We start from the raw sequence: 121,896 nt of genomic DNA, 5'->3' as shown, positions 1-121,896 counted from the left end.
CAGGGAGGACAACATACTCCTCACCTCGCCAAACCTTATTCTAGCCAGGTTACCCACGCGCAACTCGACCTTGGACTACAACTCCCAGCAGAGCTTGCCGCAGGGGGCGTGTGACCGCAGTGGCGGCGAGTTTGGGTGACTTTAGCCGAGTGACGGAAGTGGAGGGGGCGTGCTCGTTCGGGTAGGTGTGGTGCCGCAATTGGAAGAACCTGAAAGTTGGGCGGAGCCAGTATTTGGGTCAGCCAATGGTTTGCAGTCAGACGGAGGTGGGGCGTGGCGTGGCAGGGTTCTCTAGCGGGCTGCGTGGGGCCGGCAGAGGCCAGGAACGTGGTTTTGGGTGGTAGGAACGCGCAGTCGTGGGACCGGGCTGACCCTGACGGGAGATGGCGGCGCGATGGAGCAGCGAGAACGTGGTGGTGGAGTTCCGAGACTCGCAGGTGAGCCGAAGACCAAATGGAGCCTTCTGGGCATGCGCGCTCCCGTATTCCCCTCCCCCACGCTGCCGGGTCAGTCTCGGGGTGGCGGGGGACGACCCCAGGAGCCCAGTCGCCGTTGGGGTAGTGCAGAAGAGGGTGGCCCTGAGCGGTCAGACCCGAGAGTGTGAGGAGAATCTTGAGGACTGCTGGCGGTGGGGCCAGCCACCAATAGGGTTTCGGTCTTACACGCGGGGGTACGGGGAGTGGGGTCTACCTTGGGACACCGAAGCACAGGGGTGTCACGCGAGTGGGCAGGGGTGCGCTTCCCAAGGCCAGGGTGGGGAGCGAGGGAGTGTTTGCTCTTCGAGGCCGGGGCCGCGCTTAGTGACTTTGGTCAAGTCGCAGAACTTCTCTGAACCTCAGCAGTGGGACTTAACCCTGCCTCACAAAATTTCGGGGTGAAGTTGACGGAAAACTGAATGCAAAGTGCCTGTTTCAGCAGCTAAGCTTTAAGTGGTTGCTGGTACTAGAATAGTGGAAAATACCGTATAGTGAGTGAATAGAAGTGTACTCTGCACATATTTTTCGGGTTCGAACCCTGGCTTAGTCTCTAGCCTGTCATCACCCTCTGCATTTGAGAAAGTGTGAGTCGTACCTACCTGATAGGGTTGGTGTGAGAATTTTGAGGTCATACATTTAGAATGTGTGACACAGTGACAGGCACATAGTAAGCCTCAAAGAACGTTAGCACTTACTAGGGATTTTTACCATTTTTCTATTTCCTGCATTTCATATGCTGTGCTGCCATTGATCTGCATTTTCTTTTTCTAATTAATGAAAGAATCACACAAGATAAGTGGATGCTATCCCTTTTTTCCAAACAGCAAAGCTGATCCTGGTTTGGCTGATCCTGTGGCTTGACCAAGACCTCCCATTATGTGGCAGCAGGGGGATATGAACTCGGGCATCTGGCCCCAGGACTTCTGCTGGCCTCAGTACACTGCCGTGCTTCCTACTGGATGAGCCTGTCATACAGTTGTCCCTCAATACATATTATACTCACCCACCCCTTCCCCAGCATCTAGGACAGTGTCTGGGTGATTTTCTTTTCTTTTAAAAAAAATTATAACAAAGAGTTTATTTAGAAAGTGACAGAGGTACTAGAAGTGAGCCAGCTGGGCTGTGTAGGCTCAGGAAACAAGTTACAGAAGCAAAAGAAGGGCCCTTGGAGCTCAGGAGAGGGAAAGAAAAAGGTAACATGCCTGGGGGAGGAAGAGTAGGAAGGGAAAGGTGCAGGCTTGCTCCTGAGAGGAGAGCATGCTGGGTGATTCTCTTTTTATTCGGCAAATATTTCTGGAACACCTTTTGTGTGCCAGGCTTTCTACTCATTTTATTCAACAAGATTTATTGAGCTCTTTTGCAAGGTGTACACTCTGCCTGGCACTGTGTTGATACTCAGGTGATTTATTCTGAAGAGAAATCTGGATTACAGCAAGGTGATGTGCTTGCTTCTTTCTAAATCCCCATCTCGCTTTTGCTGTAAAGACAGTGTGTGGTGGAGCCCCCAACAGTTTGCCCTGTGGTGCTCTCTGATAGAGTTCCCACGGAGAATTTGAGTAGCAGCATTCTGATGAAAGGATCCTAAAGCACTTTGCACTGTCAGCAGGGTGTCTCTGGGAGGCCAGCTCTCCCAAGGGAGGTGCCAGACTCTTAGGGAAAAAGAACCACATTCCTGTTATCCTTGTTAATTGTTTTCAGTGGGGACTAAGAACAAAGTCATATATGGTACCACTGAGCCTGCTAATTCGGAAGCTACTAGTCTGTAAACCCTTTAATTCTCATAGAAACCCAGGCAGTCTCGCCCTTACTTCTTGATGGACATGTAATTGAAGAGACCTGCAGAGAAGGTGCTGACACTTGCTTTAGGATGCTATGAAGTAGTGTCAAGCAATTAAACCAAAAAAACATCAGTTGTCAGAGTTAAGAGGACAAAGTAAATTGGGTAATTTAACTGCCTTGTGGGAGTTTTTGTTCTTTTTGATTTTTCTATTCATTTGGAAGGGTACATCTTAGCATGAATTAGCATGGTTTTGTGGTTGAACTTGATGCTAATTAGGAGGGGTGAGGACCCATTTTATTAGCTGTTTTGTTAACGTAGAAACAAAAAGTTGGAACTTTTAATATTGTCTTTCTGAAAAGAAAGGCCAAACAATAAACTTTTCAAACACCCCACTGATGCGGATCCCGGCCCACGGGATCTGTGTGTTGTTGCAATGGACAAATTCACACGGACTACAGAAATCCTGTGGAGAAAAAGGGACAGCATGGCCTCTCTCTAAGAAAGAGAGAGGGCGAGAAGGCCAAAGAGCCAGGACCCCTGCCTGGACAGGCTTCTATTGCTTTTCTGTATACATTACATTGAGGATGGTCCTCATTTACTGTACACAGGTTCACTGTAGGTGATTACCTTTTACAGATAATAAAGGAAAGAATGTTGCTAATTACTTCAAAGAGAAGGATGTTACAGATCAAGGGGGAAGTGGTTGAACTGGTTGCATTCCATACTTGGGAGGTTTAGCTCAGATTTTAGGACGTTACTTTAAAGATATGCAGTAAGCACTTGCTGCCTCGATTCAGGGTGAGGGAGTTTTAGCAAAAGCGAGCCTCATAGAGGCCTAGGTACAATGCAGGCCTGATTCCCCACGGGAGAACTTATCCCTGGGCGTGGGTCCTGTGTGCCGGACGTCACTCCCCACTGGCTTTTCCGAGTGGGGACTGGGCTACATTTCCCACTGCCACGCAAACGGTCCCCTATATCCCACCTCTTTTAAAAATCATTTAAGAAAATTTACACTTTCAGGTTTTTCAGTGAAAAACCCCAGCCTGAAAACTGACACTCATTTTCTTCACAGTTTATACAATCATCTTTCACTTTATAAAACAGTGCCTTGTAATAGTGAAGAACCTGTGCTTCTTGGCAACTGCTCTGAAGTGGTCCCTGGAATCAATGAGTGTTAACGCTGTAAAACTTAGAGATAATCTCCTCAGGCAACATCATCCAGTAGAACTTTCTGTAATGATGAATGTGGCCACTGAACACTTGAAATGGTGCTAGTGCAACCGAAATATTGTATTTTAAAATAAATTTTAGCCCTGGTGCCGTGGCTCAGTGGATTGAGTGCTGGCCTGTGAACCAAAGGGTCACCAGTTTGATTCCCAGTCAGGGCACATGCCTGGGTTGTCGGCCAGGCCCCAGTAGGGAGCATGTGAGAGGCAATCACACATTAATGTTTCTCTCCAGCTCTTTCTTCCTCCCTTCCTCTGTCTCTACAAATAAATAAATAAAATCTTAAAAAATAAATTTTAATTAATTGCCATTTAAAGAACCACTTGTGGTTATTGTCTATGGTATTTGAAAGTGTAGTAGAAATTGAATAGTTTGAACTCACAAAGAGTGGTAAGGTGGCAGAATGTGCAGTTACCAGGTCTCTAACTCAACAATAAGTAGAAAAATACTACAGGATAGGGCTATTGTGATGACGATAGGAACCTGGGATTCATAGCAACTCTCTGCTGAGTGCCTCTACTTCAGCATCTGTGAGATAGCTCACACTCCATATATCCAAAGTAGCCGGACATACTCTGGGCCTTATCTCCCTGCACCCCAGCTTTTTGCCCCCTTCCAGTGTACCTCCCACATAGCCAGAATAATTTTTTTTTCAAAGATTTTATTTATTTATTTTTAGAGAGAGGGGGAAGGGAAGGCAAAAGAGAGGGAGAATGATTTTTTTAAAGATCCAGGTTTATTGAAGTACAATTTATGTACAATAAAATTTACCCTTTTCTGTGTCTAATGGGTTGAGTTTTGACAAATGTAGGTAGTCCTGTAGCTACCGCCACAATTAAAATACAGAACATTTTCATTACTCTAAAACACTCCTTCGTGCCCTGTGTAGCCAGCCTCCTTCCCTCACTCCCATCCTCTGGCAGAGGCTGATGTGATTCCTGTAACACATGGAACCCATCATTTCTGTAACACATGTGTCACCTTTTGAGTCTGGCTTCTTTCACTGAGCCTGTGGGACCATTCCTTTTGGGATTCATTCATGTTGTTGAACATGCCTGTAGTCCGTTCCTTCTTACTGCCCAATAGTATTCCAGTGTATAGATAGATCACAATTTGTGACTCCATTCACCTGTTTTTGGACATTTAGGTGGTTTTCAGTTTTGGGCAATTATGATTAAAGCTGTGATAAATATCAAGGTGATTTTTTTTTCCTGTTCTTTCTTTTTTTAGTTTTTCTTATTTTCTTACTTTTTCTTCAAGGTGATTTTTAAAAAAACACATTTCTTTGTATCTCTTCTTTGATGAAAATCCTTCAGTGGCTTCCTATTGTACCTAGAATAGAATATGAGTTCCTTATTTTGGACTGTTTTGTGTGCTGGTCTCTGCCTCTTTCTCAGATCACATCTTGTACCACTTTCCCCTCACTCACTATTTGTTTATTTTCATCTTTCTCCCCTGCTATAGTATAAGTTCCCTGAGGGTGGAGACTGTTTTGTTGACTACCGTAACCTTAGTGCCTAGAATAGTGCTCGGTGTACGGCAACACTCAACAAAGGTTTGTTGAATGAATAAAATTTATTTTTTAAAAGATTTTATTTATTTTTAGACATAGGGGAAGGGAGGGAGAGAAACATCGGTGTGTAGCCACCTCTCATGCACCCCCCCCACTGGGGACCTGGCCTGCAACACAGAGATGTGCCCTGCCTGGGAATTGAACCCGTGACCCTTTGGTTTGCAGGCGGGTGCTCAATCCACTGAATCACACCAGCTGAATGAATAAATTTTAAAAATCAATTAAATTAAAAGCTCTGGCTGGGTAGCTCAGTTGGCCAGAGTGTCATCCCCATACATCAAGGTTATGGGTTTGATCCCTGATTAGGGCACATATAAGAAGTAACCAATGAATGCATAAATAAATGGAACAGTAAATTGATGCTTCTCTCTCTCTCTTCCCCCAACTTCCTCCCTTCTCCTCTCTCTCTAAAATAAAAAAAGCAACCAATGAATGCATAAATAAGTGGAACAACAAATTGATCACTCTCTCTCTCTTGTCCCCCTTCCTTTCTCTCTTTAAAATTGATAAATACAAAATTTAAAAAAATTGGCCCTGGCCCTGGCTAGTGTGGCTCAGTGGATTGAGTGCTGGCCTGTGAACCCAAAGGCCACCAGTTTGATTCCCAGTTAGGGTGCATACCTGGGTTGCGGGGCCAGGTCTTACCAGTTAGGGGCTTGTGAGAGGCAACTGTTCAATGTATCTCTTGCATATTGATGTTTCTCTCCCTCTCTTTCTCCTTTCCTTCTCTATAAAAATAAATACAAATCCTTAAGAAAAAAGATTTTTATTTATTTCTGGAGAGAGGGGAAAGGAGGGAGACAGAGAGGGAGAGAAACACTGATGTGTGGTTGCTTCTCTCGTGCCCCCAACTGGGGACCTGGCCTGCAACCCAGGCATGTGCCCTGACTAGGAATCGAACCACGACACTTTGGGTTCACAGGCTGGCACTCAATCCACTGAGCCACACCAGCCAGGGCAATAAAATCTTTTAAAAAAATTTAAAAAATCAATTATATTGATTAATAAGAGTAATTAGGAGAAAGTGTTCAGATTTTCATGGTTTTCAAAATAAATTTTTGTTTTAGAATAGTTTTAGATTTGTAGAAAAATTGGCAACACAGTACAGAGAGTTTCCATACACCTGTACTCAGTTTCCCCCATTAGTAACATCTTACCCCGGAATGGTGTATTTTCTGCAATTAATCGATATTGGTGTATCATTATTAACCAAAGTCCGTACTTGACTCAGTGCTCCGTAGTTCTCACCCAGTGTCCTTCCCCTGTCTGGGGACTCCGTGCAGAGCACCACATTATATTTAGTTGTCATGTTTCCTCTGACTCCGCTTGGCTGTGATAATTTCTCAGACTTTCTTTGTCCTTCATGACCTTGACCATCTGTAGAATGTCCCTCAGTTGGGATTTGTCTTATGTCTTTCTCGTGACTAGACTGGGGTTATGTTTTTTTTTGGAGGACTACCCCAGGGTTTACAAGGTGCCATTCTCATCACATCATATCAAGGGTCTGTGCTGTGCGAACATGTCACACCACTGCTGATGCTGACTTGGTCACCTGGCGGGGTAGTGCTTGCCAGGTTTCCCTACTGTAAACATGCTCTTTTTGCCCTTTGTCTGTACTGTGGAGTAGCCCCCACCCCCTCACCAGCAGTTTCACTTTATATGGTTTCGGTTATCTGTGGTCAAGTGTGGTCCAAAAAGATTAGCTAGAAGATTCCAGAAATAAACAATATATGAGTTTTCAAGTTTGTGCCTTTCTGAATAGCATGTTTAAATTTTGCACTGTCCCTCTCCATCCTCCCTGGGGCGTGAATCATTCCTTGTTCAGTGTATTCAGGCTGGACACGCTACCTGCCTGTTAGTCACTTAGTAGCAATTGTTATCAGACTGTGCAAGTACCACAGGCCTGTTTTCAAGTAACCCTTATAAGTAGCCTAATGCTAGGTCATTTACCTCATTCCGTCGCATGGTGTAGGCATTGTGTCATCCCATGCCATCACAAGGAGGTGAGTATAGTACAATAAGATATTTTGTGAGAGACCACATTCATGTAACTTTGATTAGAGTATATTGTTATAATTGTTCTATTTTATTATTAGTGTTGTGATCTCTTACTGTGCCTAACTTAGAAATTAAGTATTTTGTCATAGGTATGTGTGTATAAGGAAAAGCATAGTATGTAGAGGGTTCGTACTATCCATGGCTTCAGTCATTCACTGGGGATCTTGAACATACATTCCCCCCATGGATAAGTGGGGGACAGCTGTACTCTTTGGAAAATACTCTATATACAGCCCATACTTAAGGAGAGGGGAGTTATCCTCCCCAATTTATTTATTTGTTGAATTATTTGTTTATATCAGTATGAACTCCTAGATATTTATTTTATACTTTGCATTATAATCCCAGTATTTTGTTGCCCAAATGGTTCTAGCTTTCACCACCGGGATCTCTTTCAGGTGGCTCTTTGGCATACCCCCCCTTTAAAAAAATTTTTTTAAAATACTTTCTGGCACTACAAGATGCTCAACTCTCATTATGTATGTTTCCTGCCCCAGTCCTTAAATTAACCATTTCTCCAAGGAGCTCTGGTTTTTTCAGTTGGAGAATTATATTAGAAACCAAGATCTGGTGCTAGATGTGCTCATTGCTATGGGGGTGTCATTGCCTCTACACCCCCTCAGCTGACCAAACAAATATATATATAGGTGTACTAACCCATGTATATTCAATATATGTGTGCTAACCCATGCATCTACATATATCTAAGTATTTCTGCATGTAGCCATCTTTATCTGTATTTAGCTGAATATGAGTTTATACTTATACTTTTAACCCTAATCCATTTTCACATGGATCATAGTGGCCTCCACCCTTTGCTTATCATTAACTTCCCACTTTAACAGAAACCTGGCTCCTACCATCTTCCATCCATTTACTTAATTGTTCATTCTGGTATATATGTATAGTGGTTTCAGAATTGCTATCTTGTACCCTTGAAGGAAACTAGTTTATCAGCTAGAGTACTGTGCTCATATACAGTTTCTTTTCCCTTTAGTCTTACAGATTCTACGAAGCTTTTCACCATGTTTAAATACTTAAAAAAGTTTCCCCTTAGAATATTGTCTATTATGGAATATATCAGTGATATTGTACTATGTAAAGAAAAATAATAAGATGTACCCTCCACTCACCTTAAGGAATAGGCCATTTTAGTTATTTTTTAAAGCCTGAATACATTTTCTCCAGAACATATCCCTCTCTTAATGTCCTTTAGAGGAAGTGACTGCCCTGAATTTTGGATTATTTCTTTGCTCTTTAAAATAGTCTTACCACACATATAATATTTTGTATTATTTATTTATAACAATAAAATGTAAATAATATTTTGTTTTATTTTGATAGTTTTGACCATTATTTAAATGGAGTCATATGGTATGAATTCTTTGACTTCCTTTTTTTCCCTGCATTATTTTTGAAGCTCACCCATGTTGACTGTCATGCCTGTGGCTTACTAATTTTGTTATGAAGTCCTGTTCCTTTGTGTGAATGTGCCACAGCTGATTCATCCTTCTGTCCATGAAACATTTGGTTGTTCCCCATCTTTTGTTTTTGTAGACGATGATATGTAACTGTGGTATTTACATGGGGCTAGAATTGCTGGGCTACGGGATGTGCATATTCTTCAGCCTTATTAGCAAATACCAAGTTGTTTTCCAAAGTGGTTGAGATTTGATACTCCCAGTAGCGGTGCTTAAAAAATTCCTGTTGGGCCATATCCTCATCAACACTTGGGGTTACCATGTATTTAAATCTCTCATCCTTTCAGCAGTTCTTTATTGAGAGTCTATTGTATAATAGATCCCTTGGACATACTGTGGATATAATAGTGCCGTGCTCTGAATATTTGTATACCCCCACCAATCGGATGTTGAAACCTAAAACCCAAGGTTTTGGATTAGGAGGTGGGGCCTATGGGAGGTGTTTAAATCTTGCGGGTGGAGCACTCATGAATGGGATTAGTGCTCTTTGCACTGAGAAAGCTCCCTTCCCACCTTCCCTGTGAGGTTACAGGTAGGCAGTCTAGGAAGAGAGTCCTCGCCAGACACCAAATCTGCCAGCATCTTGATCTTGGACTTCCCAACCTCCACAAATGTGAGAAATAAATTTCTGTAGTTTATAAACCACCAAATCTATGATAATTTGTGATAGCAGCCTGAAAGGATTTTGATAAGCCATGCACAAAACAGACAAAAATTTCTGTCCACCTCAAGCTCTTGTCCTTACATCTAACAGATTTCCACCTACCTAGGGCATATGAAATGGTCTATCATTTTTGGGTTAATTTGTATTTCCCTGATACTGATGAAGATCAATATCTTTTCATATTTTAACTGGCAATTTGATTCTTCTATGAAATTCCAGTTTGCCTGGAATCTTATGCCTTTTAAAAAAATTTTATTGATTGATTTTTTTTTTTTAGAGAGAGAGGAAGGGAGAGAGAAAGTGAAAGAGAGAGAGAGAGCGATTGAAAGAGATTGAAATATCAGTTTGTTGTTCTACTTATTTATGCATTTGTTGGTTGATTCTTACATGTGTCCAGACTGGGGATTGAACCTGTAACCTTGGTGTATCAGGACAGTGCTCTAACTAACTGAGCTTCCTGGCCAGGGCTTAAATGGGAGATTTGGATGAGACTTAGAAGGGGGTAGAAGTATCCGCTGTAGAGAACTAATGATACCTGGAAGCTGGGGTACCATGGCCATGGGAAGAGGAAGACCCAACCATGACCAACTACCTGCCTGTCCTCTCCACCTGCCGTGCTAGCAGAACTGAATCTGTTTCCTCTCTCACAGGCAACTGCAATGTCGGTGGACTGCCTGGGGCAGTATGCAGTGCTTTCCGGGTAAGTGAGCTTGCTATTTGTCAGTCACGACTTCTGGGAACAAATAGCAAATTGAGAGGTTTCTGGGAAATTGGAAAATACTCTTATATTTAAGGGTCATGGTCATAGGGTTGAGTTCTGCCACCCTAGTGACCTCAGGGATACTTCTAGGGATCATTTATAGTTATTTTTGTCTTTGCTCTGATAGGTGAGCGATAAAATTCCTTTGAAATTTTAGTGACTGGCAGTTTGGTCTTGAAATTGCAGTTTTCTCTTTACTGCACAGCCTCGTTAGACGGATGCCGGCTGGTCCAGGTTGACAGGTAGTTACTAAGGTGGAAGGGATCCCGGCTGTCGTTTGGCAGAGCCATTGATTATGATCCCTTGGACGTTGGCCTCCCTGGACTTGGTTTTCTCACGAAGGAATTCGATTTCATCGTGAATAAGTTGGCCTACCTAATTTCTATAGTGTGTTCTGGCTCAGAAAAATTTAAGATTCCCTGAATTTGCTAATTACCCTGACATGTGCCAGCGTGGGAGTGTTTCATGGGCAGAGTCCCCTTCCCTTTCATCGTGCTCTAGATTAATACCCTGCCTCTCAAATACAGCTGTATTTTCATTAACTTAGTTGGTTGTGAGCCCATTTATAAATTGATGAAGTATTTTCTGTTAACCTCATTATTTTATTTTGAAATCATGTTTTAATTTACCTTAAAAAAAGCATGTAGCAAACTTTTAAATAATTCAAAAGGATATGCAATGAAAAAAGCTTCCCTCTTCCCTCTGACTTCCCTTCCCAGTGACAATTATCAGTACCATTTTCCTGTGTCACGTTGGGTGCACAGGAAAGGAAAAATTGGTATGTCTCTTTTCTGCCCCCTCCCTACTTAGTTAAATAAAATTTTTTAAAACATCCTCACCTGAGGACATTCTTATTGATTTTGGAGAGAGGGGAAGGGAGGGAGGGAGACAGGGAGAGCAATGTTGATGGGAGAGAGAAACATTGATGGGCGAGAGACATCAGTTGGTTACTGATCATACATGCCCCTACAGGGACCAAACCCTCAACCTGGGCATATTCCCAGACTGGGGAACGAACCCATGGCCTTTCAGTTTATGGGACAACGCTCCAGCCAACTGAGCCACACTGGCCACAGCCTTACTCACTTTTTAAAAAATAGCTTTATTGATCTATAATTCCCATACCATACAATTAACCCATTTAAAATGTATAGTTCAGTGTTATGTTATATAAATTTCCTACCCAGTGTTTAAGCTTTTTTTAAAAATTGAGTTTAAAAAGTCAACTAGCATTACAAGGCTTATATTGTCAGACACTAGAATCCAACCTCACCTTTTCACCACCCTGATCCTGCTCACCAGTAGCAACGACTTGAGATGTTTTCAGCTGTTTCTTTTAGATTGCCTCCCGTTTTCCAAGTAGTATCGCATACTGCTATATCTTGATTTGTCTGTTGTCGACATTACAAGCTGACTTACTGCGACAGAAGGTGAAGATGTAGCACTCTTACTTTGCTCTGAGTCCGTTATATATATATTCTTGCCCTTCCCCCCTTCTAATACAGTCATGTAACAATTGTTGGGTTGAATTGTTTTGGGGTTCCTTTTCTAAGTTACTGTTGAGAGCTTTTATGCCATTCCGATTCTGGACTCTATATGTGATCTGCTTTTTCTCTCGGAAGCTTTCATATCCCATCTTTGTCTCTAGTATTATCTTTATCTCCAGTGGGTGTGACATTTTCACTGTGATTACTTTTGTGTGTGGCTGTTTTCATTCATGTGCAGGCACTTACGGGCTCCCCACCCTTTTTTTTACTTTATTACTTGTTTTATCTAAACAATAGAATCATAATATACGCCCTGGCTGGTGTGGCTCAGTGGATTGAGCACCGTCCTGTGAACCAAAATCCACCAATTCACTTCCCAGTCAGGGCTCATGCCTGGGTTGGGAGCCAAATCCCCATTTGGGGATGTGTGAGAGACAAATGATCGATATTTCTTGTGCACATCGATGTTTCTCTCCCTCTCTTCCCTCCCTTCCCCTCTCTCTAATAAATAACTAAAATATTTTTAAAAATCATAACATGTCGCTGTATCAACATTCCGTAAAATACTCTCAGACGCCCTGGACTATCTGTCTCTCAAATGTTGGAATTCTCAGCGTTCACTCATGTGGATGTAGCATGTAGCATTCTAGCAGAGAATGGGGTTATGGTAATGGGATTATGCAAGTGTTCCTGTTATGGTGTGTACAACCATATTATTTTCAATGTGATCTTGAAGTCCATCATTTCATTTTCTTTCCTTCCTTTTTAAAAAATTGATTTGAGAGAGAGAGAGAGAGAGAGAAACAGAAACATCGATTTGTTGTTCCACTTGCTTATGCATTCATTGGTTGTTTCTTGTATGTGCCCTGACTGGAGATCGAACCCGCAACTGTGGTGTATCAGGACGATGCTTGAACCAACTAAGCTACCCAGCCAGGCCTCATTTTCTTATATGGAACTTTAAAATATGTGTAGTAAAGTGGATAAAGTGAAAAGCTCAAATAAGTTTATAAATATGTACACCCATGTGATCAACATTCCAATTAAGTTACAAAATAGTTTTTAGCACATTGGAATGCCTTTTCAATCTGAAAATCTGTATTTTATTTTTTTTTCTGGGTGTGGTGGATGTGAAAATCTGTGTGTTTTACTTTGAATAAATTTTTCTGCATTATGTCTTCAATATTTCCCCCCTTTATTTCCTCTTCTCATGCTTTGTGGAGCTACTACTAGTTGAATATTCTATATGAATTCTCTTTTGGTCTTTCTGTTTTGCATTCTGGGAGTTTTCTTTAACTTCCAACCTTGCTATCAGATTTCTCCATTTCAGTTATTATTTTAATTTCCAAGAGCTCTTTCTTGGTCTTGGTTCTTTACATTGTCTTCCTTTACCTCTCTGAGAATGTTCATTCCAGGTTTTTTTCTCTCCTCTGTGCTACCCTCCTTTCCTTTTTCTTTCTTTTGATCGTGTTGGACTCTGTCTTTGAGGTTTCCTCCCGTGACTGATGCTCCTGGGCTCGCTGTTAATATTAGAGAGCATTGGAATCTCTGTTCGCGAAGGCAGTGATGGGGTTCACTGTAGGGAGATCAGGTGGGACCCAGGTCCTTTTGTTGGAGGGTGCCCTAAATGTCATTATCTTCAAGGTTTTGTTGTTGTTACTTGTTTGTTTGCTTCTTCTTGGGCTGGTCATTTCCTCCTGAGAAGAATCCTGTCACTAGTCACGGAAGACTAAAAGCCAAGCAATGTGAGTGCTGAGTAGGGGGACAGGCCTTCACATCCTGTTCAGAGCACAGCCCCTCTCACTTACTCTCTGCTGTGCCTCTTGTCCCAGGCCGGGGCTTCTCTGAAGCAATCTCTCTAAACACCCACCCTCCACGAAGGAGGAGGAGAGGTGGAGATGCCAGCTCTGTGGGGTGCTCTTAAACTACTCTCCTTAGTTCTTTCAGACAGTTCTCCTTGTTTGGTTTGGTTCTGCTTTTGGTTCTCCAGTCCCTCTCTCTTTCCCTTTCCAATAGCCTGGAGCCTGTGGCTCCTGCGCAGTCCCTGCAGTGGGACCCAGCTGGTTTCTCACGCTGTTCTCTGCAGGCATGTGGGCATTAGCTTTCTTTACTCTAGCTCAATTACCGCTTGCCCATCCGCTGTTCATTTCCTCTCTCATTTTCATTGTCTGTGTGGGTTTCTGTCTTCTATGTTCTTACTCTTATTTTAGTGGTTCTTTAGAGGGGAATGAAGGTAAACAAGCATGTTCAATCAGGCATGTTTTTCCTAAGGTACCCACCTTCTTTTTTGTGTTTGCTCGGCAGTGTCTCTGAACTCCCCTGATGACATGCACCCCTATGTTTAGCTTTTAGCCTTTGTCCACTTTTTGTTCTAATGGCAAGATGCAAGCCAGCCAGAGGTTCTAGATCTTTGTGCTGCAACAACTTTTTAGAAGTTTCAGAAGTTCAGTGAATTTGTGTCTTACCTATGCATTCATTCTTCTCCCTTTATCATCCCTCCTTGGATTTCTGCTAGAGTTTTCCATGCATTTTAACTTTTCATTTCCTGTCTTTTCTGAGCAGTAACTATTAATCTCTTTCTTCATTTTTGAGCTTACCTACCTTCATTGCTATCCAGGGGCAGGGAGTGCTCTCTAACAATGAATCAGTAGCTGATGGCAGTTGAGATGTTAATTCACACACCAAGGATACTTTCTTTTTTCTTTTTAATTGTATTTTATTGATTATGCTATTACAGTTGTCCTGATTTTTCTCCCTTTGCCCCTTCTGCATCCAGCATCCCCTGCTCCCTCAGGCAATGCCCCCACCCTTGTTCATGTCCATGGGTCATGCGTATAAGTTCTTTGGCTACTCCATTTCCTATACTGTACTTTATATCCCCATGGCTATTCTGTAACTACCTGTTTGTTGTACTTCTTAGTCTTCTCACCTCACCATTTCCCCACAACCCTGCCCATCTCACTTTCTGTATCCATGATTCTGTCTCTTCTTGTTTGCTTAGTTTTTTTTTAGATTCAATTATTGATAGATTGGTATTTTTTGCTATTTTATTGTTCATAGTTTTGATCATCTTCTTTTTCTTAAATAAGTCCTTTAACATTTCATATAATGGTTTGGTGATGATGAACTCCTTTAGTTTTTTTTCCTCTGGGAAGCTCTTTATCTGCCCGTCGATTCTAAATGACAGCTTTACTGGGTAGAGTAGTCCTGTCTGTAGGTCCCTGCTTTTCATGACTTTGAATATTTCTTGTCAATCCCTTCCAGCCTGCAAAGTTTCTTTTGAGAAATCAGCTGACAGTCTTCTGGGAACTCCCCTGTAGGTAACTAACTTCTTTTCTCTTGCTGATTTTAAGATTCTCTCTTTATCTTTAACCGTTGGCATTTTAATTATGATGTGTCTTGGAGTGGGCCTCTTTGCATCTATCTTGTTTGGGACTTTCGGTGCTTCCTGGGCTTGCATGTCTATTTTCTTCACCAAATTAGGGAAGTTTTTTCATTATTTTTTCAAATAGATTTCTAATTTATTGCTCTCTGTCTTCTTCTTCTGGCACAGCATATGATGCAAATGTTGGAATGCTTGAAGTTGTCAGAGGCTGCTTATACCATCCTTGTATTTTTGGATTCTTTTTCTTCTTCTTGTTCTGATTGTTTTTTTTTGCTTCCTTATGGTCCACATCATGGATTTGATTCTCCACTTCATCTACTCTACTGTTGTTTCCCTGTTAATTGTTCTTTATTTCAATTAGTGTATCTTTCATTTCTGACTGGGTTTCTTATGCTGTTGAGGTCCTCACTAAGTTCCTTGAGCATTCTTATTACCAGTGTTTTGAACTCTGCATCTGATAGATTGCTTATCTCCATTTCGTTTAGCTCTTTTTGTGGAGTTTTGATCTGTTCTTTCATTTGGGCCATGTTTCTTTGTCTCCTCATTTTGGCAGTGCCCCTGTGTTTGTTTCTATGCGTTAGGTAGAGCTGCTTTGACTTACTGTCTTGGTAGTGTGCTCTAATATAGTAGGTGTCCTGTAGGGTCCAGTGGCACAGCCTCCCCTATCACCCAAGCTGGGTACTTGAGGTGTGCCCTTTGTGTGGACTGAGTATACCCCCCTCTTGTATTTGAGCCTAGGTGGCTGTTGGCAGGTCAATGAGAGGGATTTACCCAGGTCAGTTAGCTGCAAGTTTTGGCTGTGACCACTTATTACCAACTTCCACCCTCTGTGGAAGATCAGCTGTGCCGGGGCAGGGTGGTGGTGCTCCAGAGTGGTCTGTAGCTGTCCCGTGGGTGTGCTGGCCCTGGGGTTTCCCAGGTGATGCAGGTCAGGGTCAGCCTCCACCTGTGTTTTGCCTGGGGCCACCCTGCATGAGCTATAAAGCAATCTGAGATTGTTGCTACTTGTGCTGGGCTGGGAGATTTCCAGTTGAAGCCAAGCTGTGAATCAAGTTGGCCACTGCTAGTGCAGGGTCTGGGGCTCACTGAAGCTAGCTGTTGTTGCTTGTTTGATAGGATTGAGGGAGTTATGAAGCATGAGCCAAGACCAGCCATTCATATGGAAAAGCATCTTTAGTGGGCCCGTAAGTTGGGTGGAGCAGAGTCTCTGGGATCTTGAAGGTGGAAAAAACAGTGTTAGCCAGGTTGATGGAACCTTACATGTGGCACTAGCTTGCCTGCTCTGTGGGGGGAGTGTTTAGAAAAGGGACAATGACCTCTGATTGCCTTGATACCAGGCACTTCATTTTCTCTCTGTATGCCACTGGTGCCTTTTAAGCTGCTGTCTCGGTGCTGGAGCTCAGAGGGAGTGAGTCTGAGTAGGTGAGTCCTTGTGTGGGTCTTTAAGAGAAACTGCTTGGGGCTCCAGAAGTTTCTTCCACTGACTCAATCCTCGCTGGTGTTTGTAGCTGGAAGTTATGGGGACTTATATTCTGGCACTGGAACCCTGAGCTTGGGGGCCTGATATCCCCCACGTGGTGAGGGACCAGCCTGTTCTGTCTGCACCCTTCCTACCAGTCTGGATGGATGTGGTTTCTTTAATTCTGTAGTTGTCAGACTTCTTATTCAACTCAGTTTCTGATGGTTCTGAGTGATGGTTGTTCTACATTTTAGTTGTAATTTTGATGTGGTTGTGCAAAAAAGTGTGCCTTTGCCACCATCTTGACTGGAGATGAAAAAACAACAGGAAACAAGTCAACATAGGACATTCCTGTTTTTGGTTCCTGTATGTTGATTGGTACCTTGAACATTATTGATGCTTAATATGTTATTTTCATTATTTTTATTTTTTCAAATTATAAAAGAAAGTTCAGAAAGTTACAGAGGTAGTAGAAGTGAGCCAGCTGGCTGCATAGGCTCAGAAAACAAGTTACAGAAGCAAAAGAATGGCCCTTGGAGCTTAGGAGAGGGAAGGGAAAAGGCAATGTGCTTTGGGGAAGAAGAGGGGAAAGGGAAAAGCATGTGTATGCTCCCCAGAGGGGGGAGGATTCCTTTTTTTTTTTTTTTTTTGGTTATTATTTCCCCTCCTGGTAGACTTCATTTAGCTCCCTTTCCAGGTACACGACTTGCAAGGGAATTTGAGATTTTCTACAGGATATTTGGTTAAGTGATAAGTGATATGCTTAATTTAACATGCATTTGTTGAATGCAAAGCACTGTGCCTAGTGATTCTGAACATACAGAGGTATTCGAGACTTGTTCCTGTTCCAAATAATCAGTCAGGTCAGGACAGGAACCTTAACATTAGCAGTTCTGCTGCAGAGATGAGCGCTGCAGTCAGAGTGCAAAGCATGTATTGGGGGTACTGGAGAAGCGGTTACCGCCCTAGCTGGGTGATTGGGAAAGGCCGAGAGAAGGGCAGCGATGGAGCCGAGTGCAGTGGGAAGAGGTCAGACTTTCATGCATGTGGTGGGGAAGACCTCTCTAGAGGCAGAATCTCACAGGGGTGTGGCTTCTGCCTGTCCCACAGCCACCTTGAGTTACTCTTGTCGCTTGCATGCCTTTCAGAGTAGATAAACGGTCAAATGTATGTGGGGGTTTTCTGAGCACTGCGTGCAAATCCTATGTAATTCTAAATGTGCTCCTCCCTCTTCATGCTAATGCTGCTACATTGTCGTCCTGTTGGTGTTGTTCTCCTAGCCGCCGGTTCCTGTACATCGTTAATCTAGATGCCCCTTTCGAAGGCCACCGGAAGATCTCTCGCCAGAGCAAATGGGACATTGGAGCTGTGCAGTGGAACCCTCACGACAGCTTTGCTCACTACTTTGCAGCTTCAGTGAGTTTATTAAGGAGTCCAGAAAAAGGCTTTTAAATGTGTGGTCTGGGGCTGAAAAGTACATGTCCTGTGTGGGGAGGAGACTGTTACTCTCATTTGTCAGGTGGAAAAGAGGTGTGGCTGGTTCTAAAAGGAAGATACACAGACCAAAAAAAGTATATGAAAAGGTTTTACTGCTACTGTGGGTGCCAGACCTTGGGCTTCTAGGGACTGGATGCAGATTTTGCAAGGGAGGCGGGCGGATGCCTCCGTTTCTGTGTGTGACGGGAGCCTGTTTTCATAAGCAGCCGTGTAACCAGCCAGGGACTCTGAAACGCGTCCCGAGCAGGGACTGGTGAGCTCGTCTGTGGTCGACCCTCACTGCTTTCAGGGGGATCAGATGATTCTGTACACCCTTCACCTCGAAGGAAGGGGTTCTTTCTTGACTGGGACGCATTAGATCGGTTAACCCCCTGAAATTTTAGGTGCCTGTTTACATGTCAATTTTTCCAGGGAAAAGATGCATACATTTTGTTAGGTTTTTCCAAGGAGCCCACGACTGCCAGAAGATCCTGCTGTCTTCCCTCTATCAGTATTCTCTTCTCCTAGGACACTTAGGGATCTCAACCTTTGGCTCCTTTCACACTGGGCCGGAAGGCCAGTATTTAAGGGAACGCTTCTTACTGTCCAGGGGATGCGGCCATTCACAGTGCTGTCTGGGGCTGTTCTTATCAGAAACGACAGTCTGAGAAGAAGGCGTGAGAAGAGTGATGCGGTTAGCTTCAGAGGGAACCCAAAGCTGCTCTTTCCCGTCATTTCCAGAATAAGCGTCATTTCCAGAATAAGCGTCATTTCCAGAATAAGCGTCTGACTACCTGACTGGAACTGGAGAGGCGTGCTAGGAAGGGTGCCCTTCTGTTGGCGTTCACCTTTGAGGCCCTTCAGCCCCCTCTCCCCCTCAGTCCCTGGTCATTTGGCCCAGGTTTCTCAGCCTTGGCATGATTGGCCCGTGAGGCCAGGTCATTCTTTGTGGTGGGGGCTGTCCTGTGAACTGTTGGAGCTTTAGCAGCACCCCCCTCGTCGTGACAACCCAAAATATCTCTAGACATTGTTAAACGTCTCCCGGGAAGCAAAATCGCCCCTGACGGAGCAACACTGGTGGAAGCTGACCCCTTCAGGTGGTTTAACTGCTTTTGTTTCGGAGTGGTGAGGGATGGTGAGCAAGACAGCCCCTCATCTGTTCTTTAAAGACTCATTTTAAAGTGAAAATGCAGTGTCATTTACTTCATTCACAATACTGTATAAGCTCCACCTCCATCTTGCTTACAGATATCCATCACTCCATAGTCAAATCCCTCACAATTCAGCCGCTTCTCCCCATTTGTCCTTACAGCCCCTGGCCACCACCAGTCTGTGATCTGTCTTTATGGCTGTCTCTCTTCTGGGTATTTCGTATGAATGGAATCAAACACTGTATGACCTTTTGTGTCTGGCTTCTTTGCCCATGTTGTATCAGTAATGCATTCTTTTATAGCTGGATAACAATCCATTTTATGGATAAACCACATTTTGTTTACACATTCATCCACTGACGGACTCGGGCTGGCTTTTGTGAGTGGTCTGATATGCATATGTGTGTACCCATACTTTTTTTGGGTACTTGTTTTCAGTTCTTGGTAGATACCTGGAAGCAGAGTTGCAGGGTCCTGTGGTAACTATGTTTAATTTTTTGAGGACCCATGAAACTGGTTGTTACGGCGACTGAACCGTTAGCAGTCCCACCAGCAGTGCATAAGGGTCCCAGTTTCCCCACACTGTCACTGAAACTTGCTATTTGCCATTTTATTATTTTTTAAATTAAATTGCAGCCATCCTCTTGGGCGTCAAGTGGTACCTCACTCCGGTTTTCATGTTCATTTCCCTAACGACTGAGCGTCCTTTCGTGCACTTGTCCGCCATTTGCGTATCTTTTATTTTCTCCCCTCCTTTGTATCGATCTATCAGTCTGTCTATAGCTCTCTATCTGTCTATCTAAATATACTTTTAGAAATGTTTATTCTAGTTTCTGCCCCATTTTTGCACTAGGTTGTTTATAGTTTTTGCTTTTGAGTTGTAACAGTTTTTTATATGCTTTTGCTACTAGACGCTCATCAGATACATGATTTGCAAATATTTTCTCTAGTTCTGCAGGTTGTCTTTTCACTTTCTTGATACTGCGCTTTGATACACATTTGATTTTAGTGCAGTTCAGCTTATTGCCTTGTTCGTATGAGATGTGGGTGATGACATCCAGTGTATGGTGTGGCGGGAAAGCGCGGAGGAGTTTGGTAGGGTGCCTAGTTCAGAGGCTGCCACTAGCAGACCCTTTAGAAATGTTATAAATGAGGGGCATTTCTTATTTTGAACTTCTGATTTTAGTTATTTATTTATAGAGAGAGGGGAAGGGAGAATAAACATCAAAGTGCCAGAGAAACATCTATGAGTTGCCTCTCTCATGTCCCTAACTGGAGACCTGGCCAGCAGCCTAGGCATGTGCCCTGACTAGGAATTGAACCAGTGACCTTTCGGTTCTCAGGCCGGGGCTCAATCCACCGAGCTACACCAGCCAGGGCTGGAAGCTATTTCGAATGCTAATCCTTTCACAGGAATCCTCCTGATTTAGAATTAGGCATTTCAGGATAAAAATCTCAAAACCTTATACATCCATCTGATTCTGAGCTAACTTGAAAATTAGTCGTATACCTATCAGTATGGAAATTATTGAACAGACTTGCCTTTTAGTAATCTTTATTCACTGTCAGTGTGTTTCATAAACTCGGGATAGTAAGGGAGTCTTTGCTGGTTTTTATTTTTAAGTGAAATATAGTTTGATCAAAGCTTTTTTTCCCCTTCCTTTCTCCTACTGTAGTTTTTGTTTCTTCTGGCCCATTTCCTCTGTGAACTTCTGCTTAAGTCTTTATGAAGTTTGATACAGGCCTATTTTAAGGAGTCTTGTGTAATTTTGCTTTCTAGGGCGCCCTTTTGGTGGTGTTTGTTTCCTTCCTTGTGCATCTGTGATTTTAAAGTGTGGTAGACCCACTTTAGGCACTTGATAATGGGAAGAGTAAGCTAAAAAAACCCTGGTGTGACAGCAGCAGCTGGAGAGAGAGGTGTGGGACCTTCAGAATGCAGAGCGGTTCCTCTCGAGGTCTGGGGGCATCTCCATTACCTGTAACTCACATGCTCAGTCTGCAGGATCTTTGCCCTGCAGGTTGGTTTCTACATGACTTCCCTCTCTTGGCCTTCAGCAGAGTGGGAGGAGAGCGTATCTTCTCATGTACTGCCTGCTGCCTTCTTCTCCTTGTTTCTTTTCAGAGTAACCAACGGGTCGACCTCTATAAGTGGAAAGACGGCAGTGGGGAAGTTGGCACAACCCTACAAGGCCACACGCGCGTCATCAGGTAGGCACCAGCCCTCCGCCGCTCCCTGGGCAGTCTCGCTGTGCCGTAGTCCTCTGGGGAGTGAAGTGGAAGCACCACCGCCTCCCACAGCTTGACTCTCCATGTTGTATTGGCCCTGGGTGGCTGCTCCTGGGTCGTTAGCTTGTGCAGAGGTGATGGCTTTCACAGTGAAGAATAGCTGGCATTTAGGAACCAGCGGCCATGCAGTGTTAACCCCAATCCCAGAAAATACTCAGACAGGTACAGAGGAAGGATTAGGGCCCATTTTTGCCACAGGAAGGAGATGAAATTATGCCAGCAGAATCCCTCCGGTCACAGTCAGCAGTGCCCAGGAGTAGACATCAGGGAGCAGCCCTTTGCCCTTTCTCTGCAGCTGAGTCACCACCCAGAGCTCCTGAGTCACAGTCCGTCATCCAGCTACCCAGTTGCCTTTCACGCATGGCCCTCCAGTTGGCTTCTGGAGTGTTCCTTGATCTACCTGTTCCTGAGTCCCTGTTTCTTGGTTGGGAAAACTTGTTCTGGGAAGTAGCAGCAGGGAGTGCAGGGTGGTAAAGGGGACCTAAGAAGTCGTGGGGAAGGCTAGACCCCCGGCCTGTGCTAACTCTTCGTGGAGTAACTGGCTTTCTAGGACCCAGGGCACGAGTAAGGGGACACAGGCCTGCTTGCCCTCCTTGAAAGCTGTGTGGTAACATGGCAGTTTGCCACTGCTCTAAGAGGTATTGGGTTTACTCAGCGTACCTGTGGTTGAATCTGATTTAGAAAATGGAAAGTCAAAAGTTTTCCTTTGTTTTCTCTGTACGGTTTGTGCCTACATGTGTGTGCACGTTTTAAGTTGAAACACTCCGTTTCTCTTTCGGGAGCACATGTAATGTAGCTGAAGATGACAGGGGAAGGACCTGACAGTTTCTTTCGGAGCTCAGTTGAGTCTTGTTCATTCCTGAAGAACTCTGGAGATTCCTAGTGTAAACATGTTAAGAGACCCATTAACAGTGACTTTCTGAAGCCACACGGGTGTCCCACCTGTGGCCTGCGGGCTACATGTGGCCCAGGATGGCTGTGAATGCAGCCCAACACAAAATTGTAAATTTACTTAAAACATCATGAGATTTTTTTGTAATTACATGTCACAGTGTATTTAATGTGTGGCCCAAGACAACTCTTCTTCCAGTGTGGCTTGGAGATGCCTAAAGGTTGGATACCCCTGCCTAGAGATCAAATCTGCTAGTGCTTTGGAGCCAGACCTGAATTTTTTTCTCTGCATTGTTCTGTTCATTTCTGTGTTCCCAGCGACTTGGACTGGGCGGTGTTTGAACCAGATCTCCTCGTTACCAGCTCTGTGGACACCTACATCTACATTTGGGATATCAAGTAAGAACAATTAAGAGGCATAACCACATGGCTGGGGACGGTTTGGTACCTTTGTTTTAGAGATCAGGTGTCTTAGATGCAGACCCTGACACAAGGACACTTTGCAGAAACATTATTTAGGAGGTGAAAGAGACGCCACAGGGGTGGAGAAGAGACGGGACGGGGAGGCCACAAATAGAGGGCAAGTTGTCCGTGTGTGCTACTGTGTGTACCACCGTCTGTGCTACCGTGTGTACTACCATGTGTGCTACCCCGTGAGCAGGTGAGGCTTAGTCTTACCGGGGACTGCTAGGTGCTAGTGTAAAACTTCCTCCTCAGAGGGTCCCGCCCTGAGGGCTAACAGAGCAGGGGTGCTGTTCACTGTCAGTCATTGGTTGTCCCCAGGGGCCTTAGTGCTCTGGCACTTCAGTCCTGTCATGATGGTTTGCAAAACGGGCATCAGCATGGGCTTCAGCAGCCAGGGAGAGTCCTTCGGCAAGGAACGCAGGTGCTGGCATTCGGAAGTCAGGCTGAAGTTTACCGAAGTGGCAGGTGACGGTGGGGGAATTTTGATGGGCACAGACACACATGTATCACAGCAGGCAGTGCTGCAAGACACATCTGCTCAGCTCTCTACTGCTTTGTGAGGCTTCAGTTTCCTATCTATAAGGGGGCCGAGAGCCGCCTTGTAGTGTCACTCTTCACAGGGTGAAGAGCACCAGCCAGGGCCCGGCACCTTGTAAATGCCTTTTCTTAAAATTTAAGTTTAAATTAAAAAAAATTGTTACTGTATTTTTTCCATTACCATTTATTCCCCCCATACCCACTTCTACCTCCACCCACCCCTCCACCCACAATCACCACCCTGTTGTCCATGTCCATGGATTCTTTCTCTTTTTTCATTTTTGCTTGATCCCTCCACTCCCCTACCCTCCGCCCAGAGCTGTCAGCCTGCTTAATTCTTAATAAACGTCTCCCTCTGTAGAGCAAAATTCCTTTTACTGTAAAAGTTAGGGGTGACTGACTAGAGTGTATTGTAGAGTCCCCCAGATGGGACCCCCCACTTTTTTCCCCTCACAAGGCTGCTCTGCCCCCAAACGGCAATGGTTTTGTGATACTTGCACTGAAAGGTGCGCTGTAGGTGGAAGACAGGCCACGTATTGAGGTATGACAGATCTGACAGACCAGTGAAAGTTAGGGTGTGCATAGCTGACTTCACCTGCACTCCGTGAAGATCAGGGCAGCACCAGAGCGAGGGAAGGAGCACAAAATCCAGGGAAATGGAAGGAAACAGAACCCCCAGGACTACTATCAAGTATTCCTCTACAAGGTTAGAAACCTCGCAACAATTGTTTTCATAACTTAAAGATTAAAAGACACTGAAGTGAGATTCCTTTTCAGGTTTTCTAAATAGTAAGTATAAGCTGCAGATTTGCCTTGTCTGGCCCTCCCAGCCCTGGGGTGCTACCCAATTTTGTCACTTTACCATTTGTAGGGAGAGCCTCTCCAAGAGTCTTCTGTTGTATCCAGGAGTAGGGTTTATTTATTTAAAGATTTTGTTTATTTATTTTTAGAGAGAGGGGGAGGGAGGTAGAGAGAGAGGGAGAGAAACATTGATTGGTGGCTTCTCGTATGCCCCCAATGAGAGACCTGACCTGCAACCCAAGTATGTGTCCTGACCGGGAATCGAACCAGCAACCTTCAGTTTGCAGGATGACACCCAACCCACTGAGCCACACCAGTCAGGGCCAGGAGTAGGTTTTTGTTCTTTTTTAATTGTGGTTATAAGACGAAACAAAATTTACCACCTTCACCATTTTTAAGTGTACAGTCAATAGTGTTAAATTGCTGTGCATCAGGTTTCCAAAACTTTCTCATTGTCCAAAGCTAAAACTTTGTACTCATTAAACAACAGCTTCTCATTTCTTACTTCCCCACCCCCTGGCAGCCACCATTCTACTTGCCGTCTGTGAATTTGACTACTTTTGGGACGTCGTGTAAATGGAACCAGACAATATTTGTCCTTCTGTGACTGACTTTTTTTGACTTAACATAATGTCCTCAAGGTTCATCCATGTTGCGTCAGGTGATAGTACTCCCTTTTTAAGGCCTAATAATATTCTACTCTGTGGCGACGCATTGTTTACCCAGTTACCAGTTAGAGGACAGTTGGGTTGCTTCCCCCGCTTGGCTAGTGTGAACATCAGAGTAGTTTTTTACTCGGCCTTTGAAATGCTCTTGGGAAGGTTCTTTCAGAGTTTTGCCTCCAAGACGGTCCCCTTGTTCCCTTAGGAGAAATGACATGAGGAAAGTATTCCTTTGGCTTTTCTGCTCCTACATCGGGGTCACCCAAGCTGTGCTGAATCATGTAATTTATTTTCTGTGAATACAGCTGTGTGATTTGAAATTCATACTTGGCCTCCATTGAAGTGACTGACAAAAAAAGTTCATCTACCTGGAGGGAGACAGCTTCTTTCCTCCCTCACCCCCTCCCTCCCTCCCTTCCTTCCTTCTTTCTTTCCTTCTCTGGAGGGAAGCAAGGTTCTTTTCTTTCTCCCTCCCCTCCCTTCCCTCCCTTCCTCCATCCATCCCTCCCTTCCTCCCTTCCTTCCTTCCTTCCTTCCTTCCTTCCTTCCTTTCTTCCTTCCTTCCTTCCTTCCTTCCTCCTCTCCCCTCCCCTCCTCTCCCCTCCCCTCCCCTTCCCATGTGTGTATTCCTCACCTGAGGACATTTTTCCATTGCTTTTAGAGAAAAAGAAAGGGAAGGGAAGAGAGAAAGGGAGAGAGAGAAACATTAATATAAAAGAGAAACTTCGATTGGTTGCTTTTTTGTATGCACGTCCACTAGGGATTGAATCTGCAACCTGGGTATGTGCCTTGACCAGGAATTGAACCTGCAACCTTTCGGTCTGTGGGACAGTGCAGGAGAGAAGCCTCCGTTTACACTCTTTTTAAGGCCCTCACATTCCCACTGAACTCCAAGTACCTACTGAAAGGAGACTGCAGAGGGTGAAAAGCACCAGGTGGATGGTGGCATATGAACTGGGCATTGACTTCTGACTTCTATATTTCAGAGACACAAGGAAGCCTACCATTGCACTGTCTGCTGTAGGTGAGTGTATTCTCCCCCCGGCTTGTCTTTATTCTCTCCCTTCCATTCTTGCTCTCACGCTGACTGCCCTGTGCCCCATGATTCATGAGGGCTAAGTGAAATTGTGAACCCCATGTTGCAAGGGGCTTGCTTCAGGCTGCTCTTAGAAGTTGGAGTCAGTGCTTTTGAGTCACAATGCAGAGACAAGAGCCAAATTGATTTGTTATTAAACTCTTTATTAGGAAAGTTTCAAGTGTATATAAAAATAGAATAAAATAAAGTGCCCTGTGTTCATCATCCAGCATCAACAGTTGTCAGCATACTACCGATCTTATTTCTTCTTTATCTCCATCCCCTGTCCCACCTCTCATCCTATCCTCTTTGGGATTATTTTGAAGCAAATCCCAGGTATCCTATTATTTCATCAACAAATATTTTCATTTTTTTTTTGCAAGAGAAGAATTTTTTTTTTTTTGGCTGTTAATGGCATTTTTATTGGGATTGCATTAAATTTATAACATTAACTTACAGAGGATTAATATTTTTGTGATATTGAGTTGTCCTATCCAAAAACACTGAGTGTCTTTCCATTTATTCACGTCTACTTTTCATTATTCAGGAATGCTTTATAATTTCCTTTATATAAATTTTTGGATATTTCTTTTTTTTTTAATTTATTTTTTATTGTTATTCAATTACAGTTGTATGCCTTTTCTCCCCTTCCCTCCACTCCACCCCAGCTGAACCCACCTCCCTCCCCCACCTTCACCCCCCCCCCCCCCCGATTTTGTCCATGTGTCCTTTATAATAGTTACTGCAATCCCCTCTTCCCACTGTCCCCACCCCACTCCCCCCCTGGCCACTGCTAGACTGTTCCCCCCTTCAATGTCTCTGGTTGTATTTTGTTTGCTTTTTTCTTTTGTTGATTATGTTCCAGTTAAAGGTGAGATCATGTGGTATTTGTCCCTCACCGCCTGGCTTATTTCACTTAGCATAATGCTCTCCAGTTTCATCCATGCTGTTGCAAAGGGTATAAGCTCCTTCTTTCTCTTTGCTGCGTAGAATTCCATTGTATAAATATACCATAGTTTTTGGATCCACTCGTTTGCTGATGGGCACTTAGGTTGCTTCCAGTACTTGACTATTGTAAATTGTGCTGCTATGAACATTGGGGTGCACAGGTTCTTTTGGATTGGTGTTTCAGGGTTCTTAGGGTATAATCCCAGCAGCAGAATTGCTGGGTCAAAGGGCAGTTCCATTTTTAGTTTTCTGAGGAAATGCCATACTGTTTTCCACAGTGGCCTCACCAGTCTGCATTCCCACCAACAGTGCACTAGGGTTCCCTTTTCTCCGCATCCTCTCCAACATTTGCTTGTGGATTTGTTTTTGTTGGCCACTCTGACTGGTGTGAGATGGTACCTCATTGTGGTTTTAATTTGCATCTCTCTGATGGCTAGTGATGCTGAGCATCTTTTCATATGTCTCTGGGCCCTCTGTATGTCTTCCTTGGAGAAGTGTCTGTTCAAGTCCTTTGCCCATTTTTTAATTGGGTTGTTTGTCTTCCTGGAGTGCAGTCGTGTGAGTTCTTTATATATTTTGGAGATCAGGCCCTTGTCTGAGGTATCATTGGCAAATATGTTTTCCCATACTGTTGGTAGAGAAGAATTCTTTTAAAAAATACTATTAACATACCTAAAAATATTAACAATAGCTCTTTCTTATCATCATACATTTAAGCAGTATTCAAATTTCCCCAGTAGTCTCTCTCTGGTTTTTGGGTTTTTTTAATAATTATTTGAATCAGAATCCAAGTAAAGTCTAAAGTTGATATATTTCCCATCTTTTTTAATCGGCAGGGTTTTTCTCCCTCTCCTTTTTTGGTTTGTTTTTCTTTTTCTGCAGTTTGTTTATTGAAGAAACCAGGTTGTCCTGTGGTGTCCCCACAATCTAGATGATGCTGATTGTGTCTCCATGGTGTCATTTTATATGGATGCACTGAGTCTTTGCAATTACTTTCCGGTCTACCTGTGTTCACTGCTCAGTCGGAATGGACTGCTGTTGGGATTCTGCACTGGGGCTGTTGCGGAGTGTTCCCACTAGTCCCTGAGAGTCGAACCTGGGTGTGGAACTGGCGCACCTTACTCACAGTGATGGAGCCCAGTCATCGTGTTACGTTTTGGCATCCCTGACAAAAACATGTATTATCTGTCTCTTAAATCCTGCTTGCTCCTTTGTACCTTCTTGTTGCATTTGAATTCCCATTTGCTCCAAAATGATTACATGATTCTTCTCTTTCCCCCTCTACCCCCACACCTCCTCATCTAAAGGCTGGATTATCTGTTCTGCCAGGTGAGGGGCCATGTCTCTGCTTCAGTGCTATAGACCAAGGTCAGCATGACCTGAGGGGATGCTCTGTAAATGTTTAAGTGGAATCAAGCCCCTGTGCCTCTGTGCTAAGGGCTTAACAACTCTATAGATCTGGTGCCCCCACCCGCCCACCTTTTAGGTGCTTATGAGCTCAGACATAGAATAGTCCACAGATGTGGTTGCAGAAGACATCCAACTGAATAAAAATACAAATGGTCTGTAAATGCCTTGATTACATTCCTCTGACTTTGTGATTTCCACTTAATAAATTTCTAAGTTAGATTGGTCATAGAGGAACCATAAAAACAAAGGTAGTTCTTTTTTTCAACCCACTTCTTTGAATTGCCTTCTTTTCTGTTATAGGTTCTTCTGAAAAATGGAAGTGGGAGACTTCTTCCATCTTTGTACCTAAGGGGGGTTTCTCAGTGGTGGTAAAGCTGCTCTGGGAGAAAAGAGGCACCTGCGAGGCTTGTAGACCTTCGTTAGCTGCCCCATCCAATGTGCCCTCAGAAGTGCAGCCTTGGATACTGCCGCTCCCCACATCTGTGACCCCCAACTCTCTGGGAGCTCCCTTCTGAGTGGGAGTCAGGAAGAACACAGCCGTGTGTGCTCCCGAGTGCTGTCTGTGTCTGAGAACTCGTACAGTCTGGGCCCTCTGTTCGGCCCTGCTGTCACGATCCTAGTACAGCAGGGTGAATGAAGCTCCCAGAATCTCTGGGAGACTCCCTGGCCTGGTGGATCCCACACTGGGAAAAGTATTTTCTTGGAGCTTTTTTTTTTTAATCCTCACCCAAGGATATGTTTACTGATTTTGGAGAGAAAGGAAAGGAGAGAGAGAGAGAGAGAGAGCTGGAGGTATCGATCAGTTTCCTCCCATATGCACCCCGATCAGGGATCAAACCTGCAACCTAGGTGTGTGCCCTAACCTGGGATCACCCCGCAGCCTTTTGGTTTATGGGATGATGGTCCAACCAACTGAGCCACCTGGCCAGAGCTTTTCTCGGAACTTTTCAAGTAACTGTCATGCGGAGACAAAGCGGGTTCTTGTAACTCATTCTCTAGCTGACACTGCTTTCTTACCAAAAAAAAACCCCCCAAAACCCTGGGTCTATTAAATAATACACTCCCTTTCTTCATTATAAGGGGTCTCCACCACTTATTCTTAGATGACTTATGATGCCCTGTGTCTCAAGGAAAAAAAAAACCATAACAAAAAGACAAATACCTTCACCAAAACGAAGCAGAGATAAGTCCTGGGCCTTAACTCTGACTCCTGTTAGATTCTGAGTCTTTGCTTTATCTGTCACGCTCCCCAGACTTCTTGGATCAGGTTGCTCTGCAAAGCCCAGATCTGCTATGGTGTCGCCAATAATAAACATCCCCCCAAGGGGAGAGCTGTCAAAGCAGAAATATCATGTATTATCTGAGCCAGAATAACAGTAGGTGGGAAGAAGACTGTTATTTGGTTCTGGTTTAACCCAACTGCATTGTTTTTAAGAGCCAGCTATAGTTGCTGTTATGTCCCAGTTTTCCACATTTCTCAGCCTCTTCTGTCATCTTACGTTGTGCCCCCTCTCTTGAGTAGTAACTCTTTTGTCACTGTTGTTCTTTGTGTTTGCAGAGTGGGAAAGGCCTGCGTCCACACAGGGCCTGGTTTCCTATCCCTGATTCAATACAGGACCAGTGGCCACGTCTGTCCACGGATGGGGAGGGGCAGGGAGGTGCACATAACCCTCTGAGGGCAGAATTGGGCAACACTGGGGCTTATTTTTCATCAGAGCTTCAGCTGTCGCTTTGTTTTTCTAAGACTGTTTCTCAAAAAAACAAAAACAAAAACAAAGGGAAGGGGCAGTCATTGAGCTGAGGCTCCTATGGTTGGAAGTTGAACTGTGGTCATTGGAGATGAGGAAGACCAGGTTGTGTGATGAGTCAATTACCAACCAGCCACGTTCAGCTTCTCCCTAAGAAGCTGCATTTTCTGCTCATGCTGCTTGGAGGTAACCTGTAGATTTTTCCCCAAGGGAAGTTATTTCCTCAGTTAGCTGACTCTGATCCTGTTCCCAGGTGTTATTCAATTCATTGGCTTTGTTGGCTTTATTTTCGCCTCATGGTGGAGTTGGTACAGTTACAGAACTTGAAGGTTCTGTGCTTATTTTAACCAGAGCTCATTATCCAGCGCCCCTGGATGTGCCGCCCTCTGGTTCCGAAGGTATTGAGAGCAGCAGCTTCCTTCCCCTGATTTTTCTTTGCAGCGGGTGCCTCACAGGTCAAATGGAATAAAAAAAATGCTAATTGCCTTGCCACCAGTCATGATGGGGACGTACGGATATGGGACAAGCGGGTGAGTACTCTCTCTTGCCCCCCCAGTTGGCCTTTAATTGCTCCCAGAGGGTATGAAGAGGGTGTTGTGAGCAGCAGGACCTGTCTTGAGAGTCTAGGGGGCCCTATGCAGTGCGGGAAATTGCTGTGTTAAGATCACATTCCCAGCTGACATTTGCTTCCTGATCAAACTGGTGTTGAAGGAAGATAGGGAAGTGAGGCATTACGATCAGTGGGGAATGAAATGAGTTCGGCCTGACTGAAGTTAGTTCCATTTTGCTGCCTCCTGAGTGTGATATCAGGTGAGTCACTACAGCTCTCCAAGCCTCCGTTTCCTTATTTTTAAAGTAAAGATGATGATGATAGTGAGTGTATCATTGAGGAGGGCAAGCCTGGGGGACCTGACACTGTTCTAGGATGGTCAACTGCCCCAGACTGCAAAGTGAAAACTAGTTGTTCTAGGACATACACCATTCTGAGTGTCTCTGGATAAATCACTGAGGCATGGAGTACTCAGCTGCTTAAGGAAGCCCTCCCTTAGGAGCCTCGCTGTCCTATCAGCCTCAAAAGAGCCTGCAGACCGTGTATTCTCCCTGCAGCAGCTCGTGTGACTGACAAGCACGAAAGAGGTGCAGGGCCCTGGACTGCCGTTGTCATGGAAAGTGTGTTGACGTCAATGACAGCAATGTTGGAGGGCAAGGGCCACCGCCATATCTAACTGCCAGACGATTGGGTAACAGTGCACAGAGCAGTTGGCTTCTGTAAGATCGGGGGTCTAAATACCGCTTCCTGCTTTGTGAAACCCTAGCACTGGAGACCCTCAGCCTTCGTGGGGAGAATCTACTTTTGGGTTTTCCTGAAATGTGTTCAGGGACTGTCCCAACTCGGGTGTTGACTGGAAAGTCTCAGTTTTGTTTCTGGCTGCCCTGCTCCCTTTCCCTGCTAGCAGGGAAGAAAACCTTTCAGTTGTAGAGCAGAGAGGGAAGTGAAGCAGAGATCGGGGGTCTGCTGCGTTGGGTGCCAGCCCCTGCTGGGGGAGCGGCGTGCTGGCTGAAGCTTTCTGCCTCAGGTAGCTCTCAGTGAGAAGGTAATCAAACCGGTGACTTTTGACTTTATAATCAAACCGGCGACGCTTTGGTGCGCAGGCCGGCACTCAGTCCACCGAGCCACGCCAGCCAGAGCTGTAATAGCCTCTTTATTCTTCTGTTCTCTTTATTTCTTAAATTGACAATTGGTTTTATTTTGTCACTAGCATAGCATTTAAATGTAATAAATGGTTTAAATAAAATGTGTGGTTCATTGTAGTGCATCCCCGTTTCTGTAGACTGTGTTCAGAGTCATAGGCAAAGGAACTCTGTCAGTACCTGCTTTTCAGAACAGTGCCTGTGTTCCTTACCTTGTGGTACATACTGCCAGACCCTTCCCTCCCACTCTTCGCATCCGTCCTCTAATCACCCTGGCTGCCCTCCGCAAGCCTTTTATCTACTTTGTTTAAAAGGTTTTCACTTCATTTTTGGCTGTTAATACATAGGACATCTGCTCAGACAGATTGTAAACCTCGTTGGTTTTACTTCTCCGGCACTTCCCAGAGTGAAAGCAGCACTGACGGCAGCAAGCCTCAGGGGCTCTGAGAAGTGCAGTATCCAGGCTCCCGTGTGACTAATAATACTGACGTCTACTAAGTATTTATTATGTACAGGCATTGTTTTAAGAACTTTATGTGTATTGGCTTGTTTCTCTTTAAACTAGGCTTTAAAGTAGGTACCGTTTTTGTCCCTATTCTATGGATGAGTAAACTGAGGCACAGTTTGTTGCTAGGATTTAACTCAGGGAGGTCGGTTCTGGAGACTGTACTCTTAACCTCAGAGATTAATTTTTTTTTCCTCAAAGACTAATGTTAATTATAGAAGTAATACATGCTCTTTTTAGCAAATATAAAAGAGAAAATAAAAATCATTCATAGTCCTATTACTGAGAGACAAATGCTAACTTTTTTTTTTTTAAGATTTTATTTATTTATTTTTAAAAAGAGGGGAAGGAGAGGAGGTAGAGAGGAAGAGAAACATTGATGTGTGAGAAACAGCCATTGGTTGCCTCTTTTATGCCCCCAACCAGGCACTTGGCCTGCAACCCAGGCATGTGCCCTGAATGGGAATTGAACCGGTGACTTTTCAGTTCCCAGGCTGGCACTCAGTCCACTGAGCCACACCAGCCAAGGCCAAATGCTAACATTTTGATATTTTATTTTCTTCTCCCTTTTTTTTTTTTTTTACCATGATTTATCCTGTCACATACATAGTTATGTATACTTTTCCATTTAACATTACCAGATGCATTTCTTCACGCTATAATCTCTAAGTATAACTTTTAATGGCTACGTCATATTGTATCAGATAGCTGTACTATAATTGATTTAAAATTTTTAATTATTCCCCACTTACTATTTGTATTGTTTCCTTTAAGAAAGGAAAATTTTAAGTCTCTTGATAAAAATTGTGAAATTTTATGCCCAAAAAGATTGTGGTATTTTATATGTACACTTTCAGTGATAAATACAGACTCACTGCATTGAGTTTTATTTACAGATATCTTCTAATTTGATAGCTTAACATATATTTTAATTTTTTAAAAAGATTTATTTACTTTTAGAGAGGGGAAGGGAGGGAGAAAGAGAGGGAGAGAAACATCAGTGTGTGGTTTCTTCTCGCACGTCCCCAACTGGAGACCTGGCCTGCAACCCAGGCAAGTGCTCAACTTGGAATTGAACCAACAACTGTTTGGTTTGCAGGCCAGGGCTCTATTAATGTTTTAATGCCTTTTTCTGAGGTTTCCTTTTGAGTTTGTTCATTTTATATATGCTTATTAATCGTGTATTATTTTCTTTTGAGATGGGTGTTCATTCTCTTTTGGGGGCTTGGTCTCATTAATATTGGCAGTTTTAGCCTTAGGATTGAGGTTGGATCTGTTTGGATGCCAAAGCAACCATTATCTCCTACCCTTCATTGAAGCCATGCAGGGGCTGGAGCAGAAACAAGTCAGGCCCCCAGGCCCATATACAGAGCATGCGTGAAGGAGAACTGGATAAGTATTGTTGTTTGTTGTAAACAAAACAGTGTTTTTTTAAAAAGGTAGAGACAGTATCTGTAGTAGTTTTGTACCCCCACTTAGCACCCAGCTAAGACTGTTACATGGTAGACATTCAGTGAGTTTTTTCTAAATGGACAACACTCAGTGCTGATCCTTTGCAGAAACCCAGCACGGCTGTGGAATATCTAGCAGCCCACCTCTCCAAAATCCATGGCCTGGACTGGCACCCAGACAGCGAGCACATTCTTGCTACCTCCAGTCAAGACAATTCTGTCAAGGTGAGTGGTACCCCAGTGGGGAAGTTGGGGATCTGTGTTGGGGAGGCAGCACTGTCCTCTGAAGGAAAGCTACAGGATGTTAGCATTATGCATGTGTTTCAGGGGTTCATGTGCATCTTGGGGGGAGCTGAGCAAGTAAACCTGGCTAAGTAGACCAGCAGGAGTGAGGGAGTAGCATGTATCTGATGCAGCTCCCGGACTGCGTTCCTTTCCCATTGTGAAAGGAAGTCAGAAACAAAAGCATTTAAAGGAAAAGATGTTTACTTGCAAAGAAGTTGCCAGGAAATCAGATTTCAGAAGGACTGGCTCAGCAAAAAAACAAAACAAAAACAACCCCCCCCCCCAAAAAAAAAAACCCACAACAGATATATATGTAAAGGAGAAAAGCCCACAGGCTTGTTAAGGTTACCAAGTTTGTGATTAGTCTCTCGGGGGTGGAAAACCTGCCGTTTTCTCCACACGATTATTGATTGTATCGGCAAAATTATGACATCTTCAGACATCAGCGTGGCAGAAGTCAGGAACAGAGTTGTTTCACTGGAGTCTCTAACTTACAGGAAATGCTCACGGTTTTATGTGTTTTGGTGACCCTGTTATTTTTGGTTTATTTCAGAGTGTAGTGTTTCTTGCTGTTTGTTTTTCTTTTCTGACTGGGGGATGGGATGTGCCTCCTTATCTGAAAGGATGTAAGGCACAGAGTCAGCCTTGTTCTCCATTCCTCCTTGTGGTCAGGTCTCTGCCCGGAAGGACAAGAGATTGGACCACAGAAATTTGCTTAGCAATTTTCCGATTCAGCATCATTAATTTAATGCCTTGTTTTATTCAAATAGGCATGTACTTCTTTTTGGTTTGGTTAGCAAAACTAGAATCCTACACTATAGCTTACAAGTTAACTTCTGTCTTGAGGTTTGTAAATCTCCTAGGGTTGAAATTTACATTTATGTGCCAGAAGTGGTTTCTTTGTTTGTTTGGGATTTGGATTTTTGTCCCCATACCCCTAACCTTTAAAGACTAAGGATTAATTTTGCTAATTGTCATGCCAGTCTTTGTAAATGAACACAGATGTACTTCTTTCTAATCTGAAAAGTCAACAACTGAAATGCATTCATAGTGATAATATTTTACTTGTAGATAATTAACCAGGGGAGGTTGAACTTCTCTTTTATTTGCTTGTTTTTCACATATGGTGGACTCGATAGTAAGAAAGCATTGTAATGAACTAATTAAAAATCTGGAGAATGCCAAGCACACCTAATTATTTGTAGTTTCCCTTCTTTTGTAAATTGAGGGATCAGCTTATAATTTACTCTGTAGCCATCTGGGAAACCCAAAAGTAGTATAGGGGGAAAAGACATCTTAACAACTTTTTAACTTTGAACATGGGGCCTGAATTTGGCAAAAAAGAGTTGTCAGAAGAACCAGAATTACCATGTGCCACCCCTTTCCAGTTGCACTCTCCCCCAACCCCAGCTTCTGCCAACCGCGGGCTGTTCTCCATCTCTGTAGTTTTTCTTCTTTTGAGAATGTCATTAAAATGGAATTGTGCAGTGTGTAACTTTTTGAGGTTGACTTCTTCCATTCTGCATAACATCTTTACCATTTGTTGTTTTAAGAATCGATAGTTCGTACACCTTTTATACTACACTTTATTATCTGTTGACCCGTTGGATGACGTTTGGGCTGTTTCCAGTTCTTGGTGGTTGTGAATGGAGCTGCTGTAGCCATGCATGTATAGACTTTTTTGTGAGTAGAAATTTTCAGTTTTCTAGGACAAATGTGTAGGAGTGGGATTGCTGGGTCTTGTAGTGGGTGTGTGTTTAACTTTTAAAGAAACTGCCAAACTTTTCCAGAGTGGCTTCTGCCTCTGTTTATGAAAATGATTTTTTAAATTTTATTTTTAAAATTTTAGAAAAGATTTTACTTACTTTTAGAGAGGGGGGAAGGGAGGGAGAGAAACATCAATGTGCGAGAGAGCTACATCAATCAGTTGCCTCTCGTGTATCCCCAACTAGGGACCTGGCCCACAACCTAGGCATGCACCCTGGCTGGGAATCGAACCAGCAACCTTTCGGTCTGCAGGCTGGTGCTCAGTCCACTGAGCCACACCAGCTGGGGCGTGTTTTTGAAAATAATTTGTAAAAGATTGATTTCAGAGAGAGAAACTGACTTGTTCCAGTTACCGATGCACTCATTGGTTGGTTTTTGCATGTGCCCTGGCCAGGGGTTGTATGTGCCCCAAACCCAGAGCCCTGGCACTCAGGGACGATGCTCTAACCGACTGGGCTCACCAGCCAGGTTGAAAATAATTTCTTAATACCTTAATAGTTCAGAGTTTCCGCCTTGGCCCTCCTGCCTTTGGTGCTCTGCCACCTTGGGCTTTCATGACAAGTGCTCGAACTCTAAGTGTGTTTGTCTCTCCATTGAGAGCATAGGCACCTCTAAGGTAGAGTTGTACCTGGCTCACCTTTATGTAATCGCGACTTCAAGTTCCATGACTTTCATGTAGGCGTGGGTGAGTGAGTGTGTGTGTGAGTGGGTTGCTGGGCATGCAGCCTGTCACATAGCTACCTTTTTCCTGTGTGATCTTGGGCAAGTCATGTGTTTTAGTAATTTAGCTTCTCCATTTGCAAAAAAGATTCATAACAGCCATTATAGGATTGTTGTAACGATGAAATGGGATAAAAAACTTTAAACATTTGTCTGAAGTGCAGTAAGTAGTCAGTACATTTCAGCTCTTGTTATTGGTTAAATTACCCTACTTGGTGTAAGAGTGATACAGGTTGAGAACAGGTCACTCTCACCTTGTGGCTAGAATCTTGTTTAACAGGCAGGCAAGCAGGCATCTGCCCCAAGGGTGGTCCTCTAGAAGTTGGGAAGTTCTCCTGTAAAGGTTGTAAGTGGGAGATGGAGGTTTTCTTTGTCTCTGTCACAGTAGTGCGGCTGTGGGGGCTAACTGAAATGCACAGTTGAAATGCACCTTTAGGGCAGCGGTCCCCAACCCTTTTGGTACCAGGGACCTGTTTGTTAGCTCACTCACCCACCGCTTACCTACTGCTGTGCGGCCCGGTTCCTAACAGGCCACGGACTGGTACTAACAGGCCAGGGGACCCCTACCTCAGAAGACAAAATACATTGAGTTCTCATTTCAATAGTTGAGTTTATTTTTTTAAAAGATCTTCTTTATTTATTTTTAGACAGAGGGGAAAGGAGGCAGAGAGAGAGGGAGAGAAGCATCAGTGTGAGACAGAAACATTGATCAGCTACTTCTTGTGTGTACCGTAACTGGAAACTGAACCCGAACCCAGACATGTGCCCTGAGTGGGAATCAAGCCGGTGACCTTTTGCTTTGTGGAGTGATGCCCAGCCCACTGAGCCACACCAGCCAGGGCAGTGGTTGAGCTTTTTAATGGCATTTATTTCACAATTATCCTGTATTCTTTCTTCCAGTTCTGGGATTACCGCCAGCCTCGGAAATACCTCAATATTCTCCCTTGCCAGGTGCCTGTCTGGAAGGCCAGATACACTGTGAGTGTGACCCCCGTCTCATGCTGGGGGGCTTCCATCTCGGTGTTCCAGGCTCAGGGGCCCAAGGACCGTTTCTTACTTACTTTATGAGTCTGTTTTCTCTTTCTTTCTTGATTTAAGGATGGGACAAAGGTGGTCATGGTGGCATAAAAGGTGTTATCTGTTGTAGTTAAAAATTTGCCCTTGGAATGGTGGGTAGGAATCTGTACTAGCGTTGCTATCCATAGCTACACTGGGAAGATGGGCAGTGTGAAGGTGGTCCCTAACAGCAGGGGCGGAGGGCGAGATGGAAGCCGAGGGCTGAGAGCTTGTGGTCAATGGATTGTGGTGGGGAGAGCTTTGGCTTTAGATTCAGAAGACCTGGGTTTGGGGCCTGGCAATGCCACTTAATTTTTTCCCCCAGCTTTCCAGAGCTATGATTGACATGTGGCGTTGTGTAAGTTCCAAGTGCACAACGTGTTGATTGGATACATGTGGCAAAACAATTACTGCCTTAGCATTAGCTAACACCTCCATCACATCATTACCGCTCCTCATCAGCTTTCAAGTACATAATACAGCGTTATTGTGTTTAGTCACTCTTCTGTACATTAGAGCCCCCGAAGTCGATCATGTAACTGGAAGTTTGTACCCTCTGACCAACATCTTCTCTTCTTTCTTACCCCTCAGCCCTGGTACCTGCTATTCCACTTGCTGTTTCTATGAGTTCAGCTTTTTTAAAAAAAAATTTATTGATTGATTTTAGACAAAGAGGAGGGAGGGAGAGAGAGGGAGAGGGAGAGAAACATCATCAGTTTGTTGTTCCGCACATTTACGCATCATCACCGGGTTGATTTTTGTATGTGCCCTGATGGTGATCGAACCTGCAGCCTTGGCAGGTCGGGGCAGTGCTCTAAGCAGTTGAGCTATGCCCAGCCAGAGCTGATGTCAGCGTTTTTAGATTCCACATGTAAGTGGTACCGCACAGTATTTGTCTTTCTCTGACTTACTTCACTCAGCATAATGCCCTCGAGGTTCATCTACATTGTGGTAAGTGGCAGTATTTCCTGCTTTCTCATGGTTGAATAATAGTCCATTTGTGTGTGTGTGTGTGTGTATGCGTATACACACACAGGTACATATACACACACACACCACCCCCGCATTTGTATTCATCCATTGATGGACACTTAGGTTGTTTGCATATCTCGGCTATTGTGAATAACACTGCAGTGGGACATTTAATATTTGTGTGGCCTTGGGCAAGCAACTTGCTGTTTTTGAGCAGTGGTTTTCTCCTTTGTAAGATATGAATAATAATTTTCACGATGCCTTCCTTTTTTATTGTGATAAAATCCACCATTTTAAAGTGAGCAATTCAGTGGCACTTAGTACATGCACAGTATGCCTTCCTTTTGAAAAAGTTGTATATTATAAACCACAAAATGCTACGAATATAGGGCTATATTCAACCTCTAAACAATTTTTCTATTGCCAAACTGATAGCTGCTGATCAGAGATAATGTATTTCTCTTAGTGCCAGTTTGGAAGGGAGCACAGGGATGAATAAAGCTACCTTTGTACATTAAGGAACATGTCACCCTGAGGCATTGTGGAGCGTAGAGGATAACTCGGGTATTAAGTAGCTTTTGCATCGGGGAACACTTATCAGCAACAGATGTTCTTTTTTTTTTCTTTTTTGCTCAATCCCTTCACCCCTTTCCCAGCCCCCAACCCCTCTCCCCCTACCCCCTGACAGCTGTCAGCCTGCTCTCTATCTATGAATCTGTCTCTTTTTCTTGTTAGTTCTTTTTTTCATTAGATTCCACATATGAGTGGAATCATATGGTGCTTGTCTTTCTATGACTGGCTTATTTCACTTAGCATAATGCTCTCGTTGTTCTTATGAGTTGAAATTCTTCTCTGGATTAGCGTGTTTGCTTTAAAAAAATAAACAGAGACATCTAGGAGTGCTGCCAGGAGGGGAGATGTTGATAAACGTGCTCCTAGGTGGTGCTGGTTTATTCCTTAAAGAACAGTGTCTAATTATCAATCGGATGGGCTCCTTAGCTACTCAGCAGATTGGGTGTTGGTAGGAAAACCTGTCAGGTCTCAAACTAACTGGTTCAATAGCTGTGGTATTGGGGGCCGTGGGGAGATCACGCTTCAGGTGGATGGTATGCCCCCGATGCCTCTCCACCAGACGGGAATTATGCTTGCTGCTCTGGGCTTTCCCCGAGGGTGTCTTGCATGCGCACTCCAGGGAAGCACTCAGTAACTCATAGACGGAGCTGTGGCAGAGTAGCTGGGATGTGAAACAGTGTGTTCCCGTGTGCAACAGAGTCATTTGCTTATTTTAAAGATTTTTAAAGTTCTTCAAGTATTTGGCTTAGCTTTATTTTTTTTTAACTTGCTGTGGTCCCTCCCAGAAGCAAAGAAAAAGAAAAAGTTGATATGATGGTAAACTTAAGATAATTGGAAAAATTTTCCCCAGTTGGATTGGGACCTTCTTTCCATCATCCAATTTATTTTAGGAAAGAATTCCAACTTAGTTACTGACATAATAGTCCTTGGAACGATCACCTGCTTTTCTCTTTCTTGTCGCAGCCTTTCAGCAATGGATTAGTGACTGTGATGGTCCCCCAGCTGCGGAGGGAGAACAGTCTTCTCTTGTGGAATGTCTTTGACTTGAACACCCCAGTCCATACCTTTGTGGGGCACGATGACGTGGTTCTGGAGTTCCAGTGGAGGAAGCAGAAGGAAGGTGAGTGTGAGCTAGGCCCTCCACCTGATTTCCTTTCGAGCCCTGTTCAACAGCGCCCGGTAGGGGTTGGCTGTGTGAGCCAGTGAGGAGGGCGTCGGAACAGGGCTGGGTTTTAGGAAGGAGAGAATCAGGGGTCTGCCGCCCTTAATCACAGGTGGGTAAAGCGGTGTGTGGGCTGTGATTCTTCTCCTGAGTTTCCCCTTCTTCTCTTAGGTAAGTGTAGACTCTCTCCTGTGCGGAAGAGGTCTATACGGAATTGATAGACCTGCTGTTGGGTCATTTCCAGGGCTGAACACTCTGGGGTCACCACCCTCATAAGCTTCTGACAGTTGCCCCTTGCCACTCTGTTGGTGAGGGAGACCCGAGGTCATCACGGCCCACCACATAGTGCCGGTCTCATCACAGACACATCGTAGTATTTTACCTCCCATTCCTGTGAAGTAAGTTTGGTCAAATGACATGCTTTGAACACAAAACATGAAACATCATGTGGTCTCTTCTGGGTTGAGGTATTAAGAGCCAGTGTGCAATTACATGCTCTCATTGCCTCTGCCACAGCAGCTGGTGAAGCTGCAGGTGGAAATGCTCCAGTCAGGAGTGAGGATGAGGTAGACGCGGAGATACAGAGTGAGCGTGAAATCCTCGCTGAAAAGCTACTGAGCTGTGGGGTTGTTTGTCATTGCGGTTTAATCCGCTGCCCTCGCTAATGCGGGAGCAGAAGTCCAATGGGAGTGAGAAAGCCCTCTGCCTCGGTTTCTCCACCAGCTCACCTTGCGGATTTAGTTGCAGCCTCTCTCTTCTTGAGATCTCCCTGCCGTGCTCTCCAAATGTTTTACAGAGTATCTTTCTTGGTCTTTCCCTACTGTAGAAGGAGAGCTGGGCAGCGGCGTGGTGTGACTTGTCCGGAGCCCAGGAGAGGTCTCTGGTAGACCTGGGATTAGGGCAGCTGTCTTCTTACCCTAGCTTGTTTGCGAGCTCACAAACCTCTTCCAGGATTTTTTTTTTTTAACAACAGCCATTAAGTCTTTTTGGTTTTTTTCATTGTTGACACCCAGAGTTGTTTTTGAAAGAACTCTTTTGATCATCCTCTTAATTTTTCTATCTTTATTTCCGTAATCTCTCTTGCTTCTAGAAACATGGAGCTGCTTGGTCTTTACCCCGTGAATTTGCATGTGTGACTTTGGCTTTCAACTTATTCTCGTGCATTGTGCGCCAGTGAACAGATGATGTCGTTGCCCCACTGTCTGGCAGGGAGAGGTTGGACTGTAGTTTTGGATAGAAATGGAAAGTGTTTAGTAGCCAGTTTTCAGTTACGTATTTCCATATGCCAGTGGGGTGAGTCTGGAAATTGGGACTGTCTAGCCAGTAGTGGAGTTTTGAGCACAAGTTATAGGTGTTTTATTAAATTCCTTTTTATTGGGAAGTATATCATCCATCTAGAAAATTGCATAAAACACATAAAGTGTAAACACATAAGTGTAAAAAAATAATTATAACGTGAAAATCTACGTAACCACAACCAAGGTCAGGAAAAAGAACATTGCTGGAACTCCAGAAGCTTTCTGATGACAGTCCCCTCTCTTTCCCCAGAAGTAAACACTATCCTAATGCTTATCGTGATAGTGATTTGTTTTTGTCTTTTTAGTTTTACCACCCATTTTTGCATTCCTCAAAATTGCTTGTTTTTTAACCTTTTGGGAATGTAATCATCCTTCATGTATCCTCGTATTTTACTTCTTATTTTTATGGCCATATCTTCTTTGTTTTTATTGAACCACCTAAAGCTTTGATTTTGGTTCTCACTGCGGTGCAGGAGCTCACAGAGAGGTGGAAGAGAATCAGAACGTTGTGGCCAAGGGAAGAGGGAGCCTCAGGAGGGAGGCGGCAGCCCTTGGCTTCACGTATTGCTGAAGAATTAACATGCAGAGTAGGGAACAGCACTTAACTGTGCACAGAGGAAGCCACATAACCATTACGAGAGGAGTTCCAAAGCCAGATTGAGGATCGCAGCTAGATTTTAAGTAGCCAGAGGCAGCAGGCGCTGGTTTTGTGAATGAAGTAGCCTCCAGTGCAAGGAGTAGACTAAGTCAATTGGCAGAGGCTGTTGCCCTCTCTATTTGAAGGCAAGAAGACACCAGAAAGGGCACATGTGGGATAGCACAGACCTTTGAAAATGAGATGGAACAGGGCCAAAGGCACAAGTAGAGGAGTTGGGTTTAGAATGGACTTAGGTATAACTTTTCTTCAAAGTCAGGGACACGAAAGAGGCCAGAAGGGGAATCAGAAAATTGTCAATGTGAACTTGAGTCTAGGTGGTGGAACTCATAACCGGCAGTAGCTCAGCGTCGTTTCTGTCTTCCATGGTTTGCACAGGGACGAGCAAACTGAAAACGCTGACTGAAGGCAGTGACAGAGAAGGAAAGGGACTTTTGTCCCTCACTCACCCTGTTACCTTGGACAGACCATGGTCTCTGTTTCCTCAGATTTCCCATCTGTAAAATGAGGGAATTAGAGGAGAAAAAAGAGGGAATTGGGTGAAATTGGTTCTAAATTTTTTGCTCCCTGAAGATGCCATGAAGGAGATTCTAGGTAATTACCTGACGTGTCCTGATGCTTCATAAAACACTCTGAGCCTTTCAGAATAACGCCCCCTTGACCGGGCCTGATGTGTGAAAATATAATTTGGTCAACTCAGAATGTTAAAGATTTATTTTATAAAGAGATGCATGCATCTTTTTACCAAAAATTATTTTTAACAGTGAGATGTTGTGATGCATTTAAAACAATTCATTTTACAAAAATCGTATTCCTCCCCGGCTCCTCTCGAGCATATAAAAGAAGAACATTTGTGGCGGTGAAAGTTTAATGACATTGAACCCCAGCCTCACTCTTCATCTGCCAATTTGCCAGTTATTATTTCACTTCATTTAAGGTTCTGCTTCAATGTGACTTCCTCCCTCCGGGAGTCCTGTCTAAAAATAGCTCCCCCATTAGTCTTATGCTATGGGGTTTTTTAATAACACTATCACTACCAGAAATTTTATTATATATTTATTTGCTTGTCTATTTCTGCCATTGGCATGTGGAATATAAAGACAGAGATTGTTGTATCCGTGCTATATTCCTAGTGGCTAGAACAGTGCCTGGCATATAGAAGTTCAGTAAATATTTGTTGGACGAATGATTGAATGAATGACTCTCACTCCACTGCAACCTGTAGCAAAATTGGCGTTGAATCCAGAAAGATTTCCAGGATTTTTATTTGGTGATTTCTAGGGTCCAAGGACTACCAACTGGTTACATGGTCCCGAGATCAGACCTTGAGAATGTGGCGGGTGGATTCCCAAATGCAGAGGGTATGTATTCATTGCTGTTGTGGAGGAAGGTAACCAGATACTGTGCAGACTTAAAAAAAAATACAAAATGTGGTATTTGTGGAAGTTAGAGGATACTGGGTGGGTATTTAATACATGCTTGCTGGTTGGCCCGGTGGCTCGTGCGTGCCACACTGAGGCTTTGGCGTCTTCAAGAGCCAACTTCAGTATTTAGCACTTAAAGGCTGAAAAACCGGAATGCCTTTTCTTCTCGTGTTCTGGTAGAAGATGGCGTGGGTAGCATACTCAGCAAATGGCCTGTGGGCTTCATTTCTTTCTCTTCTAAATAGGCTAGGAAGTTCACCCAATGTTTAGAGCCTTCTCTGTCCATCAGTGACACCTGTTCTATGAAGCCTTTTCCAATTTTGCCCCATAGGTGGTATCTGTTTTTTATATGAACCACAGTGGTACCTGGTGTGAACTGCTTTCCTCTGCCTCGTCTCAGGGTTCTGTCTTCTCATTTGGTGGCTGCAAGGGTTCCAGGGTTCTGAAGGCAGGACCCGTGTGGCACTTGTATCGCCTTCCCCACAGCAGTCTGTACAGAATGGAGAGAAAATGCTGGGTAGGATTTGCAGCACTGCTTAATTTTTGAGCATTCTTGAGCATTTTGCTCAATTATCATCACCTTATTGCCTTTTAAGTCTATTTGCTCTAAATGCTCTGATGGTTATGGTATTTTTTTGACTTCGCTGAATAACTCCATCAAGGCTTACAATTTAAAATAATGTTTTCCGAGGCTTGCGTAAACTATGAACAGGATGAAAAATTCCAGGGTAGAGTAACAGAGTCTATTCTCCTGGTATATTTAACCAGGGAGAGTTGGCGATGGATAAAACCTATACTGATTGTATCAGTTTTTGTCTGACAAATCTATCCTTTGTGATTCCCATTTTTAAGTCAGAACTCTAACCACATACGATAACCATTTCCACTGGCTTCTCTAGACCTAGATCTTCTACCCTTCGTTGCAGCTTTGTGCAAATGACATATTAGATGGTGTTGATGAGTTCATTGAGGGCATTGCTCTTCTGCCGGAACCGGAGAAGATCCTTCACACTCAAGACACAGATCCCCCGCACAGCTCAGGCCACGGAGAGGAAGAAGGTAATTGGTCACGCTGGTGTTTAGAGGAGGTGCCCTCCTCGCAGTTCAGAGCTGCAGAAGGTACCTGAGAGCTGCGCTCTGACTCAGTATTAAAGATGCTTGCCAACACTGGAACCTTTCTCTCTGGCTAGTCTTAAAGGAAGACCCCCTGAGCAGTCTGCTGGAAGAGAAGAAATCGGATCAGCCAGGACTGCCTCAGACTCTGCAGCAGGAGTTCTCCCTGATTAATGTGCAGATCCGGAATGTCAACGTGGAGGTACTCGGAGCTTCACAAATTGTCGTCTCTCTTGTGCGGGGATGGCGGTTGTCGGGAGCAGGGGTTATTTCAGCTATGATTTCGGCTAGCAAGTAGCTCTGCTGCTCTAACAGAGAAGTCTGTCTCTTATTTTTTTATTTCCTAGATTTTCTAAAGTAACTGATGTTTTACAAATGCAGATATTTTTTTCTTACCATATTACTTTCTCATCGGATGAACCAAGGGATTAACTGATGTGCATGTGTCTTGAAATCTTAGATGCTCCAATACCCCCTTTTTCTGCATGTGAAGATACTTAGATGCGGGAAGGCATAGTGATTCGTCAGGTTACTGGTGAAGTTAATGGCAGGGCTGGGTTTGGAAGCCAAGCCTCCTGACTCATCAGGGCTTTTTGTGCTTTGTTGTCCAATCTTCCCTTAAAGCCGGTTATATCTTTGACGATTTAGATTCATAGTAAGAAGGTGACCAAACCTCTTTGTTCACTTCACACATGGAGAGGTTTACTCTTTTCCTTTTGGGCAGATATCAAAATTCTATGCTTCAGAGAATTGTCTCGCTCTCTATAAAAGGAGTTTGAAAACTTAATTAGTTTTTCTTTTGCCCAGATTCAGTTAACAGTAGGCATGGATATGTACACTTACAAATTATCTCATTTGGCCTTTAAACCAACTCTTCAATAAGTGCTTTTTATCCCCACTTTACCGATGAGGAAATGGGGACGCCACAAGATGAAGTGACTTGTCCAAGGTCAGCAGCCGTTTGGTGGAGGAGATAACACTTGGACCCAGGTCTCCAGATTCGCCACACGTATGGCTGTGTGTGCCCCAGGTGTCGTCTCTAGTTGGCAGTACAAGAAATGGAAAGAGGCAAAGGATTCTTAGGCTAATTGGTTATCTGTATCAACTCAGTTTATATACCCTTGTCCCAGCTGAAATCAGTGCGGATACCCACACTAGTGATCTAGTTTAAGAAGGAAATCTCGATTCCTTTCCCAGGAGTGCTTTTTAAAAGTTATTGTGATATAGTTCACGCACCATAATTTACCCTGTAAAGTGTATAATTTAGTGGCTCTCAGTGAATTCACAAGGTTGTGCAGCTATCACTTCTAGTTCTAGAGCATCTTCACCGTCCCAGAGGAAACCATATGTCCTTTAGCAGCTGTTCCCCACTTCCCGCTCTCTCTAGCCCTGGCAACCACTAATCTGGCCATTTCTATGGATTTTCCAAGGAGTTCTTTTTAAATTGAGTGAGGTGTTTAACTACTTCTTGCTTTATTTTCCTTTCTCAAAATAATATGTTTCAGTCTACCTCACAACTTTAGGATGAAGCTTTAAGTCAGAATTCTTTGAACTTACTAATTCGATGCTAGGGGGAAGGTGGAGGTGGCAGAGGATATGGGGTGATGGAAGATAAAGATAAATATAAAGATAAATGGAAATGGAAAAAATATAATAAAAAAGTAAATGAATTCTAAAAAAGAGGAAAAGAAAATAAGTCAGTGCTAAAATTAATAGGTTGTCCATATCTTCCAAATTAATTTGTTGTTAGAGATTCTACCTTGATCTTTGGAGATTCCAGGAACTAAGAGCCTTGAGTTAGCGAATTTAAATCCATTGGCCTCTAAAGACCCTTTCTGGCGTGTCTGCCGAGCGGCTGTCGATCTGTCCGTTGCAGATGGACGCAGCGGACAGGAGCTGCACGGTGTCGGTGCACTGCAGCAGCCATCGTGTGAAGGTGCTGGTGAAGTTCCCCGCGCAGTACCCAAACAACGCCGCGCCTTCCTTCCAGTTCATCAATCCCACCACCATCACGTCCACGATGAAAGCCAAGCTGCTCAAGGTGGGGATCCACGTGCACCTGTTCTCCTTGCTGTTTGTAAGAGAGCTCTGCTCACGAGCACGAGTACCTGAGTTGAGTAGCAAAGTCGAACGAAAATGCCGATGGATAAGATTTGGAAGTCCTCTGCCCTGGCGCACTGCAGTGTTGATTAACACTTGCTGTTCACTTTGTGTAGAATGCGTTAGAGCACTGGCCTTTGACCTTTTGGGGTCGTGGACAGTCTTTGCAAGTCTAATGAAAACTGTAGACCCTTCCCAGAAACAGCTGTATGAATGTTGCGTGTAATTTTAGAAATATTGCATATGAGTAATATGCAGTTCTGTAATTATATATAATCTGTTCAGAGATCGCATTAAAACTAAATGTTAATCCCAGGTTAAGAGCCTTGCAATACAGTTTCATTTATCTGGAAACAACAGGCAAAATATATTCTGAAGATAAAAGACATTTTATTATTATTACTATTTTTTTATCCTCACCCGAGGACATTTTCATTTGCTTTTTTGGAGAGACAGAGGGAGATAGAAAGGAAGGGAGAGAGAGAAACATCGATGTGAGAGAAGCATCGATTGGTTGCCTTCACATGCTCCCACACCAGGGATCCAAGCTGGGGCTGGGGGTCGTACACGCCTCCGCCCGGACCAAGGATAAACCCGCAACTCATGTGTGTGCCCTGACCAGGAATCAAACCCATAACCTCTTGGTTACGGGACAGTGCTCCATCCATTGAGCCACACTGGCTGGGGCGAGAAAAGATATTTTATAATCAGGGAAAAAAAGCATAAGGTCACTAAAAAGGAATCTATTCCATAAAAAGAGACAATGCCATCCTCGAGGGACCCTGAGTGTGTGCAAGGATGGCCGTGCTGAGTGGAGAAGGTGCAGCCCGGCATCTGGTCTGTACCCTGCAGGTTCAGCAGCTCGACTTGCCAGTTCACGCAGAGCGAGTCAGGCACAGTTCCCATGAGCAGGCCCTGGGGGCTGGGGTGACACACCCTCTTCCGTGTGAGCAGCATCACACGTGAAGTCACTGAGATGTCCTGACAAAACCAAGTTCGCCTGAGTGCTGTTCACCTTTTGCCTGATTTGCCTCATATGCACTTTATCTTCTTGGAGTATGATCCATAATAAAATTTTTATTTTATTTTTCAATTAAATTTTATATTCAATGTTGTTTTTAGTTCCAGGTATACAGCATAGTGGTTATACAATCACACACTTTACAAAGTGTTCCCCCCAGTACTTCAAATATCCGCCTGGCACTGTACCTAGTTACGTAGCCCAGAAATTTTTCAGGTATTGTAAGGATCTCTGGAATGCTAATTACTGATTTTGTGGTATTTGACATTTTGTACTTGGAATTTGAATATTTCATTGTCTAGTTTAGACTTACAAAAAAACAGATTTTTCTTTTGGTTATAAAAATGACAGGATTAGGAGTGTCTTTAAAGGTCGGATTTGGCTGGTGTGGCTCAGTTGGTTGAAGTTGTCCTGTAACCCAGAAGGTCTCGGCCCAGTCAGGGCACATGCCTGGGCTGCAGGTTCAGTCCCCAGCTGGGTGTATGCAAGGCAACCGGTCACTGTTTCTCTCTCATACCGTGTTTCTCTCCCTCTCTCTCTTTCTCCCTTTCCCTCTCTAAAATCAATAAGCATGTCCTCAGGTGAGGATAAAAATAAATAAATTTTAAAAACGTTTAAAGGTTGAATTCAGTGCTGTCTAATAGAAATATAATGCATGCCACGTGTAATTTTAAAATTTCTAGTAGCCACACATAAAAAAAATTTAGGAGGTTAATTTCAATAAATATTTTTATTTAATCTAATTACCCAAAATATTAGTATATCAACATGCAATCAACATGAAAATTACCATTATTGAGGTAATTTACATTTCTTTTTGTATGAAGTCTTCCGCATTGGTGTGAATTTTACACTTAACAGTACACCTCAGTCACGACAGCCACACTTCACAGGCTCGGTGTGCCCCTGTGAGTAATGGCGTCCGTGTTGGGCAGCACAGGTCCAACTTACATGCCTGTCTTCATGTGTGTATGTCAGTTTGTATGTACAGCATGTGCCTTAAAAGGATGGGATTTGTATTTTTAAAGAACCAAAAAAAGAATACGTTACAACTTTCACTAAAGTGAAATCCGTTCCCCCTGGCTTATACAAGTATGTATCACCCAGAGCAATTTTCAGTTCAGCCTAGAGAGGATTACTTCTAAGGTACTGAGATTTCCCATGGAGCAGGGGAGGGGAGGGGAGCAGGAAAGGCGGAGAACTCACTACAAGTAGAGTGTTCATTCCGTTACTAGAAATGTGCCCCCTCAGAACCAGCAAGTGCGCCTGCCCTGGCGGAGGAAAGGCCTTCTCGAAGTGGGCTCAGAAATGAACCTTCTCTCTGAGCCTCTAGAGAAGGCGGAAGGTAGGACGTTGTGTGGGGATCCTCAGGCAGGGCCATATTCCAGTCTCCCTGCTTATTCAGTGCTTCCGACTGCTTCAAAGAGTAGAAGTGAATCAGGAGAAAGTATGTTGCTATTCTTGACCTTGTTTGGTGCCTTTTCCAGATCCTGAAAGACACCTCTCTGCAGAAAGTGAAACGCAACCAGAGCTGTCTGGAGCCCTGCCTGCGCCAGCTCGTCTCCTGTCTTGAGTCTTTCGTGGTGAGGCTGTTGTGCCAACCTGAGCTTGGTGTTTCGTTTCTTCCTCCCTTAACTCCCGGGCACTCTGATTTGTAATAACAGACCTTTGTTTTGTAATTCAGCTCTGAGACAGGTTGCGGTTTTTAGTCTGTTGATTTTTAAATTTCAGAATCAAGAAGACAGTGCTTCCAGCAACCCCTTTGCGCTCCCAAACTCCGTCACACCACCCTTACCCACGTTTGCCCGGGTAACCACTGCCTATGGGTCATACCAGGATGCCAATATTCCCTTTCCTAGGACTTCGGGGGCCAGGTTCTGTGGAGCAGGTTGGTCTCTTTTTGGTTCTCTGATTCTAGATTTTTTTAAAAAGATTGTATTTATTTATTTACTTTTAGAGAGTGGGGAAGGGAGGGAGAAGGAGAGGGAGAGAAAATTCCATGTGCAAAAGATATTGTTTGCCTCTCACACGCCCCTAAGTGGGGCCCTGGCCCACAACCCAGGCATGTGCCCTGGCTGGGCATTGAACTGGCGACCTTTTGGTTTGCAGGCCAGCACTCAATCCACTGAGCCATAACAGCCTGGGCTCTGATTCTGGATTTTGAGAGAGAACAATTTTTCTTCATTTTTATTTCCTGAGAACTCAAAGGACTTCTGCAGTAGTGTTACATGGTCCGACACCAGCTGGTGTGTGTGGACATACCCTACGAATGCTCACCAGAGTTACAGTCTTGATGGGTGAGAATTTGAGTCTTAGCAGGGGACAGGTCCCCTAGCAGGGTAATGTAAAGCACTTGTGAAGACTTTTTCTCAAACCCCATACATCCTGTCTCTCCTGGATCCTGGAGATTCTGACCTTTGTCCTTGTTAAGTATGGCTGCAGTCTTGAGCCTCTGCACCTCACGGAAATGTGTTCTGTCCTTGAGGTGTATTGAAATAGACAAAAAATTGACCAGTGCTGCCTTAGGATACCCCCCGTCTAGCTCACTGACCTTCATGGGCACGTGTGATGTCTTCCTTGTCAGGGTACCTGGTGTATTTCACAAGGCCTGTGACGATGCATCGAGCAGGGTCTCCGACAGAACCTACTCCGAGGTGAGTCTGGGGATACAGATGGGAGCTGCACTCATGAAGTGGGCGGGCACCTGGGAATGACCACTGAGTTTGTCTTTGCACAACTTATCTTATCTTTAGTAAATAAATACCTGTTAGATTTATTTGGGAAAGATAAGATTCATTAAATTGCAACTAAGCTTCCTACTGTGAAGTTACAACCAAACCACTAGAAGGAATAGCTTGATAAAAGCTGTTGTCAAAATAAGGCAGGTTTCTTTTTAATGTGCTTGCCCCCCTGTTGCTAAAGTATCATTTGAGCATTAAATACAATGAGAAAAGTAGTAAGTGACCATCTGGAGCCCCCAGTGGTAACATGCCACTGCCGGCATTACTGCAGCGTGCTTACGTTCTTTTTAACTATACGCCTGGTGTGTGGGAAAAACTCAAACAATAAGGGAGTTTTAAATTAAATGATGAAAGCTCTTCTTTTTTTTTTTTAAACTCATCCCAGGGAAAGCCACTGTTAATAGATTAATGTGTGTGTTTTCTGTTTAGTCTTCATTACTTTTCTCCTTTTTTTGAGAGGCAATCTAGTGTAGCCAGTGGGAATATGGACTTTAGAGAGAGAGGGAGAGGGAAATATTAGTGTGGGAGAGAACCATCGATTGGTTGCCTCCTGCATGCACCCTGACTGGGGACTGAACCCACAACCTAGGTGTGTGCCCTGACCGGGAATGAAACGCGTGACCTTTTGGTGTGCGGGACGACGCTGACCCGCCTGGCCAGGGTTAGCTCTGTACTTTTATGACCTGAGGACTGTGCTTGATTTTCCTCACCAGTAATTGGGGATTATAATGGCACCTACTTCCTTTACTTTGAAGGTTAAATGACTTAGTTCGTGTAATGCATTTAGAATGCTGTTCCAACTGCATTTCTTCTTATTACTACTTTTTGGAAAAAAGTTTTTATTAATAGTTTGATTGAGATGTAACTCACAGAGTATACAGTTGACCCATTTAAAGTGTGTAATCGAGTGGTGTTTAGTATGTTCACGCATATGTGCAGCCATCACTACAGGCAAATTCTAGAACATTTTTATTATTCCAGAGAGGAACTTCATATCCCACAGCTGTCACTCCTCCCCACAAGTCCCCTATTCTTTCAGCCCTGGGCACACTCTGTTCTACTTTCGGTCTATCAATGTGCCCATTCCAGACATTGTCTGTAAATGAAATCATACAGGACGTGGTCCTTTGTGACTGGCTTCTTTCATCCGGTATAATGTTTTAAGGATCATACATATTATAGCATGTATCAATATTTTTTTTGCCAAATATCCAGGTATATGTGTGTGTATGTATGTGTGTGTGTATGTATGTGTGTGTGTATATATGTGTATGTGTGTATATGCATGTATGTGTGTGTGTGTATATGTGTGTGTGTATGTGTGTGTATATATATATCACATTTTATTTATTCACTCATTAGTCAGTGGGCATTCGGGTTCTTTCTGCTTCTCCTTTTTGGCTGTTAGGAATGATGCTGCTGTGCACATTTGTGTACAGGCTTCTGTGTAGACATACATTTTCGTTTTTCTTGGGTGTTACCTACGAGTGGAATTGCTGGATCATATGGTAAAGTTTGGGTTTTTTTAAATTAATAAACGTTATCATTTAGAGCACTTTTACATTCCTAATAAAATTGACTGGGAAGTGTAGAAAGTTCCCATATATCCCTCTTTCCCTCACCCCACGCACCCGATGTCCCCCATAGTACTGGTTTTTAAAATTTAAATACGCCAAGTTATACACCATAGACTTCCGGTTCTACAGTATGGGGACCATGATAACTTCTAAACCCTCCTGCTACAAACACCTGGATGTATTGGTGTGATATTTTAGGACACTTATGAGTGAATAGCTGAACTAACAAGAAAGGAGACTGAGTCAAGTGCATGAGCGCTGCTGTCCTGGGAGCTTGCCAGTCTCTGCAGTAACCCAGACAGATGAGACCTTGGCCCTGCAAGAACTAGGGAGTTAAGTGCTGGAGACCCCTTACGTTATACTGGGCTCTTTATTTGAAAGATTGGACTGGAAAACAATCACTCTCAAAGGAAAACAAAAATATATTTATATCTGAACTTCAAATCAGAGGGGAAAATGTTCCTGTTAGAAGGTTTTTCATGCTAACAGTAAAAGATTTTATTTACTTATTTTTAGAGAGGAGAAGGGAGGGAGAAAAAGAGGGAGAGAAACATTGTATGGTTGCTTCTCACGTGGCCCCCACTGGGGACCTGGCCCGCAACCCAGGCACATGCCCCGACTGGCAATCGAACTGTTGACCCTTTGGTTAGCAGCCCGCGCCCAATCCACTGAGCCACACCAGCCAGTATTTCATTGAGTTATAATTTACAGCACAAAATCGTGAAGTGTATGTCTTGATAACCAAGCACCCAGATCAAGACACAAAGCATTGCCCTCACCCCGAAACTTCTCTGCTCACTGTGCCCAGAGGAAACTGCTACTGTGACTTCCATCATTGTCATTTACTTTTGCCTATGCTTGAATTTCATCTAAACAGGCTCATGTAGCATGTGCTATTTTAATTTTATTTTTGTTGCTTATGCTGTTACAGTTCCCGCTTTTTCTCCCGTTCCTCACCTCTACCCGGCCCCATCTTCTCCCCTCCCCAAGCCAATCCCCGTATTGTTGTTTGTGTCCACCTGTTGTGCATAAATGTTCTTTGGTTAAGCCCTCCACCATCTTTTATTTCATACACCACCCCCCCCCGCCCCCAGCATGTGCTATTTTATGTCTGGCTTATTTTGCTCAACCTAATGTTTTTTAAATTAATCCTCATTGTTGCGTGTACCCATAGATTCATTGAATGAAAGTAATAGTTCGTTTATTCACACACCTATTTTCTGTGGACCTATAAATATAAGCCCTTTTATAGATGTGCGCATTGATTTCTGTACCTAAGGAGTCATATCCCTGGGTCATAGGATAGTTGTGTGTTTTTTATTAGAATTGCCAAAAAAACTCTGTGCCCAGCATTTGTACTGTACCATTTTAAATTCTGCCAGCAGTGTTCTAGAATTTTGGTGGCTCCACATCCTCTCCAAAACTTGGTATTTTCAGTTGTTTTAACTTTAGCTATTGTGGTGGGTGTGTAGGACTGTCTCCTTGTGGGTGTAATTTGCATCGCCCCTGGTGGGGACTAGTGGTGTTGAGCCAGGTTCGTGTGCTGATTGATCATCTGCGTAGCTTCTGAAATGTGCCTGTTCAACTATTTTGCCCATTTTTTTGGACTGTTTCTCATTATTCATTTATTTTTTAAAGATTTTATTTATTTATTTTTAGAGAGGGGGAAGGGAGGGAGAAAGAGAGAGAGAGAGAGAACCATTCATGTGCGAGAGAAATGTCGGCCAGTTGCCTCTCGCTCCCCCAACCAGGGACCTGGTCTGCAACCCAGGGATGTGCCCTGACTGGGAATCAAACCGTGACCTTCTGGTTTACAAGCTGATGCTCAGTCCACTGAGCCACACCAGTCAGGGTTTATTATTTATTTATGGTAGTTTTTCATTTTGGTCAAGTCCTTTGCTAGATATATGTATTGATTTTCTTTTAATCTGTGGCTTGTCTTTCTCACTCCTTAGTGATTTTTGATGAATAGCATCAAATTTTTAATTTTTGTAAAGTCCAATTCATAAGTTTTAAAATTTTGTGGTTAATGCTTTTCTGTTCTGTCTGAAAGAGACATTTGCCTACCCCAAGGTCATGAAACTATTCTTCCGTGTTTCCTTTCAAAAGGTTATAGTTTTAAATTTCTTATTAAAAATCTATAATTAATCTCATTAATTTTTGTGTATTATATGAACTAGAAGTCAAAGTTTACTTTTTCTTCAGTAGAGATATATCATTGATCCAGCACCATTTACAGAAAAGATTTTTCTTTTCTCATTGCGCATTGATACACTTGTTGAAAATCAGTTGGTCATGTTTGTGGATTTATTTCTGGATCTTTTTTCTTTAATCAATTGGTCTCTTCTGATGACAATACTCCTCTTACTGTAGCTTTATATAGTAAGTCTTCCAATCTGTCTACGTCCTCCAAGTTTATTATTTGTATTTAGGATTGTGTTGGCCATTCTAGGTCCTATACATTTCTATAAAGGATGTGATCAGCTCATTGGTTTCTACGATAAAGCTCAAATTTTGATTGGAATTGTTTTGACTCTGTAGATCAATTTGGAGAAAATCTATATCTTAACAATATGGAATCTTCCAGTCCACTAACGTGGAGTACTTTTCTGTTGTCTTGGGTCTTCTTTAATTTCTCTCAGCAACATTTTGCATTTTCACTGCACATTTTTTAAATTAAATTTGTTTCTAGGTATTTGATGTGTTTTGATGCTATTATAAATCAAATTTTTAAAATGTTTATTTTCCAAATGTTTGCTTCTAGTATATAGAAATACAGTAGATTTTTGTAGATTGACCTTGTATCTAAATTCACGTACTAGTTTTGGTAGTTTGTAGATCCCTTTGAATTTTTTATGTGTGTGTATATGATCATAGAAACATTCTCTGCTTCTGCAGATAAAATGTTTTTCAGTTCCGAAAGTTCTCTTTGGTTCTTTTTTGAAGTTTCCATTTCCCCCCATTGTATCCATCTTTTCTTCTTGGTTTTCTCAAGTGCTAAGAGCAGCACTACTTAGAAATGTGGAAGGATTGAAGCCAGTATGGATAATGTTGCGTTTTCAACCACAGATCTCTCTCGGCCTTGTCTGCTTATCACACTGGCTTGATTGCGCCAATGAAGATCCGCACAGAGGCCCCTGGGAACCTTCGTTTATACAGTGGGAGCCCCACTCGCAGTGAGAAAGAGCAGGTCTCCATCAGCTCCTTCTACTACAAGGAGCGGGTAAGCAGCAGAGCCACAGCCCCTGATTCTTATCCCTTCCCTGGATTCTTCTTCGTCTTCCTGCCTGCCACGCTCAGCAGCTAAATTAGTAATCCCCTCTAGTCTTTCATAAGTAGTTTGTTAATGAAAGACCACTGTTTGGTGCCTTCCCATGGGTTTTAACTGCTGTAAATTGTATGTGGGGGAGGAGGTTAGCTCTTACAATCCACAGTCTTCTCTCCATTTAACCCTGTTCTTGTAATCCCCATTCATTAAGTTGATTCTCATGCTTTCAGATGGAATAACGTAGCTTCAGGTCTTCCTTGGTATTCTGATCTTTGTCAACAACTTAAGGGGTATTTCTGAAGGCTCGGGATCTTGATATATTTGGAAGTTCACATCTGTGAGAAGTTTTAAAGTTGATCTCTAAGAGGTTTTATAGTTTTCCTAAGTCTACACTGAAATACCCATTTGAATGGACCATTTCATATAGAAATCATCCGAACCTGTCCTTTTGTTCCTGGGTTCTCAAAGAACTCCTCATCCTCAAGTATAGGAAGCTGCCTGAAGCCTTTAGTGACAGCACTGTAGATGTTGGCAGAGCGTAGGAAGGACTCTGGGAGCTCTTTCTCGTCAGATTGAGAGCCTGGCTTAAACAGGCTTTTAACTGACATGTTTGAGCTGCTCTCAAACTCATTTCTTAGGGATTCTTTGTTTTTTTCCTCCACTAATTAGGAAATGATGGATTGACTTCCATTAACAATTTTTAAATAAACCAATTTCTAGTGAGTGTTGGAGGTGTCTTCACTTTGTTTACAGCATACTATCTAACCTTCTTGGTTCACACTGATAGTTGGCCCTCTCTGACTTTGTCGTCTGAAATGAGTGGCAGCATTAAGACAGGACCAGAGTTGGGCAAAATCATCCAGTCAAACATGGACAATGATTTTTTTGTTGCCTTTCTGGCCAACTTTCTATAGTCCCTTCCACACATCTCTGCTGAAATGAATTCCACTCCTCTGGCTGTACAGACCTTGGAATTAAAAAAAAAATTATTTTAATGCAAGCTAGCCAGTCACTAGTTAGATGATTTGATAGACTGGTGGGAACTAGGGCATTTTTTGATCGACCTGCGTGCTAGCCACACCAGCTCATGGTTGGGTAACTGTGTGAATCTTTTTAGTGTTTAGCCAGGTTGAGGAAACCTTCTAGTCAAAGAGGCAGTTCTGAGTTCCCTCAGGTCATGTCATGTGCCACTCATGCTTGGGTTCAGATTGGGCACAATGCATGGACTAGCCCTTCTGACTCTGAGACAATGTGTAGAGGCCACGTTCAGTCAAAATGACTCTGGTTCCAACTTGGGGCCTCTCTTAATGCAGAAGCATTTGTATTTCCTGCATCCATGGTTTTGATGGTCTGGCCTCTTTTGCTACAAACAGCATACTCATAGAGAGGGACCCAGGAAGGAGTGTGGTATTTGTTTGATGTGGTTCCCACTGTGCTGCTTCTCTGCAGAAAATGGGCTATGATCATCCCCGAGGATGACATAGTAAGTGGTCTTTAAGTTTTATTTCAGATAATGAGCAAGTAAAATGGGGAGACACTTTTATTATAATTTTACATGAAACTTTTATCTGGCTACAGAACCTATATACAGAAAAGTTCACAAATCGTAAGTATGTAATTTGGGTGAATTAGCAATCACACTGTCCAGGAAATAAGACATTACAAGAACCCTAGAAGCCCCGGGGGAAGGAAGGCACATTTCAATGGGTGACATAATCATTTTTAGGTTAAATCAAATGAAATTGGTGGTACTTGACCATTCTTGATCTTAAAGAAAAGTTTCAGTTGGTTCAATCTACTGAGATGTTAAAATGAGCAATTCAGTTATTTTGTGATGAATTTGAAATAAATTCATCTCTCCTTGCAGTTGTTCATGCCCATCCCATTTACACGGGGTGAGGAGGGAGGATTAAAGAAGTGGAAAACAACCGCGATACTGCACAGAGCCCGTCTTCTCTTCCTTATGGACGGCAGTATGGTTTTGTGCCTTAGGGCGTCTAGTTTCATGGGTCAGATAATACCACTTCCATTACTTTTGTTCTGGAAATGATTCCAGTTTAGTAAATTTCCGTTTTTATTTCAGGCTAGATCTTTGTCCCACATATTTCTATTCTCTTTTAGATCTCTATCCCTGAGATCTTGAAATGAATAACATAAAGGAAACAAATACAACTGCCTGAAAATGTAGCAGTGACGGTATTGTAGCATATTTTGGCAATTACAAAAAAAATGTGAAGTCATTGGGGATTATTGTCCCTTGCTCTTGTTTTTGTGTTTTTAACCTTCCCAGCTTAGGTTATGTTGTTATATTAAGCTACGTGTTCTCCAGATGTAATTCCAAGGTTGCTCCCAAAATTTTTTAAAAATATGAGACACCACTTATAGGCAGTTAGAAAACATAGAGAGATGCTAGCATTAATTTGGTAACTGGACCAACTATTAAAAGGTGATGCAATATTGCTTATACTAAGGGTAAATTGGAAGGTCCAGAACTTCTGAGAAACACTAGACATTACCCTATAAACATTAAAAATTTTTTTTCTTAATTTTTTTTTTATTGAGAGAGCTTTGTTGTTGCATTTTAACAGTTTCTTAATTTAAAAAAATTTTTATTGTATTTTTTCCATTACTATCTATCCCCCCACAGCCCCTTCCACCTATACCCACCCACCCCTGCAATCACCACACTGTTCAACATTTACAAAGTTTTGCAACTTCCCACATTTGCTTCAGTTTCTATTATTAAAATAGCTGTAATGTAAATAACCGGGGAGGTGTCTAAGTTGCTAGAGTAACTTCTGATCTCCATAAAGAGTGCCTGCCGTTCCCAGTTTCACACTGATGCTCATGTCGTTAGCAAGAGTGACCTTAAATCCTTCGCCATAGCTCCAGCTTCCCTGCATTTCTCTGGGGCTCTTGCTTCCCCATGGCTTCACTCTAAAAATAGTTCTGCAGTCCCAAGGTCAAGGTTTCCAATTTCTCCGATGCCCTTTAGCCACACAACTAAAACAATGTGGTACTGAGTGTATGGAAGAACTTCTTCCTTTTTAGGAATGAGACCCTTCTCGCATACACCCACTCCACTGTCCTCCACTTGTCCCCTGACCCTGAATTTTGTTAGAGAACCGCAGACCTTGATCACCGTTCCTGTGTCAGAGCAGTGTGGACGTCAACCTCCTTATACCCTGAAAAGTGTTTTGGGCTGAAGAACAAGGACGTTGGGGCTGGGTTTGGAGTGTCACGGGTTGGGAGGGAGGTGAGGGAATCCGCCTATTGCTGTGTTAGTTCAAATTTTGTAGTCATTTCAATCCCAATTTTGTAGTATATTATGGTGCCTTTTAATCCATCAGATGTATGGGAAGCTTTCATTTTATTCTATATTTTTCCCTTTTAATTTTCTTGGTGTTTTCTTCCCTCCTCCTGGGTGTAACGTTTTCACGCACAGATGTCTCCTCGCTCTGCCCGGCGACGTTGGTCCATACAAGCAATTAACGACTTCCCGGTACTGTGCGCTGTGCAAATGCTCTCCTTGATTAATTCTGTCTCTGCCCAAAGGCCCAAGAATAAAATGCCACCTGCCTGGCTTTGAGGAACCTGAAATGACGAGCTGGCTGGGTTTCAGGACCAGCAACAGTAAATTTCCATTCTTGGGAGTCACGTGCCAAGGGCTGCCTCCCTGACAGTTTCCCTGACAGTTTCAGACTGGTGAATGCAGATACCATTAAGGATTGTGAATGGACTTTTGAAAATGAAGGTCAATACTGGGTTTCTTGGGAAGAAACCAGTTGTAAACCTTGAGCTCACCTGATTTCATTTGGAGAATTTGTATAATTTCATAGAGCTTTCAAAAACCTACCTTTGGCATTGGGGAAGCAGAGGAAGATACAAGAGGCTTCCACCATCCTGTCTGTTTTTATCATCTTGGTCTAATTCAAAGAGGGAAGTGCCCACCCGCTTCACTGGCATGACACATAAGCTAGTGTTTCTCCTTTGGCAATTATCTGTAACAAATTCTTTTTCCCTAACCATCCGTATTTTGCACTGACAATAAAACCTGTGCTATAGACATCCTCTCTTCCTTTTCTTTCTTATCCTATCGGCCATCTCCTCTCTTCTGTCTTCCTCTCCCACCCCCTTTGCGTGCCAGCAGTGCCACGGCGACCTCAGGCTGTGCAAGGCAGCCTTGAGGCTTCAGTGTAAATTTCATTTGGTGTAAAAAAATACTTAGGGGAATAGTTACAGCCTTTTCACGTAAAAACCAGTTGAAATCAGGAGTCCTGATTGGCAGGTACCACTGCTGCCAACAACGTGCAGGCGGAGCTGCCAGTGTGGCCGCCTCTCCTCAAAACGCCTGTCCCAGCCAGCCCAACCACTGAATTTCCACGGAGTTGTCCAGCAGTGCCTCCTGCTGCTGTTTCAACAGGAACTCATCTAGACTCACTGCCCACTCTGCTGATTATGCATTGTTGATGGGGTTGCTGCAAAGCAGTTGGTTACTTATTCTTGGGCTGTTTTTGCATTTAACCCATTTATTGGCATCGATGTTGCCTTCGATTGTAGCAGTAACACTGGTGGTACAGTCGCAAGCTGGCTGTTGGTTGTCATTCAGTGCTATTTGCACCAATGCTTCCTTCCCGCTCCCTCCCAACCGACTCGTTTCTTCCCTGTCCTCTTTCCCGTAATTCCATGAACCCCGTCTTGGTATGTTCAGAGGGGCATCCCAGTGCTCATTTTGTGATAATTGTCTGTCTTGCTTTGTCTCTCTTTTCTCAATCCCTGCTTATAATCTGTGGGGAAGGGCATTTTTTCTTGATGGGGCATTGAGAAGACCTAAGAGAAATGCAGAGTCCTTTACTTCCCAGAGATAATTGATTTTACTGCGCAGAAAAGTATCCGTGTTTTAGCCCGTCAGAGTGAGACTGGAGCAATGCAGTAAGGTTCGGGGGCATTTGGGCCTTAGTGCCCTCCCCTCACCTGGAAAGATCAGCCACACTCGGACGGGTGTGTCATCATTCTCTCCCTGTTGTCACCTGACAGTCGCACAGATAAGAGGGACAAAAATCACCACAGGATGTTAAGAGGAAAGGAAGTCTTGGGGAAGTGTGGCTGCAGTATGAACCCTTTTTATCACCAAAGCTCTAGAAAAACACCCTGAAAAGCTTGAAAAGCTGTCCATGCTCATCAAGGAGCATCAGTGATTTGAGACTTAGCATGTCTTCAGTTAGGCAGCCGGGTTTTGTTCGAGTCCCTAGAGCAGTTGGCCACTAGACAGGATTACTGAGTGACCGCTGTAGACCGAAGGGAGATATTTCCTATTTTCAAACCACCAAGTAACAAATTTAAAAAGAAACTGTTTTGTGACTGCTTAAAGATGTTTGATAAAGTATTTCTTACTGGATTAAATGAACTGCTGTCCTATAATTGCTTTTGTAGTTTGATTCTTGGTGACAGCTGTAACTGGGTGACCCCGTGTTGGGGAAACTTCTCCTATTATAGGCTGAAAGGCAGCTTTTCATAAAACAGGTTTCCTAAAACACCTATACATCAAACAGAGAAGCACTTAGAAGCCTGGTGTCCCTCAAGAAGTTGACAAGGAAGTCCCAGGAAATACATACTGTGCTTCCCATAATCCAGTGAAGGATCGTTGTAGATAGTTGTCCAAGGCCACCGTCTCTACAGTGTCATCAAGTACTTATTGATGACGCGCACTGGTTTGTTTCTGCTGATCCCTGTAAACCAAGACTGCAGGTGGGGGCAGAGTCCTCATCCATCTCACTGGACTCTGAGTCTTCTCTATGAATGCACCTAACCCTAACAAATCCATGCAGGTGATTAAAAAGGGTGAGGTGCAGGCTCTTGCACCTGGCCTGAAATGTAGCACCTGGGTCTGAGCGTGGCGTGCCCTATGAGAAGCCACATAGCTGCAGGAGCCGCTAGCCTCTGCCGATCTGCAGCGCACTGCTCTGGCTGAGCACAACACAGTTACAGCGCTTGGCAGAGAAGTGACTGTGGAAGTGAGTAATTGTAGAGGATAGGCCTCATTAGAATCAGATGCTGTTCTCCTTCCATGCAGGAATGGATCCGTTTAAAAATGGGCCAGGCTTTTTCCAGGTAGCTTAGTCAGGACTTAATTTTTTTTCCTCCTTTTAATCTAAAGTCATACTCTTAAAAACAGGTTAACAAATACGGGCTTAGTAGCCTGACAGGCCTGTGTTTGAATCTCAGCTCTTATGCCTGCGTCCTTGAGTAATGGAGGCCACAGCCCCTTCCTGAGGGAGCTGTAGTGAGGCTAATGCTCGCATAGTAAGCAGTGCGTGGCAGGTGCTGAAGTTACTAATGGCAGGCAAGCCTTTAAATCCTGGGTCAAATGTCTGTACACTTGGACTTGTGTCTGGACATCTCTCATTTCCCGCATATGGAGCCTGTGTAGCCATTTGTAGGGGAGGCTCTGGGGAAGTACAGTAATTGCTCATGATCTCCCATGTCCATTACCCACGGCCCTTTTTGCAAGTACACTTGACCTTCTAAAATGATCACTCTTAGAAATCACTCAAATCTGCCAGGAAAACATTTTTAAATGAGCTAGGCTATTTGCAAATGAACTACTTTCAGCACATGGCTCTTAATATTATATTTTTATTGGGTTTGCTTAAAAAGTTAGGGTATTGTGGTGGTTTTCACTGTGGTCTGAAAGCTATAAACCCCTATAAACCCCCCTCCCTTGTGAGCCTCTGTTTACTACCCCTACTACCCCTATTTAGTTAAACAGAGCTAGTTTATTACTCAATTGTTCAAGTGCTTTTCATTTTCTCTTTGTACTAAGGAACCAGAATGACTACCTGGAACAGTGTTTTAGAAGCCCGGAAGACCGAATTAGATGGATCACATTCCCTTCCTGGTTGAATCATTATAGTGTAGATCTTTTCCCTTCCCTTCCCTCCCCTGCCCTTCCCTTCCCTTCCCTCCCTTTCCCTTTCCCTTCCTTTTCCCCTCCTTTTCCCTTCCTTTCTCTTCCTTTCCTTTTTTCTTTTCTTTTCCCCTTCCTTCTTTCCTTCTTTCCTCCAGTACCCTAAATCTCATGTGCGATGACCAGTTATGTGGGACCTCTCGGTTTGTCATTTCCTGGAATTTTAAACTCCTGGAAACCAGGATGAAAATCACAGTGAAATGAATGTGTGTACTTACACTCTCCCTGTTCTAGTTAACCACACTGCTGTTCCCATCTCTGCCAAATTACCCTCCCCACTAAAACCAGTCATGGCGTAATAGCAGTGCACACACGTGGCGGCATCTGTGTCGGTTAACATGCCCGGCTCCAGTCCATTCTGACAGGTGGTTTGCTCTTTAGCACGCGCTCCCCTTACTTGCATCCACGTCAGGATATTTATGGCTAAAAGGATAGTGGGGTTTTTTTTTGAGTATGCGCATAATTCAAGTTTAGAAAATAAGCAGGGCTAGCAGAGAATTGAAGGCCTTCCCCACAATAATAGGTTAAGCTTCATCTTATATCGCAGAATAATGTCTTGTGTATAGATAAATAGCAAATAATAACTGAACTGCTTCTTAAGAGCAAATGGGTTAAGCTCCAAATTGATAACGAAGCATATGTATTTACCAATTATGATAAGCAATTCAAATATTTCAGTTAAACTTCTTCATTTACCTTCCTTGAACTAAGCCCAGGTGTCCTGGATTTGGTAGGTTCCATAACACTGACCAATCCTGTAAGGAGTTACGTGCATCGGGCAACTTCAGGATTAGATGAGACTGCGGGGGTCAGAGACGTCTGAATGTAGACCATGACTCATTTGTGGAAGAGTGATTATATAAAAATCACTTGTGGAAAATGAACTTGGGAGTCAGCTAAATGATGACCAAATGAAGGTTTATACACGTTCATAAAAATCACAGATTTTAAAATGGCGCCTTTTCCGCTTACAGAGCGTACACTTTCCTTTTTACTGCACCCTTATTAACCTTGTGAGACTGGAGCAACAGTCATCTGAGCCACGTGTTTTCAGTGAGTGAAGAGAGGGTGACCTGAGACTAAATTCCCAGCAAATGAGTAATTTGTCCAGGGTCCCCTTGAACCAGCACATGTGGCAAACAGCCCAGTAACCTTGGTTTTTGGACCCCAATGGCAGGCCCTTCCACTGGCTCCTTTTGCACCCTTCGTTAACAAATACGTCTCCTCCCTCAGCTGAGTCACTTTGGTGGCCCCCTTTTTAATTTCTGGCAATAAAATAAAATAGAATACCACTCCCTTGGCTGGTTGTCATTTTAAAGATACCAGATGGCGCTATTCTAATAGTTTCCATTTTCTGAGATAGCTCTCATTTCCCACGTAGGGGCTCCCGTGTAGCCGTCTGTAGGGAAGGCTCTGGGGAGGTACGATTATTGCTCATGGTCTTCCATGTCCGTCACCCCCGTGCCTCTGCTCTAGTATCTTTGACACTCTAAAATGATCACTGTTAGAAATAATTCAAGTCTGCTAGGAAAAACAGGGTAATTCTCTTTGAGCTGCTAAGTTTTTCTGTCTGCCTATCATTGATTAAAGTTTGCAGAGCCCACACTACATCTGGATTAAATTCTCAACAAATCTATTAAAACTCTCTTAGAAGGGAAAAAAAGAACTTTGATTAGTTTCAAGCAAGAACTTTGAACCTAACCTTAAAAGTTATTCTCCCACATTTTTGTGGTCTTTACTAACCAATTTCCTTGCTGTTCTTTTTTGTCTCTATTTTTAAAATCCTGGCTTCAAGATGTCTGTTTCTGAGCACGTGCAGAACGTAGAATCTACACAGTTCTGCAGTAGGTGCTTGTTTTCCTGTTAGGCTTTGGGACCAAGAGCTCAGTGCCCTTTGTTATCCTTTTGTTTCCTACAGATGCTGATTCATGTAATTGTGGGCATGATGTAATGCAAAGTCTCTGCACATTGCCAGTGCCCCGACTATGATGTGCTTTGCAGCTGTAGGTTTCCATTCAGCAAAGTCCCCATGAGTTAAATCTTGTCATCTCCCCCAGAAATCAAGGCGATGGAAAAGCAAGCGTGAGGGATCAGACTCAGGCAATCGACCAATCAAGGCTGCCGGGAAAGTTATCATCCAGGATATCGCGTGCCTGCTTCCTGTTCACAAGGCACTGGGAGAACTGTACATGTAAGTTCAAAAGCTCAGGTGTGCCATGCCTATCATTTAGTCAGGATTACCAAAGTGTTGTTTTGTTTTGTTTTGTTTTGTTTGTTTAAGTATTGGAACCCTTTCTTCGGAAGCAGTTTTAGGAGAAGCCCAGTGTGTTGGCTTTCCGTTGCTGCATGACGAATCGCCACAGACTCAGTGGGTTAACACAGCAGGCATTGTCTCACAGTGTCCATGGGTCAGGAGTTTGGGCGTGGCCTCGCTGGGTCCTCACCAGGCTGAAATCATGGAGTCGAGCAGGCGATATGCGCATCTAACGCTCAGGATCCTCGTCCAGTTCATTCAGGTTGTTAGCAGAATTCAGTTTCTTGCAACCATTGAACTAGGTGAATTTCATCTTCTTTGAGACCAGAAGGAGCGTCTCACTGTCACTCCACCTTCTTCCTAAGATGTCACCTGGTTAGGTCCGGCTTACTCAGGGTAATCTCCCTGTTGACAGGTTCAAAGACTGATGAATAATAACCTAATCGTGGGAGTGCCATTCCATCAGTAGTCACTGGTCTCGCCCACGTTTACAGGGAGGGGTTTATAAGAGGTACTGTGGCAGGGGGCAGAAATCTTCAAAACAGCCTCAGAATTCTGCCTCCTGGGCCCAGTCAGTAAAACGGATAAGGCAGAGCCACTTCGGTCGAGGGGAGCTGGGCAGTGAGTGGCAAGCACAGAGGCTGGCCTGCAGTTCCCCTTTTCCCTGAACTTGAACGCATGACAAAAAGCACCATATTTATTGTGTAGTATATACAAAGCACACTACTCTCTGTGTTAGAAACTATGCTGTTGTATGTATTTCGGTTCATTTTTGTTCAATCCTCAGGCCTGGGTAACCCCACAGAAAAGCAGGTTGGCAAATTGGTTTTTGAGTCTGGCCTCCTCTCCTGGCTTCAAAGAGTGAGCAATTTCACCTTCCCCGGTCCGAACCCACACACAGCATCAGCTGGTAGTTAAGCATTTTCTTCATGTGACATATAAAGGTATCTTTAGGCCAATTCAAGTAAAGCATTTTGAGTGACAACCAAAGAGGCAGTTTTTTATCTGTTGGTTAAAGCAGGAATAACTGATTTAGGAAGTTAGACTAGAAAGAATTATTATTATTTTTTTAGAAAGAAACTTTTTAATTCTTTTTAAATTTCAGATTAAATGTAAATGATATCCAAGAAACGTGTCAGAAGAATGCCACGTCTGCCCTGCTCGTTGGAAGGAAGGATCTTGTCCAGGTACTGTCCGTTCCTTTTCCTGGAGATCTGGGTCTTCCTTTTGAGCGGGTTGTTTCCACTTTATAGTTACGGTTTGGTAACATTTCAAGATGTGTCTCCTATTTTGCAGTTTCTCTCCCTTTTTCTTTGCCAAACTACAGGGCTAGAGCAGCTTCCTAAGTCTCTTGGATGCTTTTCTTGCTAGTGTGTAGTTGGGAGGATCCTAAAGTGTTTACTAGGTGGTTTTATTGCATCTCTTTTCCTTTCAGTTCCATGGTGCTTGTTGCGTAGCTAAATTTGGGTGTCAGTATCTTTACCCTTTGTGCTCTCAATTCGTTTTTATTTTCCTTTTAAAAATGTTTCATTTCATAAGGAGTTTACAAAAACCTTCCTTTAGAATAAATATGTTCAGTTTTAAAATATGTGATCTCACAAAAATTTAAATCTTCATTTTTGCAGGAATACATCGGTGTATTAAAGCAAGCTGCTCCTACATTGTTTTTTAACAGCTTTATTGAGATACAGGCCATATACCATATAATTCACCCATTTAAAATGTACTGTCCAATGGCTTTTAGCGTATTCACAGAGTTTTGCAACCATTGCCACAAATACTTTTAGAACATTTTCATTACTTTAAAAAGACACCCCACACCCCTTAGTTCTCAATCCCTTCTGCCCCGACCCAGCCCTAGGCGACCACTAATCTGCTCTCTCTGTTGCCCTTCAGTCTTTAGTGTGAGGATCCGACTGAGCCGTGGAAACTGCCAGCTGTTTCCCTATTCACTCAGTTTTTCCCCTTACAACCTTCCCAATGTCTTGTGCTAAGGCCTTCCCTTGATTTCTATTTGTAAAAAATTCCTAGGATTCCATTTGTCACTTAATAAGTACTGTCAAGTTTTTGCTCAAACCCTATTAGGGGAAATTTAAAGTCATGAATATAATCTATATAAGGACTCAGCCACCTAAAGTTCTGCAAACACGAAGAAGCAAAATAAAGTAGTAGAGATATTGTGGAATGTGGCATGTGGATGCACAGGTCCAGCTCAGCACCCTGGTGCTGTGACCCTGGGCAGAGTGGCAGGCACTCTCAGCCTCTGTGTGCTACTTGTGAAACGGGAACCGTGAGAATAATGACCGCATAGGGCTGGGAAGGAGACTGGTACATGCAGTGCTAAGGCAGACCCGACATCCATGCTCTGAAAAACATTCTCTGAGGAAAAATTACTTCCTAAAGTGCTGTGCTTTGTTTTTTTAAAGTTTTTATTAAGTTGAATTGGAGGGTCAGGCTAGTCTGAGGTATGGTGAGAAGACCCTTCCCTTGAGTTTAGACAGACCTGAGTTTGAACCTGGACTCTTGTTACTCTTTTGTTATATGATTCTAGGAAGCCCCCTCATCCTTCTGAACCTCGGTTTCCTCGACTATAAAGTGGGAACAATACTTCTAAGGCCTTGATAGATGGTAACTACCCATATATGGTACAGTTACTACTGCTGTTCTTGCAATTATCGCCATCATTTGCGGTGTGGCACTGTTTCATATGGGACAGATGTGACATCCATGCAAAGGGTTGGAAAAAATGTTTATATGCTTCATGCACCTGTTCAAGATGATGTGCCCACTATTTTGCAATGAGTTGCAGAAACAAGCCTAAATGTGAACTGTGTTTGTCGAAGCTGTTAGGAAATGTGTGTTGTAAATGAGGAAATACCATATCTGAGTTGTCAGCCGGCATAGGAAACGCCCTATCCTGTCCCTCTCAGCAGCCGTCACGCGGGTCACTCATGACAGAGGTGAACAGGAACACAGCCTCCGCTTCCTCACTTGAGCCAGTACTTGCGTGCACTAATGCTACTGATGCCACATCATTTAACTAATTTTTAAAAAATATCTGATATGTTTCTTTGCCTATTTTTCAGTATTTTTATTTGCTCATTCTTTTTTCTTAGATTTTAAACTCCTTGTTTAAAGTCTGTATTTCCCTTTTCAAGTTTCCCACAGAGTCTAATATAGTGTTTTCCAGTTAGTAGGCTTACAGTGAGGTGTTGCTGCTGAGAAAGATTTCCTGAGAGTATATTCCATTTTTAAAGGTGTGGAGGGGAGTGGGCTCTGTCGATGGCATAATGTATTTAGCGTGTGCTGCGTCTCAGGTTTAATAGACACTTAAAGCACATTAGTTTCTGCTTGACGACACCAGGCCCCACGAGATTTCAAGCTGAGAGGGAGATATTCCTTAGATGTGGTGTCAACACAGAGAAAGCCAAGTCTATTTTGTCCTGGCCTATTTTTCTACAGTTTCAGAGAGGATGCTGAAACATTTGTGAGGAAAGCAGCAAGTTTTCATTATTTGCTGAAGAAGGACAGGTCTTTAATGTGATACCGAATGCTTTCTCCTCCCTGCCAGTTCACTAATGAAGCAGCAGAAGGAGTCACGCGAGCTAGGGGTTGAGCAGACAACCCGTCGAAGTTGCTGCACAGTGTCATTTCTCTGAAGTTGGCTTACTCTGAGTTTGTTCGGCGAGTGTTTCTCAAATGTTACAGTCCCCTGAGAACCTTGTTGAAATGCTATTCCTGATTCGGCCGGCCCGGAGCGGGGCCGGAAATCCTGCACTTCGGGAGGCTCCCAGCTCTGCAGCTCTCAGAGTAGCAAGGGGGCACGCGTGTGGCGGGGTTCTTTCACGCTTCCTGTTCCTGTCCTCACCAGTCTGAGTGTGCGTGTTTCTCTTTGATTTGTCCAGGTGTGGTCGCTGGCTACAGTAGCTACAGATCTTTGCCTTGGTCCGAAGTCTGATCCAGATTTGGAGACACCCTGGGCTCGGCATCCATTCGGGCGACAGCTGCTGGAGTCACTGTAGGTTTGGAGAGCTGCCCGTGAGGAGAGTGAGCGATGGGAATTTAGGTCTGTCGGCACTCGCAAGGTTATCGTCTGGGAGGAAAGTGCAGAGGCCTGATGCGCGAGAGGGGACAGTGAGGGCTTTCCTTTTGGTGCTGCAATAATTTCTGCGCCAACTAACTTTTTATAGCAGAAGGAACTATACAATATTTGTCATCCGTAACAAGGATTTCAGACTCAGGTGTCCTTGTTTTTGCTATAACTTGTATCAGTCTGAACTCAGGAGTTTGAGCACTTGAGATGGTAAATTTCTTGGGTGCTGTGGAGTTTCAGCCCTGAGAGCACATTGGAGAATCGCGTATTGGCTTTTATGTTCTCCAAAGGCCATGATGCTTTCACCCTATTAGACAGCTTATGAAAACATTGAATTTGTGCTTGACTTATTGCACTGAAATAGCGCACACTGGAAATAAAATGTGCAAAAAGATTTACAACCAGTTAAGCCGCTTGAATCTCCCTAACAGTGGGGCCCAGGTCCAGACAGAGGAGCAGAGAAGCTCTGCCTTTCTTCGGGGGAAGCTTGCTTTCCCTGCGGGTCGAGGCCAGACCCAGGACATCATGTACTCACACTTCAGTTTCCTCAGAGTAACTCAGGGATGATAACGCTTGTCACACTTCATGTGAGGCTCACGTAAGATAGTGAGTGTGAAACACCTTAAGAAATATTAGACATTGCTCGATAGGAAACGTATCAATATTATTCCATCACAAAGGCCAAGTCCCTCTGGTCCCTACCTCACATTCTAGTGTAGTGGTCCTAAAAGGAGCAAAGGGGATGTAAGTACCTAAAAGGTGAAACCGTTCCTCGTTGTTCTTATTTAATAGCTCCTATTCCTAACCCACCTCCTGAGTCTGTTGCCTGCTCGCCATACCGCGGCAGTGCAGTGTTCCCTGCGCACCATCACGTGGCTTTAGGTTACATGAATGAAGTGTAGCGGAGCCTCTGGAAAGCGCTGTGATTCTGCCTTGGAGCCTGAGCTTGGGAGAGAGCAGGTGTGGCCTCACTCAGATGTCAGTCTAGTCTCCTTTGGAGAAGCTACATTCAAGTCTGAGCCCATGCCTCATGCCAGCCAGAAGCTTTCAGATTCGTTTTCTAGGTCATTTGTATTATTTTGATATAATCTATTCCAAAGCAAATTTAGCCAAAATCAAGGTAAGCCTCTGGATCTATAGAAAGCCATGGTACCTGAGAGGGGTTTTTGAGGACGAAGTAAGCGTCTTTTCTTCTCCATTCCTAAGGCTACAACCTGCCATGATTGCGATAGTATCCTCCCTCCGTCTCTTCTCTTGACTCGTTTTCTCTCCTCTCGCCGTTTTTTCCAGGTTGGCTCATTACTGCCAACTCCGGGATGTCCAGACGTTGGCTATGCTCTGCAGTGTGTTTGAAGCCCAGTCTCGGCCTCAGGGAATACCAAACCCTTTGGGGCCTTTTCCCAGCCGTTCATCTAATCTCGTGGTGTCCCATAGTCGATATGTAAGCTTGTGGTTTTCTGGTTTGTGTCTAACTTTTTCTAAAGGTAAACTACCGCGGGGAATGGTATTCTGATGCTGCTCCTGTTTGTTCGACAGCCCAGCTTTACCTCCTCTGGTTCCTGCTCCAGCATGTCAGACCCAGGGCTCAACACTGGTGGATGGAACATAGGTTGGTATGGGACTGACTTAGCCCACGCTGGATGTTTAGTTCTCGAAAAGCTGCATGTGAATTGTTAATAATACGTAATCTTTAGTTGGTGAATAGTCTCTGTTTTTTTTCCTTTGTCATTTTTCTTTAAATTTAGTAGGACAGCGAAACTGTAGTCAGTAAGACCTGGACTTTCATGTTTGAACAGGCCAGTTTCTGGAAGGTCTTTCTGCCTTTCTGGTTGCTTTACATCCCATGACCTTGAGACACTGACAGTGAGACTTCCCAGTGTACACCCCCAAATCCTAGCCCTATCCTCCTTCCGTCACACGTGCCCCTGCCAAGGACGTCTGCCACGTCGGTTTATGTGCCTCTTTCAACATCGAGGAATAAAGAGAGTCTGATGCCAGCCGACCAGAAAGATCTGCTTAATGAGCGTTTGTGTTTTCTGGACTTGTAAAATTTCTTTTTAAAGATGATCTTCATTTTCCTGATTGTGAAAGTAATACATGCACAGTGAAGAAAAGACACAGCAGAAAGTATTAGAGAAGACAGTGGTAATCATTCATTACTCCACCTAGAAATATCTGTTAACATTCCAGAACATTTTCTTCCGATCTTTCTGTATGTAGATAGGTGGAGGTGGGCTCATACTGTATATGTGATTTTGTGTTCTGTTAATTTTATCATGAGCATTTTCTCATGTCACTTAAAAAGTCTTTATAAATAATGACTGCCTAATATGCTACTATATAACTATGCCATCATTTGCTTAATCCTGAGAAAGAAGAACAAAGTTGGAGGAATCACACTAGCAAATGTTAAACTATTCTGTAAGGTCATAGTAATCAAAACAGCATGGCGCTGGCATAAAAACAGACACATAGATCAATGGTACAGAATAGAGAGCCCAGAAATAAACTCACACCTCTATAGTCAATTAATATTTGGCAAAGGAAGCAAGCACATACAATGGGCTAAAGATAGTTTATTCAATAAATGTTGTTGGGAAAATTGGACAGATATGTGCAGAGAAATGAAACTATAACACCTTCTTAAACCACACACAAAAATAAATTCAAAATGGATCAAGAACTTAAATGTTAGACCTGGGGCCATAAAAGTCGTAGAAGAAAACTTAGGCAGCAAAGTCTCGGACATTGCTTGTAGCAATATTTTATTGGATATATTTCCCCAGGCGAGGGAAACAAAAGAAAAAAATAAATAAATGGGACTACATCAAACTAAAAAGTTTTGCACAGCAAAGGAAACCATCAAAATAAAAAGATAACCCACAGAATGGGAGAACATATTCACTGTTATATCTGATAAGGGATTAATAACCCACAATTTATAAAGAACTTTCAAAACTCAACTCCAGAAAAACCCCCAATTTAAAAATGGGCAAAGGGCTTACCCAAAGAGAACACACAGATGTCCAAAAGACCAATGAAAAGATGCTCAACGTCACTAATCAGAAAAACACAAATTAAAACCACAATGAGATACCATCTCACCTGTCAGAACAGCTATCATCAATAAATCAACAAACAACAAGTGCTGGCAAGGATGTGGAGAAGGGGACCCTAGTGCACTGTTGGTGGGGATGCAGATTGGTGCAGCCACTGTGGGAAGCAATATGGAGATACTCAAAAAGTTAACTCAAAAAGTTAAAAATGAATCTGCCTTTTGACCCAGTGATCCAACTTCTGGGAATCTATCTGAAGAAACCCCAAACACTAATTCAAAAAGAGCATAAGCACCCCTATGTTCATAGCGGCGTTATTTACAATTGCCAAGATAAGGAAGCAGCCCAAGTGCCCATCCAATGGATATCGTTTATCCAGTGGATAAAACAACTATGGGATGTTTACACAATAGAATACCACTCGACTGGAAAAAAAGGGAAATTATACTCTTTGCAACAGTATGGATTGACCTGGAAAACATTATGCTAAGGGAAATAAACTAGCCAGAGAGGGACAAATACCATATGATTTCACTCATACATAGAATCTAATGAACAAACTGAACTAACAAGGGAAATGGGGACAGACTCATAGATGGAGAGCAGGATGACAGCTAGTGGCCTGGGGGAAGGAGAGGGGGTGGAGGGATGGAGCAAGAAGGGAAAAGGACTCATGGACATGGACAGCAGTGTAGCGGTTGCTGGGGGCAGGGGGCTATAAGGGGACTAAAAGGTAATAGAAAACAATACAAGAAAAATTAAATTAAAAAATATAAATAATCACTGCCTAATATGCTACTATATCACTATCCCATAATTTGCTTATTATATGTGTGCTTAATTATCAAATTACTGTAATAATAAGTACCTAGACAAAAAGGTTAGGCTAGGAAAGGGTTCTTCTGTTTAGTTATATTTCTCAGGATCTTCCACTTAGCTTGCTTTTCTGCTGGGGAGTAAATTGGACACGCACTGCTTTACGAGAGTTTTTAGATGCTCTTCACGCCTTCTCTGATTTCCATTTTTCTTTCCCATCTGACTCTCTTTAGCAGGGAGAGAGATAGAACACCTGTCTTCACCCTGGGGAGAGTCTTCACCAGAAGAAATGCGCTTTGGGAGTCTGACCTACAGTGATCCTCGTGAGCGAGAACGGGACCAGCATGATAAAAATAAAAGGTAGCCACGTTCCCAGGCGAGAGCTGCCGTTTCCTACCCTAGCTCTTAAATTCTTCCAAATTTGACTCTTGCATTTAAAAAGATATATAAAGTGCCATCGGTATTAAGCTTGTTTTTTTTAGATTATTTATTTATTTATTTTAAGAAAGAGGGGAAAGGAGGGAGAAAGAAAGGGAGAGGAACATCGATGTGTGGTTACCTCTCAAGCCACCCCTACTGGGGACCTGTCCCGCAACCCAGGCATGTGTCCTGACTGGGAATCGAACCAGCGACCCTTTGGTTCGCAGGCTGGCACTCCATCCACTGAGCCACACCAGCCAGGGCTAAGCTTGTCTTTTCTTGAAGGAACTGACAGGAAGTCTTTTGAATTTTATCCAGGCTTCTGGACCCTGCCAATACCCAGCAATTTGATGACTTTAAGAAATGCTATGGAGAAATCCTCTACCGCTGGGGTCTGCGGGAGAAGCGGGCCGAAGTGCTGAAGTTTGTTTCCTGTCCCCCTGACCCTCACAAAGGCATCGGTGAGCAAGCATTGTTTTCTTTTCCTGTCGTTATCTGAAAACTTCTATAATCGAACTCACCCATAAGACTTGGAACGAAGTGTTAGTTTCTTGTTTATAAGCAGAAATTCCTGAAGCATTTTGAATCTGTTTTAAGCTTCTGAAAATCCTGACATTTCATGACAAGAGTAAACTTTAATTGTTAATAGAAGTAGTTTTATAAACAATACTCAGACATGGATTGGAAAACGGAATATTTATTCATTTATTCAGCTAGTATCTATCAAGCTCCTCTTAGGCACATTTTTTTCTCTTCATGGAACTCACAGACTGGTGGGGGGAAAAATTAATTAAAAATTGTGCTCAGTATTTAACAGCAAACAAAAAGGATGTTGAGGCAGGGTAAGCAGGGAGAGCAGGGAGGGCGAATTTTAGAAGACGTGTTGAGGTGTATTGTGAAGGCCTGTCCGAGGAGCCGAGGCCTGAAGGGTAAGGAGCCGTCTGCGCAGAGGCAGTGGGAAGGGCGTCCAGGCAGAGGGAGCAGACCTGTGGGAGAAGTGACTTGGTATTTTGAACAAGTGGAGGAAGCCTAGTGTGGTGAGAACACAGTGATTGAGAAGAGTGGCATAAAATTAAAATTAGATAATTAGATTATAATTATAATCTATATTGTATTTGTAAATTAAAAGATGAGTAGGATAATTAAGAACTTCTAAAGTAAAGAATTTGTATCCTAACTCCAGTGGTAAGCTTCAGAGGGCATTAGGAAGTTACTTACTCTGGTTTCCATTTTAAGAGGATCACTGTGACTGTTATGTAAAGAAAAGAGTGGAGGAGCAGGTGCAGAGGTAGGAAGATCATTTGAAGACTGTTCAAGTTGTCAGAGAGACCGATGGCCCAGTCTAGGGCTGATATCAATGGCAGTGGGGAGAGATGGGTGGATTAAAAATAGATGTTAGAGCTAGACTGTTATGACTTACAGACAAGTTCAATGTGGGACTGAAGAAAAGAGACAAAGCTTGGATGACTCCTACGTGTTCAGCTTAAGCAACGGGGTAGATGGTGGTGCCATATTCTAAGATAGAAAGGACAGGAAGAAAATTGAGAGCTCAGTGTGGGACAGTCAGACATGGCGTGTGACAGACATGTCAGACTGTAGAAGTCACGTAGGCAGTCAGATGTGAATTTGGAGTTCAAAGGAGAGATTGGGCTAGAATTAGGAATTTGGGATCTTCAGCACATAAATAGTATTTAAGCTATGAAAATGGGTGCATTTCCCTGGGAGCTGGTGGTGGGGAGGGAGAGTCTGGGAGAGCAAATAAGAGAGTCCACCCACCCTGGGCTTTGAGAGGAAAGTGGTACGTGGAGCTTGAGGCTTGGAAGCAGAACCAGAAACAGGGACTCAGAAGGAGTCACTGCCCTGCCCAGTGTGGCTTGGTTGGCTGGGCGTCATCCCACAAAGCAGAAGGTCACCAGTTCGATTCTCAGGGCATATGTCTGGGTTGTGGGTTTGGATTCTGGTCAGGGTGCATTTGAGAGGCAACCGATCAATGTTTCTTAGATCAATGTTTCTCTCCCTCTTTTTCTCCCTCCCTCCCCTCTCTCTAAAATAAGTAAATAAAAAATCTTTCTAAAAAAAAGAATGAGCCACCAATGATCAAGACTGGTATGAAAGAAGCTAAGGGAAGAGAAGGTTTTCAAAGGCTGAGATGAAAGACTGCTGAAAGGGGCGGGCTGGACACACATTGATTCCTCTCTCCTTTAAGTGTCAGTGTAGAGCTGTTCTGGAAGGGCATAACCACGCCAGGACATGTAATGTTGGCAATAAAACTTGGGGCCTGGGAGGTAGATATGTTAGTGCCTGATTTTATAGGGCCTGAGAGAGCTGACCCCCAAACTGGTAGGCAGAAAAACAGTAAGACACATGGCAGAACCTCCAGATGGCTCAGGAATTAGGGGTACCTGGTACCTCTGGAAGTGGCACGAAGGTGAGATTGAAAACTGGAGTATTGTTTGGTGGCCTTTGTGGGGTCCCAGGTCCCTGCTGGTTTGCAGAGCAGGTCCCTACCCTTCCTCTACTCCAGCAGAAAACTGGAGGTTCATTTGCCAGAGAAGGGAAATGCATTTCCAGATTGAAAGAGCCTACCCAGCACCTAGCATGAGGAGTGAAGAAAGACCTAGGATGAAGAGCAGACCCCAGCAGCTCCCAGAGACAGAGTACAGGTTACGCACAAGGGGCCCTTCTTGGAAGCAGTGAACTAGACACTGGAAACTAGATGACAACGCAGCAGTACCTTCAGATCTCAAGAAAATGACTTCTAACCTAGGATTCTGTGCCCACATGACCAGTCGAGTGTGAGCGTGAATGTGCAGCCTATTCAAAGGGGGGGAATAGATCCAACCCGGGGAGCCAGGGAGTCAGAGCGACAGTGAAGGGAGATCTGCGTGGCTGGCAGACCCGGAGGTAGGCCGGTCCGGGTTGGAGTTTCTGGAGTGGTGCCTCCAAGAAGAGAAAACTGGAAAAAATATCTCGTGTATTTCAGTGTTCAGTGTCTTTATAGAAGATTCAGATATTTAAGGGAGAGTTTAGAGATGAATTATGGATAATTCATAGCAGACTAAACAGATGAACAAAACAAGGCAGTTACCAACTCCAGGAAACATAAAATGTGCGAGACAGGGGAAGTTGTCATGGTACATGGCTTGAATTACGCTCACCTAGATGAATAGTGTGAACACAGAACAGCAGTCCAACCAAATGGTTATAGAACTGTCTGGGGCAGATGAGGGGCAGGTGGGGTGGGTATGGTTGGGGGGACTGGGGAGTGAGACACTCCCACTGCACGAAGTCAGTAGGTAATGCTTAACTAATAGATAATGTGAAAACTAAGAAATAGCTTTATAAGCAGGTTGTTTAGAGACAGGGAGGTAAAAGCAAAAGAAACAGTTAAATGGGTTGAAAGGTGTTTTTTCCTCGGGAGTGCTGGGGGTGGACAGCAATGCTGGTTTTGGTGATGTGACATCACCAAAAGTATATGGAATATTTCACTCTTCAAGTCGTGTGTGTATAGCTAATAAGCATAGCTATTGTTAAACCACCAATCATCAAGCCAGTTCAATTTGGCTCACAATTTACCTTAACGAGGACTACTGTAAAATTTTCTCTGATGTGACTGTGCATTTAAAAAGTATTTGGTGGTGTTTTTAAGATGGCCAGTTGTCTTGAAGCAAAGGAACTGCCTGTTAAGTAAGACAGGAGGAACAAACTGAGGGAGACTTGAAGATTGGTGGCAGAGGGACGAAGGGGCCCCTCTTGGAAGGCTTTTGTTCTCTCAGGCAAGTGAGGGAAGAGGCCGTCAGGTGACAGAGGGGAGCAAAGGCGTGAGGGAGGCGTTTTGGGTATGTGGCTGGGGTATGACGTGGCCACCTAGGGAGTGGAAGAGAAACAGAATCAGACCACCACACAGCGCTGTGAGACACACCGTCTCTCAGGCCCGCTCCGGGGCAGACGCGGAGCAGGCAGGTGATGGGGTCAGCCAGGGTGGAGGTTTTACCACGTGGTACCGTGGAGGGAGAGAAGGGCAAAGGCGTTGAGCGTATTTGCCAAAAAGTGATGATAAAGTTGGACCATATAATTCAGGCTACCACCTAAGGGGGGATTGCCACCAGAGGGGGGCTGATGGGATGAAAGTGAACGTGAAGGCGGTAGACTAGAGGTGAGAGGACACTGACCTGAGAGGTCCGTTGTGCAGAGGGTTAGTGGCGTGAATTTGAAGACACCAGGGATCATGCTGAAAATTAAGGTGGAGAGAAGATTGATAACCAAAAGAAGTTTTCAGTGTTTGGAAGTGTCACAGTAGGTGACAGCTGAGAAAAAGAGGAAAGGCTGGTGAAGCCAGGGGGCATTAGCCTCAAGAAGAAAAGTGACAGTATGGAGGCAGTAATGGGACATGGTGCCCACCCGTCCTGCTCCTGCTTCTCCTGAGAAGAGTATAGAGAACACAGGTGAAGGTTTACACTGGAGGTGGCACTAGGGTGGGCGGGGGATGGGATTAGCCCTCAGGGTCTCTTCCAGGAGGCTGGGAACCAGTCATAGCAGGCCGGCCCTGGCATCTTGCCCAATGTTGCGGGGCACTGCGGGGGCCTGACCTGCTGCTTGGTCATTGGCAGGCAGGTAGGAAAGAGACAGGAAGATCAACTAGCTCCCATCTGAGTGTTTACCGAGTCCTTCAGTTCTTTCAACACACGCCGTTCGTCGCCTTCTGTGTGTCAGGCCCCTGCAGCAGTTGAGGGTGGGAAGAGGAATGAGACGCTGCAGGCGCTGGGGGTTCGACCAGGCTCTGCGAGCCAGGCACCCGCCGCACCTGCTGCCTGCACCCTGCCGCGCAGGGACAGCAGCTCCTCTCTCTAGCACTTCAGGAGACTGTAAAAGAAGGTGTTCTGCTCGTTAAAAAAAGAAAATTGAAAGTCACTGGCCTAATAGGATGCTACAGAGTCCTAAGGTGTGTTCATCTTCCTTAGCTCACAATGCCCAGTTTGCTTTTGCAGAACTGAACTCACGTGTCTCTTGTTTTGGCCATCCCCACCCGTTTCCAGAGTTTGGCGTGTACTGCAGCCACTGCCGGAGCGAGGTTCGTGGCACGCAGTGCACCATCTGCAAAGGCTTCACATTCCAGTGCGCCATCTGCCACGTGGCAGTTCGGGGATCGTCCAATTTCTGCCTGACCTGCGGGCACGGGGGACATACCAGCCACATGATGGAGTGGTTTCGGACCCAGGAGGTGTGTCCCACCGGGTGTGGGTGTCACTGCCTGCTCGAAAGCACTTTCTGAACTTCCAGACCGAGGGAATTGTAGGGAATCCCAGAGGAGCCCACAAGTGCCGCATGACAAACTCTCTGCCAGGAGAGAGGCCGCAGAACCCATTCCTAACTACACTGGGGTATGTTCCCCTCGCCAGCTGCATGAGCCTTGGCCCTCTCTTCAGCGTGGTTGTTGGTGGCATGGATGTCGCTGGAGGTGGATGAGGGCAGGTGTGCAGAGCGGTGTAGCCAAGTAGAAGTTTTCTGGAAGAAAAGCACCTGCCTCCTGAGCCATGTTAACTTTAAAGCTGTTAACCTTAAAAGTTAAAAGCATCCTTCCTGATGCCATTAAAGAGACCAGGGTCAGATACAAAGGACAGTCTCCTGAGCCAAAGGACAGTGGACATTAATTTAGTTGACAAGCGGGCCTATGATATATACGTTGGTACATTTCATGAGCTGATGGATAGTGGTCTTTTAAAATAGAATACTTAAATTGTAAATAAAAGGTGTACATAAGGGTTCTTAAGATGTATTTTTTTGTTCATTATTTCTCTTCCAGTTGCTCTCTCTTGGCTAATAAAATTCTAGTAATTGTTTTTTAAAAAGAGGAAGTTGAATAATGATTTAGTGAATCTTTTTCTTACCCTACTTCTAATGGAAGTTAACTCTTGGACAGAAACAAATGAGTGCTCAGATTTTCAAAGGAAATGCTGACTTACTTTCGTCATCTGGCAGAAGAAAATAGAATTTGACTTTTAAGGTTCTTCTCACCCCCAAGAGTGTCTGAATGGTTTCTTTCGGCAGAAGGAAAATGAGGTGGCGCCCTGGTAGCTGAGGTAACAGTCTCCGTGGGCGCTGTACAGGCTGGTCGAGTCTGGCTGGTGCCTTCACTCTTCATACGGGCTTCTTCACAGACTCCGTCCCTTGTGTATCTGCGTTCCAGCGCTCACGACTCAGATGTCCACCAACCTTCAGCATCGTTTTCAACACTTTGTGTTTTGTGTGTGCCAGGAAAAAGAAATCTTTTTGATATTGCTACTGAAGTTTATATTTGTTTCTTAGACTTTTACCCTTTCAAATTGATTAACTTAAGAAACATAGCTACACGTGTCACTATGTGTTGTGCATCACTGTGTTTTAAACTATGGGTCAGGACTCATTAAAGGACTGTGAAATCAATTTAGTGGGCAAAAACCAGCATTACAAAAATGGGATCAAGTAGAAGAAAAATGATCGGAATGACCATTCATGGTTAGGGTGAGTATCGTTCTGTGTAACTCGTTTAGGAGCGTGTATGCAAAAACCTGCCCACGCGTAGAGTGGCTCACAGAGTAAATTCACTTCTTACCGAGGCTTGTGGTCGGAACATTTTCAAAACACTGTTTTAGATGAGGTTTACACTTTGTCCCTTGTTGCTTGGCGCAAAACCACGTGATGTAAGAAAGCCTAGGTCCCGCACAGTGAGAGCCAGGGACTCAACCCTGCGCTTTGCTCCGAGGTCACATGCGCAGAGTGGACCCAATAATGAGGTGCAGCAGGCACATGGGGGGCTGACAGAGGAGGCAGCCGAGGAAACCTGAATTTGTTCTCCTGGCCTTTCACTTGCTGGTGTTGACGCTGCTGTCACGGCGATCACAGAGTAGATTGACCATTTTCAGTGACGTGAAGGATCTGTTGTGTTCCTCTGAGAAATCACACTGTCTGCAGAGAACAATCCTTCCCTGTTCCCCACTGTTCAGGCTGATATAAAAATGTGTTCCTATCTGTATGTGTTTATTGTCTTAGTTTATATGTTTATAGGAATCTTCTAAACTGAAAAAACCCTTAATAACGGGTATGAAGAACTTGAAAGCTTAAAACATTATATAATGTCTTCTTTTTTAAATTAAAGTTATCGGGTGACATTGGTTAATAAGGTCATACAGGTTTCAAGTGTAGATTTCTATGATACTAGATCTGTATATACGCTCTGTGTGTCTACCACCTGAAGTCATACCATCTCTGTCTTTTTTCAACATACATATTCCTTTTGAATTAATTTCTGAGTTATGAGAACAAAAGCCTAATAATTTAAAAATATTCACTATTGGAAACATGTCGGTCTGGGTGTTGGCCATGGTCGGTGTTCTGTATGTCTCAGAATAGATTATTACAAGCACCTAAGTTTTTTTTTGTTTGTTTGTTTTGAAAAAATAATACAAGATATGTTCCCAAGTACCCTTGACCTTGGCAAAGAAAGCAGAGCTAGCAGCCTTATGTGTGCACCAGAAAAAAACGTTGCTTAGGTGGCTTGCCGAAAGAGCGGGGGAGGGCTGAGCCTTCTGGGTAACCGCCAGCTTGGCTTTGTTCCCCTGCGCGCAGGCCCCCATAAAACACAAGAACTTAGCGCTTTCCTTGGTAACGCCCCGTAGACAGAATCAAGGTTGCTTTAACTTTTTTGGGAAAACTTTCGCCTGATATAAAAATGCAGTCAGTCTGAGGTGCCGAGTTCACTTACTGGGAGCTTCTTTCCTTAGTGTTCGGTGACTCCCTGGGTGGCTGGCAGAGTGTAGGGGAAAGCTGGTTCCTTTACAGCGGCTTAAGCAGCAGGAGCTTGAGGGAAAGGCAGGAGTCAATTGTTTTGTCAGAAGACCGACACTGATGGGTGGGGGAGCTCGGTGGTGGTCTCTCTGCAACAGAACAATTTCTTAGAAGATTGATTTTGCTACCGGTGGAAAACAGTTCAGAAAACAGGGTTATAAATAACACCGTCTACTTTATGGCTTACTGTTTCATGCCTTCCTCAGAGGTGGAGCTGGCACCAGGGTCTCATACACGCACTGAAAGGACAGGTCCTGGGGGAGAACACACACGCCCCTTAGCTTCCTCGTTCTCCTTCAAGCTCACTGTCCTCGTCAGAACGAGGACTACATCGATCCGGTTGGCATTCATACTACTGGCACATTTATTTCACCACAGTATTGCTGACTTGGCATTTTCCCTCAAGTCTAAGAAGGTCTGATTTAACTCACCAAGTATTTGCCGTGAGACGCGCACCTGGACAGAGGCGAATGTAAAGAACGTGGTCTCTGCCCCACCAGAGTGTAGACTACAGCAGGAATTCAGGTGTTTACAGAAGCGCTTACACCGAGGTGTGCGGGAGCAAGGTGTCACGCCCTGAGGGCAGAGATTGTACAGAGAAAGAGGCTTGGCTGAGTTGAAGGGTGAGTGTTCTTCAGGTGAGGAAGAGAGGAAAGGGAAGGATGGGAAGGGCTAAGGCAAGGGTGGACAAGCAAGCGTGGCACTTGGAGGCACTGTACGTGGTTTCTTACAGGTGAGGCTCGGGCTGGCGCGGAAAATTGAGGCTGGGGAGCAGGGCAGGGGTCGGCACTGTGGGTCCCAACGGTGTGCCAAGCTTTACCTGTAAGCGAGGTCTTGTCCGCCTTTTATTATCTACCAACTGCATAAGGGATGTTCCGCACAAATACAGAGCACCGATTTTAACTGTTTAAAAATCACTAACAGAGGGGTGGGGGGGGAGGGAAGGGGAGAAAAGGCATACAACTGTAATTGAATAACAATAAAAATAAATTTCAAAAAAAATCACTAACAGAAATGTTTAAATCAGTCACACCAGTCATCATCAAAGAGCATATCTTTGGCTTGATGATGTGTGACGTAAAGGATGGGTGAGGTTCTGTGTCTGGTCTATTTTAATTTTTACTCTCTTTTCCCTGTTAAGTAGGAAAATCCCAAACGCGTGATGACAGGTCATTGAGGATGCAAACAAGTGTTTGGTGGTTATTAAACACTAATTGGTGTTTTCTGTCTACAGTCTCTTGAAAGTCTTAATATTATTATAAAATTCTTGATATTTTTGATTTAAACATGGATAATAAATTATGGAGAGATTTTCCCGTGAACACTTCATTCAGCATTTTGTCCAATGGGCAAAAAATGATCACATTTCTCAGAAGCTGAAAAAGCAATAATTGGACTCTCATTCCCCTTTTTTTTCCATTGCAGCATTTGGCTGTTCCTTTAAAGATATGCCCAGTGATAATGTCATCTGTTCCTTTCTCTAATCAAAGAAAATCATCAGATTTGGGGAAGACTTAAATATTTGTCAACAGGTTAAACCATTAACCTGTTGAGTTGTCGAAGTGAAACTGGGAAAGTCAGTCAGCACTCATGCTGCCCGTCACACCAGAACCCATAAGTAGAGACAAGGATTGAATCTTTATGGGAGCTCTATTCAGTTGCCGGGCTGTCTGAGAAGATGTTGGGTTATATACCCTAAAAACTCTCTTAACATCTTATCTCAAGCCAACCTTTTTTATAAGGAAAAGAAAAGGGCAGGTAAGGGGTTTGGAATTCGGGGGAAGAGGCTAATCAGATAAAAGTTGCAGTCTGGTGGTATTCCTAGCATCCCTTCATCTGCTGACCAGTGATTCTTCAGCTGCATCCTGGTCCGCAATGGCTAAGGTACCATCTTGATTGCTTGCAGCCCTCCTGGGGGACAAAGGCTGAATTGTTGGCAGGCCCCCTGGGGTCAGGGTAGGTCCGGTCCTGCATTCCAGTTCCTGGAGCAATAGCTTTCTACACGCATTAATCACTAAGCCTATTAACTATAACTAAAACTAAAAAAATTTTTATTATTGTTTTTAAAGATTTTATGAGGGGAAGGGAGGGAGAAAGAGCGGGACCTGACCTACAACCCAGTCATGTGCCCTGACTGGGAATCAAACCAGCACTACTATACAGGACACATGGACAAAATCAAGGGGGAGAGTGGAGGTGGGGAAGGGAGGGGGGTTCGGCTGGGATGGGGTGGGGTGGAGGGATGGGGAGAAAAGGCATACAACTGTAATTGAACAACAATAAAAATTAAAAAAAAAAGATTTTTAACTCTTTCGAGTTTCCCCATCAGAAGGACATTTGGGTTGTTTCCAGTTTTCAGAATTGACTTTTGAAAATCATTTTCTTAGTTTCTTTAAAAACAAAGATTTTTACTACGATCAGTGAAACAATATAAATAAATAAAATTAATTATCTTCCTGTGGTCTCCCCAGCAGCCAGCTTATTCTTACATACTTTTCTCTCATACAGATGTGCAAATACTACAAGGAATTTTTTGTATGTAGAAAAATGTGGGTTTGTGCTTTACACTACAATTAGCTTCTCCCTTGAAAATACGTTACAGCATTCCTCCAGTAATGGATGTAATATAAAAGAATACCTTTCCGTTTGATCTTTGAAATATCAAAACCGGATATGGTAGTGTGCCAGGACTTCCCTGGCCCTCTGAGCAGAGTATAACTGCTAATCCTGGAAATAACACAAGAGACAACCAGAGCACTCTGAAAGGTGAACTGGTGAGGGACGCCGGCACTGGAGGAATGACGTAGAGGGAAGCTGTTTTATAACCCTCCACCCAAAAGAAGAAAGTGACCTGTGTCCAGCATTTCATGGTCCCCAACCTAGCAGTAGAAGGCAGCCCAGGAGGAAGGAGAGCCCCACCAATGCCAGCTGAACTGGGCAGCCCCAGGAAGAGGGATTGGCTGACATCCAGTAGCTGGGCAGTCCCCTGTTTAGGGTCAGCAGCTAGGGAGGCCCTCTGGTCTGAGACTCCTCCCCACTGAAAGACAGCTGGGGACCTAACACTCTCCTTGCCTTTTGGACCTGAAAATCCCCTCCCCTACTGAGACACCAGGTGGCTGGGGGAAATGGCGAAGGATCTCTCACCAGACCCAGTGCCTGGCTCAGAAAGCCTCATTGTCCCCATGTCCCTGGAGGTGCCAAGCAGCTGGCCTACAAAACTCCTTTGGCCCCTCAGGCAGCACCAGTGGGAGCCCCAGGGGCACCCCCAGTGGCACCCCCAGTGGCACCAGATAAATTAACCAGACCAGAGTGACACCACAAAGGCTCTGAGAATCACAGCCCCCAAAAGTAGGCCAAGCCCACTTACCAAAGGTAAACCTCAACAGGGTGATTACCTGCTAAAGTATTGAACGCAAGGTTTAAGTAGGACCCGGAATCTCCTAACCTAATAGCCAAAATGTTCAGGAAACAATTGGAAATCACATACTATACCAAGAAACGACGATCAGAACTTGACTGAGAAGGACAGTCGGTCGGTGCCGACGCTGCAGTGAGTACATGTTAGAATTACTTGACAAGGATTTCGAAGCGGCATCATAAAAAAGCTTCCACAACCCTTTACACACTCACGTGAAACAAATTTAAAAGATAGAAAATCTCAGCAAAGAAATAGAACTTATAAAAATAACTAAATGGAAATTATAGAACTGAAAATAAATTTTAAAAACTTGCTGAAGTCAAATGTAGAGTGGAAATGATAGAATAGAATGAACAAAATTGGGGATAGAATTTAACCAATTAGAACAGAGAAAAAGTTACTGGGATTAAAAAAAGCAATCAGAGCCTTAGGGACAGTAACAAAAGATACAACAGTTGTATCATCAGAGCCCCAGAAAGGGGCCCCAGAAGAGAGAGGAGCTGGAAATGGCATTCAAAGAAATAATGTCCAAAGACTTCGTAAATTCAGTGAAAAGCATAAACCTATCCATTCAACCAGTTGAGATTTATTTGTTGTTTTAAATTTATTAATTAGTCCAAATAGGATAAGTCCAAAGAAATCCATGTCAAGACACATCATTATTAAACTGAGAACTAAAAGAAAAAATTTTGAACGTACCAACTGAAATGACAATGAATTTCTCAGAGTAAACCACGGAGGCTTGAAAGAAGTGGACACAGCACTGAGCAGTATGGCTCAGTTGGTTGCGGGTCATTCCACAAAATGAAGAGGCAATGGTTCAATTCCTGGTCAGGACACAGGCCTGGGTGGCGGATTCAGTCCCCGGTCAGGGCGCATATGAGAGGCAAAAGGGATCAAAGATCATCTCCCTTTCTCTCCCTCCCTTCCCCTCTCTCTAAATAAAATACATAAGAGGGGATAACAGTTTTTCAAAAGTTGAAAGAAAACTGTCAGCCTAGAATTATGTATCTGTCAAAATTACGCTTCAAGGATGAAGGGAATTTTGCCACTAGCAGACTTACCTGAACGCACGGCTACAGGCAGTTATTCAGACAGAAATGAAGATAAAAGAAGGGATGTTGGAGCAGCAGGAAGGGTGGGCAATGGGGAGAGCAGAAATGTGGGCACATATAATAATAATTGTGAGTTATATAACTCATATTTGATGATTGAAACAAATTATAACACATTTGGTACCCCAAAAATGATATTCAAAAGTGGGGAAGGTAAAGGGACCTAAATGAAAGGAAGGTTTCCACACTTCACCCAAAGGGGTAAAATGTTAATACCAATAGACTAGTAAGTCACGTGTATATTGTAATACCCAGAGCTACCACTAGGGACACTATACAGAATGATACATGCAAAAACACAGAAAACATAAAATGGTACAGCCAGTGTAGAAAAGAGTATGGATGGCATTCATCAAAAAAATCTAAATTAGAGTTGTCGTATAATTCTATATAGAATTATCAGCAATACCACTCCTGGGTATGTACCAAAGAGAATTGAAAGCAGAGTCCCAAAGAGATATTATTCATAACAGCTAAAACGTGGAAGCAAACCAAATGCCCATCGATGGATGAATGGATAAGCCAAATGTGGTATATTTATACAATGACATTATTCAGCCTTAAAAAAGGAAGAGAATCGTGCAATATGCTAAAACATAGACGAGCCTGGAGGACATTATGCTAAATAAAATGAACCAGTCATAAAAAGACAAATACTGTATGATTCCACTTACATGAGGTACTTCGTATAGTGAAAACCATAGGGAGAAAAAGTGGAACGGTTGCTGCCTGAGGCTGAGAGGAGGAGAGAGTGGGAAAGTGTTGTTGAATGGACTTGGTTTCGGTTTTGCAAGATGAAGCATTTGGAGATGGACGGCGGTGATGGCTGCGTGACTATGACTGTCCCCAATACCACTGAACTGCACACTTAAAAATGGTGACAATAGTAAGTTTTATGTGACGTGTATTTTACCACAGTAAGAAATCGGAAAGAAAAAAAACTATAAATAAATCAAGATGAGATTCTAAAAATCTTCAAGTAACCCACAGGAAGACAAGAGAAACAGGAAACAGAAAACAAACACCCAAATGGCGGGTTTGTAATAGCCCGCTGGAATTGGCCCAGGTGTCTGTCAATCAGTGAATGGCTAAATGAACTGCAGAACTAGGGGTACACGTAACCACCTGGATGACTTCCGTAGGAATTGTGCTAAATGAAAAAAGCCCATAAATGTTGCATTCTGTATGATTCTCACTATATACCATTCTTGAAATGACCAAATTATAAAGCTGGAGAACAGTGTTCAAAGAATAAGAAAAGTGATAAAGAGTTTGGAAACCATATAAAATGAAGAATTAGTCCTGGCCTGTGTGGCTCAGTGGATTGAGTGCTGGCCTGTGAACCAAAGGGTTGCTGGTTCAATTCCCCGTCAGGGCACATGCCTGGGTTGCTGGCCAGGTCCCCAGTAGGGGGAATGCAAGAAGCAACCACACGCTGATGTATCTCTCCTTCTCTTTCTTCCTCCCTTCTCCTATTTCTACAAAGAAATAAATAAAATATTTAATTAAAAAAAAGAATTATAAAAATTGGAAAGTTTTGACCTGGCAAAGAGAAGATGTAGAGAAGGCATGAAATATTGACTTATAATGGCTAGTTTCCCGTTCTAATTTTAATTTTTTTAGTCTGATCCCTTATAGTGGTTGGAATTATTTGCCAGTAATACTATTGGTGGTTGGAAAGCAGTTAAAACTTTCAGGAGTAGATGATACATGTGATCGTCTGCCATCACTTTCAAAATACACAACTAATCCTGGGAGACTGGTTATCACCTCCCAAACCAGACGCCAGAAGTTCCCAGTGCCGCCACCAGAGAAGGTGCCTGCTCGTACATGGCAGGGCCCACAAGTAAACTCAGATTGAACGAACAGAAAATCAGGTGAGAAAAGCACAGACATGAGTTTCATAAAAATACTTTTTTTACAGTAGTGTAGATCTCAAACAGTCTCCAATTACTGCCTTTACTTTGCTTCATTAAGTGGAGATATAATATAAAGGTTGAGAAAACAATTAGAAATGACGTATCTTTTCTTACTGTGCTCAGCTTTTTGCTGTCACCGTTCTGGATTGCCATTCAAGAAAGCACTCTCTCACTCCGTGCTTGCAGAAGGTTGGGAGGTTTGCAGGCACGACTGGCCCATGCTGCTGGGCGCTCTGGCACCTTTGTGTCCAAGTGGGGGATAACTCAGGTTCCCAGGCTGGGGCCAGACCAGACATTGCTTTCTCCTGTTACGTTCTCAGTGTGGAGAGAATCGATGGAGAGCGCCCTCAAGACTGTCTCTGTTTCTTCTTCTTTTCTTAATGAAGATCAGAAATGGAAGAAAGGGAGAAGAAAATCAACGCTGTACCTCAAATAGGTGGATTTTCTTTTCTATCAGCAGAATGTCCCAGAACTAATATGCTTAATGGCTTTAAAGGCTTGAATCCATCTGTATCCTAAAGGAATCAAACACTTTTTCTTCTGTAAACATTTTAGACACATTTGATCCAATAGATCTTAAAGATACACTCTGCCTTGTTTTCCTCACAAAAGGCTTTGACGGAGCTGGAAATCCTGAAGTAGAGATGACCTAAGGAGCTCAAAGTGGAATTTTAAGAGCACAGAACTTTCTCAACGTTTACATCTGTAAAGCTGAGAAATTACACTAGGTGGCAGCAGAGATCTAGATTTGGTGAATCACATTCATTTTTTTTTTTTTTCACTTTGAAATAAGGTTGAGGATGAAGTTTGGTCCGCACTAGTCTATACCTGTTCCTCTGGTTGTGAAATGAAGGATCTACTCACTTGTGATTCACCTTAGAGTCATCGATCCAGTGATTGGACATCAGAAAAGTACCATCAGAAAAGCAAAGCCCTTTGAAATCTTGCCTGTCACCCTCTTAAGTAGGAACATTTCTCACACATTATGGCTAAAATCTGAGCTTTTAACATTAATTTTACATTACATTTAAAATGAGGACCCCAGCTACAATGTGGTTGTTCATGAGGACGTGGATGTGGAGGAGGTCGCAGCAGTCTAGGAGCCTGGTCAGTAAGGTGGTTCAGAGAATTCCACCAGCATCGACTCTAGAAGCAAATGAGAAAGGCAGAAGCTGAACAAAGGAGAAGATAAAATAAAAGCATTAAGCTGAAGTCAGGTAGCTGTCTTTTTTCTGCACTTTTACTATTTCCACACTGACCTCCACACGGGGAAACAGCCCGTTTTACGGTCGGTGAAACCAAGGCTCAGAGACTTCGTGCTCAAGGTGGCAGAAGGAATGGCGAGGCTGGGATTGGAACACGGCTTTCCTGTAGTTCGGCCTGACGTTCGCTGTGACACGCCTTTATACCAGGAGGGGTGTGCAGCGAACCTCAGACTGAGGGCTCACTAGGAAACGTGCCTATAAGATTGGCCGATAAAACAGAGCTGAGATGGGTGATTCATGTCACATAATTGCATTAAATCAAGATTTTAAAAACACTCAACAAATGATGGTCATGGATTCAGACTAAAAAGATAAGGTTTGTGAAGGGTGAGCGCACAGTCTGAAGTTAGAAACAACCAATTGTAGAAGTTCAGGATGAGGGAATTCATGTGAAAGAGACCTGGAAATTTTAGCTGTGTGCTCAACATGGGCCAAAAATGTGCATTTGTAGCCAGAAAGTCATTGAACTCTTAGACTTTCCTGTCTGGATGGGGAGAGGTAATCAGCCCACGTGTAGTCCCTTCTGTTCCATTCTGGGGCATTTTACAGGAACAGTGTTCAAAGAATAAGGAAGGTGGTGAAGAGTTTGGAAACTATATAAAATGAAGAAATTATTACAAACATTGGAAAGTTTTGACCTGCCCAAGAGAAGCTTTAGAGAAGACATGAAACACTGACTTACAATGGTGGAAAGTAAATTAGATCTATTCTGTCGTTCCAGAAGTCAAAAGTAGGATTAACGGAAACAGATCACAAGGAAATAGATTTCGGCTCAGTATCAGGGGTAGCAGGAAAAAAAATAACTGATTGCTATGACATTTGTAATTTACATATCTCATTTTAGAGTATTTCTATGTAGGAAAATAACCCCGATGAGCTTCTTTGAGTATGAAAGGTGAGCTGCCTCTGGTGTGGTCAGAGGGGAGAAGATACAAAAAATAAGTGGTCAATAGTCCTCTCTAATAAGATGAGAGGAATTTTTATGTTCCCTGTGGAGCTATGGGAAGAAGGGAGAAAGGTGAGGAGTGGTGGGGGAGAGCAACCTGGCAGAAAATGCAGCCCCTGGTGTGACACCTGAGTGAGAAACAGGCTGAGGTGGGGAATGGCTGGACAATTTCTTGGCTCAGTGACCCTTTACGTTCAATTGGACGTTATTTCCTACTCTGTGCTGTAATTGCCCTCAGCTGCTGCTAACCCTACAGGCAGCCCGCTGCACACAGTGAGTTTGTGTCCTGAGGGTTTGGGGGGATGAAAAGAGAGGACTAAGATTCTGGGTGGTGTGAAGTGACTAGTAAGAGAAGACAGTGAAGGCGGGCGCTGAGGTGTGAGCAAACAGACTCCAGCCCGGACTGCCTAGATTAATACTGGTGTCGGTCAAGTGTGTGAGAGCACTGGGGAGGGGTGCAGCCCAGAACTGCCTCCCGTAGATATTCAAGATAAAGGTGACTTCAGCAGGATGGAGGGGTTGGGGATGTCTGGATCACACTGGAGGAGACTTAAAATTGTCCAACAAAAGGTAGTGAGCTCCCCATCACTAGAAGAGTTCTCTTGGTAGCATCTGTTAAAGGTGTTGTAGAGAGAATTTTTGCATTGGTTAGGAGGCTGCACCAGATGAACTATAGAAATCCCGATGAATGAAACTCATGGCCTTTCCCTCTACCTGCCTCATCATGTGCTTTCATTTAAAGATCCACTTTGGGATGGCAAGAATTTAATGTGCCTTAATACGTTAACACTTACATAACAGATTACCTTTTATACATCTGACTCTGCTTTTCTATCCATTCGTTTAACAGGCATCTGTTTCATTTTAGGCATTGTGCCTGCCCTTTGTAGGAGCACATTTGTTAATTGGACATGGTTCCTGCCATTTTATGAGCCTACATTTTAGTATGCACTAAGCTTATTACAACGAGGGCTTTCTGGGTTAGGAATTTGGAGTAGTGGGAATAGCATCTGTGAATCTGGAGACCTTTGCTCTCACCCCAGCTTTTGCCGCGTGACCCTAGGGAAGGCCCAGCCCGTCTGCACATCTGTAATTGCCCATCTGTAAAGTACAGGTGCACAACTCTTCTGGATGCCGCGAACTCCAAAGCCAACGGAGTTTACACATGTAACATGAGGCCGTGAAGCAAACAGATATTATGACACCTTAAGGGGAATTCTCAAGAAAAGCACTTGGCATTAGGCACATGGTGCTGTTCTCTTACACCATGAATTGTATTCTCTTCCATTTTTTTCTTGAAACACAACCTTCAGGATCTTTTGTTCACCGTCCCACGCTGATAGAGTCGCGGTGTGAGAGGTTTTAGTGACACACAATGGACTCCGCCAAAACCATTTTGAGCAGGAAAGAGGTTTATGAAAGTGAAGTCACTCAAACTCTGGGGGAGTGGGGGCCAGGAAAGTCAGGCCGGAGGGCTCACACAGCCAGGGAGAGGGTTGCCAGATAAAATACAGGATGCCCAGGCGAACTTGAATTTCAGTAGGGTCACACCTGATTGTGGTTCATCTGAAGTTCAGATTTAAGTGGGGATCTTGTATTTTTATTTACTAAACCCAGCAACCCAGCCAAGGGTCATGCCTAAATTATACCCCGAGGGGATCCCTGCTGCTCAGCCCCCACTCTGAACACGGCATACCCCCTGCCCCAGGTTCTCCCAGTTTTCGTTCTGGGGCTCACCCTGAATCTGTTCCTGGGTGCCCAGTCTCACTAGTGATCTGGGAAGTGCAAGTTAGGACAGGAGACGGTGTCCGTGTGGCATCGTGCGCAGTGGTGAGAGCCTGGACCCTGTGGCCCGGCCTTGTGACTGCGCCTCGGCCTGCCTGTGTCTGCTAAACTGTGCCTCAGTGTCCCCCTCTCAAAAGTGTGAGTGACAGTACTTACCCCAATGGGGTTGTTTTGAACAATGTTTTTATTTTTTAATTATTTTTATTTTTTCAATTACAGTTGACATTCAGTATCATTTTACATTAGTTAAGGGTGTACCGCCTAGTGGTCGGACATTTGTGTAACTTGTGAAGCGATCCGCCCGGCACCACATGTAGTTATTACATTCCCTTGACCGTGTTCCCTGTGCTATACTTTACCTCCCCTGAACAATGTACTTCAAAATTTCCAATACTGCTTCAAAGTTTGTTATGTTCTGGCTTAGGGTTCCTTCTGCTCCCTTAGCAGGGTCTGCTGGAGAATTAGGGGTCTCCTGCCCCTAATCACATCACCGTCAAAGGGTTTGCTTTGGAAACCCTTGGGACCCAACTCATCGTGTCCTATATCTTCACTTCTGTCCACACAGGAAGTTTCTAAATGCGTTTCACTCAGCCAGGTGATCGAGGACAACAGCAACAGTAATTAGTCATAGGAACAGTGTGTTATGATAGTAGATATGATGTGATAACTAGGGCATTTTACCCCTAGGGTCATCCTCCCCCCGCCCCGAGCCATAACCCCAGACATTCTACAAAACACCTGCTCAGTACTTCTCAGCTGCTAAGGTCATCAAAGGCAGGGAAAGTCTGGAAACCTGTCTCAGCTAAGAGGAGCCAAAGTTACAAGTAAACGTAATGTAGCAACCTGAACAGGATCCTGGAACAGAAGCACGGTAGGGAACGATTAAGGAGATCTGACTAAAGTGTGGACTGCAGTTAATAGTAACGTATCAACATTGGCTCATTCATTGTGGCAAATATAATGTAAGATGTTAATACAAAAGGAGACTGGGTGTGGAGTATATGGGAACTGTCTGTACTCTCTCCATAATTTTTCTGTAAGTCTAAAACTCTTCTAAAGCAAACAAGTTATTTAAATGTATTCGGTAAAGGGTTCACAATTTCTCTTAGTGGCAGGAGTTAGTAACGTCCAAGGCTGTTCATAAGAGGTGAAAAATGGTTGACGATTTACTATGCTCACTTCTCCATTTAACCTGTTCTTGACACCGCCTTTTTCATGTAAATATGCTATATGAATTGTCCTCATTATCACGATTTCAAAGACATGTGCTGACCTTTCTAAACAATTGAATCAGAACTGTAATTATCCCTATGTTATTTGGAGGATAACATATAAATATTGTAAGCTTTCCTTGCCTTAATTCTTAGCTTGACATTTTCAGATCAAGGAGTAATCGGAAAGTGACACCAGTCTCACAGTGCTCAGTATGTAATCTTCCCAAATTAGGCTGAAAAGTCAATCAATCATCTTAGAAATAAGGATGCGCTTTTGAAATGGTGTCCATCCCTGTTACTCCTCTGATCTCATTTAATTGGATCACCGTGTTCAGAAATGACAGGAACCTTTCACTCCTGGGGTGCTGGCTAAGGGCACGTGCGCGCGCTCCCACGCAGAGGAAATACCGTTTCCCACCGGGACGGGCAAAGATAAAAAAGCTGGAAAAACCCAACATTGTAGGTGCGGACCTCTTAGATAACAGCTGGGCAATCGTTCTCCACCTGTTCAGTGCCCATCCCTTTGACTCGATTTGTTCCGTAGATGCAGCTACACAAACGCACAAAGATGTTCGTGTGAGACTGTTGACGTTAATATCATTTATAGAAAAAGTGAAACAACCTGAGCGTTCATCACTGGGGGACCATTAAATAACCCGTGGGGGCGTTCACGCAGTGGAATGCCGCGCCCACTAGCGACACGGTGCAGCCTGTGTGTGCTGCCGTCCATGTGCAGTGAAAGAACACGCTGACGGACTGTGTGTGCGGGGCGGCCCTGTTTCTGTTTCTTACGATATGGACATTTATAAACGCACGGAGAATTTCTGGAAGGATACACCACTCATAGAAATGTTCTCTGGAGGACAGACCTAGAGTGATTCGGGGTGGAAAATAATTTTACTTTTTAATTTGAATTTTTTGTAGGTTGAGTTTTTAATATGTTGTTTTGACTTTTCAATGTAAAAAAACTAATTAAACATCATAAGGTTTCCCTGCCAAAAACAAACAAACAATTTTTAAAAAATATATAAAGGGAAGTTTTGCTGACGGCTCAGTGCTTGGCTGAGAAGAGATTTGCGTATGGAAGGCAGCGGAGTGCAAACCACTGTACTTCCTCAATTTTGTTTTCAACAGGAGTGCTGTGCCTGGGGCAAATGCTTATATGAGTGAAGAAAGCACATACCCAAAGATATGTGCTTGTATTTTTAGAGTTTTATTGAGCAGATTTACTACCGGGTAAATCTGTGGGTGTGTTTTACATTCCAGGTGTGACGTTGCTGTTGCCTGCAAGCCATCAGCCCGTCATTACCTTAAGGTCCCTAGCTCAGTTAACAGGTGCTGCCAACTAAATTCATATTTTACAGGTCCCGCCCTAAAGAGTTTTGTCATTGTGTATATATTACATAGTCCTTGGAGTAATAATGCCACCAAGAAAACTTGGCTCTTCTTCCACAATAGTCTCAAAAGACAATTATAAAAAGTAAAAGAAGAGATTGTACCTCAGACAGGCTAGCTGAAGACCATTTCAAGAAATTTGAATTTCCAGAAGTTTGGAACAATTTGGAGCAAATGATGATAATATATTAAGCAAAAAGGGCATAGTAAAGAACCTATATTTATGTTAGTATTTCAATTTTGTAAAACAAAAAACTGTGCATATATACATTTGTAATCATGGAGTAATAATAATCCTGTTTCCAACTCCAGGGCATCTGCCCCTCCTATACCAAGCAGCTGCCGGGGCTTTGGGCTGCTGGGGGTAGTGCAGACCAGCGCCTGCGTGGCCGTGGGGAAAGTATGTGGCGGCCGGCTCGGAGGGCCGTGCAGGAAGTCCTGGGCACCCGTGGGAGGATGTCTACCCTGGCCCCATGTGAAGGATCTGATTCTGGGGGACCCCTGGAAGCCGAGGAGTTGAACAGGTAGACTGAGTGGGGGGCCGTTACCTGCAAGAATGAAATGAGTGGAGGTTACTACAAGAGATGGGAGATGGATGCTGGGAAGGAGATCACTAAACCCACCATGGGAGGCAGTCATTAATGAGGGGCGACCTATGAGTATTTGGGGACAGGATCCGTTGCTTTTAAAGTGTTTAAGAAAACCCCTGTGGGTACCACCTGGAGGAAGATCACCACGAGCACGTTGAGGGTGAACGGTCAGGCCTGGGGCCCCTTGGGCAGAGGGAGAAGGCTCACGGTGGCATCCGGCCGTCTCAGCGAGAGGGTGCTATGAGGGCCTTGTGACAGGGTTTGCACTGGCGTTGGGTGATTTTGATGGGGTCCGTGGAATTGGAGGTTTGGTCTGAGTTGGATGTTATGTTCTTGTCCCAACTACAGGTCAAAAGTATTCAGAAAAAAAGTGTTACATTGTTGCTGATGTATATATACTATGTAGTTAAACATTGCTGTACCGAACACATGCAGTCTTTTTTGTCCTCCCCCGAAGAATGCAGCAAAACAACTATTTACATAGCATTTGCACTGCACTAGGTATCGTGAGTAATCTAGAGATGACTTAAGGCATATGAGAGGATGTACGTAGATGATATGCAAATACTATGTTATTTTATATAAGGGACTTGAGCATCTGTTGAGTTTGGTACCCTAGAGCCAACTCCCCGCAGGTAATGAAGATAATGGGGATCCAACGTCCACACATCAAGTGCATCGCTCTGCCTCAAGAGTCTTTTAATCTCAAGGATCCATGGGTTTCTCCCTTTCATTCTTGCAATTTATCTGTCAAAGAACAAATCGTTTTTTTCTTCCAATTAGCAAATAAACTCTTGTTTGCAATTTATTTATTGAAGGACATTTGTCCTGTGGGGTTTTCCATTCCAGATTTTGCTGATTACATTCCTATGTATTTTCTGTGAAATGCCAGCTAGGGCTAGAGTAGGGTTTCTAGGCAAAACACAGGACTTCCAGGTACATTTGAATTTCAACTAAACAATGAGCATTTTTTTTTAGAGTAAGTGTGCTTCATGCAGTGTTTGGTCACCTTGTATTTTCATTTACTAAATTGGCCACTGTAATTTAGAGACTTGATCACATTCGGCTTTGGTTTTGACAAGAATACATTCAGTATGGTGTATTTCCATCAGGAGACACATAATATGTGGTGGTTTCCCTTTTTGTGATGTGAAGAGTGACCCATGGATTCAGGTTTTGTCAGCTGGATGCATCCATTGTTACTATAACGCCCCAGCTTTCCACCTGATGGTGTTGGCAGGTGAGGGTCATTGCCCAGAATCATTGCGTTGTTAGGGTGTGCAGAATGACGCTATTCCTTTCTTTCATTCTGTATTCATTAGCCAGTATTCTTCTATAGAGAACTACTCTCCTGTACAGCTTATGGAGGAAAGTTAAGCTCTTTCCTTAAATCTGAATTTTGCAAGCACCTATGAGAGAGCCCTACAAATCTAACAATAAAATCTTGCTGGGAGCTCTGGCTGGTGTGGCTCTCAGTGGGTTGAGTGCCATTCTGAGAACCGAAGGGTCAACGGTTTGATTCCCAGTCAGAGCACCTGCCTGGGTTGCAGGCAAGGTCCCCAGTTGGGGGCGTGTGAGAAGCAACTGATGGATGTATCTCTCACACATTGATGTTTCTCTCCTTCTTTCTCCCTCCCTTCTCCTCTCTCTAAGAGTAAATGAATAAAATCTTTAAAAAATCTCGCTAGGCCCTGGCTGGTGCAGCTCAGTGGATTGAGCGTGGGTTGCAAACCAAATGGTCGCTGGTTCGATTCCCAGTCAGGGCACATTCCTTGTTTGCAGGCTTGGTCCCTGGTGGGGGCCACGTGAGTGGCAACCACACATTCATGTTTCTCTCCCTCCCTTTCCCTCTCTCTTAAAAAAAAACTCTTGCTAGGGATTTAGATAACTCTTATAAGTCCAATAAATCAAAATATACATTTAGTAAGATAAAAATCTGAAAGCATTTCTATACATTAAAAATCAAACATCTACATTTAGAAAATCATATTTTTCTGCATTTAAATGTTGACTGTACACTTAATTAGTTAAACTTTTCTAAGGATTACAATTAAAATTATATGTTAAATTCTCTAGTACATCAGATCATCTGACATGTTTCACTCCAACCACTGAAAACTGAATAAAACCTGTACGAAGAAGTGCAGTGATTATATACCTTTTCACATCAGGGTTGACACAGTTTATATGAAAACTTGATTTCCTCATCATCTGTGTTTATTATTTATGACTTTCTAGGATTGCAAACTAACTAATCCATTTTTTAAAAACTCCTCACCCAAGGATATGTTTACTGATCTTAGAGAGAGAGGAGGGGGGGCAAGGAGAGAGAGAGAGAAAGAAATATCAATGCCACATGGGCCCCAACTGGGGGTGGGACCCCACAACCCAGGCATGTGCCCTCACCAGGGTTTGATCCCACAACCTTTTGGTGTACTGGACAATGCTCCACCCAACTGAGCCATGTGGCTGGGGCCTCATTTATCTGTTTAAGGGGAGCTGAGTAAGCATCTCAAGCTTGTCACCACACCCGAGAGAGATTCAGGGCAATTGGCCAAGAAGGCAGCCGGAACATGGGGACTTGGGTCCATCAAATCATCGATGGATAAGTTCAGGGCTTTTCCGTGTCTGGCTCTCAACTCCACATCTTTGAACTGGGGTTCATTATAAATTTCCTAACCCAGGGCATCACACATTTTGGTCATCTTTCAGATTTCATCCTTACCCATCTTTACTTTCTAATTTAGGAAGATGGAACTTGGTACCTCTTCTCTCACTCCCAGCTAGAGTTGCGGCCAGTCTTGCTGCTGCCTGTAAGAGCTCATTGAACTCTGCTCTCCATATGTTTTGTTTCTGTACCCACCTCATCAGCCCCTATTTCAGAGTTGTTTGTTAACAAATCAAACTTAAAACTCCAAATAAAATGTGTTCCCTGGTCAAGTTTCTCATTCCCTTTTTTTTTTTTTTTCTATTACAGTTGGTATTAGGTCAGAGTTGCTCAAGAAACCAGATGGACACAGTGAGCCAAGGAGCAGGGTTTATTAGCGGGGAATAAGAGGGGAAGTGGAGCCAACCTAAGGAGGTTGGGGAGCCAACCAGGGAGGTTCAGACTCGCTTGGTTGTTCTTAGGGCAGGGTTTTTATGCACAAAAACCTGTGAAGGGTAACAGGTTGGGGTGTCAGAGTCTGATTGGCTAGAGCTGGTTGCTGGGTGCCATTGATACATCTTGTCAGGCTCAAGTTAAAGCTGCATCCCGTTATGCCAGATAGGCTGAGCCCAGACCCCAATCTTAGCCTAGCCCCTGTTTGTCCTGGGTAGGGTCAGCAGGCAGCTTCCCACAGTACAGTTTCCCGCCTGGTGATTTTCCATTCCTCCTAGGCCTGCTTAGGTCTGTCATTTGGCATTCATTATTATTTTACGTTAGTTTCCAGTGTGCAGCATAGTGGTTGGATATTTATATAATTCACAAAGTAATCCCCCCGGTAGATGAGTCTAGTACCCACCTGGCACCACACATAGTTACTACAATAGTATGGACTGTATTCCCTGGGCTGTTCTTACATCCCCCTGACTGTTTTGTAACTACCAATCTGTACTTCCTAATTTCTTCACCCTGTTCACCCAGCCTCAAAGTTTCTCATTCTTGTCGATGTTCTTTGAGGTAAAGAAGTAGCCACTGAGAAATTAAGCAAGTGTCCCTCATGCTAAGTTCTCCATTGAAAAGCCAGGACTATAGCTCAGGACTGCCTTTCCACCATCTTTCTAAGTCCGAAGCAGGCAACCCATGACCTGATGCTGGTGTTTAGTACATGCCTCAGTTGTCTCAGGTGGGTGTCCTGTGTACTCTAACTTGCTACCTTCGCCCCTTCTGTTTCTTCACGTTTGTAGGTGAAAGATCACAGTATTTGCACAAATACTGTGGTGCAACAAATCGATTGTGACATCTGCATACCTCGAACACAAAAGTAGCTTTACCGCCATTGTTCACTCAGTTGTGTAGAATATTGACATCCGCTGATTGCTGGAATGGGCCTTGGGGCTTTTGGGTAAAGGTATTGTTTAAAGTAACCTGTATTATTTCCTTTACTCTTAAGCAACGCATTCCCAATCTAAAGATGGAGATTACTGAGGTCTCCCCGCTCAGGTAGCCCATTTCTACTGTTGATTTATCTTTGTCTGATAGAAACATTTGCAGTTTCTATTACATTTGAAATAATTTATTCTGTAAACTATTAAGTACAAAAAATTATACACTTGCTAAATTCTATATATATGGTAGCTTTAAAAATTCTATGTACTGGTACTTCTTTAAAAACAGAATGCAAGCTAGACTCTAAATTATGGCATTTTAGCTTGAGACATAGGAGTGACTATAAAAAGATGACTATTGTTTTTATTATAATAGCTTTTTTTTTCCCTTATAGACTCCGATGATCTTTCAAGACTTTTCCATTAGGAACATTGTGTGTGATCTTGGGAGTGTAGTTGGAAATATCCCAAAGAAGTAAGCCAGCCGTGCCTTGCTCAGCTCACAGAGGGGAGAGGCCGTAGCACCCATTCTAACCTTTTCAAGTGACATTTATGCATCTCAATCCTAGAGGGTTTTTGCAAATTCTCAGGGGTTGGGCGACTAATAAACTGAGCTAATAAAATCAAGGGCAGAAGTAAAACTCCATTTTCCGTTTATTTGTAAAGGCATTGCTGTAGGCAGCTTACAGTGTCAAATCTCTCTGGTAGGCTGCATAGCGGTCCCCCAGGACCCTGTGAGTCCACTGTCTCACACGGTGGCGTAGTCTGTTCGGGCTGCTGTACAAAATGCCATAGACTGGGCGGCCTCTCTACAACAGAAACTTATTCTTCACAGTTCTGGAGGCCGGCAGATTCAGAGAACTTGCTTCCTGGCTCTTAGACAGCTGTTTCTTCCTTTGTCTTCACATGGGGGAAGGAGTGAGGGAGCTCTTTTATAAGAGCCCCAAATTCATGCGGGCTCCCCTGCCATCCCCTGTTCCCCTCCCGAAGGCCCCATTCCGAATCCCATCACATCGGGGATTAGGTTCCAACATATGAATAAGGGGGAGGGCACAAACATTCAGCCTGTAGGACAGAATAAAAATGATTTTGCAGATGTCATTAAGGATCTTGAGATAGGGAAATTATCCTGGATTAACCAGGGCAGGCCCCATGTCTTCATGGGCTTCCTCACCAGAGGGAGGCAGGAGAGTCAGAAGCAGAGGAGACGCATGAAGACGGAATCGGGTGTTGGGGTGATGTGCTGTGAACATGGAGTAAGGGGCCACAAGCTAAGAAGTATGGGCAGCCTCTAGAAGCGGGAAGAGGCAAGGAAACATAGTTCTGCCAAAACATTGACTTTGGTCCAAAAGACGCATTTTGGACTTCTCACCTACAAAATTGTAAAATAAGAAATTTGAATAGTGAAGCAAGCATAATAACTAATCGATAGATAGATAGCATTGTTATAGGTTCTTCCTCTGGCCCAGAATATGTAGATTAAGGCCGGGACAAGAGAGCAAAAGAGTCCCGAATGCTGCAGAAGGTGAATGTCCTGTTTGACTGTAGCCTGTCCACTTTTTGGAAGGAGAAATTAATGACCAAGGACAAATGAAACAAGGAAAAACTTTCCAAAGCCAGAACTGTAGCCAGGATTGCGGGTCGTGCAGATAAGCAGCTGATACTGATGAGGCGGGTGTGACAATTGCTGCCTTAGGAAGACGATGACAGCGTAACTCAAGGTCTACTTTCTTGTGGGTAGAATAAGCCTTCAGTAATTCTTCCTCTCAAGCTCTTTATAACTCTTTATAACTCTGCAGCGCCTTTAAAGTTAATACGTCATGCCCTGGCTGGGTAGCTCCACTGGCGAGAGCGATGTCCCGATATGCGAGGTCGCGAGCTCCATCCCAGGTCAGGGCACAGACAGGAATCAACCAGTGAGTGCCGAAGTAAGTGGAACAACAAATCAGTGTCTCCCTCTCTAAAATCAATCAATAAATAAAGTTAATACTTTAGGTTTAAAAATATTTATTACGAGAAACCCTAAAAGAAATGAAATGATAATAACTGAATGCACTTAAGGAAAAATCCTGGACTATTAATTCTCCACATGGAAGCAAAAAACTCCTTAGCAGGTAATATGGGTCAACAATTTGTTAGACTCCACTAGTTTTAGCTAGAAACGCTTTTCAAAAAGTGTAATTGGAAAGAATCTTTGCTTTGTGGGAAAACACTCTCTTCTTTTAAACTCTACAGGTTCTGAAGATCTCATGAAAAGGGGCTCGGCTGATCATTTTTGAGTAGCTAATGAATATCCAGGTTCTAAACGGGTGCATTTGAGTATATACTCAAGTATTCAATACTCAACTGAGTGTTGATGATTAACAACATTGTTAGCATTATTAATAGAGTAATGACTATCATTAGGTAATTCACAAGGTATTACCGATAAGGTAAACATTGTCGTTAGTAGGAAATTGGTCCTTAATTATGTCTCTTCCTTTCTCTGATTTATTCTAAGGGGTAAATATTTGGTTGCTTATTACTCGTTGAATGACTCTACTACCAAATTTTGTAAGTGATGCTCAATCTTGTTTAATGAGAGTAAATATTAATGATGTATTTTTTCAATTTTTAAAATTGAGATATAACTGACATATAACATTGTATAGGTTTTAGGTGTACAACACACTGATTGTATATATGTATACGAGGTCTGTCCAGAAGGTATCCGGCCATGTAATATCAAAAATAGAGACATTCACTGAAGAACATACAAGATACAAGAAACACTGTACATAGGACAATGATGCCTCAGTCCCCTTCAAAGTAGGCACCTTGGGACCTCACACAGTTCTCCCAATCGCCATCAGCTGCCCCATTATATTTTCCTGAATCTCATCAATGGTCTGAAATCTCTTCCCTTTCAAAGGTGACTTTAGTCTTGGGAAACGCCAGAAGTCACAGGGCACCAAATCTGACCGTAGCAGGGCTGAGTCACCTGGATGATTTGATGTTTTGCCAAAAAACTGCTTGAGACATGACGCATGAGCAGGTGTGTTGTCGTGACGAAGCTGCCAAACACCACTTGCCCATGGCCGTGGCCTTCTGAATCATCATAATAGTTTCTGTGGAGGAATGTTCAAGCTTAACAAAAAATTTGATCCAGATTCGTTGCTCTACTCACTCAGTCATTTTGAATGCCATGGCCACACAGTACACATACTCACTCAACAGTGTCTACCACCCCTACTGACTAGTACAGTGACGTCGTCACTGTTCACGCATGTGCATTCCAGTCCACTCTCCTTGGCTGCCAGGTTACATCAATGTCATGCAAACCATTCTCATTATATTAACAATGGTTGGACTTTTTCCAAACAGATGTTGTATATTGTGAAATGATTAGTTTCGTTAACATTCATTACCACACATAGATATAATTTTTTCCTTGCGATGAGAACTTTTAAGATTTACTCTCCTAGCAATTTAAATATATAATGCAGTATTGTTAAGTACAGGGTGGGGCAGAAGTAGGCTTCCCCTTATTCCTATGGAAAATAAAACAATAATTAATAAATAACACAGGAATAAACTCTGTTTCACGTACTTCCCATGATAAACCTACCTTCGCCCCACCCTGTGGAGTCAGTCGCCCTGCTGTACTCTACATCCCCGGGACTGACTTCTCATACAAAGTCTGTATCTTTTACCACCTTCAATGGTGTGTTTTTCAAGAGTAACCTGGTGAAGATGATATGTAGTCTTCCCATTTTCACTCTAATAGAATGTGTGAGGTTATGTGTGGTGATCGCAAGAATAAAGCAATGGAGCAGGACATTCGAGGAGGAAGACTGGCTTTCTGAGAAGAGAAGCGAGGTCCTGGGTGCATGTGTGCTTTCCCTCCACCCCCAGGTTGGGCGCCTCTCACTCACCCCTCCCCAGGCTCTCTTCCCCCTCAGTTTGGTCTCATCCGTATTGCATCTCCTCTCTCCCTGGACCATAAGCTTCCCAGGAAAAGGCCCACTTTTATCTCCTCCACGTCCTCAGACCCGGCATAATCCCAGGTACAGGTAAGTACTTAAATAAACATTAGCTGAACAACAACAAAAATGTAGAGCGAAGTGTAAAGAATTATCCAGAGGGGTCCTGGCTGGTGTGACTCAGTGGATGGAACATTGTCTAGTAACTGAGAGGTTGCGGGTTCGATTGTGGTCAGGGCACCTAGGTTGCAGGCTCATCCTTGGTAGGGGTGCAGATGTGTGCGACCCCCACTCTGGACAGATGCGATACCCAGTCCCAGTGTGGGTCCCCAGTCTGGGGGCGTACAAAGGTGACCAATCGATGCGTCTCTCACCTGGATGTTTCTCCCTTTCTCTCTCTCTTTCTCTCAAAAAGTAAATGAAGATGTCCTCAGGTAAGGATAAAAAAAAAAGAATTATGCAGAGAAAAGAAAATTAAAGTAGGAAAGCTGTTTAGAATCAGTTTTCTGCTTTTTAACACCAAACCAGAGGCTGGATATGAGAACTTTCAAGGAGTCACATTAGTGGTTATAAACCAAAATCTACAGGTTCTTGCCCCTAAGCATTTCTAAGAGCTTCCAGGGCCAGGATGGTGGTGGAGGTGGTAGAATCTCATCTCTCTCTCTCTCTGTGTGTGTGTGTGTGTGTGTGTGTGTGTGTGAGAGTGACAATCCAGTTGGCCCCCGGAAGGTATCCACTTGGTGGACTCCGGAAATGAGCACAGGCCTCCTCCCTTCCATTCATCAATCCCCAAGTTCTGCATGTTAGAACTGTGCTTGGGGAAGCCAGTTGTTTACCACATCCTGCTGCTGTTCCCGCCAGCTCCTACCAGGGTTCTAGTGATGCTCTAGAACCCTAGAGAGACCAAGGCTACCTCATGGCCTGAGGCAAAGTAGGAGTGTGTGTCTTCCTGCTCTCTGACAGAGAGGGCCCGAGCTGCTAGTGTGCTGTCTTCAGTAACCCTGCTTAAACCAATCAGATGAATCATTTCCTGCCCTAGGATGTAGACGTGGGTCTTGGATTGGGCCAGGGGGGCATTGAGGGAGAGGTGGCTGGGAGTGCTAGGGATGACTCAGTTCTGTGGCTAAGACTTTGTTTTCAGTTCTGCTTCACCTTCCACCAAAGGAAGCCTCTCCCATAAGCTTCTCAGCCCTTCATGCAAACAACTATCTGGTATTCTGGCTGCCAGCTCTTTTCTTCTCCTAATGTTGCCAAGATGTATGTGCCTAGACACAGCTGAGTCTCAGTGGTGGACAGAATTTAGACCCAAGCTGGGACATCCCTCCTTCCCCAACTAGCATCATAAATTTGACAGTGAAGTTGGGTATGCATTTGGATTGTTCTGTAGGCTGCTCTTAACTTTGAACACAGCTGCATCAGTAGGAAGGAAGACAGGAGCAACCTTGTTGGTGAACTGAGGCCGTCTCCTTCCTGGGGTTATTTTGTACTAAGTGCTTAGTCGGCGTGTTGCATTTGAGTACGTTAGATGTTATTCCTTTTGTGGCATACGGGGTTTGTATTGTGCATCGTTTGCAAGTGCTTTGGGATGCAGGGAAGGACTTGCTCAAACAGCTCAGCAACAAAGGGCTGCTCACATTGATGAGAATTGGCGGGGGGGTGTCTTGTGGGCTCTGGAGACAGCCTGGTTCAAATCTCAGTTATACCACTTTCTACCTGTGTTACCTGTGACATGTTACTTAACCTCTCTGTGCCTCTCTTTCCTTATGGGGGCAATAACAGTACCCATTTCATAAGGTGGTTGTGAAGATTAAAATGAGTTAATTAATGTCCAGAATAGGCAGACACAGAGACAGATAGTATTAATGGATTCCAGGGGCTGGGTGCTTGGGGGAAAATGAGAAGTGATTACTAATGGGTACAGGCTTCCCTTTGGGGTAATGCAGATGTTCTAAAACTGATCGTGGTGATAGCTGCTCAACTCTGAATATACTAAAAATCATTGAATTGTGTACTTCAAAGTGGGTGAGTTATATGGTGTGTATATATATATATATACACACATATACATATAGATAATTATATCTTAATAAAGCAGTATAAAGCGAGTGACATAAAAAGTGCTTAGAACAGTGTCTACACAAAGTGAGAGCATCATAAATGTTAGTTATTATTGTTGTTATCAGTAGAATGTGTTTCCCACGGAACTTACTGGAATCCATTCCGCCATTACCCAAGTCATGCACCGCTGTCCTTTCTAAGGGCTCCTTCTTGGTTCTTGTATTAGGGTTCTCCAGAGAGAGAGGAAATATATATATAAAATCAGACATACTCATAAGAATATCAGGAGGAAATAATCATGGCAACTGCAGTCCTCATTTCTGTAACTGGTCACATGGTTGTTGCTGGTGTTTATAACTACCTTCTACCACCCATTCTGTATTCCCTTTGCCTTCAGCAGGCACCTCAGCTGGTCATGGTTCTCCACCTGTCAGGTGACTCAAACCCTCCTTCCTAAGGGGTCTGGGCCAGCAGTAGTCCGGCCTGGATTCGGTGCTTGTTGTGTTCCCTTGACCTTGCTCCGGGGACATGGCACTATGTAGAGCCACCCTGCGGGATCTCCTGGCTTACAGACGTTCTCTTCCTTGTGTTCACTGTGGAATGGCAGTCCCGGTTCCCCTTGGTGGTCAGGATCAAGCACCCAACATTGTAACTCCTTCTTTGCCTGGCGATTCAGAGGGATGAGGAGGCCAACGTGGCCAGGTGGCAGGCTTAACTTCCAGGTCAAAGGAATCATTGTCATGTCTCCTGCTGGAAGCATTTCTCCCTCTGGAACTAAGACTTCCAGGCTAGCAGGGTATAAAGTTGTGGGGACAGGAAGCAAGGATATTGCTAGTGGGTCACTGGGGGTAGTAGTGAGTGCTGCCATTCTCACCCATTCCCACCCCTTGATTCCTGGACCAGTGAATCCAGGCTGTTGGAGAGACAGCACCATATATTAGGCACTGACTCAGAGCACACAGCCTTCTGGAGAGCCTTGCCCCAGCCCTCCAAGGTATTGCCACCTAGCTGGCACTGTAACTGAGTCTTAAAAAGGCTGGCCCATCATTCTGTCAAGCCAGCTGCTCCAGGATGGTGGGGAGCATGGCATGGCCAGTGAATTTCATGTGCTTGGTCCCATTGCTGCACTTCTTCTGCTGTGAAGTGAGTTTCTTGATCAGAAGCAATGCCGTGTAGAATACCACAATGGTGGTAAGACATTCTGGAAGTCCATGGGTGGCAGTTTTGGCAGAAGCATTGCATGCAGGGAGGGCAAATCTGTATCCAGAGTAACTGTCTCTTGCAGTAAAGACAGAACGCTGCCCCTTCCATGGTGGTAGTGGTCCGACGTAATCGACCTGCCACCAGGTGGCTGCCTGAGCAGCCAGCCAGAGAACAGTTTCATATCAAGGGCTCCGGGCTGGTCTCCGCTGCTGGTAGATTGGCTACTCAGCGGTGGCTGTAACCAGGTCAGCCTTGTCGAGTAGAAGTTCATGTTGCTGAGCTCATGCACAACCTCCATCCCTGCCACCATGGCCACTTTCTTCATGAGCCCACTGGGCGATGACAGGAGTTGGGGGGCAAAGAGGCTGACTGGGGTGCACAGAATGGGCCATCCTGTCCACTGGACTATTTTTTTTAAAGATTTTATTTATTTATTTTTAGAGAGGTAAAGGAGGGAGAAAGAGACGGACAGAAACATCAATGTGTGGTTTCCTCTCACACACCCCACACTGGGGACCTGATCTGCAACACAGGCATGTGCCCTAGAGTGGGAATTGAACCAGGAACCATTTGGTTTACAGGTCAGCGCTCAATCCACTGAGCCACACCAGCCAGGTCTCCACTGGACTATTAAATAGGCTCTGTTCAGGTCACTCTTGGTGAGCATTCACATGAGACACAAATATCTTCGTATTTGTTTGCTCGTTCAGTGAGGTCCATCTACGTACCTCTTTTCCCAGATTTCTTTGTTACCAATTTTCCAATCATGTTCCTTCCCAATCCCTGACTATCGCCCAAACCATGGCTACCGACTATGAATTAGTGTGCAGCTTCATGACGGCCATTTCTCCCTCCCGGCAAAATAAACAACCAGTTGCACTGCCTGAGCTTCTGACCACTGGAAGGATTTCCTTTCACTGTTATCCTTCAGGGGTGTCCCAGAAAGGGGCGGAAGAGCTGCAGCTGTCCCCTCTCGTATGGTGCCCACAAAACATAAAGAACCATCTGTAAACAAGGCCTGAGCCTTTTCTTCCTCTGTCAACTGATTCGAGGAAACTCCCCATGAAGTCACAGATGCGGCCTGGGAGAGAGAGGGCAGCGTAGTAGGAGTGAGGACCTCGGTGTCTGGGCTGTTTCATCTTGCAGCTTGCGCCCTTGGGGCCTGTGCCGGCCTGATCACATCCATACATGCCGCTTGCAGCTGCTGGAGGAGTGTTGCTGTGCACACCCAACCCAATGGCTCGGTGAGTCAGATAACAATTACCCAGTTTATGATCATGGGCAGCTCAGGTTGTGTGGGGACTTGGTGGCTCATGGTCACGTTCAGTCTCTACTAAGGCCCAGTGGCAGGCCAAGAGCTCTTTCTCAAAAGAAGAGTAGTTAGTTCTCTGTGCACGATGGGAGGGTTTTGCTCCAAAATCCCGAAGGCGTTGTGATTCGCCCTTCCTCCACCTTTTTGTTGTATTTGGAGCCTCAGCAGACTGGATGGTGCCCGCCCACAGTGGTGAGGGTGATCTGCTTTACTCAGTCTGCTGATTCCAACACTAATTGCTTCCAGAAACACCCCCATAGACATACCCATAAGTAATGTCTTACAAGCTATCTGGGCATGCCGTAGCCCACACAAGTTGCCATATAAAATTAACCATCCCACATGGTAACCATTAGCCACGCGTGGCTGTTTTAAATTTCAATTAATTGAAATTTAAAGTTCAGTTTCTCAATCACACTAGCCATATTTCAAGTTCTCAGTGGCTAGTGGCTACCTTGTGGAACAGGGCAGATACAGAACATTTCCGCCACTGCAGAACGTTCTAGCAGACAGCATTGCTTTGGAGGACAAAACCAAGGTATGAACTCATTACCTGACTTACAGAGAGCACAGGTCAAGCCTGTAGAAGCATAAAGAGAAACACTCTTCTCCTAATCCCAGCCTATTAGACAGTGGCCAGACGGCAGAGGGCCGGGGAAGGGGGCAATGTTTGTAGAATTTCAGCCGGCTGCTTTGGACACGCATAGCTTGGCGTGTGCTTGCAGGTCCAGCTCCTCCCCCAACATTGTGGCTCTCAAAAGCTTCCCGCACAGCTTCCTGCTAGTGTGGAGGCTCCCAGTTTTGTTGATAAAGTTGCTAAACCTTCTGAGAACCTGAGGCAAGAATTATGAGCCATCTCCGCCCCACCCAGTTCATTTTTCTGTGAGTTAAATGAAGTACTGGGGGAAAGATTGGAAAATGTGATTGTAGTTTATGGCCCTACTTTAGGAAGAGTCACTTACCACTTCCAAAGACAAAGATAAAATGAGTAGATTGAACCCTTAGGTCTGAGTTTTGTGTGAGTGATCAAGAGCTTTTCAGCCAATTCTGGGGGCGCTCCCATGGCCCTCTATAACAATAATTGTTGCTAACACTTTTGGGGGTGTCACTGCGTATCAGGCACTATGCTAACTGCTTTGCATGCTTTATTTAATAACAGTCCTCCAAAGAGATTACTGTTACTAACTTCTCTTTCCAGTGAGGAAGCAACCAGAGGTTATACCAGCAGAGCCAAGACTCCGCTCCAGTGCATCTGAACCCAGAGCTCGGGCTCAGAACCTTGGCGCTGTGCTTTCACTCGATCGCGTCTCTCGTCCTGCGTTTATTAAAATTCCATGTTGGGTTTGCTTTCTCTGTTGTGTGTCTCCTCCAAGACTAGGAATTTCCAAAGGACAAGTTCAGTGCCTTACTTATTGAAATGTGTAGCTGTTTTTGGCTGCCAAGGCCCTTCCTATTTTTGAGCTCCCTCCTCCCTCTGCCATTGCCTCAGTTTACCTCCCCACCATGGAAGCAGAAAAGTGCAAGACACACTCCTTCCCAGTCTTAAGGCACTAGGGCATGGACATGGGACCTGGCTTGGCCAATTACTTTTCCCACCTGGGGTAGGGACAGGATATTGTGCCGGCAACACAAAGACGATGAGATGGTTAGACCTTGTCCATGGGGATGGTGGTGTCCAGCACTGGCCTGTGGTGGCAGTGGAAGTAGCATCCTGACCACGTGGTTTCTGCTGAGAGGTGATGATTGAACTTCCTGCTCACTGGCTGTCCACAGCTGCCCTGTTTCCTGTCCATTTCCCAAGGCCAGTTCTCCTGCCTTCCATCTTCTTCTTCTCTTTTTGTGTAGAGTTGTTTCTGCTGATGGCAACCAAGAATCACGACTAACACAGTCATCCCTGAATACCTAAAAGAGTGAGGCAGGGCATTAGTGAATATTTGTTTAATTAGCGAATGAAATGTCATCAGCTGTCAACGTGCCTTAAGAAGGATGGAATAAAAGGGAGAAGCAGGATAAGAATGAACAGAGGGATCATGGAAAGTGAGGTGGGGAGGAATATTTCCCATTTGAATTCTTCTCCTTTTAACTTTCCAGGTGTTATCCTTGGAATGTAGAAACTCTGACAGGGACAAGGCATGGGGCATGAAGTGTCATTCTTAAAAGTGCAGTTAGAAGAGAAAAATCCCTTTACTTAAGTCTGAGGTGCAAACCTTCAACCTTCTCTGAAGCTTCCTGCGAGTTCCACTATGAGTCTCCTCAACAACTGCTTTTCAGACACAGTGACCCTGACCCCTGCAGGTCTCCGATGGCTCAGCTCACAGGGTGACACGCTGGCAGGCACTTGCCCCGTTCCTGTTTCCTGCAACTTTGATGAAGAGCAAGGATTAGTGTGGCTTTACCTTTTGTGAGTCACACCAAGACATAAGGAAAGGATTTGGTCCAGGCAGTCACCGAGAAGTATTTTATATTGCACAAGAAGTATTTTATAAAATTAAGCCTCATCAATGAGCACTATGATACTCCAGAAGGCATCCAAGTGGACGTTTGACTTCACACCGAATACAAATGAATAAATGAGCAATGTGAGCAAGAATGCAGGCAAATTATTGAAAATTCATGTAGAGCTGTGGCTGGTGTGGCTCAGTGGATTGAATGACTGCCTGAAAACCAAAACGTCGCTGGTTTGATTCCTGATCAGGGCACATGCCTGTGTTGTGGGCCAGGTCTCATGTTGGGGGCATGCGGGAGGCAACCAACCAATGTTTCTCTCACACATCAATGTTTCTCTCTCTCCCTGTCTTTCTCCTTCCCTTCCCCTTTCACAAAAAAGTTATTCTTAAAATCTTTTAAAAAATTCATATAGAAAAGTGTTCACCTCTATGGCAACACAGCAAAACAGTTACAATAGTTAATTGTACATTATCCTTCTGCCTAAAAGATGCTGTTCTTTCCTTGAATAATTATTTGATGGTGTAAATTTAGCTGGATTTTCTTAGTTTGGGTCTACACGCTGTTATACTTGTATCAGTCAGGGGTCTCCAGGAGCTGGGAGGGACACTCAAGGGTGTCTGCCTGCTATTTATTTTATCTGTGAGAGAGAGAGACAGAGAGAGAACACGCATGCTCGAGACCAGAATCCACAGTGCCTCTGGTCCTTTGATCAGACTCTGTACTCTGTGCCATAGCTTACAAGGCTTTGCGTGACCAGTGAGATCCCGCCCACATCTCCAATTTTATCTTCTTACACTGCATAATGGGAGTTCCCGAGAAAAGAGCAAAAAGAATATTTGAAGAATAATGAGTGAACATACCCCAAATTTGATTAAAAAATTAGTCTTCCCCGAGTTTCCTGGTCCTCTAACTCTTCCTGAAACACACCCCTATTACTGCCTTTGTGTTAAATAGACATTTTCCAGTGTGCCGTTTTAATTCCTTTGTCATTACTTTGACTGGGTTTTTGAGGTGGTGTATGTGTGTGTTTGCCCTGGGAACTACAATTGGCATCTTACCCTAAAGAATCTAGCTCTGATTAACACAACTTAATCTCAATAGTACACAAGTCTTCGCTCCTAGATAGCCTCCTCCTCTTCCCTTCGTTTGTGCAGTTATTGTCATGTAGATTACATCTTTATAAATTGCATGCACATCAACGCAGCTTTGTAATCATTGCTTTATGCAGTTGTCTTTTAAATCAATAGGGAAAAAATTCAACCAAAAATACCTTGGTAATGTCTTTTCTGTCTACTTACAGAGCTGCCTTTACTTTCTTTATCTCTTCACGTGGATTTAAGTTACTGTACGGCGTCTTTCCATTGTGGCCTGAAGGACTCTATCTGATACGTCTTGCAGGGCAGGTTTGTTTGTAATGAATTCTCTCAGCTTTTATTTTTCTGAGGATCTATTAATCTCTCCTTCATTTTGCAGGGCAGTTTTCCAACTGTAGAATTCTGAATTAACAGTTTGTTCTTTCAGCACTCTGAATGTGTCATCCCGAGTCTTCTGGCCTCTGTGGCTTCAGAAGAGATATTAGCAGTTAAACCTGCTGAGGCTTCCCTGAACGTGGTGAGTTGCGTCTCAATGCTCTTGAGAGTCTCTTTGTCTTTTTCTTTCAAAAGTTTCATTATGATGTGTCTTGGTGTGAGCCCTTTTCTGTTTATTCTGCTTGGAGTTTGTTGAGCTTCTTGGGTATGCAGATTAATTTTTTAAATCAAATTTGGGGCGTTTTCAGACATTATTCTTCAAATATTCTTTTTGCTCCTTTCCTTTTTTCCTGCATATATCGGCACGCTTACTGGTGACTCCGAGGTTTCCGAGGCTCTGTTCATTTTCGTCCGTTTTTCTTTCTCTTCCTCAGACTGGATGATCTCAGTTGACCTATCTTCAAGTTATGTGACTTTTTCTCCTGCCTGTTCTAATATGTGACTGGGCCTTTCTAGTGAATTTTCCATGGCAGTTGTCATGCTTTTCAACTCTAGAATTTGTATTCGCTTCTTTTTTAAGTAAGTTCTATCTTTTGTCATTTTCTATTTGGTGAGGTAGCATTCTCAAACTTTTCCTTAGTTCTCTTTTTAGTTCTTTATAAACGGGTTTTTTTTAGTTAGTTGAAAATAGCTGATTTTAACCTTTGTCAGTAAGTCCAATGTCTGGGCATGTGTTAAGAAGAGTTTCTGCCGATTGTTTTTTTCTTGCGTAGGGGCTCTACTTTCTTGTTTCTTTGTATGTCTCATAGTTTTTCATTGAAAACGGGACATTTTAAGTAATTTAATTCGGCAGATCTGGAAATCAGATCCCTCTACACTCTCCCACCAGGGTTTGTTGCTGCTGTTAATGTTGGTTTTGTTCTTTCCTTGAATTTCCATGACCTTTCTGAAGTATTTCTGTAAAGTCTGTATATTTTTTGTCATGCTTGGCCATTGAGGTCTCTGCTCGGTTTGCTTAGTGTCAACTAATTATTGGACAGAGATTTTCTTTAATGCCTGGAACCAATAAGTCTTTGCCCCAGGGCGGTGTGTGCCTGTAGGGGCTTGCTTTCAACACTCAGCCAGGCAGCTGACAGCTCCATCTTAGCCTTCACCTCCTGCTTGTGCGGAGCTTTAAGGTCAGCGAGTGGTGAGGATTTAGGGCTTTCTCATCTCATTCTTGAGCATGCACACAAGCTAACACGATGCATGGCTTTCTAAAGGCCCAAGAATGTATTGGAGCCCATCACAACTCTATGCAAATCCCATAACCCAGCTTTTCCTTTTAAGCGCCTTTTAAAAAGAAAGCGTATCGTTTGCCCCAGCTGTTATTCACCACTTCAAGCAACCATGAAATGAAACAATTGTCTCTAAATGTTTTTGACAAGTGCCCCGGGAGAAAGGGATTTTTGTCAATGGGTGAGCTCTGAGTCAGGTGAAATAAGACAACTTTGCAAGTGGTCTTCCAGGGAGCCACCATCAGATTACTGGATCTCCCCATTATTTCAGGCTGTTTTTTTCAACATTACCGCAGAAGTGGAAAGAGAGGGTTAAGACTAGGGCAGGTTAAAAAAAACGCCACAAGGCTCGCCAAGATTTGGCCACTTTTCTTGAACAAGTGCTCCCTGCAAGATTTTGGCTAATTTCTAGAACTCTGAACAATTTTGCCTGTTTTCTAATTGTGTTATGGAGGAGAGAATTTTTGGAGGTTCTGTAGATTCACAAGTCTACCCTAAAGACATTGAATCAACATCTCAGAGGGTTGGGGCAAAAGTGTGCATTTTTATAAACATCTCCAAGTGATTCTTGCCAAATCCTAAAATTTGAGAAACCACTATTTCAAAATCGTGGCTGGGCCACCACGATTTAAAATCAGCCATAATGCGCAGGCAAAACAGTGGAATTTACATGACACCAGAAATTTTAAGGGCTTCAGAATCTGCAACTAAGGATCATATCACTCTTTTCTTGCTCTTTCCTCCCCTAAAGAGAGTAGAAAACCTCCCTAATCTTAGGGACCCCATGTCCAAACGGTATAGAAGTTGCCACAGAGCTTAACACCCTTGCTGTCCATGAGATTGCTATTTTTGCAATGCCCTGCACGCTTCTGGAGAAGATGGAAGGTGAGGTGGTTTAGGGGGTTTTAGCCTCTGTGAGAACCATTTAAAACACACTGCAAGACGTGGTAGAAGTAAAACAGCCCTTTCCTGTTCTGATCTCTTGCTTGAAAATTAACAACCTGCATAACTGGAAATCATAAATCAAATTAATAGTGACATAAATTAATGGCCTTTTACTTATGAATTAAAGGCGAATAGATGGATGCAATTGAACTCACACCCTATTTTCACAAATAATGCCCCCTTTTTATGCACTGGTAATCTATGCCAAATCTTTTATTACAAAATCATAAGCATGTAATTAGGGAACATAACAATATCACACTCAAGCACACCATATGACATTTTAGGTGAGATGTTCAAATTGCTGTCCACCTCGTGTGAGACATTCACATACCCTACCAGCCACGCTCAAGCAGGGGTTACTTCTGCCGGACCCTGTATATTAGTAGCCAGGGATGTTATGGTGGTGAGGATAAAGCTGGCCAAAACAAATGCATGTTTATTTATTTACAAATATTTTATTTTTCTATTTATTTTTAGAGCAAGGGGAAGGGAGGGAGAAAGAGAGGGAGAGAAACATCAATGTGTGGTTGCCTCTCGTATACCCCCTCCCATGGACCTAGCCCACAACCTAGGCATGTGTGCCCTAACTGGGAATTGAACCTACGACCCTCCGGTTTACAGACCAGCGCTCAATCCACTGAGCCACACCAGCCAGGCCAAAACAAATGCATATTTAAAGCTCATTCTTTACTAACTCAGCCTGAAGGGTACACAGGTAGGCAGATTTTTCAAAAAGACTCGTAATACAAACCTGCTTTGCAAGGTGGGTGTGGGGATTTAAGCAACCGTGTGGAAGGTTTTCACGAATGCAGCTTCTGCCTAGGGCATCTTGGCCCAGCTCGTTTGCTCAGTAGCTGTGCAGCTTAGGGCTAGTTTGTTAACATTTCTAATCCTCAATTCCCTCTTGTTGAAAGTGAACATAACAATGGTTTGTAATCACAGTTCTGCTATGAAGACTAATGCAATAATCCAAGTGAAGCTCCTGGTGTAATGCCTGCTATGGCGTAAGTACGAAGCTTGCAGTACAGGCTGATGGTAGTTGTTTTTATTGTGGTGATATGGATGTAAAGTACTCAGCGGAGTGGCTACCGTGCAGCAGATGTCCTACATCTGTGCAGCACGATGTGGCAGCTGCTGGCCACATGCGGCTGCTGAGCACTAGAAACGTGGCGGGTCCAGATTACGATGTCCTGAGAGTGTAAAACACATACTGTATTTCAGACATTTAATGCATCGAAAAAGGAGTAAGATACCTTGTTAAAGTTTGTATAGTGATGGAATATTGTCCTGATGATATTTTAGGTATATTAAGTTAAATAAAATGTATTATTAAAATTAATTTCACCTGTTTCTTTTTATCTTATTAAATGGGACTTCTAGAAAATGTAAGTTTTCATAGGTGTCTTGCATGAGTGGCTTCCATTCGATTTACATTTAACCAATTTATTGAATATCTTCTCTAAACCAGGCTATTGGGAGAGGCATGTGCCAACTACCACAGGAGTACACATGGAGGAGAGCTGTGTCCAAAAGTGTCAGGAGGCCTTCCTGGAGGAGGTGGCATCTGAGCTGGTACACACTCTCTCCAGACATCAGCAGGAGACTCAAGGGTGCCCACTTGCTGTGGGCTTTACTCCCTTTCTCCACATTTCAGAAGCACGGAAGACATCATCATACATCTCTACCTTATGAAAATTTGACAGCCAGACAAGTCTTGACTTTCTAGCAAGGCACCAAATCAAGGTAAGGGACATGCTGATATCTGAACTTTCATCTTAGTATTTGGCCTCATGTGCTTAGTAGTTCTTCATATAGTGAGTAGTAGATAAACATTGATGGAAAAGCTGTTTGCCTTGTAAGGACATCTAAATAACAATTTATAAAAGTGCAGGAAAGGATACCAAGGGTTTTTGTTGTTGTTTATTCAGTTTGATTTGGGAATTCATTACTCAACTGTTGCTATGATAATCTTTAAGTTCTAACAGACTTTGAAAAGATGGCTAACCAGCCAATTTTCTGTCTTTCTGTCAAAAACCATTTCGTGAGTGAGACAGTCAATAGCTGTACTTTTAGGGAGTCTTACTATGCTGGAGACTCAGGGAGAGAGGCAATGCTGTTTTTTTGTTGTTTTTAATCTCCACAGCTCCGTAAAGGAACAGGTCTGTCACTCACTGGAATAGGCAGCGTAATAAGATGCTGCGACTCTTTTTTAAAAAATAACATAGAATTCACATACCGTACAATTCACGCATTTAAAGCACACAATTCAGTGGCTCACGGTATTATTCACCAAGGTATACAACCACTTCCACAATCAATTTTAGAATATCTCTATCACCCCAAAAGAAACCCTGTATTCTATAGCCGTCGTCCCCTGGAGTGGGTTGAATTGAGGCCTCAGAAACATGTCCACCTGGAATTTCAAAACGTGGCCTTATTTGGAATAAGAATCTGCAGATGTCATTAAAGACCTTGAAATGAGATCACTGTGAATTAGGGACATTAAAGCCAGTGACGAGTGTTTTTATAAGGGACAGACGGGGTGTGCATGCAGAGACCCAGGGAGAGGGCAAGGTGAAGGTGGAGGCAGAGATCAGAGTTAACAAAGCCCCAAGCCCGGGGCACAAAGTGTTGCCAGCAACCAGCCAGGAGAGAGACACAGATTCTTCCTCAGAGGTCCAGAGGGAGCCAACTCTGCCACAGCTTGATTTTTGACTTCTGGCCTCCTGAGCTGTGAGAGAATAAATGACTGTTGTTTTAAGCTGCCAAGTTTGTGGTAATTTGTTCTGGCTGCCCTAGGAAATTTATGTAATCCAACCTCCCGATCTTCTCCCAGCCTCTGGTAACCACCAATCTACTTTCTGTCTGTTTTGTTGTTGTTGTTGTTGTTTGTTTGTTTTTAAGAGACTAAAGTTTCTATTCACTCTCCGAGAAGGGAGAGGGACATGGTGTGCCTCTACTTTCTGTCTTTACAGCCTTGTTTGGGCATTCATTATAAATGGATCATACAATATGTAGTCCTTTATGATTGGCTTTTTTCACTTAACACGATGTTTTCAAGAGTTTCCATGTTGTGGGATGCACTGAATCTCCTTTCTCTTTATGGCTGAATTGCATTCCATTTTTTCCCCTGTTCACCCCGGCAGGCTGCCACCTGCTCAATGGCATATGTGTTGGTACTAGCACGATTTTTTAAAAATATGTTTTATTGATTATGCTATTATAGTTGTCCCATTTCCCCCACTTCACTCCACTCCATCCTGCACACCCCCCCCTCTCACATTCCCCCCCTATAATTCATATCCATGGGTCATACATATAAGTTCTTTGGCTTCTACACTTCCTATACTATTCTTACCCTCCCCCTGTCTATGTTCTACCTACCATTTATGCTACTTATTCTCTGTACCTTTCCCCCCTCTATCCCCCTCCCACTCCCCTGTTGATAACCCTCCATGTGATCTCCATTTCTGTGATTCTGTTCCTGTTCTAGGTGTTGGCTTAGTTTGCTTTTGTTTTTGTTTTAGGTGTGGTTGTTCATAACTGTGAGTTTGCTATTATTTTTACTGTTCATATTTTTTATCTTCTTTTTCTTAGATAAATCCCTTTAACCTTTCATATAATAAGGACTTGGTGATGATGAACTCCTTTAACTTGACCTTATCAGAGAAGCACTTTATCTGCCCTTCCATTCTAAATGAAAGCTTTGCTGGTTAAAGCAATCTTGGATGTAGGCCCTTGCCTTTCATGACTTCAAATACTTCTTTCCAGCCCCTTCTTGCCTGTAAGGTCTCTTTGGAGAAATCAGTTGACAATCTTATGGGAACTCCTTTGTAGGTAACTGTGTCCTTTTCTCTTGCTGCTTCTAAGATTCTCTCCTTATCTTTAATCTTGGGTAATGTAATTATGATGTGCCTTGGTGTGTTCCTCCTTGGGTCCAGCTTCTTTGGGACTCTCTGAGCTTCCTGAACTTCCTGGAAGTCTATTTCCCTTGCCAGATTAGGGAAGTTCTCCTTCATTATTTGTTCAAATAAGTTTTCAAGTTTTTGCTCTTCCTCTTCTCCTTCTGGCACCCCTATAATTCAGATGTTGGAACGTTTCAAGATGTCCTGGAGGTTCCTAAGCCTCTCCTCATTTTTCTGAATTCTTGTTTCTTCATTCTTTTCTGGTTGGATGTTTCTTTCTTCCTTCTGGTCCACACAGTTGATTTGAGTTCCAGTTTCCTTCCCATTACTATTGGTTCCCTGTACATTTTCCTTTGTCTTTCTTAGCATAGCCTCATTTTTTCATCTAATTTGTGACCAAATTCAACCAATTCTGTGAGCATCCTAATTACCAGTGTTTTGAACTGTGCATCTGATAGGTTGGCTATCTCTTTGTTGCTTAGTTGTATTATTTCTGGAGCTTTGATCTGTTCTATCATTTGGGCCATGTATTTTTTGTCTTGGCGCACCTGTTATGTAAAGGGGCGGAGCCTTAGGTGTTCACCAGGGCAGGGTAACGCTGGTCGCTGTGCTGTGACCCTGTATGTGGGGGAGGGGCCGAGAGGGAGCAATGGCGCTTGCTCCACTCTCTGTTGGTTTTCAGTCAGTCCCTCTGCTACCCACAATCAAATCGGGCCCTTCTGGTGCTCATTCCCTAGTGGGTGGGCTTGTGCATGCTCTAGGCCCCTGTGGGTCTCTCCAACAAACTCTCCTGTGAGGCTAGGAGTTTCTCCTGCTGCCGCCTCAACCCCCACTGGTGTTTTCAATCAGTGGCTTGAGGCTTTATTTCTCTGTGCTGGAACTCTGGGCTGGGCGGTCTGTCACCCGGTTCACCAGCTGCTACCTCGCTGGCCAGCTGCAGCTTTGCCCACCTCACTCCACAATCCGCCACCTCGCTGGGTCCACCGGCTGCGTTGGTGTGAGTCCTCTCCGCCCAGCTGCCTGTCTCCGCCCCTCCTACTGGTCTGGATGAATGTTTCCTCTTTATCTGCTTGGTTGTCAGACTTCCATACACTTCGATTTTCTGTCAGTTCTGGTTGTTTTTTTGTTTTTAAATTGTTGTTGTCCTTCTTTTGGTTGTGTGAGGAGGCACAGTGTGTCTACCTACACCTCCATCTTGTCCGGAAGTCCTGCATTCCATTTTTTGACACACCACATTTGTTTATCCATTCCTTAGTTGATGGACACTTGTGTCTACCTTTTGGCTGTTATGAATAATGCTGCTGTGAACATTTGTGTACAAGTTTTTCTGTGGACATATGTTTCCATTTTTCTGGAATATATACCTAGGAGTCAAATTTCTGGGTCATGTGGTAACTATGCCTGACTGTTTTCCAAAGTAGTGTAAAAAGCTACACTGTTTTACATTCCCACCAGCAGTGTATGAGGGTTCCAACTTTTCCATATTCTCACCAACATTTGTTATTATGTCTTTTTTATTAGACTTATATCACTTCCAGTCAACATGGGCTGGTATTCTGATCAAGTTTATTTTTATTTCATTTTTTTTCCTGGACCTACCTCCAAGCCACTGGTTTCCATGGCCTTTTCACATCTGGGGACAATTGAATTATTGGTTAAGTATAAGCTGGCTTGTTCAAGTAGGTTTTGTATGTGAAATTATGTTCTTAAGTGGAATTGTATAATCAGGTGTTCAGACATTTCAAATTCTTCTCTTCAGTGTGTTTTGGCTTTTTATTTGCAGTTTGCCGGTTTGGAGGCTCAGAGTTTTCAGGGTAGCCTTGGAGGCTGGACGTGGAAGCCAGCTCCCTCACTCAGATGCTTGTTCAAGCCTTGAGCTCCCCAGAGTAGGACTCTAGGCACTGGGGGTCACCGCTCATCCAGTTAGGCCCAAGCTCCTCCGTGAGCAGCAGACAGGGAGTGCAAGTTCTCTGGTCAGATGGGATGGACTGGGCAGCCAGGCCCAAGAAGGAGGGTTATGGAAGACTCTCGGGGAAGTGGGCCCTGGCTCCAGCACAGGCCAGTATTGCCCTGAACCAGGGAAAGGTAACTAGAAGAGACTGGTTCTGTCTCGCTTGCCCTGTCCCCTTTATTCCCCTCTGGTCTTCCAGCGCTGCCCTGTTCGTGTTGATCTGGTTGCCTATCACCATTGCCAACCCACTTTGTTAGAAGAGAACAGTCCACCCCCTTGGAACAGAGAGAAGGGAAGAGGGATTACGATGAATTCTTTTCCTAGACTGAGTTTGGCTTTGGAATTCTTCAATTCTGAAAAATCCAGAAGTTTCCTAGAGTTAAATGATACTCTTCTTATTTGTCAGTGAAAGGAGGAGAGGTGGCCCTCCTGTGTGGTCCCTGGGGACAGCGAGGTACAGGAGCCGTGGCTGTAGGTCAGCAGTGGAGCCAGCAGGGTGACAGGAATAACACTTCCACACCATCGGGCTGGTTCAAGGCTTGTCATTTGTGTTCAGGGCTGGACTCGGGTCACTACTGGTCTGGAAGCTTCCCAAGGGTTACAAGCGAGTCATAGCACAAATCCTCTTTCTAATCCACAACTAAACTGAATCAAACCCCTTAAGCCAGCCTCAGAATAGACTTAGTCTCAGAATATTCTAGATCAGTGATTCTTCCAATATTCCTTTCCTGCCCCCACCCTACTCCTCCTGAACTTGACTGGTTCCTTGGGGCACATTGCTAGATGAGTTTTCCTAAAGTGTATGATACTAATAGGTGCTGACAGGATTAAGCACAGTTAAACAGGCTTATTGCCATATTTCTCAGAACTTTAAATATGCATTTTGACTCTCTATGAGGGAAAGAAAGTTTGCAGTTGCTCAGACTGTTTGGTCATGGAACATTTCTTATTGATCATCTTACAGGACTGGTATTGGGCAGGACACTATTATAGGAATGTTTTATTCCAGAAGCAGGACCTAGAGTGGTTATTCTAGTGTAAGAAGTTTTAAGGAAGTGAGGGAAGGGGATGAGCCGAGCCAAGGCATGGGTTCAGATGAAGGCTCGTCTTAGCCTGATCCCAGGGGAACTCTGGCATGTGAAATGTATCACAAAGGTTGTCCCCTACATGTACCAGAGGCAAGGTTGTCACACCCCCACACCATCAGTCATTGGTCATAGGCTGCCTTCAGAGGACAGCACATCATTTCCCAGGCATCTCCAGGTGAGATAGCCATGGTCGGCCAAGGGCAGGAGAAGGTGTAGGTGTGAACAGTTGGCAACCAACACCCAGCAGCTGCGGGACAGGTGCAGTGGCCCAGTTAGCAGATCTGCTGCAGTCACACTAGGGAAAAACTGTGCCGCGTCTCAGCCCTGTCCAGCACTTTTCCCCAAGGCTGAGTGAGAATCAGACTAGTTTTCCAGTTCAGCTGGCTGGTCCCGCTCCATGTCTCCATGATCTCTAAGATGGAGATAAATTATCAAAATGAAGGGCAAATATCATCTTGAAGATATAAGACTATGAAGTCAGGATGAAAGATACTCATCTGTATAAATGCCTATATGGAGTGGAGGAGATTTCTTAGGGTTTTTAGCCAAAAATGGGCTTTCCTGGTTTAGAAGGAACAAGTGGGGAGGGTAGAAAAACACCCATGCACCCAGTCCCTGTTAGAACAGTGCTGGGTCAAGTGGAGATGGGAGCTCTCAGCCCGATTTGCTGGGCTGGCTCCACTTCTGGGAGCAAAGGAGGCAGAACTGTTTGCAGTTTTGGCGTCTGCGATGGGGGGTGCTGGTGGTGTGACCCCGGCTGTCAGAGAAACCCGAGGAGGCACAACCACCCAGGGGGACGTCCAGATCAAGGCAGAACTCCTGGGTTTTAATATTTGGCCCTTGTCTGGCTGTCCTCAAAGACAGCACCAGACCATGGACTGTCCCCCTTTCCTCTGCTTCCCCAAAACAAACTCATGGGGACCCACTGTGCCTCCAGCTCACATTGGGGGCTCAGGCCCAAGACCTCTGGGGAGTCCTGGGGCCTGAGCTGTTTCAGGGCATGGATGATGTTTGGACCTTCCTCCTTCAGACTTTATAAGTTTGAGCTGTTGTCACATAGGGGCTCTCGCAGAATCTTAGGCAGCTGCTATTAGGTTTCAACATATTTGTTCCTGGTAGAAATTGGGGAGTAGAAATAGGGGATTTCCTGCCCAACCCCAGCCAAGGGAATTGGCTGAGGTAGCCACATTAGCCGGCAGTTCCTTCTCCTCCGAGGTCTGGGCCCCAGTTCCCCAGAGCCCTCCCCAGAAGCTTTGAGGTTCCAGTGAGCCCTTCCTCTTCCCTTTGTTCTCCCAGACCTCTGAATGGGAGTTGCTTCCTGAGGTTATACTGTCGGTGTTATGTCAGAATTCCCTTTTTGCTTTTTATTCCCCAGCACCTGATGAATTCTCTCTGTTAAAATTGATTTAAATGAGTGCTTCTCTGTGGTTGCTGACTTCCTGAATGGACCCTGGCTGCTACACTTACTAAAGATTGCAATGCTTCTTCGAGCTCAGATCAAATGAGATAGATTGGAGCAAAGATCATAAGCCAAAATAAAAAAGGAATGAATCAGGCCAGGCTTGATTGATGGGAAAAAGAATCTGCAGGTGGATTGTGGGGAGCATCTGGAAGAATTACTATCTTTGCCTAGTTGCCATCACGATTTTCTAAGCAAATACCCTAGAAGATCCCCAAACTCATCTTGTCTTCCCAGCCCCTTCCTAAGCAGTATCCCTACAACCCTTGACCTTGGCAGGACCTGTCTTGTCCTCATTTCTGCATACCTATATTACTATGCATCACCTTCCTTAGGCTCCACTGGACTACGGTTACCCTACCTGATTGGTTAGTGCAGGGCGGGGGGCTTCTGGCACTTTATTCATCGCTGCAATGTTGCTAGCTGGCCCTTCATCCCTGGGCTCCCATCAAGAACCATTTTCTTTCAGGAGGTTCATTCCACGTCCATCCTCTAGGGTTTCTGTAGGTGTCTTATTGGAGAAGATCGCT

At 43.9% G+C, this 121,896-nt stretch overlaps 1 protein-coding gene across 3 annotated transcripts; it reads left to right on the top strand.

The window, feature by feature from the left end:
- The first annotated feature begins 264 nt into the window (after positions 1-264).
- On the top strand, positions 265-79,213 carry WDR59 (WD repeat domain 59). 3 transcript variants are annotated; one of them, XM_045191822.3, is made up of 27 exons: positions 265-437; positions 9,910-9,959; positions 17,631-17,766; positions 21,100-21,185; positions 22,473-22,553; positions 25,606-25,643; positions 30,242-30,330; positions 33,557-33,673; positions 37,121-37,198; positions 39,785-39,941; positions 43,218-43,297; positions 44,287-44,419; positions 44,551-44,675; positions 46,350-46,514; positions 49,082-49,177; positions 49,326-49,482; positions 50,179-50,248; positions 54,982-55,135; positions 58,626-58,682; positions 64,205-64,338; positions 65,507-65,588; positions 68,307-68,419; positions 69,785-69,935; positions 70,031-70,103; positions 72,600-72,726; positions 73,105-73,247; positions 77,823-79,213. In XM_045191822.3, exons 1-27 carry the CDS (start codon positions 384-386, stop codon positions 78,056-78,058), a joined length of 2,982 nt encoding a protein of 993 aa, XP_045047757.2. In that variant the 5' UTR covers positions 265-383; the 3' UTR covers positions 78,059-79,213. The 3 variants fall into 3 exon arrangements, 2 of the variants coding, with proteins under 2 accessions (XP_045047757.2, XP_024411844.2); XM_024556076.4 differs by lacking the exon at positions 58,626-58,682; XR_008425742.1 differs by lacking the exons at positions 54,982-55,135; positions 58,626-58,682; positions 69,785-69,935; ... (2 more) ...; positions 73,105-73,247; positions 77,823-79,213 and having other exon boundaries at positions 68,307-68,363.
- Positions 79,214-121,896: the final 42,683 nt, after the last annotated feature.

Source organism: Desmodus rotundus, chromosome 12, assembly GCF_022682495.2.
Source record: "Desmodus rotundus isolate HL8 chromosome 12, HLdesRot8A.1, whole genome shotgun sequence".
Taxonomy (NCBI): domain Eukaryota; kingdom Metazoa; phylum Chordata; class Mammalia; order Chiroptera; family Phyllostomidae; genus Desmodus; species Desmodus rotundus.
Note: the sequence above shows the minus strand (reverse complement) of the source record. Positions and strands in the feature narration are given on the sequence as shown.

Bases quoted from the DNA above. Each gene is read 5' to 3' on its own strand.
- WDR59 (XM_045191822.3), top strand. From the start codon at position 384: ATGGCGGCGCGATGGAGCAGCGAGAACGTGGTGGTGGAGTTCCGAGAC. The intron at 44,676-46,349 runs GTACTCGGAGCT...TGTCCGTTGCAG, and splicing joins TCCGGAATGTCAACGTGGAG to ATGGACGCAGCGGACAGGAG. The intron at 50,249-54,981 runs GTGAGTCTGGGG...TTTCAACCACAG, and splicing joins CCGACAGAACCTACTCCGAG to ATCTCTCTCGGCCTTGTCTG.